Here is a 144,179-nt window from a genome sequence, read left to right on the forward strand (position 1 = left end):
ATTTGGGTTCGCTAGTGATTGCGAGAGGTGCCAGGAGTGGTACAGGTTACCCATTGCATGTGGATCACGCGAGAGACGGTGTTGTCTCTGTGATCACGCAGCCAGGTAGACAGCGAGAGAGCAGGCGAGTCTCTTTTGCTTGTGGGTTGCAGGATGCTTTGCATGGAGTGCAGAGTAGTGAGCTCGTTGTGCACACAGTTGGGGCACGACTTGAGCAGTCACCCAGAGAGGTGACAAAATCAGACATGCATGCTTTGCTAGTGACTGAGCAAAGCAGAGAGTCAGTTGTGCGAGATACTTCTATGCAGGATAGATAGGTAGAGCGGTCTTGCTCTAGTGAGTCACGACAGGAGGACGTTGTGCAAGAGTCTATGCATACGGAGTTAGAGCATGAGAGCTCTAGTGAGTCACAGCAGATTGAGTGGTCATGTTTGCAGTGGATGATTGCAGAGGAGGCTGAGATGTCAGCGATTATGCAGTCATTCCTTTCTATGCTCGACAGTGAGCATGGGGATATAGTTGTGCAAGATATGTCTTCCAGCAGACACCTAGAGCAGCTGGTTTGCTCTGAGGTTGCACGACAGGTTGATGCGTCTTTTGCGGACAGTCAGGAGATGCATGTGGCTGACACGCCTTGTCAGTCAGAGATGCCTATTGCCAGGGACATATATGTTGATGCATGCTCCGTAGAGCTAGCAGGGCCCGCTAGCATTGCATCGGCATTCGGTGGTCTCATGTATGAGATGCTGATCTTGAGACCGGATATCGCAGCTACAGTGGGAGCATATGTAGTTGGGGTTGTCAGTCGTTTGTTGACTGATGATGGCATAGTGCACGAGGGAGATATGCAGGTATTGTGTACATACTTGCAGTACGTGTGCGGTACGTCTGGTGGTGTATGGACTTACACGGGAGCGGGACAGCCGGATGCACACGATCACAGCCAGCCAGTGGGCATCGGTTGAGAGCGGTTTTCTCTCACCTTTTTTAGTCTTTATACTAGGTTCCCTTGCTTAAAGGCACAGTCGCCTTTAAGTGGGAGGTTGTTGGGGTATAGGCAACTGTGCCTTGCCCGGCCGCTCTGAGTCTGGGCGCCCACTGACTTGTATACCTTATACATAGCATAAGTGTATAGGGGGCTGCTCACTCTTTGGAGTCTCCCCACCCACATCGTGTCTGTCTCCTTCTCTCTCTCTCTCACTCTCCGTCTGTGGTGCTCCCTGATCCCCTTCAATTGGTATCAGAGCTTTGGCCTAGAAATATCACCTAGTTGGCCAACACCACCTATAAATAACCAGATTCATAAAACATATTAAGTAAAATATCCGCACACTTACTGAGATTATTCATCACATATTGAAACCAAAAGTATTTAAACATTATTAAGCAAAAAATTGCCTAGAGTGGTTGCCTAGAATACTCCAATTACAATCCCTAGTATAAGCTAAAGTATCAAGCCATCCCCATTGTTTAAGTTTAGAGTGAGTAACACCAGGTATTTAGGTGAAAATTTGAGATGTAGCCCACTCATGGCCCAAACATTTACCAAATCTGAGCTTTCCAAATTGTTTCAACCATGTTGATATCAGATACACACCGGACTTCTAGAGATAATCATCAAAACCATATTGCAACAGTCAGTAAGTAAAGCTCCTCAAGGGCTTATGACTACATAGTTAAAGATTACCATGCTAATTCCTACAAATTATCTCAGATATTCAAGATAAGGTAAAACACTTTCAATGTACCCAACAATATTTGGACAAAAATCAGCCCAAAGTAAGCTTTAAAAAATTGACACCGCCACTAGCATAACGGTATTAACTAGTCGAGGCAAGAAGCTCCAAATGGAAAGGATTTACATTTTTTCTACCCAAAAAGAGAAAACAGTTTCGGTTTTAAGCTACCATCAACCAATCAAGGCAAACATGGCTTACAAATATATATATTTTTTATTCAAAAGAAAGGTAAAACAGCTCACTGTCGACCAGCATGTATAGTTACATTTCAACAAAAGTTAGGTGATTTGGGGAAGAGCACCAACTCTGAGTTGCAACATTTTAAAGATTACCATTGAAAATGAAAATCGTCACCAACCTGAGAGGTTTCAACATTCTCAATGATTTCCACAATGCAAATAGTTAGCCAGTAAGCAAACGATGATCCTAACTTCACATCATGCAAGACCAAACAAGATTCGAGGCTAAATGAGGGATAAGAGGATCCCTCACCTTTATATAGAATTTCCATCGGTTGAATATGGCTGGATCCAAGAATCTACACATAACCAGGATGATCACGTGGTGCACCATCATCATCACCACACCAGCCTGTATCTATGGTCAAGGTGCAAGGGGGAGAGAGAGAAAGACTAGGTGGTGTTATAGAGCACTATACAGGGATGAGAAATTTCAGAGCCCCAATCGCTTCATACTTGGGAGGAGAATTGAGGTCCTTCAAGATGCAACATCTGAGTAGAGGCGTAAAAACTACATAGGGTCAGCTCTGCAAAGTGGTGAGAGAAAGCCATTATGGCATGGCCTATCATGCTCGGGACGGGGGTCTCCTTAAAGGGTCTGTACAATTTTATGCTAAGGTAATTATACCAATTGAGAGTAAGTTCTTTAGGGGAGTATTCACACCAACACTAGAGTAGCAACCCAATACAAGCGTGCTTAAGGGTATATTCCACTTGATGTATACAAACCAAAGAGCTATAAGCTGAAAAAGAGTCCGCGGCCATAGGAGAGCCACAAGTTTTAAGCTTTATGTGTAAGATCCACTAGTGGACGGGGCCAAGTTATGATTACCACTGTAAATTAGGAGTTTGATCAAAGGGTTACCAGGTAAAGGTTAGGTTACAATTAAGCCATACTATCCTACCCAAGGATAATGAGATTAGTAAGGTGTTTTGCCAAAAGATATGTGTATATGTATAATCCAAACACTGTGACATTCAATCCCTAATAGGCGTATTTATCTAAGCCATCCAATTATGCCAAGGGGTAAGAACCAAGGGAGGTGGAACCGTATATTCATCAGCAACATTATGCTTCCACCAAATTCCTCCAGGATATAGGCATAAGATAGCCCCTCATAAGACGAAATGATCACTATCTGAGTAGCTATCTTAGTAGCTCAAGTTTAAGTGTGTAGTTGGGTGAAACATTCATAGCAGATGGAGTGACCGAGTGTGTGTGTGTGTGTGTGTGTGTGTCTATGTGTGCATGTGCGTGTGCGTGTGTCTATGTGTGCATGTGCGTGTGCGTGTGAGTGTGTGTGTGTGTGTGTGTGTGTGTGAGAGAGAGAGAGAGAGAGAGAGTTTGCAGAGTGTGTTTTTGGTGGAAGAGCCTATCTTTCTAAGGCTTTTATTATCCTCTCTCCACTTAGCTTACCATGGGCAAATTTTAATCTCTTTAGGAGAGATTTTTCATTTAGTTTTTCGTTTTCCAATTTTCCCATGTGGCTACCTGTACTCATTACTCAGTTCTCATAGTTGCTTTAGTGCCCTTAGAATTGTCACAATTTGGGCATTCTTAGATTTGTTCTCAAGTAATACAAATTGACCTCCTTTTGTTGAGAGAGAGAGTGAGGGAGGGAGAGAGGCAATTAAAAATTCATTTTATTGCCTAGATTACTAGAATGGTGATTCAAATTCCCTTCTAACAAAAAAGTCGAGAGTCTGAGATTTATTGGAGATAGAACTTGTCTTCTTCTTCTCTCTCCCCCTTTATATATCTATTTATGTGTGTGTATAGTCGATCGTTGTTTCATCACAAGGAAAACCCCATTTATCATCTTTTACCAAAAATCGAGGATACTTCAAAATGAGCAATTGTTGAAAATTAGTCTCTCTTTGATCTCTCTCTCTCTCTCTCTCTCTCTCTCTCTCTCTCCACCCATCTTCTTTTCCTTGATCAATGCCTCTGATCTCTCTCTCTTATACGCACACACATACAAAACACCTCTCTCTACTCTCCTTCTCATTGATCGGTGTCCCTCTAATCTCTCTCTCTCTCTCTCTCTCTCTCTCTCACACACACACACACACACACACACATGTGTTGGTAGTGGCCTATCCTTGAAGGCAATTCACACACACATACACGCACACATATATGTTTTTTGGCCTGTAGAAGACCATAGGGTTCATTGTGCAAGGTTCATTGTGCAAGGCCATTGGATTCTTTGGCTGGATGAGTGTCACATGGAAAGGATCTTTGTAAAATAACTTTGTTGTCCTTTTTGTTTCCTTAGATCACCTTCTTTGAGAGAAAAGTGTCCCTTTGAGAGACAAGTGTCCCTAAGGGATACAAAAGTCTTCTAAATAGAAAGCTAAAATTTTAGAATAGAAAGATATTCTCCAAGGCAGCATTTACTTTCTCTGCATGCTTGAAAATGACTTTAGAGATCAAAACATTGAGCAAAATATTCATAGGAGTTTGATCTTATGATGTAGTCTTCGAGAAAGTCCCTTTTGTCTAAGCGGCAAGTTTCCTCCTTATACAAATACAAAATGGAAATACTAGTAGAAATTTTTAAATTTGCAAAATATTCGAACTATTTTCTAGTATATTTTATTGAGTTTTTTCTCCTTTGCCATCCTTTGCAACCGGCTAATCTCGATTTCCAATCGGCTTAAGCTTAAGCTCAAACACATCTTTCTAAAACACTGAGGTATTGATAAACGATTCTCTCATTTGAGGATTTTTTTTTTAAATCACTTCACTAAATTGTTTAATTATTTTTTATGCTTATTTGAAAGCATTAAAATATTCTTTTGTTTTGATTTTTAATGTGTCTTTTTATTTTATTTTCTTTTTGTTTTATTTTGTTTCAAAATACTAATGTGCAATGTGCACCATTTACCTTATTATTGGAGCCCTTTCATAATATATAAGCCATTTGCGAGTAGCGAGTTTTGATTAGAAGAACATTAAAAAATGGCATGATTGAGACTTATCTTAAATGTTCTCACATAGCTTTATGTAGACCATAATGAACTTTCACATTAATTTTTTGAAACTCCAAAAGGCCAATGTAAAAGGGTTACATTTTGGGTGCAATTGTGGACCATTGGTTAAAAAGCTTGTTGATTAGTGATACATGGCAACAAACTATCTTTTTTGGCTTTCTTAAAAAGAGAAGAAAAACTGGTGCAATGATGTCAAAACTTAGCTCAAAATCCTACAAATTTCAAAAAAATTACTAGTATATTTGGTTTGCTTCTTTGTGAGGAGGACACTCGATCGCTTAATAAAAGACACATTCTTGAATAGTGCTTCACCTTTTATAATTCTAGTAAAATCAACCTAAAGATTTTATTACTTTCTTATTGTTTAAGAAAGCCATCGTGATCCTTTCACTTGTTCATTTTAGATTAGAAGTTTTGTAAGGTCTTCTTTAAAATCAATCAATGTGTGACACATGGATGTCCTTTTCTTCTTTGAAATTTTTAAGCTCCATTAAATAATAGATATGAATTCACCTTTAAATTTTACATTTGAAGGTGAAAAAATCTACAAATTTTAGAGAAATTTAATGTAAAAATCTTAAAATATAGTCAATTTACCTCTAAAATATTTCATACAGGGCATGTTTTTCAAGCTTTTAAGAAAAAATTTATTTCACGCACCGACTTTAATTGTATCAACTAGCTCTGTTCATGTTGCCATCAAACCTAACATTGCTAACTCAATTGTGATGCGTGTTTAGATTCACGTGGAAATAAAGGAACTTGCTAGACCAATCAAGCATTCTATAAGTGGCATCTTTGTACTGAGAGTTTTGTTTTGCTCACTTTCTTATACGTCACATAGATTTCACTAAGACAAGGTGTTACAATTATTGAATAAGAGCCCAACGGAATGCCATAGGACCATGAAAACCTCAAAAGAATTTATGCTTGGAAGTTTCATGCATTGCTTACCTCAACCTTGACTGGACATCTCAAAGAAAGGTGCTTTCAAAAGAGGATTGATTATTGTGAGTTCTCAAAAGGTGTGCTTTTTTCAATGCGCACGTGCGTGTACACACACACAGAGCACCAAAAACCATAGGTTAATGTATATTTAATCAGCTAAATTTGTAAATCATGACTGAATTTTGAGCTTTCCTTGAAGAAAACCTGCAAAGTTTTACGAGTTTGTGTAAACACAAGCAAAGGCTTCAAATTTGACTTGAAAAATGCAAAAGTGCCCTTATTTTTTGGTTTGTTAAATTGTCTTGAGCAAGCGGGGAGAGAGAGAGAGAGAGAGAGAGAGAGAGAGAGAGAGAGAGAGTATGTGTGTGTGTGTGTGTGTGTGTGTGTGTGTGTGTGAGAGAGCGAGAGAGAGAGAGAGAGAGAGAGAGAGAGAGACAGAGATGAATTACTGTAGAAGAATAATGTACACCACCATGCATAAGATCAACATAATACGGGAGCTCTCTATAATTGAGCTCCAATGGCAATCTTAAAATTAATTTACATGCTTCCCTAATCCTTTATAGCAATCATTCGACACCTTTACATTAATTTACATGCTTCCCTAATCCTTTATAGCAATCATTCTACAAATGCTGATTAGGATTTTCTAATCTACTTCTTCAACATCTTGTGGGATTGAGGTAGAAAGTTGCTCTTGTTTTGTACACTTTGTTAAGACTCCCCGCTTTTCTTAACTTTAATTTTTTTGTCATGTAGCGGGTTAGGGCGCCCTGTAAAAGCCCTGAACTATATGAGTGTTTTCTGTTGATCTTTGTAGCAGGTTGTGGCTCCCTATAAAAGCCCTAAACTATATGGTATGTCTAATCCCATGGATGGCACAATATGTGCATGGACTGTTGTAAATTTTTTGCTTTGTTTTAACATATTTTTCACTCACCTACGGTGAGTTTTGCCCAAAAAAAAGATTCTAATGCATACACGCACTCCCAATTGTGTGTTTGGCAAAAGGGGAAAAAAAAGGATGGTCCCATTGTTCGGGAAAAATCATTTTTCCAAACATACAAACTTCCTTTCCTTGAATTTGCCAAGAGGAAATTTTAGAGAATTAGGCTACTTTTCCAAGTTTTTACACTATTTTCTCTATTATGGGATAGAATTTCTCCTTTTCCCCTTGCCGTGAATCAGCATTTTGGAAATTGAAAACGGCACAATATTAAGTTGAGACACATTTTTGCCGAACAATGGATCATGATCCTAAGGCCCTCAGCTTCAAATGATCAAGCTTGGGACAAGTTGGGATCTCTCAAGACTTTTAAACACTTCTGAATTTAATTTTGTAGCTTTTTGTCATGTGAAAACATTCCTTGAAGAACAAATTTTTGGCATGTGAAAAAGCATACATATTTTTGAATTTATATATGTGTCCTTTATTGAATAGCCTCATGACTTCCTTTTTAACTTTTTGTTATAAGAAGATTTATTTTAATTTGTAAATGGTACCTTCATTGAATACCCTCACGACTTTCTTTTTACTTTTTGTTTTAAAAAGTTTTAATTATGTAAACAGTCACTTCATTCAAGCATTTAGACCAAGGATTTCTTCTTCAACTTTTTGTTTTAAAATGCCAATAATGAGTCTTCAAGTTGTTGCTTTAAAATGCCAATGTGAGACTTCACCTTGTTACACACACAGACACACACACCCCAGACACATATTTTTGGGAGCTACCTTTGAGACAAGCCCAAGAAAGGACCATAAAGACAAGCACAGAGAGAGAGAGAGAGAGAGAGAGATACATGCACACACACTCAGTTTTATAATGAGAATGTTAAAATAAGTATAGTAAGGTCTTATTACAAATAAAGCTATTTCTCATATATGTGTGTGTGTGTGTGTGTTAGAGAGAGAGAGAGAGAATAGCATTTGACATTACACACCAGCAATTCAAATAAATATTCTTCATAGTTTATTAAGCAAGCCATGATGTGAACCAATGTTAGTCCCGCGCCTCGCCTGCCGCAGCACCTCCTTCGCCCCCCCAACCCCAAAATCCCCGAGGCCTCCCCTTACGAAGGCCAGTGCTGCTTCGAAAGGGCAAGGCCCCATTGCAAAGGCATGTTGGTTCACTTTTGACACAAATTTAGGGCCTCATCAATTTTGGTCTGATTCAAGAATTCACTCACCTCCTTTTCTATTTTTGGTGATTTCTAAGTAAATACCACCATATGTTTTGAATCTTGGGTAACTTTGGCCAGTGGCGTTATCTACTCGGGAAGAAATTTGGGGACACTTGAAAATTTACAGTGGACTCTCAAACTATGTGAGCATAAACATCCTTGAAGACAGCCATTTGTACTAACAAGCCGTCATCGCACATCTCATAATGTCATACCATAGCCCCATCCTGCTCGGTGGAGCAAATCAAGTCCCAAACTACCATGCCAGCCTCCCTTTATACAATTCTCCAATTATCCCTCTCCTCTATATCTCTACATCATCCCTTTCTGGAGAGTGGGTCTTGGAACCCTTGATGCAGTGACACCATATTCGCCCACTCCCTACATTTCCTTCGTCTCCCTTGTTGACTCCTTTTGTCCTACGGCGTGATCTTCAAGAGTGGCTATGGTTGGGCTTCCGGTTCGTGGCTCTAGGTGATGGATTCAAGGTATATGATGTTGGTTTTGTCTATTGGTTTCGAACGTATCTGGTGCTTTTGCTCGTGGTGAGGCACAGCTTTCGGATGCCTGTGTGGATGGTCTTTGTTGTGGATGTCCTTTCAACTGCTTGAGTACTTCTCTTGGATTGTTTGGATACTAGCTTTCTCTTGCCGTGTTGATTGAGGATGCATTGGCATTGGGCATCCTCTGTGGCGATGGCAGAGCCTTGCTGGATGGTGGTAACCAAGGTGGTTTTCTTTTTGTGGCTCGGGTTTGGAGGCTCCATGTAAAAGCCTCTAAGATGTTTGTTTTCGATTGTATGGGGTTGTGCCTCCCTGTAAAATGCACAGATAGTTTGGATCTTGTTTGGATATTGGAGCATGATGCAGTTCTAGTTTTTCTTTTAATATGTAATATATCTCTCAACTAATGTGAGATTGACAAAAAAAAACGGGGTCCAATGTATTTTAACTGGATTAAATGATAAAATCATGGTTAGATTTTGAGCTTGCCTTTTTACAAAATCGGAAATTGTCACAAGTTTTAGTGTAATTACCGGCAAAAGTTTCAATTTTTTAAACTAAAAACCGGGAGAATTTCGAGTTTGTCCTTATTTTCACTGGTTAGAGAAAATGCATTTTTCTAGCCCTCATGTGAACAATCAACTTTTAGTATTGTCTGGTGTGAATTGCTTTGGAATTTGAAATGTCAAGAAGAAAACTTAATGTGATTGTGACCATTGGATGGTTAGAGGTGCAAAGAGGTATTGCATGTTTTCTCTACCACTCCTTGTGGTCTTCTTTGCCAACAAGTGGAAGAGAGAGAAAATGGAATCATATAACAATGCTTCTAGAAATACTTCGTGAATGAATAATGAGTACAATGTAAGTATACAATGGAAGTAGAGCTCATATAGCTCTAGGTAAGATGTTAAAGAATATGATGTTAAAGAATATGTCCATTGTGCTATGGGCGATCGGACACTGACTATACTATGTTGTAAATGTACTTTGGAAAATAGTTAAAAAGAGAAGAAGAGGTGAGAGCAACACGTTGAATGGCTGCTACAGGGTAACGATTGTGTGTGTGTGTGTCTCGATGTGTGTTGGTGTGTGTGGGTAGTCTTCTTTCCTACCTTCTCCATCACCTGCGCACTCTACAAAGTGGTATCAAAGCGCATTTTAAGGAGCTACAGTCAATACACAGATTTTCGCAGCTCTGGAAAATAGCCAAAAAGAGAGGGCTTTTGGTCATAACTCCCTCACCCGAACTCGGAATACAGTGATCCAGGAGTCTATCTTTATGTTTTTGGGCATTTCGGACGCATTGGCATACTCAGATTTGCCAAAATCTGTAATTTTCTGCAGCAAACAGTCAGCTCACACAAGCATATGAGATTTTCAGTTTTGCACTCGGCAGTAGATTTACAGGTTACAGGTTAAGAATTTAGCATTTACACAGGTTTTGGAGAGCGACATAAAGCTTTTGCATCATGATATTGTGTTATGGAAGATTATGTTTGGTTGTTGTGGGTCCGTTATGGACAGCCCGCCTATGTTAGAAAGGTTGTGGTAAGAAGTTGAGGCGGTTATATTGTCAGATTGAGTACTTTGTGGTTATGTATGGATATGAGGTCAATGTATTTTGGAAAACTGTAGCCTTTGTGAGGGTCGACTGAGGTTTTTTGAAGCCTTTCCTTGGGAGCTTTGGTACCTTGGCAAAGTGGATTAGATACTGGAGCGAACCCCCGACTGGCCCCACGAAAGACCTCATATGTCGTTTACGACTATGGGAAGAAGGTGGATGTATGGATGTGTGGTACAGGACAACGTATGGATTGCATTTGCATACAGGTCCATGTGGACATTGTTTTAGAGTATTTATGTATAGTATTGAGTCAGTTTGTGGCAAAGTGAGTCAGTGGATTTTTCCTTGGCAGTGAGAGATTTTCTGTCAGTGTTTATGAGCACTTTGGTTGAGATTGTCGCTTGAGATATTGTCCAAATACAAACGAAACTCTACCAAAATTTTGTCAAAATCCTTTGGATGAAATTGAGAGAGTGAAGATGGCAGAAAGTTCAACTCAAGTCATACAGATTGTTGGAGAGAAGCTGACCAGAGAGAACTATAGCATATGGTCTTACAGGATGGAGAACTTTATCATAGGAAAAGGTTTATGGGATTACATTATAGGTGAACAAGAGTGTCCCGAGGTTGGTTTGGAACCAAATAGAGAGAATGTTGAAGCACATAAAACATGGCAAGCAGGAGTAGAAGCTTACAAGAAGTGGATTGAGAATTCGAGGAAAGTGATGCATTTGATTACACTATGCATTAGTGACTTCTTTATACCACATGTGAAGAAGGCTTAATCTCCAAAGGAAGCATGGGAGATACTAGCAAGAATGAACAGCTCCAATACAGAACCACGAAAAGTTCACTTGAAGCAAAGGTTACATTGTGTATGGCGAGGAAATAGATCCATATCAGATTATGTGACAGAGATAAAGCAAATACAGGAAGATCTTGTGAGCATTAATATTGAAGTTCCAGATGATGACTTAGTTTCAGTGACATTGAATGGTTTGGGACCGGAATACAAGTCATTGGATACATCTATATCTGTTCAAGGACACATGCCTGATTTTGAAGAGTTAGAAAACCTTTGTTTGCAAGAAGAGGTGAAGTTAGGCAAGTCAGGTCCTTCTACATCAAATAACAATTCCAGAGATCAGGTTTTTTACTCTAGAGGTCATGGAAACAATAGAGGTGGAAGAGGAAACTATGGTCGTGGAAACAATGCTGGAAGAGGTCAATGGCAAAACCAACAAAGTCAAAGTTACAATGATTACAGCCAAAGAGTCAGGGGGAGAGCCCGACCTCGTGGACGAGGAGGTGAACGATTCGTACATTCTCAAAGAGATGGATATTGTAACAGATGTGGCATTTATGGTCACTTTGAAAGAGAATGTTATACAAGGCTAAATCAAAATCGTGATCGTGGCGAAAGAGGCCGAGGTTATGGCAGACATGGAGGAAACTTTGCTGAATACAATCCTCATGATCAAAATATATATGACAATGATCAAGTGGACATTTATTTCCTATGGAGAATGTTGTTGGAAGCATGGTGGAGTCACATCATACAGATGATTGGTATTTAGATAGTGGTGCCACAAATCATATGACATATCATGGTGAATGGTTTGACAAAAAAGAGAAATTAGAAGAGGATGAGTTTGTCGCTACAGGTGATGATACTATGCATCGGATTACACATGTTGGTTCAGTTCCATTGCTAGAAAAAGACGGGACATACAACACATTGGGAGATGTTCTATATGTGCCTTCAATCACAAAGAATTTAGCATCAGTTGGACAGATGACATATCAAGGGTTGCAAGTCCGTTTTAATCGTTTTGGCTGCTTCATAGAGGAGTTTCACAAAGGCAGACCAGACAAGATATTGGCACGTGGAAGAAAGAAAGGTCGCTTGTTCTCATTCGAAGCTGGAGATCCATGTTTACACAGTGGTATGTATGCAAGCAAATCAGCCACTCAAGATAATTGGGTAGAGTTATGGCATAAGAGGATTGGTCATGTCAATTTTAGAAGATTAAAGCATATGCAATCAAATCAAATTGTACGCGGATTACCAAAGTTTGGCAGATTGAATTTTGATCATGTTTGTGAAGCTTGTCAATTTGGAAAGCAATCTCGTTTACCATTTCCAAAGAGGGGGAGAATTAGCCAAAGTCCTTTGAAAATTTTTCATTGAGATATATGGGTACCTTGTGATCATGCTACGCCGAATGGTTGTCGATATTTTATCACATTCACAGATAATTACAGCAAAATGACATGGGTTTACTTTCTAAAGGCAAAGTCAGAGGCATTTGAGGTATTCTTGGAGTTCAAAGTTATGGTTGAGAAAGAGAATGGTTGTCAAATTAAATGCCTACGTACAGATGGAGGGGGAGAGTACATGTCACACAGTTTTGATGATTACTTACGTGAACAAGGCATAAGAAGATAGATTACTTGCAGATACACACCATAACAAAATGGAGTTGCTGAGAAAAAGAATAGAGTCATAGCAGAGATTGCATGAGCCATGATGAATGAGATGAATATGCCATTAACATATTGGGCTGAAGCAGTTCATACAGCAGTACACACTATGAATCGAACACCAACAGCTGCCATTCATGAAATTTCACCTCATGAGAGACTTTATGGGATCAAGCGAACAGTTTCCTACATGAAAGTTTTTGGATGTGTTTACTATGTTCATGTGCCAAATGAAGCAAGAAAGAAGATGGAGCCAAAGGCAGTGAAGTGTATATTCTTGGGCTACCCAGTTGAAAAGAAAGGTTACAAGTGCTATGATCCTACGACAAGACAAGTTTATGTCAGTATAGAGATGTCAAATTTTGTGAGCATGAACCATGGTATAAACCAAAGCCGGTGATGATAGAAGATGAGTATGAAGAGCAAGAGAATGTGCATCATGTTGTTGATAAGCCAAGACCATCAACAAGAACTGTTTCAGGACCACATATGGCAGAGGAGAGTACAGGAAGTGTCAACCCATGGAGTGGTCGTTTGCGAGATAAGAAGCAAGACGAGAAAGGCAAGAAGAAAGTGGTTGAAGAGAGTTCTGGAGATGAAAGCTTCGATGAAGAGCATGGTTTACCACATTTGAGGACACCTGGCAGTAAGCATATTGAGAAATATGTACCCCCATATGCAAGAGTTGAAGAGAAGAGTGCACCACAGTTGAGAAGATCAGAGAGGGTGCGTTATCCAGTTGATAGATTGACATACAATGGTTACATGCGTACACATTATGCATACATGGTTTCACGTGTGCAACATAAAGAGCCTACATGTTTTCAAGAGGCAATTGGAAAGTCAGAATGGGAGTCAGCTATGGATGATGAGATGGATGCTCTTGTGAAGAATGACACTTGGGATTTGGTTCGCTTGCCAAGTGGAAAGAAAGCAATTGGTTCAAGATGGGTATACAAAGTCAAGTGCAAGTCAGATGGTAGTGTGGAAAGATAGAAAGTGAGGCTTGTTGCTAAAGGTTATGCACAAACAAAAGGTCTTGATTATGATGAGACATTTAGTCCAATTGCAAAGATGACAACAGTCAGATTGGTGATAGCAATGGCAAGTATGTTCGGTTGGAAGTTATGGCAAATGGATGTCGATAATGCATTCTTGAATGGTGACTTGGAAGAAGAAGTTTATATGATACAGCCATAGGGTTATCAATATCCAGAGTTTCCATATTATGTGTGTAAGTTGAAGAAAGCATTATATGGTTTGAAGCAGGCATCTAGAGCTTGGTGTGAAAAGATAACCAGATTCTTGAAGAAGATTGGATTTAAACGGTCTACTGCTGATCACTCATTGTTTTTGAAGCATGTTGATGGAGAGATCGTCGTTATTGTTATCTATGTTGGTGACTTGATTCTCACTGGAAGTCATGATGAGCAAATTTTGCATGTCAAGAAGAGTTTGTTGAGAGAATTCAACATGAAGGACCTTGGTGAGTTGAGATATTTTTTGGGAATTGAAATTGTCGACATTTTATTAGGAATTGAAATTGTCGACATTTTATTAGGAATTTGGATGATATAAAGACAATACGCGTTGGATATGCTTGAGAAGTATGGAATGACAGCGTGCAAACCGGTTGATACACCTCTTGATCAAAATGTGAAGTTGTTTAATGATGGACATTACATTGAGGATGTCACTATGTACCGCAAGATGGTTGGAAGCCTTATTTACTTGACAATAACAAGGCCAGATTTGAGTTATGCAGTGGGTGTTGTGAGTCAATTCATGTAAAAGTCATCTTGATCCAGTGAGACGGATTATGAGATATGTGAAAGCCACTGTCAGTTATGGAATGTTTTATGAAAAGAATGGGAAGCTTTGTCTTTATGGTTACACAGATGCAGATTGGGCAGGAGATTTTATGGATAGAAGATCTACAAGTGGTTATGCATTTTTCATTGGCAATGGTATGATTAGTTGGAGTAGCAAGAAACAGTTAACTGTAGCATTATCAAGTACAGAAGCTGAATATCGCGGAGTAGCTTTGGAAGCATGTGAAGAGTCATGGATGAGAGAACTTATGGTAGACTTTGGTTTTGACTATCTTGACAGTGTCATTATATATTGTGACAATATTAGCAGCATCATGTTGGCAAAGAATCCAGTTTACCATGCTCGCACTAAACACATTGAGGTACATTATCACTTCATTAGAGAAAAAGTATTGGCAGGTGAAATTGATTTGGTGTATGTGAAGACAAATGATCAAGTTGCGGATATATTCACAAAAGCTCTTGGAAAGGAGAAGTTTTGCTACTTTCGTGAAGCATTGGGAATCCATCATATGCAAGCTCACTCTGAGTTTGAGGGGGAGTGTTAAAGAATATGATGTTAAAGAATATGTCCATTGTGCTATGGGTGGCCGGACACTGACTATACTATGTTGTAAATATACTTTGGAAAATAGTTAAAAAGAGAATAAGAGGTGAGAGCAACACGTTGAATGGTTGTTGCAGGATAACGATTGTGTGTGTGTGTGTCTCGATGTGTGTTGGTGTGTGTGCGTAGTCTTTTTTTCCTACCTTCTACATCACTTGCGCACTCTACATAAGATAGATATGACCTCTAATGTAAGTGAAAGGAGTGCTAGTCTAGAGTGGATTTTCTCCTACGGATGAAGGCTATGCTAACACATATGAGTAACCCATATGGATTGGTTTTCCGAGAGAGTGATTTTTTTCATGTTTCAATTGAAAGGCCACCTTAAAATTGCCATTCTACAAAAAATAGGAATAAAATAGGTTACATACCAAAAGAAGGAAAGTACATTAAGATGTCCATCTAATCTAGACAACACGGACTACACCATAGAAAAGGGAAAGTATTATGTTAAATACGAGTCTCTTCTAGTTTTGAATGTACTAGTATGTGACTCGCGTGTTGCTACGGCCAAAAAAAGCATGGTTATTGGATCTCTCTCTCTCTCTCTCTCTCTCTCTCTCTCTCTCTCACACACACACACACACACACACACACGCGCGCGCACAAAGTCATATATAGGTAGGTGTGTGTGTATCTGCATGCCCACATGTGAGGAGAATGAAACTATCGTCCTTGGAATCAGTCTAAGAAGATAACAATCTCTCTCTCTCTCTCTCTCTCTCTCTCTCTCTCACACACACACACACACACACACACACACACTCACCCACACATGCCTTGGGATAGATGTAAAAAATCTACAGCTTCTCCAAATATGTGAAGCTAAAGTCCACGGCGACAATGGCTCCTAGAAGCGAAAACAACATTGCTAGCCATAGAAGAAGCTCAAATGCATCCAATGCTAAGATGCTTTGCATCCTTGCATCCCCAATTAAGGTATTTTTTTATTCACCATTGCAAGAAAAGAACCCATTTTAACTTTTTGCTTCAATCACTACATCACCATCATAACTTGCAGATAAAAATCTCTCAATACGTCAGCCCCCACAGTGCTCTAATATAAAGGGAAGTGCCATCGCTGTTGATGGGGGGGTGAGAGAGAGCATGGAGAATAATGCATCCCCTAAGTTTGGACAATGGAATGGGCTCCTACATCTCTCTCTCTCTCTCTCTCTCTCTCTCTCTCTCTCTCTCTCTCTCTCACACACACACACACGCACACACACACACACACACACACAATCTATCCGAGTTGTGGCTACAATTGCTCCCACCTAAGCCATTACCTCTTTACTCTCTTGCTATTAGACCAGACTCTTAATGGCTCAAGCAAACCCATGTGCACCTATTTTCTTGAGCACCCGTTTTCTACTACCAAGCACTCCCCACCAATGGGCAATGCTTGTCCCATGTTCGCTTCTACATGATCATTAGTAGCTATCCTAATCAAGGTCTTGGTCTTGGTCTCGATGACCCACCTCGCTCTTTCTCTTTCTCTGTCTACTTGCTAGTGGCAGAGTGCTCTCTCTCTCTCTCTCTCTCTCTCTCTCTCTCTCTCTCTCTCTCTCTCTCTCACACACACACACACACACACACACACAGGTTGACAATAGGTTGTCAAGTGTACAATTTTAACTATTGCAAGTCATTGAAAAAGATGTGATTGCATAGAGTCTAAACTACTTCACTCAATTTTTAAAGGCTCTTTAATGTGTCCATGGTAAGGAGGACGACCCAACAGGGACTCAACAACTCAATTTCGAGGTTGGTCCAATAGGCCATGCAAATCAACCAAAAAACAATGTGTGGGGGTTCTCTCCTTCCTCTAAATTTTCAAAATTCATTATAAAGAGTATAGATAATGGACTATTGAATAATAGAAACAATCTATTGTGTACCCCAGTGCTCAAGAAAAACCTAGGTTTAGTATAATCCCACCTACAGATTTTCTCAACTATATCTAATGCACCTTGGAGACCCTTGCCACGTGACATATGGCTTTAAAGGGCTTGGAAGGGGGGGCTGGAGGAGACCAAGGCAAAGAAATAAAGAGAGTGGATTGGGTGCCAAGAAGAGGGTCTCTCTCTCTCTCTCTCTCTCTCTCTCTCTCTCTCTCCATCCATCCATAGGAAGGGCTACACACTCCTAAGATTTAATTTGAATGTTGAAAAAACTTAGGTTTAGTATAATCCGAACTAAATTTTTTGAGATTTATCTCTAATTGTGATTGGATTTTATCAAGCATGAGGAAGCGGCTTACCGAGAAGAAGAAGATAGGTCCTTGATAGAAATATAGTGTACTTGCAAAAATATTTGGGTATGTTTTGGGTCATAGTGTGAATATATTGTATTGGTTGGAGACCCATGTGCAAAGGATATGCCAAGGTCTACATGTATTCTTTTTTAGTTAATTCAAACCAAGCTCTTAAGAGCATTTTTTAATTAAAAAAACTACAAAGGCTAGAGAACATAAATTAATGTTTAGAGAATTTATAAAGTGCACAAAAGTTTAGTGCAAAAACCTTCAAATATAGTAAATTTGCCTCTAAAATGTTTGAAAAAAGGTATAGTACAGCCAAATGCTTGAAAAATCCTCAATTTATTGTAATCTCACCTGCAGATTTTGAAATTTATCTCTAAATTATAAATTTGAAAGTGAGGAAACCTACAAAGTATTTTCAAATCAAGCTCTTAAGAGCATTTTTTTAAAAAAAACTCCAAAGGTTAAAGAACATAAATTAATGTTTAGAGAATCTATAAAGTGCACAAAAGTTTAGTGCAAAAACCTTCAAATATAGTAAATTTGCCTCTAAAATGTTTGAAAAAAAGGTATAGTATATCCAAATGCTTGAAAAATCCTCAAGTTAGTGTAATCCCACCTACAGATTTTGAAATTTATCTCTAATTTATGAATTTGAAGGTGAGGAAACCTACAAAGTATAGAGAAATTGAGTGTAAAAGCCTTCAAATACGATCAAGTTGCCCCTAAAATTTCTCATATGCAAGTTTTCTAAGTTTTTAGGAGAAAACACTATGCCTTAGCTCGATTTACTGTAACCCCCCTTACAAGATTTTGAGATTTGCGTCAAAAGTTCTAATTTTCCTTTAAACGCTCGAGAAAATCTAGATTTAGTGCAATACCATCCTAGTACTTACCCTTCACTTTTGCATTTTCAATTAAATGTTTTTGAGAAATGACAAAATGTGACACATGGAAGGTCTCTCCTTCCTTTAAGCTACTTCATATGTAGTATAGATGTGCAAACTCTAGTGAAGAATTTTGTGACCTGCACAAAGGGTCCTAAATATAAATCCCACCAAGTAGGTCTGTTCATAATTTTTTGACCTTATTATCCCCTAAATGTGTTGTACTTCTTATGTGTGTTTTTTTGCCATACAATTGTGACTGGAGATGCAAAGAATGTATAATGAGCCCCAAGCACTTGATTGTTCCTTGAGGGGACAACTTTTCCAAACAAGGCTATGCAATTCAAAATTGAGGGACCCATTTTCTTCCTTATCCAACAAATCCAATTGGAGATCAGTGGTTTGTTTTTCCCTTAGAGGAGCCAATGCAACTTAGTGCATAATTCCATTCCTTGGTTTGCACAGTTGACCCTACTCTTGACCCTATACCATATACAATTTGAGAGCTTTCATGCATGATGTCTTGGAATTGAGCTGCCACACAATTTCCTTCAAAGGACCAAAAATTTTGAGATTTCCAAACCTACTTTAAAGTTTAGATAGTAGAATCTGGCTATTTGTATGCATACTAGAATCATTTGTTTGTAAATTTGTGTCCCTTCTAAAACACCTTAGAGTAATTGCTCCCTCTTGCATGGGATTGGCATACAAAGTGCTCTCAGTTGGACTATTCTGAAAACCATGTATGATTGAATAAGCATGTAAACTTTTTATACCAAGCACATGGACCTTTATTCAAACCACACATAGCATTTTTAAGCTCGCATATCTTGTTTTCCTAGCCTTTTTAAATAATACCACAAGGCTATCCTATATACTGCCAATGTATAAATACTGCAAACAGCTATCAGGCGACAAACGTAAGCAAACTTCTCATCAAAATCAATGTCCTTGAGCTACAAGTTTACCCTTATGATGATCAACACTATAGCTAATGTTTCACCTTGAAAACTCAAATAGTACTAATGGAATCTTTTTAGGAGGAAAATCACACAACAACCATGTACAATGCATTATTCACAATAGCACTTTACATAGATTTCATTGCAATCAACCAAATTTTTTAATTATGTGATTCATCAGATGACAAAGGTTCTTTCTCATCACACATCCTTATCATAACCCCTGAATGAGTATGACTAGATAGCCTTGCACCCAACTTATTATCGTGTAAAGTCTGCATCAACCATTTTGGCACGATTAATAGTCTCAAGCTCAAATGCATGTGGCAAAGCTTGACATTCTCTACTCTTAGTGACACATTTTTTTCATTGGCTATATGGCATTGTACATTTATGTTTTATCCCACGAGCCAACAAAAATGCATCGAACTCTTTAGACATAAGAATGAAGGGTGCCCACAGTACAACCAGAGACATTATTAGACACAAGTAAAAATTTCTTAAAGCACCAAAACTCTTTGGACTTTTCTTTTAAGCAGATATTGTCATAAAATCTAATATCTAGCTTACCCAAATGATTTTCTCATATTAAACTGATCATTTAATGTGGGAGAATAAACGGGAACAAGAGTTAGAATTGAGACATGTGCTTCTAGACCTATCTCAACAGGGGACCAAAAGGAGAGATGGTTGCATCTCAATACGGGTCCAAAAGGAGATGGTCTACCAAAGAGCAATGTGCAATAAGTTCTTCTAGACTTATCTCAGAAGGGACCAAGAGGAGAGATGGTTACATCTCAATACGGGTCCAAAAGGAAATAGTATATCAAAGAGCAACGTGTAACTAATGGAGCTTAAAAGACCTTAGGTTTAGCTTCATTAAAGACCTCCAATGGTTAGTGTTAAAAGTCCTTTGACCTTAGGCAAGCTAGGGCTGAGCTTGAGGTGGGAACCCGACCCATGCTTGAGGTGTTTGTCGTGCTTGATGACTAAGGTGCTTGAGGTGCTTGTTATGCTTGATGACTAAGGTACTTGAGGTGCTTGTCATACTTAATGAGGAAGGTGCTTGAGAAGCTTCCCATGCGTGGGGGGTAAAGTGCTTGAGTCAAAAAGAGATCCTACAAAGAAGGGGGAAAGTCCCAAAATTAGGGGAATCTTTGACTTAACCTCCCACTCACTTAAAGGGCACCCCTTTTCTCAAGGAGCGCATAGAACACATGTCAGACTCTCCCTATGCTTAGCCACATGGTGTACTCGAATGCTATTGTTTGGGCTAAAGAGGGGTCCAATGAGTTTGAAGCATGTGGAAAGGCTAGAACTGGCCCAAAGCAAGCAAAGGGGGTGTTGGGGGGGTATACACCACACACACACGCTCATTTTGTGGATCATTTTCACTTGGTGAAAGTTGAGGAACTCCACCTCCTTCTCCAAGCTTGTGAGAAGTGAGAGCCCACACCAACACTCTTGGCTATGGAATGCAAATCCAACCAAGAGCCATGCTTCAATGCTTAAGCTTGCCATCTTCTCCATCTTCATTACTATGCTATTATGTATGCTAGCAGGAGGAGTGATGATAAGTGAAGAACTACTTCTTTCTCCTATGGAATGTTTCTTCTTCCTCTTCCCTATCCTCATTCCCCGCTAGCTCTGTCCACCTTTGAAGGTGTTTGAGACCTTGGGACTGAGGCTTGGGATAGTTAATGCTTTCTACAAAGTTTATGTTATGCTTGTGATGCATGAAGATTTCAAAGGAAAGAGCAAAGCTTTGGGAATAGCTGAAAGGCATCCATGTTAAAGGGGAATGGCTCCTGGTGGGAGACTTTAATATGGTGGAGAAGAGAAGGGACAAAATTGGTGCATTAAACATGTTAATTGGATCTGAAAGATCCAAATGGCTAAGCCTATGTGAGAAATGGACATTGGTGAATGTGTGGGAGGTAGACCCTTTGAGCAGCATGCCTTGGTTCACGTACACTAGCGTGCAATATGCCGGTATGGCTTCTTGGCTGGACCGTTGCTACTCCTCCCATCAAGCTGATTGGCTATCCTCACGGCTCGCACTGAGGGTGATAACTTCACAGTGTCTATTGGATCACCTACCATTAAGCATAAAATTTTAAAACATCAAAGGAAAAGATCATTGCCCCCAAGGGTGTGGGATCATCCATCTTCGCGGGGTGGCTCCCTTGTTAGTCGATGTATCTATGATCCTTTGAAGATGCCATGGCTCATCACAACATGGCAAGAATTTGTAATTTTTTGGTTATGCTAATATGATCTACTCACCATTGTGAGTTGTGCAAAAAATAAATAAATAGGGACATCTTTGTGTATTGTAGTGCTAAACCCCCAAGCTTTGAGGTCCTCCCTCTTCTTTGCCATCTATTTACCATCTTTGATGGTAATGCTAGCCCTATTGTCTCTCCAAGTTAGTTTATTTTGGCATGCAACGATGAAGACATGCATGTACTTTTACAAGCAACATGCACATCCATGTTGTCACACTTATGAGCAATATACATGAGAAGTGTTGAGGCTACACAAGGTCCGAACAAGAATGAGGTCCTCACACTAAAGCAGTTTTTGAATAGACCTCTCTCTAATGCTCTTGCCTTGCAAACAAAATTACACTTGTGTAGGTCTATGAAGTGGGGATTGGCAGTGGTGAGGGTGTATGGGGAGATGGGGTGCCACACAAGAGACAATTTTAATTGCAAATGCAGCTTTTATTTTCTACCAAACGAGATTGCAAACAATGGTTTCCAAGTAAAGAGAGATTATCCAAAAGATTAGTAGAACAATTTAACATTGCAGGAGCAAGCCCAAAAGAGTAAATTTGTCTATGTAATGGGTATTGCACACGAGAGAGAGAGAGAGAGAGAGAGAAGGGGCGGCGGCCCCGGGGGGGGGGAGTCAATATTTTTTTTGTGAAAAAGTTCAAGCTAAGTCGGTCTTTAGGTCCTACAAGGCCTCACTGCCATGCGATTCTATCCACAAAGCCACAAAAGTAGGGGTTGCTATCACGAGTATGATCCTGATGTACATCGACAAAGATCTTCATAAAAATTTCATGAGCTTGACAATCTCTGTTAAGAAGAAGATGCAAGAAGGAATGCTAGAAATAATCCCCAATTTTGTGGGATTAAAACCAAGGATTATTTCAATCGAACGATGTTTTACACTTGTAATTAATTGTTTTTTAGGATGCTTTCCGTGACTACAAACATGTTTGTTTTGCAAGATCAGCATTAAGTTCGGATGCAAACAAACCTCACAAGACTGGTTTAGAACAATGCATAACATCTTGTAATAAGTAAAGCCGAGGAGTAGAAGTGGTTTCTCTGCCAAGCAGATAACTTGTAATCCTTTGACCCTCAAGGCTCGGTCTGAGCTCGAGGATTGGTGTATATTTCTGTTCTTAACACTATCCACTCACAATTGTGAGTTTTGTAAAAAAAAAAAAAGTTCTTGCAAAGACTCGTTTTGCTTGAGATAGACATGTCTTTATTAAGTTCATGTTTGTTTTGCTTGCACAAAAGAGGTTTATTTGAGACGTGCTTAACGAAACGTGCATGAAACTTGATCCACACTCAAAAAACTTGACATCTAAGATTTTTCAAAGCACAAGGAAGTGCACATGGGGAAGTCAAAATTCTTCCAAAATACATAAAATTGTTCACGTGTAAGTAGAGTGTATGTCCAAGTTAGTGCATATTAAACGTAACTTAATGATCTAATTGAGCTTGCTTGGAACTTAATCAACAATACTTTACGTGCATATAAGTACTACTTTTTTTCTTGTAACGTTCAATGTTCCCAAAGAAACACCGATCTTTAGTGTATTCTTTGCCGGCCAAAAGTGCAACATAGATTTGGAGCTTGCATTTGATGGTAAAACCAACAAATCGTTCGAATTTTGACCTCGAAACCAACAGAGATTAAAGTGTGTCTATTCTCTCTACGATTCGAACAAGAGCCTTTCGGTGAGCCCTGCATACTGCAAACGTTTACTTTTGTTTCATAAATTTTTGTATTTAAATGACCCTAATAGCAAAAATCTTAGCTCCAACTCCACATTTCTAAATTATGGTTAGAGCTAGGGTTTTGTTCATGAAAAGGCAGTTAGGGTTAAAAAATTTTGTTGCTTTCGTGATTGCCTATGTCCAAAGGCGTCACTCCTTCAAAAATAAAGTTAAAAGAACTCCTTTACATCTTTAATTAGCTTGAGCCATAATTTCCTCTAATATCTTTTGCCTCTACAAATTATGTTAATGACGACAATATGAAGTGTATCCATAGGAGGCAATAGGCAAAGGGAGCCTCAAGGGTCTTACTCCCTTCCAATTGTTAACACTTGTCAGGATATGCATATTGCAAGTTGCCCAAAACCTTGGCATCCATTTAGATTTAGGTAATCATGGGCCTCAAATTGCTAGCTCTAGGGATCAACTCTCCCATGAAAAATGCTACTAAGAAGTCCACAACAATGTTTCTTTTTTGCTAGATGGGGTGTCACCATTTTTAAGTAATTTTACAAATCTATTTGGAATTTTTGCCAAATGTTTGTTGCAAGCCCCTCATGAAGGTCATCCAAGCCCCTCATGAAGGTCATCCGAATTGCTTTCGATTTTCTTAGCTCGTTTGAAACCAAGCCGTAGTCTATCTTCTCTTTGTTATAAGAAGAATAGTTTAAAATTACGCTATTTTTCATCTGCTCAAATGTAGCCTATGTGAAAGCTATCTATCTCATGCAGAGTCTATATTTAGTATACCATATTCTATTTTTATCAAAATTAGAATGTATCTCTCTTGAGCACTTAAGTTATTTCTGATATAAATACATGCATGAGGGAGATGCTCATTCATGCATGGTGGGTGCAATGGACCCGATCTCTACCTTCTTTGTGCACATTTTCTTTATGTTTGCTCATAGTTTATGGAGTCTATCATTCCCCTACCTTGTGTACATCAACAAATATGTGGGCCAATCAACATATAAAGGAAACAAGGTAACTACATGGCCATATTCATCATCCCCCTCTCAAAAGGTAGATGGAGAGTTGTTGTCTGCATCTCTTGGCCTGAGAGAGAGAGAGAGAGAGAGAGAGAGAGAGAGGACCATAGCAAGCAAAGCAAAGATATATGCTTTTTTGCATATCATCGTTTATTGTTGGCCTAGGCTTCCTAGTGAAGTACTTCATTTGTCAAAAACGCAAGAAGCTCACTGATTATTTTGTCATGTACTTACTTCTATATGAGTTTTGTAACCCACAATTTGGTCATTGAAAGACATTATTGTTATGACAAAACTTGTTCAACTGATACCCTTTTCACAAAGTTATGCTTGCTTTGAGCAAAACAGTGAGCAAGAAGGAAAGACAACACATAGAACTTTACACATAAACATAGGGTTCAGGGTATAGGGAGGATCTTCTTGCCAAAGCTCTGTTAAGTTTGAGTAGAATATTGAGCTCTCATAATTTAGGTGTACAAAGGAAGACACTTCAGACATCTTATTGCATGCACAAACAAAAAATAAATCTATGGTAATTATAAAGTGAGCTTCAATAATCGAGTTTAGCAACAGAAACAAAGCATAATAGGATATCATCAGATGAATGAGTTAGTTCTCGATAGTGTACCTATCATATTGGGATTCTTGCCAAGATCATATTCACACTCAACTTTTTTGTCAATCAATGTCTTGAGTAATGAGGATTGCGGTAGATATTATGTAGCTACAAATGATAGATCTTACTACAATTTCGTCCAAGAGAGAGGATCAACAAAATTTGGATGAATATATTATCTCGTGGGTTAAATTTATTCTTGCTGCTCTACATATTGATGCTAATTTTTATTGAGCACCCTTGCCCATCATAAATACAAGCAACTTTTGGATGATTCAAAGTAAGGTAGCTCACATTTTAACCCATTAGAACTAGAAAAATATAAAAAAATGCCCTTCAAAAGCAACCTTGGCACAACATCATACAGCTTTCCAAAAGGGCCTTTTTAGTTAGATAGTACAAATATAAATGGACAAGTGGAGTCCCTAAAGAGACATCATAAGTTTTTATTTCCATTACTTGGAAGTCCCTTTCTCAATAAATCTCTCTCTCTCTCTCTCTCTCTCTCTCTCTCTCTCACACACACACACACACACACACACAGCTCTCCTACAATGTTGCACATGTCTCTATCTAGTGCAAAAAAAAGGTTTATTTTCGCTCCATGCTCCCTTTTTGCTATGTCTCAAAAAGGCCTATTTTCATGTTGGCATATACTGGCTCTTTTGTGATTCAATTAATTAATTAAGGGAGAAGATTCCTTCTTGCTGCTCTCCACCAAAAGAAAAGATTTACGCTCGATGGTTCCCACGCCGTGCTCGATTTGTGCCTTGTTCTTGGTGGTCATCGCAGCAATGGACCTCCTTCCCTTGCCATGCGCAATCGCCATGTCTGCACAGACCAGACAACAGAGACCTCCTGTGCAAGCAAATCGAACTGAGTTGATCGCATGCTCTCCATGCCGACCTGCTGATGCCCACCCGCTGTGATGAATTTCTGCGTAGCCTATTCCATCGCATTTAAGTCGTTCAACTGCATCTCGCTTCCCTTGCTTCAGTGCAGCACAGAGAAGTTTGTGCACCTGCGAACATCGCATGCATAACCTTTGGTTCCAAGACCCTCTTGAGAGAATGGAGCCCTACTCTGCAACTCCTCCAAAAGCACACGCCACAAAGAGAGAGAGAGAGAGAGAGAGAGAGAGAGAGAGAGAGAGAGAGAGAGAGAGAGAGAGAGAGAGAGACTTCCATCTATGCCCCTGCCTCTCCCCATAGCCGATGTATATGCTTAGCATTTCTTGCACTCAATGCGTTGCCTCCAATTTGCTTATTCATCGACTGCAGACTCGTGGGACCTGTCAAGCATTTCCACTGTTAGTGCCCGCAAAAAATCATTTTTCCAAAAATACAAAATTCTTCATGATAACACATGTAAGCTATCTTTTTCTCTCTCTGCCCCTCCACGTGCCACCTTCTCCCTCAAAGAGGCTCAAACCTATAAGAGCATCTCTTAAGATTCCTACGAAAAGAAATCAAAAAAAGATTGGGGCAGAGAGAGCTATGTCTCAAAAAGGCCTATTTTCATGTTGGCATATACTTGATACCTTTTGCACAATCTACAAAACTAGAGAGGTGCACCTTGCCCATGTTTGACCCTTTGAAATCTTCAAATCAAATCAAGTCATTCGCACAAGACAACTAACAGATTTAGCCAAGAACAACAAAACTCTCCGCTCTCTTTGCTTTAGAGGGACCCTCTACTATGCTCACAAGCGGTACCTCGTTTGTGAATACTATGTGTATAGTAAGAACTATGGCAACACATGGTTTGCATTTCTTCTGCATTTGGGAGAGACATTGTGCCAACTCTCCACCATATTTCTATATGGCACTCATTTAAGCCGTGCACTATCTACTATTGATATATATATAAAATTATATCACAAAAAGTTCAAATGTTGCTTTGCTTTTGTGCATAGCTCCTCCAAGGCAAGATCTTATGAATTAAGAGCATCCAAACATATCTCTTTCTTGACTTGTTAGTGCTCTCTCATCTAGTATAAGTTACGTTACTAGTTTATGAGAACAACTAAGTATTTGATTAACTATACATCTTTGTACTTTACTTTTGCTACGTTGTCTTGTTGTCTTGGACGGTTTTGAAGCCTTTTAATGGAAAGTGACTACATTGGACTTCTTGTGGTATCTAAATGCCTATGGGGCTTGATGTACAAAGGCCTTGATGAACTCTTGCATTCTTCCTTTTCTAGATGATATTAAGGAGCTTACATCTGACTGCATACAATAATTTGTAGGTTACAATTTGTTGGGCCTCTTCTTTCAACCCTCGCAGTAGCAGATGTCCTCAACGAACATTATTCTCCCTCGTCGCTGACATTAGAGCCAATTTTAAGATTTAGCTCATCCTTTTTTTTTGGGCTAAACTCACAATAGGAAACAATGATCATACATAAATAGATGAGCTAAATCATGCTATAAAGAAAAGAAAAGAAAGATTTAGCTTATGTATTCATGTATGATCATTGTTTTCTTAAGCCCATCTCCTAGAGCTATTCTACAAGAAACCGAGCACACTACTGGGTCTACGTTGCATCAATTAATTAATTTCCTTCGAATATCCCTTTGGCTCCTTAACTTTTGAAAGCAAGCAATGACTTGGAGGCGATACACACGCCAATACCTCATCCTCCCATGGCCCTATGTGCCACACGATTGCGCCATTTCTCCCTCCCATCTCCATCATCAAGCGATGATGTCCCCTGCCGGCCCTCAACCAGACCTTCATAAACCATTTACTCTGTTCGTCTGCCGCTTGCCCAATGCATACTCTGCGTCGCACTCAGCTCCAAGGCTGCTGACTCTGCACCGTGCTCTCTCTCTCTCTCTCTCTCTCTCTCTCTCTCTCTCTCTCACTCAGCTCCAAGGCTGCTGACTCTGCACCTTGCGATCACCTATGCTCGCGTCCAACGCACAGAGAGAGAGAGAGAGAGAGAGAGAGAGAGAGAGAGAGAGTGCTCTCTTTGCGTTCTGCACTCAGCTCCAAGGCTGCCGGCTCAGCAGCTTGCGATCACCTATGCTCGCATCCAACCAGAGAGAGAGAGAGAGAGAGAGAGAGAGAGAGAGAGAGAGAGAGAGAGAGAGAGAGAGAGAGAGAGAGTGCTCTCTCTGCGTTCCACGCCCTTCCTGCGGCCCTGACTCCTCATCTCCCTGCACCGCCCAAAAAATCAACCTCGGCTTGCATGCCACCTCCTGCGACGCGTTCGAATTGCACTGCGTGCTGCTGCACCAGGCTCGATTTCGCAGACAAGATCGACGCAAGCCTTCTCTCTTTGTCTCTCTCTCTCTCTCTCTCTCTCCCTCCCCGAAAAGATCTTTAAGGTCTCTTGGGATAGTTTCCTATCACGGTTAAAATTCTCTTCTTCTTCTTCTTCTTCTCTCTCTCTCCACCACGTGCCCCCCCACCCCTCTTTTCCCTCAAAGCTTCAACAACATCTACTCATATTCCCCTTAATCAACCAAGAAAAACTCTTTTTGGCCACCTACTCTACAAGACTCACTTAGTGATAGATTTTGACATATTTATAAGATCCTTCCAAGTATGTGCTACCCATTCTAGAAAGAAACTACGGATGGAATCTTGCGTGGATGCCTCGAGCAACCAGACGTCGATGCACACACGTGAGGGGAGCAACCAAAGGCAGCGTCGTCGACGCATGTGGCATAGGCGTAGCAACAAGGCTACAGTGTCACCCTCAGCAAGAGGTGGCATTGTAGATGGAGGAGGGCTTGGGAGGGGGTTGAATGTTAAAATAAAATAAAATTACAGATGTCGATTGGGAGGCACCGAACGTACCTTGCTCAGGTAGTTAACGCAGCAAACGCATGCCTAATCTGTCCAAGTTCGAATCTTCAGGAGGGTCGTGAGTTTTGCTACTCCATGCGCGTTAGAGAAAGCCAGGGAAGGAATCCAGAAAGATTCATGTGCAATATAATATCGAAGCTGTTAGTATGTATGCTTTGTACGAGTGATGATAGATTTTGGGTAGCAAAGAGCCCTTTCACTATATGGTATGGTCGGCATCGACTTCCTCCTTTCTGAGTTGTGCAAAGACAAACTTTACAAAAACAAACCCTTAATGTGTATTACAGTGCATAGTCTAAATTCCTAATGACATTTCAAGCTTGTCTCTTAAGGAAATGCCAATTTTTAGCATATTTTAATACTTCTAAGTGTTGTCCTTTGCCAATTGGTCACATGGACTTCTTTTTGTGCAACACAAGTGTATTGTGGCAATTGGGTTGCTCATACCCACTTTCCATCCCTTCAAAAGTGTATTGTGGTAATTAGGTTGCTCATACCCATCCCTTTCAAAGACTAGATCCTTTTCAAAGACAAGAACACATACAAACTCGCTTGGATCAAGCCATACACTCTCTCTCGTGCATGCATGGTTAGATTTTGTAGTTAAAATTAACATTTTTGACTTTGCTAGACCACCTTGTTAACATTTTGCTCCTCTTTTCGCCACGTTGCTTGCTAATAACTTTTATTTGCACACACATATTTTGAATTGTTGCACAAGCCACATGTCAAGTGTTAAATTCTCAACCCATCGCATGCCTACCTGCAGTTGCTTGTACATGTGGCCCTAGCAACAGTTGAAGAGGTTCAAACTCTTTTGGCAATTGTCGACAACGTTCGAATGTCCCCTCCCCAGCGTGAAACACTCCCACTATAAAGTGGATGGCAAAACAACTTGTGCCATTTCTACCCACCTCTCTAAACATGGTCGAGCATGCCCATTATTTTATAGCGAAGACAAGCGTGATAATTTTGCAATTGTGCTTAATTTGAAGTAACCTTTTCACTGTCTCAGCGAAGAGGAGAGAGAGAGAGAGAGGACAGAAGAGAGAGCTGTTTGGAAGAGAGACCACCGAAGGACAGAGCCAACAAAGATGCGGCACTGCTTCTTCAGCCCAACTTTTTCTTTCACAACCAAGATCCAACAATAAAGGTGCTCTCTCTCTTTCTCACTCTCTCTCTCTCTCTCTCTCTCTCTCTCTCTCACACACACACACACACACACACACACACACACACACGCCGCAAGTGGAGACCCATGATTGATGTCAATCTTGCTATGTCTCTCGCTTGGCTTTTCTGCAGACCCAAGTGTTTCTTGTTGGGCTCCGGAAAAGCTCTTCCTGTTCCGGCCTCTCCGGGGGCTCTATTTGTGCGTGCTCTTCTTAGATTCCCTAAAAGAAAGAGATGGTCTGCTTTGCTCTTTCGAAGAGAACGCAATCATCTAGTCTCAACTCTGTACGGCACCAAGGGTATGCGTTTTTGTGCATTTAGCTAGCTGCTTGTAGGTTCTTTTCCTGTTTAGTACTATTTTCTGAAAAAAAATCCTCCTCGCACTCACATGCATCAGTCTTACACAATGAACTGGGTTCACATTACACCCACATGCATCATTCTCACACAATGAAGAGGGTTTACATGACACCCCCTTATGCATGTGCACCAGATTGTGCATTTGCTTCATTTTGCGTATCATACTCTTTAGAAAAGCTCACCTTTATGCATCCATATTCGTAGCCTCTGCTCATGCACCTATGATGACCTCTCAATCAGTGTTTTGGTTGGATGTCATGATCTGCTGCTTATGTTACATAGGTTTTCAAGCTTGCAATATTCTGTCAAATTTTCAGGATAAATATTAAAAAGTTTCTGCAAGAGGCTCAAGCCTCTACTGGTGTAAGCCATGAAACTTTGCACAGAGGGGTGGTGTGATAGTGGGCTGATCTGCTGGCTTTGGCATAAGGACTCTAGATGCTTTTGCGAAGACTAGCAAAGTCTTATTAACCAAATAAACAATACCATTTTTTTGGCGAACTGCCCGGGCACCATTCAAAAGCCCAGGTACCATGCAAACACTTGACCACTCATTAGATCGAGGAGCACATCATGCTAACTTTTCGTGGTTTTTGCAGTAATTAAGCATGGCTTCTTCTTCCTCAGTCCATGCACCAGAGAGATCAAAAGTAGAACAAATAGTGGTGGAATTCTTTGCAAAAAGTTTGCACATTATTTTAGAGTCAAGGATACCTGCTCTTGGAGGTGAGAGTGATTATTTAGGGTCTTCAGCATCGTCCTCGACATCTGGACCAAAGACTAGGGATCGATGGTTCAATCTGGCTTTGGGTGATTGCACAACTGCATTGGAAAATTTTGAGCCATGGCGCAGGAGCTTTTCGGATCCTATGATTGTTGATATCCTACTCGACCACTCAAAGTTTACCGAGAGGAAATCAGCCATGCCGAAGGTTTCAACATCAGAGCCCTCACATTGGGCGAAGGGAAGCCCACAACCAGAGGGCCTTTCAACTGTAACCATCTTAGAGAGATGGACTGTGCAATTTGAGCAGGGCAGAAGAAATAGCACACTCAGTTGTAATCCAACTTTGAAGGTAGCATCAGGTTCAAAGGCAGCGCCAGGAAGAGATGCAAGCAGGGTAGGGCCAGCTGAAACACAAGAAGCACAGATTGATACGAAGGAGGAGTGGTTGAGGTCTCTAAAGACCAGAATTGATGAAAGTGCATCTAGGGGAGCAGCTCCTCTTCCTGCACATGTAACCGAAGTGTCTGCAGTTTACAAGCGGACTGTGGTAATGCTTCGGTCATTGTACAGCACGTGTAGGTTTCTGCCTGCATATCGAATGTTCAGGATGTCAAGCTCTCCAACAAATTGTTGCGATTTCTCTCTCAGCTATAGGGTGTTATCATCTGCTGCCCCTTTGACCGAACGGGAGAGTCGAGACATGTCAAAGCATAACTTTACTTCAGTGGAGACTGCATTTGGCAGGATGAGCTTGTCGGTACAATATCGACTCACAACAGCAGTGATTGCTTTGGAAGTTGTTCCTTCTATTCTACCCTGCATTATACCTGATTATGTAGGTAGTCCTTCTACTGATCCTTTAAAGAGGTTTACAGGAGAGCCTCATTCGTTACCTGCAAGAGGGATGAGCATGGGCCAGGGTATGCACATGATCTCGGTACCTTCATCGTTGCAAAATTCACCTCCATGCTCAGCGTTTGGGAGGCGCCATAGTTGGAGTGGAAGGATACATCAAATGCAGCCAGCACTTCAACCACCGTCTTCCCCATCCTATCGCATAAGTAGGTCACCTTCCCCATCTTATCCATTTCATCCCTCTCCCTCTCCCTCCTACACTCCCTCACCCTATTCTCCATTTTCTCAGAAGCAACCATCCTCGGATTTATCTTTGTCACCGCTCGGTTCCCCACATTCCTTGGCAGATCGGCACCCAGGAATTAGCACTCGAAGATCACAGCCAATCAGCATTGATAGTCGTTGCTCTCCCCCTTTTTCACCTTCTCCTTCGCCTTCGCCTCCAACCTTGTATCGAGGAAGCCAACCAGTAAGCATACCCAAGCCATCACAGTCAAGGGGCTCAAAATTGTCTATGGGAGATCCCCATAATCGCAGCAAAAACTTACTTCCACCTCTTTCACCAAGTGCCAAGAAAGCTGGTTTGCTACTAAGAAGTTCTTCAGAAAGTCCTAGGTACTCGGGACAGATAGCACTACATGCGCAGCAATCCAGATCATTTGAATCACCTTTGGAATTGCACACACTGCATAGTGATCGTGGTCAACAGGTATCAATTTAAGGATTTCAGAAACTCGTGATTCTTTTAAAGTCAGGAATTTAGAAGTAAGGGAGGTTCTTTCACCAAACTGCACAAGTTCGACGAGTTTTAATCTATTTTGAATGCTGTTGTTTGTGCTTAGCCTCATCATTATTGTGCACACATGATTACTTCATTAGATGTGCATGCGGAGAGAGAGAGAGAGAGAGAGAGAGAGAGAGAGAGAGAGAGAGAGAGAGAGAGAGAGAGAGAGAGAGAGAGAGAGAGAGAGAGAGAGAGAGAGAGAGAGAGAGAGAGAGAGAGAGAGAGAGAGAGTTCTTGTTGTAACTCAAGCAAATACGCAACGCTCTCGCCCATTTCCCCCTTTCCCCCCGTTGCTCTGCTGCTGATTGTTGCGCATACCATGGCGGTTGTTAGCTGTTGTTGTTGTTGCTCCTTCCGCCACCTCCACCCTATCCTTGCCGCCTGTTGCTGGCTGCCACTGCAACTTGCTGGCTGCCCATCGTTCTTGCTATCGCTACTACCTTCCACCTTGCTATCGCTACTACCTTCCACCATATAACCACTCTGCACATCCACCGCCCCGCTTACCACATAGACCGGCCTTGCGAACACACACACACACACACACACACACACACACACACACACACATATGGACTCACACCATGCACACATTCACTCTCTTTTTTTGTGAGCAAAAAGTGGGGCTTGTGACTTGTAAAAATTAACCAAAGGTCCATATACAAGAAATATGGGAAAGACCGTGAAAGATATACAATGAGATCATTGGGAAATACCATACCAACCAGAGGATTTATCAAGGGATGAGACACTCTAATTAGAGAGTGGTAGTGAAGCTCTTTGGCCGTAAGTAACCCACACAAATTTGCAGAAAGTTCCGTCTGCCTCGGGCGGTGTAGCGAAACCACAATGTCTAGTGCTAGCTACCTGACTTATATAGAGGATCCGCTGTTAGAAACATCCTATAGGAGCGCGTAGAAGTGAAGGGAATGTAAACTGCCTCCAACATAACATGTCTCGATGTTTTACCCCAAAAAAGGATGCAGATCTATAGCACAACCATATTGTAAGAGAGGAAGAAGGGACTCATTTGTCGTCCACCCCAAAGGCCAAGGGAAGGTACCAAGATGCACATCTCTGTGACCAAACCAACTTCCTTAAGGCGTCATTAAATTGTCTCTCAAGTAAATCTGCAAACTGTCTGATATCCATGTGATAGGGGATTTCGATCCTCTTCTCCTCCTCTATTTGATCATAGACAAGGTCCCTCGTTGGAAAGATATCCTTATGTAACCCGCACTTTGAATTTGATCACGGAGGTTTTCTCTGGAACAAGAAAGATCTGACATCCTCCTGATAATTGCAGGAAAAACATTCGACCCGGAGGGCCCACTCCTTAAAAGAAACATCTAGAAATCTCCATGGACCACACGAAATGAATGGGAGGCAAGATCTTGGATATTTGGACATCTGGTAGTGATGCAAACCTGCTGAATAATAAAACTCCTCATCAAACTGAGGAGAGTGAGGAGACTCACTCTCTGGCTCACCCCTAATAGTGCCTGTTGTAAGGGGCATTTGCGATTGGATCTCCAAGAAATCCAAAGGTTGTTGAACTGGCCTATCTTTGGGCACCTCAGTCGGATCTAGAGCTACCTCTGAGTGATGGTCCTCTTGCTCTATTTGTTTGTCCAATTGCTTTGGAACATCCTCAATCCTGATCTCGTAACCTCTTCTCAGGATATCTGTCCGGGAACTCCTTTGCCTTATCCATCCTCTGTCTCACAACCCGTTTGTAAACAAGGATAGGCTGTGCCTGCCCTTGTCTACCTACATTGACCCCTTTCATCTGTATCATGCTGGCGTGCAAGTCTGTTAGATTGGTTGTGGCTGTGGCTGTGGATGAGGCAAGGTAGAACCAAACGTAGTGCACCATATGGATACGTCCGTATGGTATGTCTTATTGAACGCTTTGAGGTTAAAGTACGTAGAGATACGTACCATTGTCAAAAAACCATACCGGACATTTTCAAGACATGCAGAGATTTATGAGATATCTACCAACCTTATTCAGACAACATATCTTCTCTCATTATCACTTGTAGACTTAGAAACTTGCATACCAGGAGAACCGCTACACAAAAACGATCACATAATACATTCACAAAATGCAATGTACATAAAAAGCAGAGTTACACAAAAGAAGGGGCTACAAAACGTTTCTGGAACGGGGGGTCCTCGTGGCGGGGGAATGGGAACGGGGTCGGATTGGTAAACCTAAAATATGCTTAAATTAAGCTGGATTCAACCTATATGTTAACTGAGAGCCTATAACTGGCTTGTACTCCGTAGAGGGCGTTACTAATTCAATTACTTAACTTCACATAGAGCCAATAATATTTCTTAGCTACAATGTACAACTAACACTCGTCCAAACAGGTTAGTACCCTTTCGACATCCCTTTCATGTTGTTCCCACGATGCAGAAAAAATGAGAATATAATTCAAAAAGATGAGCACACATACATTGTGACCATATCGCCGAAACAATCTACCATGAGACGATTAAATGTACCCACGGCACCTGTCAATCCAAAAGACATAACAGTATACTCCCATTGCCCTTGCTCGGTGCGAAAGGCGGTTTTGAAGATGTCGCCTTTGAATACCAGTACATGATGGTATCCACTCTTGAGATCGACCTTGCTAAAAACCTTTGCCCCATTGAGCCTATCAAGGATATACTCAATGCGAGGCATCGGAAACTTGTTCTTGACGGTCATCTTGTTTAATGCCTTGTAATCAACACACAAACGAGACGAACCACACACAAACGAGACGAACCATCCTTCTTGCGAACAAACAAAATAGGAGCAGCAAAAGGACTTTCACTAGGACGTATGAATCCTCTAGCCACCAACTCCGTGAGTTGTCGCTCTAACTCTTCCTCCTGTGTCTTGTTTAATCGATAGGGAGCCTTATTGACAGGCTGTGCCCCCTCCATAAGCTCGATGCGATGGTCCTCCGGCCGCTCGGATGGGAGATGAGGTGGAAGATCATCCTGCAAAAAGAGATGTTTAAACTTGGTAAACAAATCTGAATACTTAGCTGGAGGCTGAATGCTCTGGGAAACTGGAGCAGTATAGATGAATGCCACTTGCGCTCCTTGTCGTAATTCACGCTTTACCTGTACATGAGAGATGAGAGGCAAAGAATGCAAGCCCTCCTCAGCACGAATGATGAGGGGGGAGTCAATTTTGGCATTTAATGTGAGAGTGTTAGCCTCCCAATCAATGAGAGGGTTATGCTCACGAAACCATCTTATGCCCAAAAGCATATCACATCCTGAAAGAGGAGACACAAGAAATTTCCGATGGAAAGCAGCTTGTTGAACTGTAAACATCACATCAAGGCACTCTTTCGTGTGATGAGAGAGTCCATATTAGGAGCGAAGCCAGAAACCTTGAGAGGAGATTTCTGACTAACCTCTAGGCGGGCTCTCTCAACAAGAGGCACTAATCACATCATGCATACTGCCTGGATCAAACAATATGATAAAACGTTGACCCTTTACATGACCATAACACTTCATGAGAGACTCATCAATATGTGTGTCAGAGACATGAGAACATTCAGCTTGGTTCAATAAAGTGCTTGTGGTTGAAACCGGCTTGTTTAATCCAAAAAGGGCGGTAGACCTTAGACTTAAACCTTATTTGCTTTCACCCATTTAATTTGCCGCCCACTTTACCTGTACTTTCAAGACACAACAAAGGGGAAAGGGATATAGGTTACTAGATTGCACATGTATGAGAAGACCGACACCAGATTGGCCCCTAAACAGGCGCCCCTTTCGATATTTCTTTATTCTTTAAAAGAGGGAATAAAAGCTGTGGTTCCCTACAAGCTGTCCCGCACAATCTTGGCTGAATTTCAACTGTTCTGGCCCGATTTCGGTAGCATAACTGTACTAGGACCCTTCACAGTCAGTATCCCCACACATTGGATGACTTTCTCAACGCATACAGACACTTTGCAAAACCTGGCGAGAATCTGCAGCACGCTGAATTCTCTGTTTTCTGCCCCGAAAATGCGTCAGATCACCTGTACAGCGGTCCCCTCGCGTCCCCGAACCTCCTGGGGGTATTAGGGTCCGTTTAGGGCCAAAACCCTAAACCTGCAAAAATACACAGCAGGCTGTAATTCACTGTTTCGGGCTCCGTTTCGCGTGCCGGTCGCATCCGTAGCAAGTCCTCAAGCTCCCGCACCTGTAGGGCTACTTGCCCTTTGAATCGGACGAGATTTCGCACGTGAAACCTCTCCGAATCACCTGTATTTGCGGGGGATTAGCCACTAGCTAATCAAGTACTTGTGCAAGAGGCTCTTGCCTCGGCAATCGCGCATGAACCCACACAACTGTACATTGATCAATTGAATTGAAAAGCCCACTAGAGGGGCATAACATACGTCCATAGGGGAGAGAGAGAGCAGTGCGTAGCGTGCAAGGCATCACTCCTGGCACCGCACTGTACATAAGAGGGAAAGGAAGCATTCCATAGCTCTCAACTTGTGACAAATTGAAAATGAGCCCTCTCTTCTCTAAAATTAGTGCCACTTCTTCATGCATGAGGAAAGTGCACAGAAATGTGCCACTTGGCACATTTACAGGCCATTTCCCGTTTCGGGGTTGCCGCCTAAAAATCTCCCGACCGGTTGCTTAGTTGACTTCACGGTAGAGTAATAGAATGTTCCCCTTGTCATTCCGGAGGTAATGACGCGAACCCATTTTCAGGTCCAAAATAACAGTTCCCTAAATTTTAGGAGATACTGCCATTGTATCTTTCTAGGTCATCTGACCCTCTTTGTACACTACAGCCACACCAAGAACTGAAATGTAGCCTCTGTAGCAAAGGATTCCACTTTGGCTAGTCAATGACCCCACTTTGGCTAACCATAGTCCTTGTCCAATCTTAGTGCTCTCTTGCCCTAAGGCTTGGACTCCCTCTGAACAGTTCCACACTAGCTATGCAATGCAGGGCAGTTAGATTTCCAGAGGGGTGTTTCTAAAAAATGAAAATGAATAAATAATAACAAAGAAATCAACAAAAAGGATAGATAGTAGTCACATGCTGGTGACATACCCCCCTCTTAAAATCTCAAACGTCCTCGTTTGCATCTATGTCGTACATGCTCACAATCAACACCCGGGTGTGCACACCTGTCGACACATGTACGACACATACATGCTCATTGTGAACCCTGGTGTATTCAACACCTCGTTGATACATGTATTGCCTATGTGTGAACCCTGTCCCAATGACATAGTGGTAGCTTCGCACTCTGCCATTGCTTTGAGTCAATAACTTTCCAATGACAAAATGGTAGCTACGCATTTTGCCACTGTCTTTTAGTCCACGTTGGATCCAGTAACACTTTCGAGCATACCCAAACCGACAGTTTAAGAATGCAGTTACACATGTACTCTTTAATAGAAGCAATTACTGTATCCTTGACAAACTGACAAGAAATACTCACTTCTATAGCACTAACCAAACTTTTGGACATTCCATAAGAGCAATTGCCAAACTGACAATCTGTACAGCTCTAAGATTCATGTAACATGTACTTCATTTGAGCTCACTTTAAATAACGTGTACATAATTTCTTTCAGAAGCCATTGTCACACTGACAATCCATGTAGCTTTGAAACTCAAGGGGTCAAGGTAGGTTGCAAATCAAAGGCTTCAAGGTAAAGTGATAACACAGTTGGTGACTCTACAAGTTCACCTTCTTCCATCCACGTAGCATCCATTGGTGGATAGTTTCTGAACTTCACCAAGTAACGCCTAGCAACCTTGCCTTTCACTTTTCTTTCTTTATGTGCCAAAATCTGTTCCGGGATCAAGATCTCGTCAAGTTCCTCGACTTCCACTGATCTTCAGCTGGCATATCTTCTGGCACATCACCCACATAGGGTCTGAGAAGACTCACATGAAACGCATTGTGAATCTTCCAACTCTCAGGCAATTTCAGCCTATATGCAACATCACTAATTATGTCGCATACTTAAAAAGGCCCATAGTAAGGCATGCTGAGCTTTGGAAACAGTCTTTCCTTGCCCTTCATCTTCTTTAACTGTCACAAGGCGGGCACCACGTGCCAATAGAAAAGAACAAACTGAGCAGACTTTTAGCACTTCAATAACAAGAGAACTCTGAGAGAGAGAGACGACACGCGACACGGAGTGGCGGAATTCCACCCCAGAGAGTATTGGCCCAAACCTTGGCGCCCCTTTCGGTATTTCTTTATATTGCATCATCAAAGTACAAGCCGGTACTCCATACTCTGCACCTTCTCTAGGAAGCATGCCAGAGAATGAGCCCTAGCCTCGTATTTAAAGGCCCTTGGCCTGAAAAGCAGTTTATATGAAAAGCTTTCAAACTCAGAAGCTTCTGGTCCAAAAAGCATAAAAAGTTTTCAGAAGCTTTTGGTCCAAAAAGCAATGCTAAAAGCTGCCAGCGCAATTTACGAAAATCTGTACAGCCTGCCACGTCATCAGCCAGCGCAAAACGCGGAAATTCGTACAGCTTGCCTCGTCATCATGTCAGTGCAATTTTCGGAATTTGTTTGTTGCCTTAGGGTTAGGGTTTTTGGCAGAAATTAGGGTTTGCAGGTTTTAGGGTTTTCAAAATTAGGGTTTTTGACAGAAATTAGGGTTAGGGTTTTCAGAATTAGGGTTTTTGGCAGAAATTAGGGTTAGGGTTTTCTGCACTCGGGCAACCACGTCCTCACTCTGTGACACTTCTTTTGTTGCTTGTTCTTCTTAGGGTTTAGGCCCCTCGGTCGGCATCTGTAAGTTGGCTCCATTCTTTAGGCTTCGACACGTCAGCAATTTGTTATATTAACCTTGCCTTTTCAAAGCGTAGAAGCACCCAATCACCAAGTGAAAATACCACTTCACAACGGTGACGATCAGCTGCTTTCTTTTGCTTTGCCTGAGTCTTTTCCAAGGCCACTTTGACCTTCTTGTACATTTCATCCATGTCCTGAACATACTTATCTGCTTCAAATATCTTGTCCTTTGTATGCAGTATGGGAGTAACTTTCTTGCCACCTTTAACTATCTCAGAAGGTGCCTTGTCAGTTGATGAATGCACTGTATTATTGTATGCATACTCCACCAATGGCAAATACTGCTCCCACTTTCCTTTATGCTCTGACACATAACACTTCAGCAGATCTAGGACAGTAGAATTTACCTCTTCTGACTGTCCATCTGTTTGAGGATGAAATGATGAAGAGAATTTGAGCGTTGTGCCCATATTCTCAAACAAGCCTCTCCAGAACAAACTTGTCATGCGTGGATCACGATCGCTAACAATCGACTGTGACATGCCATGATACTTGAAAATATTGCTCATAAACAAGCGTGCCATCTGATCTGGCTTTATCTTCTTCCTGATAGGAATAAAATGAGCCTTCTTGCTGAATTTGCAAATGATGGTCCAAATACCATCGTTTCCTGTCTGCGTTCTCGGAAGATCAAAGATAAAATCCATAGCAATACTTTCCCATGGTTTATCTGGAATAGGTAGTGGTTGCAATAACCCTGGTGCCTTTTGCCTGTCAAACTTGACCTTCTGGCATATTAGGCATTCTCGCACAAAGGCATCCACATCTCTTCTCAATGTAGGCCAGTAGAAGAATGTCTCAACCGCTTTAACTGTAGCATCGATACCACGATGCCCTGCATACGGTGTGACATGACTCTCTTCCATAACTTTGCGTCGCAATGGGTTTGTGATACACAATCTGCCATGCATCATCATGAAGCAATCTTTGAGGAGATAGTGTTCATGACGTTGTCCATCCATTAGTTGCTCGAAGACCCTTGCAAAATCTTCATCATTTGCATACTGTTCCCTCATAAACTGTACCTAGTAGGTAATGTTTCCAACTTAAGAGCGCATGAATCATGGCCTGCAGTTCTTTTTCATAGACTTGCATGGTCTTTTCTGGCCCTTGCAAGATTCTACTCTCATAGGCTACTACCCTGCCATCTTGCATTAGCACTGCACCAATGCTACTACCGCAGGCGTCACACTGGACCACAACTGACTTCCTAAGATCTGGCAAGACAATGACTGGATCTGAAGTCATCTTTTCCTTTAAGAGATTAAAAGCTGAAATCTCTTTTTGTGTCCATCTGAAGGTGACTGAAGCAATCTCAACGAAATTTCGGATAAACCTTTTGTAACAGGAGCATAGTCCCAAGAAGCTTCGGACATGGTGCACCGCCTTCAAATCTGGCCATGACTTGATCGCTTCAACTTTAGCAGGATCCATTCTGACACCATCCTTTGAGACAATGTGTCCCAGAAAGTGAATCTCCTCCAGAAAAAATTCACTTTTCTTTGCATTGATGAGCAACCGATGGCTGCGTAGCTCTTTGAACACAATGGCCAAGTGATGCCTATGCTCCTCTTCATTCTTTGAGTAGACTATCATGTCGTCAAAGAATGTACCAACAAACTGTTGGTGTGGACGGAAAATTCTGTCCATCATCCTATTGAACGTAGCAGGAGCATTTGTGAGACCAAAGGGCATCACTAAAAATTCGTAAAGGCCAAACGTCGTTCTAAAAGCAGTCTTGTGCACATCCTTTGATCTAATGCGGATCTGATGGGTACCCACTCTTTAGATCTATCCTGCTAAACATAGTTGCTGCTCCTAATTTGTCTAGAATATCATCAATTCTAGGTATAGGGAACCTATTCTTGATGGTATTCTTGTTCAGTGCATGGTAGTCGATGCACATACGCCATGAGCACCAACAGCACTAGAGAACAGAATGGAGATGAATTGGGCTGAATCAGCCCCTTTTCTAACAGCTCCTGTACTTGGCTCATTATCTCTTTCTGCTGAGCCGCACTAACCCTGTACGAAGGCCTATTTGGTGGACTACTGCCTGGCACCAAATCTATCGCATGGTCCTCTGGTCTCTCTGGCGGTAATTGAGACAGTAATGAATCGGAAAAACAGTCACTTTACTGTTGTAAAAACATTGACCTTTCTTTATCTAACACAGATAAATTTGATTCATCACAATGTGACACTTCACGTGCAAAAATCAAGTACGCAGAAAGATGCTTTTTCATTACAGAAGTAATAGCAGAAGCTGATACAGTGGGAATAGACTCCCCTTTAAGCTTTACATCCAGAATGTGAGTCTTTCCCCTGCTCTGTACAGTGATCTTTTTGTTGTAGGCATCCATGATTCCCTGTACACGATACAACCAAGGAATGCCTAGCAACACATCACATCCATCTAGTGGCATGATGTAAAATTCTTCAGCATCCACATAGGACTGGATATGTAGGCGCAACTTTCCAATGATGGGTGTCACAGCCTCTGTATGGCCAGGACATGCCAAACCTGCCTCTGCTGTATACCCCATCTCTTCAGGTCTGATTCCCAACTTTGAAGCATATTCTACGGAAATGAAGTTGGCTTTGGCACCTGGATCAAAGAAGATGAGCACTGTTTGATCCCTGACCTTTCCCCATGCTCTGCAAAGCTCACTTGCATATGAATTTGGCTTGTCGCTCACCATATCTGGCACTAGATATAACCGGCCCGTACAACGTAGAGGGCGGTACTATTTCAATTACCTGTCAACTTTACACAGAGCACTGAGAAGGGAAGAGAACACAGTTGCGTCCAGCGACTAGAATGTCACTGCGCACACGAGACCGACACCCTGTAGGCCCCAGAGACTGGTGCCCCTTTCGGTATTTCTTTATTCAAATTAAGGTAGACGATCCGACCACTTAGCACAAGCTTTCACAAAGCTGTCCAAACCTGGCGAGGGCTGAAAACGCAGGTTTTCGACCGGATTTCGACAGCATAACGGCGCAAAAACCCCTGTAGGTCAAAAACACCTGTCTAGGACGGATTCCCTCGATATCTGGAAGCTTTCTGGTGAGCTGTCACAGAAATTCAGCGGGCTGTAATTCTCTGTTTTTCACTGCTGGGAGCCCAAAAGCCTGTACACGCATCCCAAGGCTCTCACGAGGCTCCCCCAATGTTCCCTTGCAATCTAGGTGCGAAACCCTAAACCTGCAGGCTGTAATTCCTTGTTTCGGATCGTTTTTAGTGGAGCGAACACGCCTACACGTGTCCCAAGGGCTCCCGCACGCAATGGGACAGTTCCCCTGTGAATTGGACGAGTTTTCACGTGAGAAAACTCTCCAAACTCGCAATCTTTCGTGATGGAACTGTGCGTACCTGTGGGGGATTAGCAATTAGCTAATCCGGTTCCTGTTTAGAAGGCTCTTGCCTTGGCAAACGCGCATAAACCCCCAGAACTGTACATAGGTCAAATGAGAAGCCCACTAGTGGGGCATAACGTACTGTACGTAGGGGAGAAAGAGAGCAGTATGTAGCGTGCGGGGCATCACTCCCGTCACCATACTGTGCATAGAGGGCAAGGTAAGCATTCCATAACTTCTGTACTTGCTACAATCCACCTGAGGCTGAAAATGGCGCCCCCTTTGTTGATATGCAGCTCGTTTTTGCCTCCCAGAGTGGCAGAATCGCTCACAGGCTGACACGTTGCCCAGTTTCCGAGTTTGGGCTTTCCCTGCTAAAAATATCTCAACTGGTGCGTTAGTTGACTTGGCAGCAGAGCAATAAAATGTTCCCCTTGTCATTCCAGAGCTAATGACGCGAACACATTTTCCGGTCAAAAATAGGAGTTCCCTAAATTTTAGGAGATGCTTCCATGGCGTCCCTATCGGTCTCCTGACCATCATTGAAGACTACCATTTGACCAACATCTACAATGTGGGTTAATTTATTGGCCCCTTTCAACTTATAAAGTTGCAGTGACTTGACGAGTGGCCCAAATTCCAGTTTGGCACATGAGCTTCCATACTCATCAGAATTCAGTGCTAACTGGCCCGGGCAGTCCCTGTCTGACCGACCTAGATTCCAGATGTGAGAAACCCATTTGGTTGCAGCCGTTTCACACTGGCCATGCAATGTCCACTTGTACCTTTCAAGGGTTTTGGGACAAACAAGTAAAAATAAAATAAATATATCTAATACTTATTTACGGAAGGCAACAGAAAAAATACACCTCCTGGTGACACACCCCACCCTTGAAATACTGCAAGCGACCTCTCTTACATGCCAGTAATACATGCAGATATCTCCTAATATCACATATATTCTATGATGGGAATCCAAGATATACATGCTTCCGGAAATGTAGCGTTGGACGATTAAACAATCCCACCAACCTGGCTACGACACATATATCAAGCATAGAAGTCTTCTAGTGTACTCTTGAGCACAAACTTCTCTAGCTAAATTCTGTATGGAAAGAGTAGATACAATTGCTTAACTACTCTCTTGAGCATCATGAACCATGCTCTTGCCTTGCTCCAAAAAGGCTGCATCAAGTCACTGTGGGTTCCATCTGAAAGGCCTCAAGATACAATTGCAATAGCTGAGGTGAATCAACCAATTTAGACTCTTCCATGCATTTGGCATCTAACGATGGATAGTTCTTGAACTTCACCAAATAGCGTCTTGCAACTTTTCCTCTAACCTTTCTTTCTTTATGTGCCAATATCTGTTCAGGAACAAGGATTTCATCCAATTCTTCCACTTCGGGTTGTTCCTCATTAAGCATATTCTCTAGCACATCACCAACAAAGGGCCTTAGAAGGCTGACATGAAAAGCATTATGTATTTTCCAGCCTTCTGGTAGCTTTGTAGGGCCTTAGAAGGCTGACATGAAAAGCATTATGTATTTTCCAGCCTTCTGGTAGCTTTAACCTGTAAGCTACATCGCTGATCTTTTCTGAAATCTGAAAAGGACCATAATATCGCATACTGAGCTTAGGAAACAAGCGTTCCATGCCTTTCCTTTTCCTTAACCTGACCTTTTCAAAGCGCAAAAGTACCCAATCACCAAGTGAAAATACAAGTTCACGACGGTGACGATCAGCAACTTTCTTTTGCTTAGCCCGAGTCTTCTCAAGAGCAATCTTTATCTTCCTGTATGTTTCATCCATATCTTGCACATACTTGTCTGCCTCAAATATCTTGTCTTTAGTCTGCAAAATGGGCGGGACTTTCTTTCCTCCTTTCACTATCTCAAATGGTGCCTTACCTGTTGACGTATGCACAGTGTTATTGTAAGCATATTCAACCAATGGGAGATGGTGTTCCCAAGTTGCCTTGTGCTCTGAGACATAACATTTGAGTAGGTCCAAGACAATAGAATTTGCCTCTTCTGACTGTCCATCAGTTTGCGGATGAAACGAAGAAGAGAACTTGAGCGTAGTGCCCGTGTTCTCAAACAATGCCTTCCAGAAAAGACTCGTCATACGTGGATCCCTGTCACTGACAATTGACTGAGGCATCCCATGATATTTAAAGATATTGCTCATGAATATCTTGACCATGTGTTCTGGCTTTATCTTCTTCCTAACAGGAATGAAATGGGCCTGCTTACTGAACCTACAAATGATAGTCCAAATCCCATCATTTCTTGTTTGCGTCCTTGGAAGATCAAAGATAAAGTCCATTGCTATACTTTCCCATGGCCTATCAGGGATCGGCAATGGCTGCAACAATCCCGGTTGCTCTTGTCTGTCAAATTTGACTTTTTGGCATACTAAGCATGATCTTAAAAATGTGTCAACATCTTGACGCAAAGCTGGCCAATAGAAGAATGCCTCAACCCCTTTCACTGTCGCATCAATTCCACGATGCCCAGCATAAGGTGGAGCATGACTTTCCATCAAAATCTTTGGCCGTAACTGTTTAGTAACGCATAACTTTCCATGCATCATGAGAAAGTCATTCTTAAGCATATAGTGCTCATGATGTTGCCCATCAACAAGCTGGTCATAGATCCTTGCAAAATCTGAATCTTCAGCATATTGTGTCTTCATTTCGTCTAGTTCACAATGATACGGAATTGACACTGCTGAAATTTGGGGCTTTCGTGACAACGCATCAGCCACCACGTTCTTTTTCCCTTGCACATGCACAATCTGAAAATGGAACATTGACAAGGTGTTTGCCCATCGCATGTGCTTCTCAGACAACTTTGTCTGTGTAAGAAAATATCGCTAGGTTTGATGATCCGTTTGGACAACAAAATCAGCCCCTAGCAAATAGTGTTTCCAACTAGTGAGGGCATGAATTACTGCCAGCAATTCTTTCTTATAGACTTGCAAGTTCCTTTCAGTCTTCAACAGAATTCTGCTCTCATATGCGACCACTCGGCCATTCTGCATTAAAACTGCACCAAGACTATGGCCACACGCATCACATTGAACCACAAAAGGTTTAGAAAGATCTGGCAAAATAATTACCGGATCTGAAGTCAGCTTCTCTTTCATGTGTTTGAACGCTAAAATTTCCTTGGCTGTCCACTTGAAAGTAACTCCTTTTCCTTGCAGTGCATGGAGTGGAGAAGCAATCTCAGCAAAATTTCGGATGAACCTCCTGTAATAGGAACATAAGCCTAGAAAGCTTCGAATGTCATGTACGGACTTCAAGTCTGGCCATGACCTAATTGCTTCCACTTTAGCGGGATCCATGCGTACCCCATCCTTTGAAACAATGTGCCCAAGGAAGTGAATCTCTTGCAAAAAGAATTCACTCTTCTTCGCATTAATGAGTAGCCTGTTCTTACGTAACTCATTGAAAACTGCAGTCAAGTGATCCCTATGCTCCTCTTCAGACTTTGAGTAGACAATCATGTCATCAAAGAAGGTACCCACGAAGTTTCTATGTGGTCTAAAAATTCTGTCCATCATTCTATTAAATGTGGCAGGAGCATTTGTGAGACCAAATGGCATGACAAGAAACTCAATAGAGACCAAATGTTGTCCTGAACGCAGTCTTATGGACATCTTCTGGTCTAATGCGTATCTGATGATACCCGCTCTTTAGGTCTATTCTTGTAAACAATGACGCTCCCTCAAGCCGATCAAGAATGTCATCTATCCTCGGTATGGGGAACCTGTTCTTGATGGTATTCTTATTCAAGGCGCGATAGTCAATGCACATGTGCCATGAACCATCCTTCTTCTGCACTAAGAGTACATGCGAACAAAAAGGGGATGAACTGGGCTGAATCAGCCCCTTCTCTAAAAGCTCGTTGACCTGACCCATAATCTCTTTCTGTTGGGCTGCACTAACCCTGTATGGTGGTCTATTCGGTGGACTAGAACCTGGCACAAGATCTATAGTATGATCCTTAGGTCTCTCAGGAGGTAACTCCCCTGGCAAAGAGTCCGAAAAACAATCACTGAAACCACTCAAAAAAGTTGACTTGTCTTTATCTAAGGTAGACAAATTAGATACAACTTGAGGTACTTCTTTTGCAAAGATCAAGTACGCAGAAAGATGATTCTTTATTACAGATGAAATAGCAGAAGCAGAAACAACTGGAACAGACTTGCCTTTAAGCTTTACATCAAGGACATGAGTCTTTCCTCTATGTACAAGGGTAATCTTTTTGTTGTAAGTATCCACCATAGCATGCAACCTGTAACACCATGGGATACCCAATAACACATCACAGCCCTCAAGCGGCATATTATGAAATTCTTCCGCATCCACATAGCTCTGAATGTGCAGACGAAGCTTTCCCAGAATGGGAGTAACAGGCTCTGAATGTCCTGGGCATGCCAAACCTGCTTCGCCTGTCATACCCATCTCCTCTGCACGAATGCCCAACTTTGATGCCAATTCTGGTGATATGAAATTTGCACGGGCTCCTGGATCAAAGAAAACCAGCACTGTCTGGTCTCTAACTTTGCCCCAAGCTCTGCACAGCTCCGTGGCATCTGTGTTTGGCTGATCTCCAACCAAATCTGGAACAAGTCCTGCACTCGGCTTTGGCTTCTTCCCTTTATGGTCTGACTTGTCATCCTTATCCTGTGACTTCTTCTGTGGGCACTCATTTGCAAAGTGTCCTTCTTGTTCACAAATGTAGCATTTCTTGGCCTCCCTAAGAGCTTTCCTTTCTTGAAAAGTTTTGCCAGAAAAATGCCTTTTTTGTCCTTGTCCTCGTTCCGAAGAAGATTTAGACTGCTTCTTGGACGTATCAGCTTCTTCAGTGGAGGGCTTCGTTGCAGGAGACTCAGAAGGCTTTGCTGCAACATTGCCCTTGGCTGAAAACTGTTTGCCTTGGGACCCTTTCTTGTGGCTATTAAATCCATCGGAATCTCCTTTCGACAGATTGCTGGCCACTCTTGCATTCTCTATCAATTGAAACATATTCATGACAGTAGTCTTTGTGCAGTAGTCCCTGATTTTCTTGGGCAATCCGCAACAGTACTTCTCAATTTGTTCTGACAAAGGCACAAACCTGTAAGAGGTGACTGGCAACAGTGCGGCCCAAAACCGTTTATTGTACTCTTCCAGATCCGCACACTGTTTAGCATTCAACTCGTGCCATTCCGTCATTACATCCACTTCAAAAGTGTTTGTCAACCATGCAGGCGCAAAAAGTTGTTTGAATTGGACCCATGTTGTTGGGGCTTGACCCTGGTTCAACAATGCGGTCCACCATTGAAGTGCATTCCCTTTCAAGAAAGTGGCAGCCTTGCGTATCTTTGAAGATTCCGTGAAGTTGCCTCCAGCATAAGTTGCATCGAACCGCTGTATGAAGGTCAAAGCCTTTAATTGGTCCTCAGTTCCTCTGAAAGTTTCAAACTTCACTCTCTGCCCACCTTCCTTGTAATCCTTAGGCTGACTCAAAGGAGCCACATTATCATAAACAGGTGCCTGTAACAGTGGTGCTCCATGAGTGTTCATTCCAGCACTCGCATCAACTGTTTTCCCTATCATATCTGCATTTTGTACGTATGGCTGCGAAAAACCAGCCATACCAAATTGTGTTCCAGGCACTCGAAACTGGCCGTAGGCACCCTGAAAACCTGGTTGGACACCCATGTTCGCGTACATAGGGTTACCCATGCCTGTTTGCATTGTCCCGAACACATTCCCTGGCATATAAACTGTGGAAGGTCCAGCCATAGCTTGAAACACTGAACCACCTCCAAAATAACCAGGATAAGTATTAGGTAATGGAAGGGTCTGACGCATAGCCTGTTCATTGCTCCCTTGACCATTCACAAACGGTTCCTGTCCAGCTAAAGCAAGTTGCTTTGGATCATTGGACACCGCTAGTTGCTCAACCACATGGGCTTTCCCTCGAGCATCATGAGTCCTCTGCGCATTGGAAATCTCCTTTTCTTGCAACGGCTCAGTCATGCCCTGTGTAGGAGGCTGAAAACCCTGTGTCGGAGCCTGTAAGAATTCCTGCATCCTTGGGTTGTTAGCCAACTGCTGAAACATGTCCATGCAACAACGCAGTTGAGTTCTAAACAACCTGTCCTCTTCTTGAAGAGTTGAAGGAATTTTCTTTGTGCCATGTGAGGAAGATCCCTCTTCAGGTACTTGGTCTCTCTTCTCTGCCATATCGACAAGCTCTGTGTTGCTTTCACCCACAACAATCCACGCTGCCCTTTTTGAAGAAAAAGTGACTATCCCGTCGATGGAACCATATAACCGGCCTGTACAACGTAGAGGGCTGTACCATTTCAATTACCTGTTAACTTTACACAGAGCACTGAGAAGGGAAGAGAACACAGTTGCGTCCAGCGACTAGAATGTCACTGCGTACACGAGACCGACACCCTGTAGGCCCCAAAGACTGGCGCCCCTTTCGGTATTTCTTTATTCAAATTAAGGTAGACTATCCGACCACTTAGCACAAGCTTTCACAAAGCTGTCCAAACCTGGTGAGGGCTGAAAACGCAGGTTTTCGACCGGATTTCGACAGCATAACGGCGCAAAAACCCCTGTAGGTCAAAAACACCTGTCTAGGACGGATTCCCTCGATATCTAGAAGCTTTCTGGCAAGCTGTCACAGAAATTCAGCGGGCTGTAATTCTCTGTTTTTCACTGCTGGGAGCCCAAAAGCCTGTACACGCATCCCAAGGCTCTCACGAGGCTCCCCCGATGTTCCCTTGCAGTTTAGGTGCGAAACCCTAAACCTTCAGGCTGTAATTCCCTGTTTCGGATCGTTTTTAGCGGAGCGAACACGCCTACACGTGTCCCAAGGGCTCCCGCACGCAATGGGACAGTTCCCCTGTGAATTGGACGAGTTTTCACGCGAGAAAACTCTCCAAACTCGCAATCTTTCGTGATGGAAGTTTGCGTACCTGTGGGAGATTAGCAATTAGCTAATCCGGTTCCTGTTCAGAAGGCTCTTGCCTTGGCAAACGCGCATAAACCCCCAGAACTGTACATAGGTCAAATGAGAAGCCCACTAGTGGGGCATAACGTATTGTACGTAGGGGAGAAAGAGAGCAGTATGTAGCGTGCGGGGCATCACTCCCGTCACCATACTGTGCATAGAGGGCAAGGTAAGCATTCATAGCTTCTGTACCTGCTACAATCCACCTGAGGCTGAAAATGGCGCCCCCTTTGTTGATATGCAGCTCGTTTTTGCCTCCCAGAGTGGCAGAATCGCTCACAGGCTGACACGTTGCCCAGTTTCTGAGTTTGGGCTTTCCCTGCTAAAAATATCTCAACTGGTGCGTCAGTTGACTTGGTAGCAGAGCAATAAAATGTTCCCCTTGTCATTCCAGAGCTAATGATGCGAACACATTTTTCGGTCAAAAATAGCAGTTCCCTAAATTTTAGGAGATGCTTCCATGGCGTCCCTATCGTTCTCCTGACCATCATTGAAGACTACCATTTGACCAACATCTACAATGTGGGTTAATTTATTGGCCCCTTTCAACTTATAAAGTTGCAGTGACTTGACGAGTGGCCCAAATTCCAGTTTGGCGCACACGAGCTTCCATACTCATCAGAATTCAGTGCTAGCTGGCCCGTGCAGTCCCTGTCTGACCGACCTAGATCCCGGATGTGAGAAGCCCATTTGGCTGCAGCCGTTTCACATTGGCCATGCAATGTCCACTTGCACCTTTTCAAGGGTTTTGGGACAAACAAGTAAAAATAAAATAAATATATCTAATACTTATTTACGGAAGGCAACAAGAAAAATACACCTCCTGGTGACACTAGACCAGCCATGGGTCTCTTTCCTTTCCTGTCCTCCTTGTCTTCAGAATCAGTTGGCCTTTTCTTTTGAGGACAATTTTGAGCAATGTGGCCAGGCTGCTCACAGATAAAGCATTTGTTCTCTGACCTCAGGACTTTCTTTTGCTCTTCCGACTTGCGAGGAAAAGGTCTTTTCCATTTCTTTGCTGGTCCCTTTTCTGATTCACCCGTAGCTGTCACCAGCCAGTGGCAATTCCATTTTTGTTTATTTTCTCTTTCTTAGGTGAATTTCATTTGTTTTACCTTTTGGAAACACCCCTCTGGAAATCTAACTGCCGTGCATTGCATAGCCAATGTGGAACTATTCAGAGAGAGTCCATGCCTGAGGGCAAAAGAGCACTAAGGTTGGACAAGGACTATGGTGATTGGGATCATTGGCCAGTCAAAGCGGAATCCTTTGTTAGATAGGCTACATTTCAGTACATTGTGACACTTAAAAGGAACATTGCTTGGCATTTCCTCTCCTTCTGCATGTTGTTTTGTAGGGTTGGTTGGTTTCACCATAGAATTATCATGATTGGTATTTAACTATGGTTGCTCTTGACATGCATCCATAACAGATTCCTCTACCAACCGTTTCTTGCCACCCTTTTTTAGAAGCTCTGCAGTGTACAAAGAGGGTCAGATGACCTAGAAGAATGTAATGGCAGAAACTCCTAAATTTTAGGGACTGCTATTTTTGGACGGAAAAATGTCTTCGCGTCATTACGTGCAGTTTGACATGGGGATCATTTTGTTACTCTGGTGGCCAAGTCAACAGAGGCTGCAGGTGAGATATTTTTAGACCCGAGTGGGAAAATGCACAAATGAGTGACACTTGGCACTCTGAGGCCAGTTTACTACTAAAAGAGAAGGTAAAAACGTGATTTTCAGCTGTGAGCTCGTTTTTGAGTGCTGTCACAGGTGGGAGAGCTTCAATGGAGTGCTGGCTTACCCTTTTATGTACAGTGAGGTGCAGGATGTCATGACCTGCACACCTCTCACTGCTCTCTCTCTCTCCCCTATTCTTTATGGTTATGCCCCTCTAGTGGGCTCATCACATTGACCATGTACAATTATGTGGGTTCATGCGCGATTGCCGAGGCAAGAGCCTCTTGCAGAGGTACTGGATTAGCTAGCGGCTAATCCCCCGCAGGTACAGGTAAATTCGGAGAGGTTGCACGTGCGAAATCCCGTCCGATTCAAAGGGCAAGTAGCCCTATAGGTGTGGGAGCTCGAGGACTTGCTACGGATGCGACCGGCATGTGAAACGGAGCCCGAAACAATGAATCACAGCCTGCTGTGTATTTTTGCAGGTTTAGGGTTTTGGCCCTAAACGGACCCTAATACCCCCGGGAGGTTCGGGGACGCGAGGGGACCGTTGTATAGGTGATCTGGCGCATTTTTGGGGCAGAAAACAGAGAATTCAGCGTGCTGCAGATTCTCGCCAGGTTTTGCAAAGTGTCCGTATGCGTCGGGAAAGTCATGTAATGCGTGGGGATATTGACTGTGAAGGATCCTAGTACAGTTATGCTGTCGAAATTGGGCCAGAACAGATGAAATTCAGCCCAGATTGTGCGGGGTAGCTTGTAGGGAACCACAACTTTTATTCCCTCTTTTAAAGAATAAAAATACCGAAAGGGGCGCCTATTTAGGGGCCAATCTGATGTCGGTCGTCTCATACAGGTGCAATCTAGCAACCTGTATCCCATTCTCCTCTCTTGTGTCATGATAGCACAGGTAGAATAAACGACTAATAATGGGTGAAAGCTAAATCAAGGTTTGAAGTGAAGTCTACCGTCCTTTTTGAAGCGAACAGGCCGGTTACATGGTTCCATCAACGGGATTAAATCACTTTTTCCTCAAAAAGTGAGCCTTGGTCAGTTTGGGTTAAAGACAGAGAGAGTTTGGGATGACCTTGAAAACACAGAGAGTTTAAAAGTAGATCAAGTGGATTTACAGGTGAGAAAGGCTACGAGAGTCTTTCTTTGGATACAGGTGAGAAAGGCTACGAGTCTTTCTTTGGATTTATAGGTGAGAAAGGCTACGAGAGTCTTTCTTTGGATACAGGTGAGAAAGGTTACGAGTCTTTCTTTGGATACAGGATGAATGGCAACAAGGAAGAGGGTTCCTCTTCAGAGGATAGACAGCCTATTCCAACTGCACATGAAATTGGCGAGAGTTTAGGCCAAGCAGAGAAAGCTTTGCAGGTCGTTACTGCTGTGACCATGTTCAAGCAATCGATGGAGAATCCAAGATTTATGGAGTTTATACAATCTTCATCAATAGCACATCAAGTTCAAGGCAGTTTTGGCATGCCAAGAACAGTGTTTAGGGGTATGCAAGGCATGGTGCCCAACCCCATGTATGCAAACATTGGTTTGCATCCAAGATTTCAGGGCACACAAGGTCAGTTTGGGGTGTCACAAGGCAACTTGGGTATGGCTGGTTTTTCAATCCCATCAGTGAATATGACACCTGGACATCAACATGTTACTGGCCAGGGAGTACAGATGGCTCCCACAGGTGTACCCATTATGCAAACTGTCTCTTTTGACAATTTGGAGTCAATGGATAAGCTAAAGCCATACAAAGAAGATGATCAGTGAGTCCATTGACACATTCAATGGCTTTGATGAGAGGACAAAGGTTTTCTCTTTCCTCGAACAGTTTGACAAAGCATTTGTTGGAAGGAGCATTTAAAGTCAAGAAAGCTGCCACTTTTCTGAAAAAAAAAATGCAAGTTAGTGGTGGAATACACTGTTGTTACAAGGACAGACTCCTTTCACTTGGAATGATTTCATACAGGTACCGAATTAGCTAAAGGCTAATTCATAACAGGTATAGTATGATTTAACAAGATTTCTTGTGAGAAATCTCGTGTAAATCAAAGGGCAAGTAGTCCTACTGATGCAGAAGATCAAAGGCGACGAATTGGTGCGATTGGCACGCAAAACAGAGCCCGAAAGAAGAAAATACAGCTTGCTGTATTTTTCTGCAGATTTAGGGTTTTGACCCTATTTGATGCCTTTTTGTCCCAAGAGCTTCGGGGAAGCTAGAGGACAGTAATACAAGTGATCTGGAGCATTTTAGGAGCTAAAAACAGAGAATTCAGCGTGCTGAATTTCCAGGATAGGTTTGCAAAAGTGCTCTATTATGCGTGGATAATCACTTGGATATGTGGATTTTTGATTGTGAAGGTTTCTACTACAGTTATGCTGCCAAAATTGGGTCAAAAAGAGAATTCTCAGCTCAATAAAAGTGACAGCATAAGGGTAGATCACAGGTTAATCTCCAAAGATCAAGATGAAGAGCAGAGAAAGATTGTTCTCGATGCTCAGTATGCAAATCAGTGATATTGCATAAAGGCTGAAATTGCTTGAGAGTTGGAAGATTCACAATGCGTTTCACGTGAGTCTTCTCAGACCCTATGTGGGTGATGTGCCAAAAGATATGCCAGCTGAAGATCAGTCGGAAGTCGAGGAACCTGACGAGATCTTGGTCCCGGAACAGATTTTGGCACATAAAGAAAGAAAAGAAAAGGCAAGGTTGCAAGGTTTTTTTTGATAAAGTTCAAAAGCTATTCACCTCTGGATGTCAAGTGGATGGAAAAAAGTGAACTTGCAGAGTCACTAAAAGTATGGGAACTTAAAACCTTGGTTTGCAATCTACCTTGAACCCTTGAGATTCAGAGCTACATGGATTGTCAGTGTGACAATGGCTTCTGAAAGAAATGATGTACATGTTACTTACAGTGAGCTCAAATGAAGTGCATGTTACATGCTGTACAGATTGTCAGTTTGGCAATTGCTCTTATGGAATGTCCAAAAGTTTGTTTAGTGCTATAGAAGTGAGTATTTCTTGTCAGTTTGTCAAGGGTACAACAATTATTTCTATTGAAGAGTATATGTGTAACTGCATTCTTAAACTGTCGGTTTGGGTATGCTCAAAAGGTTACTGGATCCAATGTGTACTAAAAGACAGTGGGAAAATGTGAGGCTTCCATTTTGTCATTGCAAAGTTATGGACTCAAAGCAATGGCAGAGTGTGACGCTTCCACTATGTCATTGGGACAGGGTTCACACGCAGGCAATACATGTGTCAACGAGGTGTTGACTGTGAGCATGTATGTGTCGTACATGTGTCGACACGGTGTCTGGACACCCGAGTGCTGACTGTAAGCATGTACGACATAGGTGCAAACGAGGACGTTTAAGATTTCAAGAGGGGGGTATGTCACCAGCCAGTGGCAATTCCATTTTTGTTTATTTTCTCTTTCTTTGGGGAATTTCGTTTGTTTAACCTTTTGGAAACACCCGTCTGGAAATCTAACTGCCCTGCATTGCATAGCCAGTGTGGAACTGTTCAGAGAGAGTCCAGGCCTGAGGGCTAAAGAGCACTAAGGTTGGACAAGGACTATGGTTAGCCAAAGTGGGGTCATTGGCCAGCCAAAGCGAAATCCTTTGCTACATAGGCTACATTTCAGTTCTGGGTGTGGCTGTAGTGTACAAAGAGGTTCAGATGACCTAGAAGAATGTAATGGCAGAAACTCCTAAATTTTAGGGACTGCTATTTTTGGACGGCAAAATGTCTTCGGGTCATTACGTGCAGTTTGACATGGGGATCATTTTTTTACTCTGTGGCCAAGTCAACAGAGGCTACAGGTGAGATATTTTTAGACCCGAGGGTATAAAGCGGGAAAATGCACAAATGAGTGACACTTGGCACTCTGAGGCCAGTTTACTACTAAAAGAGAAGGTAAAAACGTGATTTTCAGCTGTGAGCTCGTTTTTGAGTGCTCTGACAGGTGGGAGAGCTTCAATGGAGTGCTGGCTTACCCTCTATGTACAGTGAGGTGCAGGATGTCATGACCTGCACACCTCTCACTGCTCTCTCTCTCTCTCCCCTATTCTTTATGGTTATGCCCCTCTAGTGGGCTCATCAGATTGACCATGTACAATTATGTGGGTTCATGCGCGATTGCCGAGGCAAGAGCCTCTTGCAGAGGTACTGGATTAGCTAGCGGCTAATCCCCCGTAGGTACAGGTAAATTCGGAGAGGTTTCACGTGCGAAATCCCGTCCGATTCAAAGGGCAAGTAGCCCTATAGGTGTGGGAGCTCGAGGACTTGCTACGGATGCGACCGACATGCGAAACGGAGCCCGAAACAGTGAATTACAGCCTGCTGTGTATTTTTGCAGGTTTAGGGTTTTGGCCCTAAACGGACCCTAATACCCCCAGGAGGTTCGGGGACGCGAGGGGACCGCTGTATAGGTGATCTGGCGCATTTTTGGGGCAGAAAACAGAGAATTCAGCGTGCTGCAGATTCTCACCAGGTTTTGCAAAGTGTCCGTATGCGTCGGGAAAGTCATGTAATGCGTGGGGATACTGACTGTGAAGGATCCTAGTACAGTTATGCTGCCGAAATTGGGCCAGAACAGATGACATTCAGCCCAGATTGTGCGGGGCAGCTTGTAGCCTTGTAGGGAACCACAGCTTTTATTCCCTCTTTTAAAGAATAAAGAAATACCAAAAGGGGCGCCTATTTAGGGGCCAATCTGGTGTCGGTCTTCTCATACAGGTGCAATCTAGCAACCTGTATCCCATACCCCTCTCTTGTGTCATTATAGCACAGGTAGAATAGACGACTAATAATGGGTGAAAGCTAAATCAAGGTTTGAAGTAAGTCTACCGCCCTTTTTGAAGTTAACACGCCGGTTACAGTAGCTTTGCCTTTCCCTGCTTTGGTTGGCTCATGAGTCGCTCTAGGAACCTCATTGAGAACGTACTTTTTTGCAGAATTTTTCTTGGCCGATCTTTCCTTGACGCCAGTATTAAATTCACAATCTTCGCCCTTGAGCAAACCATTGCCAGTGTTTGCTACCTCGATGAGTTGCGTCAAAGTAGTGACTTTGGTCTTTGTGCAGTACTTTCTCAATCCTTTGGGTAGGCCACAACAGTATTTTTCAATCTGTTCAGTCAATGGCACAAACCTATAGGAAGTTATTGAAAGTAGAGCTTTCCAAATCTTCCGGTTGTAGTCATCCAGATTCTTGCAAGTAGCAGCATTAAGCTTGCAAGTAGCAGCATTAAGCTGGTGCCATTTTGTCATGACATCTGCTTCAAAGTCATCAGATAACCATGCTGCTGCAAAAATCTGCTTGAAGTAAATCCATGTGGACGGAGCTTGTCCTTGAAGCAATAAAGTTGTCCACCATTGTCCCGCATTCTGTGTCAAGAAAGTGGCTACCTTGCGGACCTTTGAAGCCTCTGTAAAGTTTCCTCCTGCATAGGCCTTGTCAAACTGCCGGAGGAATGAGAGAGCCTTCTTCCTGTCATCAAACCCTGTAAAGGTCGTGAATGCACACCTTTGCCACCTTCTTTGTACGGAGTTGGCCTCTCCAGCGACGTTAAGTTGTCATATGGAAGTGACTGAAACATGGGAACATTGTTAGGGTTCATCTGTGTTCCTTGACCGCTGTTAAGTTGACCTGGAAATGCCATATTTGGCTGTTGATTTGCAGCCATACCAAAATTTGCCTGTGGCATCCCAAATTGGCCTTGAGTGCTTTGAAACCCTGGTTGCATGCCCATGACACCATTCATGGGGTTAGGCATCATCGTTTGAGCACCCCCGGACACTGTTCCTGACATGTAAAACTGATTTCCAGGTGCATGACCAGCCATGCTCTGGAATACCGATCCACCTCCAAAATAGCCAGGGTGTACTGAAGGTGGCGGGAAGACTTGTTGCATAGCCTGTAGGTTGCTTCCCTGCCCATTAGAACCAACTATAGACTGCTGAAAGGTGGCTGGCTGAACTGGTACAGCTTGAAAGATTGGCATTTCAGCCACCTGTTCTTGCACCGTAGGCACAGGTTATGGAGATTGCATGGTCTTTGTCAAGTGTACAGGTGTTTCCATTGATTCTGCGGTATGAATCACCTGTGCTTGAGCCTTAACAGGCTTCTGAATACGATCCAGTGACCCAACTTGTTGAGACGGAAGAGGGGGTTGCACAAAGGCTAAAAACCTCGGGTTCTGCATTACTTGTGTGAACATAGCCACAAAAGTAGCCAACTGGGTTCTGAATATAGCATCATTTGTCTGTGGTGGTCTTGAGGACTCACCCACTTCATGTGTCTGTTGACTCTGTGAAGACGAAACCTCTTCAGTCACATCATCTGGTCTGTCAGCCATAATTGCAATTCCCTGTGTCTGATCTATGATGCCTTGTGTCTTCAAGCCCAAACTGACCAAGGCTCACTTCTATTGGAAAAAGTGATTTAATCCCGGCGATGGAACCATGAAACCGGCCTGTTTAATCCAAAAAGGGCGGTAGACCTTAGACTTAAACCTTATTTGCTTTCACCCATTTAATTTGCTGCCCACTTTACCTGTACTTTCAAGACACAACAAAGGGGAAAGGGATACAGGTTACTAGATTGCACCTGTATGAGAAGACCGACACCAGATTGGCCCCTAAACAGGCGCCCCTTTCGATATTTCTTTATTCTTTAAAAGAGGGAATAAAAGCTGTGGTTCCCTACAAGCTGTCCCGCACAATCTTGGCTGAATTTCAACTGTTCTGGCCCGATTTCGGTAGCATAACTGTACTAGGACCCTTCACAGTCAGTATCCCCACACATTGGATGACTTTCTCAACGCATACAGACACTTTGCAAAACCTGGCGAGAATCTGCAGCACGCTGAATTCTCTGTTTTCTGCCCCGAAAATGCGTCAGATCACCTGTACAGCGGTCCCCTCGCGTCCCCGAACCTCCTGGGGGTATTAGGGTCCGTTTAGGGCCAAAACCCTAAACCTGCAAAAATACACAGCAGGCTGTAATTCACTGTTTCGGGCTCCGTTTCGCGTGCCGGTCGCATCCGTAGCAAGTCCTCGAGCTCTCACACCTGTAGGGCTACTTGTCCTTTGAATCGGACGAGATTTCGCACATGAAACCTCTCCGAATCACCTGTACCTGCGGGGATTAGCCGCTAGCTAATCCAGTACCTCTGCAAGAGGCTCTTGCCTCGGCAATCGCGCATGAACCCACACAACTGTACATTGGTCAATTGAAAAGCCCACTAGAGGGGTATAACATACTGCCATAGAGAGCAGTGCGTAGCGTGCAGGGCATCACTCCTGGCACCGCACTGTACATAAGAGGGAAAGGAAGCATTCCATAGCTCTCAACTTGTGATAGATTGAAAATGAGCCCTCTCTTCTCTAAAATCAGCGCCACTTCTTCATGCATGAGGAAAGTGCACAGAAATGTGCCACTTGGCACATTTACAGGCCATTTCCCGTTTCGGGGGTTGGCGCCTAAAAATCTCCCGACCGGTTGCCTAGTTGACTTCACGACAGAGTAATAAAGTGTTCCTCTTGTCATTCCGGAGGTAATGTCGCGAACACATTTTCAGGTCCAAAATAGCAGTTCTTTAAATTTTAGGAGATACTGCCATTGTATCTTTCTAGGTCATCTGACCCTCTTTGTACACTGCAGCCACACCAAGAATTGAAATGTAGCCTCTGTAGCAAAGGATTCCACTTTGGCTAGTCAATGACCTCACTTTGGCTAACCATAGTCCTTGTCCAACCTTAGTGCTCTCTTGCCCTCAGGCCTAGACTCCCTCTGAACAGTTCCACACTAGCTATGCAATGCAAGGCAGTTAGATTTCCAGAGGGGTGTTTCTAAAAAATGAAAATGAATAAATAATAAGAAAGAAATCAATAAAAAGGATAGATAGTAGTCACATGCTGGTGATAGTGGTTGCTGTGGGTGCCTTTTGTTCTTTAGGTGGGGCTGTCTTAGGACAAGCCTTCTTAATGTGACCCTTGACGTGACATTGAAAACATCTACCTTCCTTAGCATAAATCACTTGTTCTTCAGCCGTGATGTATCCTCCTATAATTCCTTGTGCAGCTTTTTTATCCGGGGTTAGCTTAGGTTTTGCAGGTGCTTTAGCTTTACCCTTAGATTCATTTTGAGAGTTCTTGTCCGAAGCATTAGAGCAAGATGGGCTAGAAGAGTTTCCATTCTTACCATTCTTACCGTTCTTACCATTCTGTGTGTTCTGAGAATTCTGAGAGGTTCCTTGAGAAGTCTTGTTCTCCTTAGGCTTCCCCTTGTTGTGCTTCATCTCTTGGGAGAGAGCAATTGCTACTGCCTTGTTGAGATCCGCGGGGTCAAAGACTTCTACATCAAACTTGATGTTTTCGTCTAACCCAAAAAGGAAAGCCTCTTTGCGCTCATCATCCGATTTCCGTAATTGAGTGCTGAGCTGCAAAACACGGTTAGAAAAAAACATGACTGGCATACCATGTTGCTTGAGATTGCGCCAATCTTCTTTCAATCGTGCTAGGTACTGAGGAGGCATAAACCGCGCCTTGAGCTTGTCTTGGAAGTCGGCCCAATTGTAGGAAAGGGGCACGTCTCCGTCGGCTTCCTCTAGGTGCGCGGCTAGCTGTGCCTCTTGCCATGGGTGGTACCAATTTATGGCATCACTGGCAAGGTACATAGCTGCCGTCAAAACCTTGCTATTTCCTGTCTTCTTAGTTGTCGCAAAATAAGCATTAAATTGGTGCAACCGAGAATGAGTAACACTAGTATCCATCCTACCATCATACTTACTGAACGTCAACTTCCTGGTGACGGGGTTGTTGGAGTCCGAATCTCGGCTTGCGCCACTTGATGAACCACCAACTTGTTTGGCGATTTGGGTTTCGAGGTGAGGACATGTAGTACCAAGTCGTTCATGCGTTGTTCTCTCTGGGCCTCACGCTCTAACTCCAAAGTAGCCTTTCTTTCTTCGGATGCTTCCCTTCTTGCGTCGACCGCCAAGCGCGCTTGCACAAGCTCACGCTCCATAGTAGCCTTTCTTGCGTCGGCCTCTTCCCTTCTTGCGTTGGCCGCCAAGCGAGCTTGCTCCAAGTCGGCCTTTCTTGCTGCTTTTTCTTTCCGTTCCTCGGCGGCAATGCGAGTCGCCTCTTGCTTTGCCATCATGTCCATCATTGTCTTAACCAAAGCTTCCATGGGGTTTGGTGCAATTCCTGGCGTAGATGGCGAAGCGAGAGGGTCAAGAAAACCTCCCCCTCCCTGTTGCTGAAATTCTTCTTCACTACTCTCATGCCCGGTATCCATTCCGCTTCGGGTGATGATGTCACGTGACACATCCAACCCTATGTGTCCGTGGACAAGCTACAATACTACAAGGGTTAAGTCAGTCCAGTTAATCTAGATTTAGAAGTGATTTGGCACTTTTGTGAGTCTATTTGCAGATCGTGCATGCCCAGTTACTTAGTGTAGATGCATATCCTCTGGTTGCACACAACATGATCATAAGAATTCCCATCAGAATCCATCAGAATCAGTTAGGGGAATTTTCCAGTGCATTTAGCCTATTTTACCTATTTTTGACATTTTTCACTTATTATTTTTTAGTGACTTTTGTTGGAAAGTAGGTAGGGCAAATTGAGTAAGTTTGTATATAAGCAAACCTAGACTAGCACTAAATGGCAGAAGAGGCAACAGGAGCCAAGCTCAGCAGGCAACTTCTCCAACAAGACCCCTTGGTGGATTCCCTCCAAGCAAGAAGAATCAGCCCTAGCGTTTTCTCATCAGCAAATCACCGCGACGGAAGACTTCAGTGCATAGCGTTTTTGCATCAGCATCCTCGCCAACGAAGCAGCACCCTCGAGCGTTTTTGGAAAACATCATCCAGCGTTTTTTTCGGATCCCATACCTAGCGTTTTTGACATTCCTAGCGCTTGCAGATTCCAGCCTTTGCAAGTTCAGCCCTCGCCTTTGCAAGTTCAGCCCTGGCGATTTGCAGCAGTAGAAGACATTCAAGTTCAGCCATAAGAAGTAGCAGATTCAGCCCGGTAAGAACATCAGTTTTCAGCCCTTAAGAACCTCTGTTTTCAGCCCTCAACCTGCAGAATTTCAGCGACAAAGACCCATAGAAACAGCCCCAAAAATCAGCGTTTTTGGACCCGCAACAGATTTCAGCCCATAGCGTTTTTGGACAGCAGTAGAAAGATTGCAGATTTCAGCCCTTACGTCGACCTCGTCATCACCGTCGTCATCGTCAACATAGCTTAGACTTGCATCAGTCTCATGCATCACCATTGTACCAGTTTGTGCAATCATAAGTAGACCACTCTCGCCGACGAGAGTGGGGCCTTCGAAGGAGGGTTTTACAACTTCTCCGGTGTCGTATCTCTCTTCTCTCTTTATCTCTCAGTTTCATACACTTGCACGCATAGTGTCCATTCACTTTGTTTGTGATCATAGCTGTCACAAAGTGATGACGTGGCGGACAAAAGAAACCCTAATTTTTGCCCAAAACCCTAAAATTCCTGCAAACCCTAATTTTTGCTAGAAACCCTAATTTCCGGAAATCGCGGAGGCTGAAAAAATAAATAAAGAATTTTTTTTTAAATGAGGAGCGACGCGAATCTTGCTTTTTCTCCACGCCATGAGAAAGAGAGAGAACTTGCTTTAAAAAAAAAAAAGAGACTCTCTAAGAGAGAGAGAGAGAACTGATGCTTTTTATTTTTAAAAGCTTTTGGGGCTCTACTTTTGGGCATCCCTTGTAACTTTTAAATTAGTGGTGAGAGCCTCACTTCTCAGAGCATCTGGACGCAGAGTCTGAGAGTGAAACCCTAGCCACTCTCTTGTACTTTGAACTGATTAATACAAAAAGAAATACCGAAAGGGGCGCCAGTCTTTGGGGCCAATATCTCTAGGCACGAAACTCCGCCGGGCCAGTGTACATCTATTGTGATCTGTGACTTGTTTGGAAGTGGTTATTTGGTGCCGTCGCGGTTGATTTTTGATTTTTGACTTGGAGTGTCCAAGTCTGTTACAGTGGTATCAGAGCTCTTTTCTACCTGCCTCTTCATTCAAGAAGATCTCGTTCAGAGAACAGATTGAGCGGTTTACCTTGGGTCTACCTACAGAGATCCAAGATTTCTGCTTGGAACAGAAGTCAGCTTCTATTCAGGAGTTGATGAGTCATGCGAAGCGGGGCTTTGCCTTTCACTCTGGCAGTCTGACCTACCCCATAGATGAGGCCATGACACAACGAGCCGAACAGACTTCTGGGAATGAAAGTAGAAAGAAAAAGAGCAACCCAGAGAAAAATGATGCACGACCCAAGCTTACTCCTAAGGAAAGAGCTCGCTTCATCAGAGAGGGGAAGTGCTTTGGATGCGGGGAACAGGGAATTATCTCCGCGAAGTGCCCTATAAGGCACAGAAAGAACATAATGATAAAGATGACGACAGGTCTGAGAGTTCCAAGATAGAAAAGCAGAACTGGTATCACATGGCGTGGGACTTGCATCGAATCTAATGAATGAAAGTACAAACTTTGCCGCTTTTGGGGCAAAGTGAAGGATCAGGAAGCTCTTTTGAAGGAGCCAAGGCCAACTTCTTTTCACTTGGAATTGGCGGCTCGATTTGGAATTACGCCCGACAGACTGATGCCACAGGCAGAGGTAGTTCGACTGGCACCTGGATGGGATGTTGCCATTACACCGAGCATTGGCAAACTTTGTTTGCAATGACAGGGGTGTTCAGGGCATGCGAGTGACGTTCTACTCAGGATCCCTTGGTACCACAAGAACTACGCCGTGGTTGACTACCGGGCCGAGAAAGCGACTTTTATAAATGAAGGGCTTCGAGATTGTACTTGATGAACTTCAGTTTCTTACTCATTCTTTTGGGAGAGAATTGAACGATGAATTAAGGTTGAATATGTTTTGACCTGATCAAAAGAACTTTCTCCACACTCATGCCGATTGCTTTTCAGAGGGCCTGAAGATCAAACCATTGAACGCTATGGGCTGAAATCTGCCAATCTTCTATTCGCTGAATTCTGACTCTATGTCGGTGACGATGTCGATGACGACGATGCGACGACGACGTGTTGAAAACGCAGATGCTGAAATCTGCGTTTTCCGGGCTGACTGTAAACCTTGCAAAAACTGACCGTGCGGCGAGGAATTGCTGCGAGAAGGTGAGATCTGCGAGGTTCGGAACTTGAACTGCGGGTACTAACTGCTGAAAACTGAAAACGCTGATGTTCCTTGACTTTCCGTCGCAGTGAATTTGCAAAACGCTAGGGTGTGTAGCAGATGCAAAAATGCCAGGGCTGAAAATCTGTGCTTCTGTCGTCGTGGCTCTGCAAATGCAAAAACGCTAGGCTAATCTTAGGTGTTGTTGTTGCCGGGATCTGCAAAGGCAAAATGCTGGCTGATCTTGTGATGAAACGCTAGGTGATGCTAGATTTGCAAAACGCTAGGTCTCTTGGGGGGGTGTCTGCTGAGAAGTTGCCTGTTGAGCGTGGAGCTCCTGCCAAATAGTGCTAGCTCTAGTTTGCTTATATACAAACTTAGTAAAATTGTCCCACGTACTTTTGTTGGAAAGTCACTTAAATTAATAAGTGAAAAATGTCAAAAATAGAAAGATAGGCTAAAATCACTGGAAAATTCCCTGATTGATTTTGATGGATTCTGATGGGAATGCTTATGATCATGCTGTGTGCAACCAGAGGATATGCATCTACACTAAGTGACTGGGCATGCACTGTCTACGAATAGACTCACAAAAGTGCCATATCACTTCTAAATCTAGACTGACTAGACTGACTGAACCCTTGTCGTGCTGTAGCTTGTCCACGGACACATAGGGTTGGATGTGTCACGTGGCATCCCCTCCTTTTCAAAGTGAGGTACTGGTACCGAACTGTATGGCGTCGAGGGAGATCGCCAATAGCATTCGGAATCCTGGAAGGGACTCTTCGTCGGCCCACTCTGATATGTGGGTCGTGCGGTACTTGAACTTCATAAAGGTCTGCAACGCTTGCTTCTTTGGGCCGCGCCGAAAGTGACACAAAGTCCTCTGTGGCTCCTTCGATGCTTCAACTTCGTCTAGAGTCATGCTTCTTTCTTCTTCAAGAATCTCCACGGCTGAAAATTCCTGAAACCACTTTCAACACAAAAACATGAACATACCTATTCCATGTAAAGTGATTGGAAAAAATCTTGTCTTCTTAACCGACTGCACATGCAATGTAGATGAACAAATAGACGGAGTGCCAAACCGTTCACTGCACACACGCACACAATGAGATCGAATCTTCTCTTTTGATCTAAAGCAATTAACTGTGGCAATTCACAACGGAAATGTCCATGCTTGGTGCTCATACTTTCATGTGCTCGTTCTACGAATGTGTCATGCCAAGGAAGAGACAGGGAATGTGACTTCCTTGAATGCATACTTTTCAACTTTTCATGAAAAATCCGCATACATTCGTGCTCATCCATGAGAGAAACGTGCTCAACATACAATATGTCATGCCTAGGAAAAGGGATCACATAACGATGCTGACTAAAACACAGGAAACGATCACGAATGAAACATTCGAACAATGCGTGCGTATCAATCATGCGAACACATAATACTTCCTGTGAGGGTTCTTTGGACCTAGGCTCGAGAGCCAAGATCGCTTCTTCTTGATTGATCGAATCGTCCTGTGGGTGTTCTTTGGACCTCGACTCGAAAGCCAAGATGGGTTCTTCGTGATTGATCGAATCTGCAACGAGATTAGCTTCGCTAGAAAAAGCATCAACTAATTCATCATCCTTGTGAACAATCACATCATCTTCATGCAACTCATCATGCTTGTGAGAAATCACATCTTGATCATCATGCTTGTCATGGTCATCCAAATCATCATGCTCATCATTATCATTCAAATCAATGTCATTCAAATCATCATGTGTATCATCATGCAATTCTTGTGTGTCATGCTTGGGAGAAGAAGAGACTGAGAGAGTCTCCTTTTCCTGATCTTGTTGCATCTGTGCCTGCATTTGAGAAAAGAGTCGCAACATCTCTTGCATTCTTGCTTTGATCTTGCGATCAAATCTTGCTTGACTTTCTTTTTCTTCCAAGCGTACTGACGCTCTATGGCTGCTATTTCTTAGTAGGCCTTTCTGTCTGCTTCTCTTGCTTGGTCCAACTCCTCCATAGGAGTTAGTGCAATCTTTGTCGTAGATGAAGAAGGGTCAGAAAAACCTCCCGGTGGGGAAAATTCTTCTTCGTCTCTCTCATGCTCAACACCTCCAAGCGAAGTATCCATTCCGCTTCGAGTGATGACCATTCTGAAGTCGTGGGTTCTTGTGATCTTGGGTTCTTGGGTTCTTGAGGGTCTTGGGTTCTTGAGTTCTTGAGTTCTTGAGGATCTTGAGGTTCTTGAGGTTTTCTTTCGCTTGCAAACCGTGTTTGAGAAGGATCTTCTCTTCACCCGAGTTCTACTCCTTTCTGTGGGCGTACCCCTTGGCGGCCTTGCGCTCACACCAAGGTTGCTTTTTTCCACCTCACGTCGATTGGCTGGCCGCTAAGTGCACGGTCCACTCTCAATGAGTGAAAAGAGACACAAGGGGAGGTTGGACAAGCCCTTCTTTCTTGGGATTCCTGTCGCTCTTCAAAAAACACGATTAGGAATCGACACGCCCAAGCGAACTTGGGTTCGCGCGTGTAACAGACTTGGACACTCCAAGTCAAGAATCAATCACGACAGCACCAAATAACCACTTCAAAACAATTCACAGATCACAATAGATTTGCACTGGCTCGGCGGAGTTCCGTGCCTAGAGATATTGGCCCCAAAGACTGGCGCCCCTTTCGGTATTTCTTTTTGTATTAATCAATCATCAAAGTACAAGAGAGCGGTTAGGGTTTCACTCTCAGACTCTACGTCCAGATGCTCTGAGAAGTGATGCCCTCACCACTAATTTAAAGATTACAAGGGATGCCCAAAAGCAGAGCCCCAAAAGCAGATTCTCTCTCTCTCTCTCTCTCTCTCTCTCTCTCTCTCTCAATGAGAGTTAGTAAAAAGCAAGTTCTCTTTTTCTCTCTCTTTCTCCCAAATCATAGCAAAACGCTGAGATTTGCGTCGCTCAAAATTTCCCAAAAAAGAAAAAAAAAGGCCTTTGCGATTTCCGGAAATTAGGGTTTGTGGCAGAAATTCGGGTTTGCAGGTTTTTTAGGGTTTGTGGCAGAAATTCGGGTTTGCAAGTTTTTTAGGGTTTTTGGCAGAAATTAGGGTTTTTGTTGTCCGCCACGTCATCACTTTGTTACATACCCCCCTCTTGAAAGCATTGTAATCGACCGCGATTACGCCTGCAAAACCGACAAAAGCCATAAACCGTCTTAGCAGACACTGACTGTTAGTACCTACGTACTAGGGACAAACATCTAGCACATGTACCAAATCGATAGTCACATCACACGCCATCACAGGGCATCACCAGACATCACAGTACATCACATGACATTCAACATTCATTCGGATCTTAGACCATGATTTATCGGCAATGTAGCTAGCAATCACATCTAGGTCCAATCGGGATCTCATCGATGTCCGATTGACTAACCCCTATTGCAACCATGTCTATTCGAGATTAATCAAACCAAAATGCTGCAGTCATTTCGGCTATCAGTTCCTGCACTCACAAGAAGTCAAGAACGAATCAGTATCATTATCAGGAATTCCATTTCATAAAGTCATCCAACAGAATACTGTCAGCTCTGAGTATCCCTGAAGCTCAAAGAGACATTAGTGACTTTAGTATCAAAATCGAGGCATCTGTTGACAAAGGAGTGGAGTGACTCCCCTCTTGTGCAATCCACTGCACCAGATCTCCGGCCAAGCTGAATTTTGGGTTCCGTTTGGAGTAGACTATGGTAAACCAAAACATCCAGGTAAAGTTTCACAATCCGAGGAGTATCTGCTAGGTCCTCCTCCTCCATCCACTTCGCATCAAATGCAGGAAAGTTCTTGAACTTAACCAAGAACCGCCTTCGGACTTTACCTTTCTTCGTATCGTTATGTGCGAAAATCTGTTCAGGAACAAGGATCTCCTCCTTTTCTTCCACTTCAGGTTGCTCATCTGGCTCCCCATCATCATGCACATCACCCTTAACAGGTTTCAAGAGACTCACATGCAATGCATTGTGAATCCTCCATTTATCTTGTCAGTGATCTGGAAAGGTCCGTAGTATCGCATACTAAGCTTTGGAAAAAGCCTGTCCTTTTCCTTTTTCTTTCGTAGGCGTGCCTTCTCAAAACGTAAGAGTACCCAATCATCCTCCTTCAATTTCAAGTCGCGACGACGGCAATCCGCTTCCTTTTTCTGTCGTTCTTGAGACTCCTACAAAGTCTCGCGAACCTTGGCAATAGCCGTATCTCTCGCGAATATTCATCCGCTTCAAATATCTAATCTTTCGTGCTCAGGAAGGATGGAACCTTCGCAACACTTTCAACAATCTCACATGGCGTCTTCCCCGTCGAAGAGTGTATCGTGTTATTGTAGGCAAATTCCACCAAAGGTAAGTTCTTTTCCCATTGAGTCTACTGATCTAAGATACAAGACTTCAATAAATCTAAAACCATTGAATTGGCAATCTCAGATTGCCCATCAGTCTGCAAGTGGAACGATAACGAGAACTCCAACCGTGTGCCAATGTTCTCCCAAATTGCCTTCCAAAACAATCTCATAAATATGGGGTTTCTGTCTGAGACAATCGTCTCAGACGTGCCATGTAATCGGAAAATCATCGTGATCATTCAGTATAATTGGGAGATCAAAAATGAAATCCATTTCAATACTTTCCCAGGGGCGGGTGGGTATGGGTAAAAGGGTGTAACAATCCCTGTGTCTTATGCCTGTCAAACTTGACCTTCTGGCATACTGCGCACAACTCTTCCACGTCCTTTTTGAGTCACGGCCAATAGAAGTATCTCTCTACCCCTTTCATGGTGGTAGCAATGCCGCGGTGACCCGTAAAAGGTGGACAGTGGCATTCAGTCATAACCTTTTCCCTAAACGGTTGTGTAACGCACAACATAGTCTTTTTCATCAAGTAGTCTTCCCGAAGGGAGTATCCAGCTACTGTCTCCCCATCCCGTATCCGTGTGAAAATATTTGCAAAATCTGTATCTGTGGCATACTGATGGACCATATCCTCGAAGCTCCTATGATGTATCGCGGAAATAGCCAGAACCAACGGTTTCCGAGACAAAGCATCTGCCACCACATTCTTCTATCCCTGCACATGGACAATCTGGAAGTGGAACTGTGACAAGATGTTCGCCCACCGCATCTGCTTTTCCGAAAGCTGCTTCTGTGACAAGAAGTAGCACAAACTTTGATGGTCTGTAAAGACAGTAAAATCCGCTCCGAGTAGGTAATGCCGCCACTGAGTAAGAGCATGGATAACCGCCAAAAGCTCTTTCTCATAAAACTGTGCTTTCATCTCCGGCCTAGAGAAGAAACGGCTCTCGTAAGCTATGACATGGCCTTCTTGCATCGAGACCGTACTCAGACTACGACCACAAGCATCACAATATACTTCAAATGACTTGTGGAAGTCTGGCAAAGTCAAAATAGGTCCCGTAGTCAATTTCTCTTTCAATGTCCGAAAGGCAGTCACCTCTGTGGGTCCCGACGAAAAAGATACTCCTTTCTGTGTCAAGGTATGCAAAGGGGAAGCAACCTCTGCAAACTTTCGTATGAACCGCCTGCAGTTCGAACACAGTCCCAAGAAGCTTCTAACTTCATGGACATTCCTCAAATCGGGCCAATCACGGATAGTCTCTATCTTGGCCGGGTCCATTTGCACTCCTGCCTGCTGACACAATGTGTTTTAAAAAGTGTATCTCTGGTAGGAAAAATTCACTTTTCTTTGCATTAATCACTAACGTGTGATCTCGTAATGCCTGAAAGACTTGAAGCAGATGATCTCTGTGTTCTGCCTCATTCTTGGAGAAAACAATGATGTCGTCAAAGAAAGTGCCAACAAATAGCCTGTACTCTCGAAAAATCCTGTCCATCATCTGGTTAAATGTCGCAGGAGCATTGGTTAAGCGAAAAGGCATCACCAAAAACTCAAATAATCCAAAAGTCATCCGAAAAGCTGTCTTGTAGACATCTCCTGGTGCTATTCTGATCTGATGATATCCACTCTCTAAGTCAATCCTGCTAAAGCATGAGGATCGCTGTAACCTGTCGAGTATATCATCGATCCTAGGAATCGGAAATTTGTTCTTGATGGTGATTTCGTTGAGAGTGCTATAATCGATGCACATTCTCCAAGATCCGTCTTTCTTCAAAACCAACAACACTGGAGAGCAATACGATGAAGTACTAGGCTGGACAAGAGGTCTTTCAGTGGGTTCATAATCTTTTCATTCTGTACTCGGCTCACACGGTAAGGTGGCTGGTTCGGTGGCGTGCTTCCAGGTATCAGATCAATGGTTTGATCTTTAGGCCCTCTGAAAAGTAATTGGCATGAGTGGGGAGAAAAATCTTGGCGTTCTTTTGATCAGGTCAAAACATATTCAACCTTTATCCATCGTTCAATTCTCTCCCAAAAGAATTAGTAAAGAAAACTGAAGTTCATCAAGTACAATCTTTGAGCCCTTCATTTGTCAAAGTCTCTTTCTCGGCCCGGTAGTCAACCACGGCGTAGTTCTTGTGGTACCAAGGGATCCTGAGTAGAACGTCACTCGCGTGCCCTGAACACCCCTGTCATTGCAAACGAAGTTTGTCAATGCTCGGTGTAATGGCAACATTCCATCCGGGTGCCAGTCGAACTACCTCCACCTGTGGCGTAAGTCTGTCGGGCGTAATTTCCAAATCGAGTCGCCAATTCCAAGTGAAAAGAAGTTGGCCTTGGCTCCTTCAAAAGAGCTTCCTGATCCTTCACTTTGCCCCAAAAGCGGCAAAGTTTGTACTTTCATTCATTAGATTCGGTGCAGTTCCACGCCATGTGGTATCAGTTCTGTTTTTCTATCTGCCTTTTCTGCCACATTCCTCAGCTGCTCTCGAACTCTCAGGCCTGTCGTCGTCTTTATCATCCTGTTCTTTCTGTTCCTTTTTAGGGCACTTCGCGGAGATATGTCCATGCTCCCCACATCCAAAGCACTTCCCCTCTCTGATGAAGCGAGCTCTCTCCTTAGGAGTAAGCTTGGGTCGTGCATCTTTTTCTCTGGGTTGCTCTTTTTCTTTCTACTTTCATTCCCAGAAGTCTGTTCGGCTCGTGTGTCATGGCCTCATCTGTTGGGTAGGTCAGATTGCCAGAGTGAATGGCAAAGCCCCGCTTCGCATGACTCATCAACTCTTGAATAGAAGCTGACTTCTGTTCCAAGCAGTGATCTCAAATCTTTGTAGGTAGACCCATGGTAAACTGCTCAATCTGTTCTATGAATGAGATCTTCTTGAATGAAGAGGCAGGTAGAAAAGAGCTCCAGAATCTTTCACAATAAGCATTCATTGTATCTTTCTTGGTCATCCGAAGATGGTTCCAAGCAGCTCGTATATCTCGTTCATATTCTTGCGTCAAGCAAGTAGATAAAAAGCTTCTTAAATTTCAGCCATTTAACTGACACAGTCTTGTTTAAAAGAAGCGTGGACCACCAAGTACGAGCATTCCTCTTAAAGTAAGAAGCAGCTCTTCGAACATTGGAGTGCTTTGAATAGCGTCCTCCCGCGAAAGCGATGTCAAACTGTTGTATAAAAGACAAAGCCTTCGAAGCATCTGAGTATCCTGAAAAAGTATCAAACTTGATCGAGTGGCCACCTTCCTTAAACTCTCGGACTTTCTTGCTTTTATCTTCGAGAAAGTCATACTGGTTGGCTTTGTAAAAATTCTTCTTGTTCGCATAAAAGTTTCCGTTGTCAGAGTCTGAACTGTCCGTAGACGAGACCTCTGTAGAAGTGTCACTCATTGGGCGAGACTTAGACTTCCTTGCTTTTTTCTTACCCTTTCCGTAGCGTTGTTTCTTGCTTCGCTTTTTGCTTTTCCTGTCTTCTTCGCTCGAGTCTGAAGAGCTAGAAGAACTGTCAGAAGAAGAAGAAGAAGAACTGCGTAGGTCTTCAAACTTGACGCGCTTCTTCAATTTCTTTGCCTTGTCAAATGTCGACTGACAACCCAAATATCCCGGGAAGTCAGTGCATTTCTTCTGCTTTTTGCCGTGCTTTTTGGCTTTCTTTTGCACGTCGAAAAGCTGAGCAACCCGTGCATCAACCACGTTCTCCAGTTCCTTCTCCGTATATTTCTTGGAGGCAGAAGGTTTCTTGAGAGCGGGTTTCGGGAGTGGTGTTGTGGTTCTTTGCCACTCCATCTGTACCTCTTCCAAAGAGGTCTGGTTCATATATTTTGCCATCTTCGGGTCCTTGGGCAAAATTGAGCATCATCTTTGTTGCATCGCCAATCAATTGACGACGCTCCATCTCTTGTTGCTTCGCCTGAGTAGGCCTAGGCGGGCCATACTCCGTGCCGGAATCTTCGTTGTGATCCCTGTCCGCATCTCTAGATGCAGAGGGAGTCGACTGATCATTGCCTGAAGCCATAGGTGCCGTGGAAAAAAATTGGGGATCGGATTTTCCGTAGAAGAGAAATCGGCCGTGCTCTGATACCACTGTAACAGACTTGGACACTCCAATCAAGAATCAATCACGACAGCACCAAATAATCACTTCAAAACAATTCACAGATCACAATGATTTGCACTGGCCCGCGGAGTTCCGTGCCTAGAGATATTGGCCCCAAAGACTGGCGCCCCTTTCGGTATTTCTTTTTGTATTAGTCAATCATCAAAGTACAAGAGAGCGGTTAGGGTTTCACTCTCAGACTCTACGTCCAGATGCTCTGAGAAGTGAGGCCCTCACCACTAATTTAAAGATTACAACGGATGCCCAAAAGCAGAGCCCCAAAAGCTTGAAAGCAAAAGCAGATTCTCTCTCTCTCTCTCTCTCTCTCTCTCTCTCTCTCTCTCTCTCTCTCTCTCTCTCTCTCAATGAGAGTCAGTAAAAAGCAAGTTCTCTTTTTTTCTCTCTTTCTCCCAAATCATAGCAAAAAGCTGAGATTTGCGTTGCTCAAAATTTTCCCAAAAAAAAAAAAAAAAAAAGAAGCCTCTGCGATTTCCAGAAATTAGGGTTTGTGGCAGAAATTAGGGTTTGCAGGTTTTTTAGGGTTTTTGGCAGAAATTAGGGTTTTTGTTGTCCGCCACGTCATTTGATACATAACACTGCCAAATCTCTGATACCAATGTTAGGTGCAGCGGAATGAATGTTTGCGGTTTCCAAATTATCATCCAATGCCAAACTTCAAGTTTGTGCTGATATAGTCAAGCTCACCCTCATATAATCATAAGAATTAGAAAACCAAATAGTAGGAATGCTATGATCACAAACAAAGTGAATGGACACTGTGCGTGCAAGTGTATGAGACTGAGAGAGAGGGAAGAGAGGTACGACACCAGAGACGTTGTAAAACCCTCCTCCGAAGGCCCCACTCTCGTCGGCGAGAGTGGTCTACTATTGATTGCACAATCTGGTACAAATGGTATGCATGAGACTGATGCAAGTCGACGATGACGACGGTGATGACGAAGTCGACCTAAGGGTTGAAATATGCAATCTTTCTACTGCTGTCCAAAAACGCTATGGGCTGAAATCTGCTAATCTTCTGTTCGCTGAATTCTGACCCGGTGACGATGTCGACGACGACGATGTGATGACGAAGCGCTGAAAATGAAGATGCTGAAATCTGCGTTTTCCGGGCTGATATTTTAAACCTTGCGGAAAGTGACCGTGCGGTGAGGAACTGCTGCGGGAAGGTGAGATCTGCGAGATTTGGGACTTGATCTGCGGGTACTAACTGCTGAAAACTGAAAACGCTGATGTTCCTTGACTTTCCGTCGCGGTGAATCTGCAAAACGCTAGGGTGTGTGGCAGATGCAAAAACGTTGGGGCTGAAAATCTGTGCTTCTGTTGCCGTGGCTCTGCAAATGCAAAACGCCAAGCTGATCTGAGGTGCTTCTGTTGCCGAGATCTGCAAAGGCAAAACACTGGCTGATCTTGTGATGAAACGCTAGGTGATGCTGGATCTGCAAAACGCTAGGTCTCTTGGGGGGGGTGTCTGCTGAGAAGTTGCCTGTTGAGCGTGGAGCTCTTGTTGCCTCTTCTGCCAAATAGTGCTAGCTCTAGTTTGCTTATTTACAAACTTAGCAAAATTGCCCTACCTACTTTTGTTGGAAAGTCACTTAAATTAATAAGTGAAAAATGTCAAAAATAGAAAAAATATGCTAAAATCACTGGAAAATTCCCCTGACTGATTTTGATGGGAATGCTTATGATCATGCTGTGTGCAACCAGAGGATATGCATCTACACTAAGTGACTGGGCATGCACGGTCTACGAATAGACTCACAAAAGTGCCAAATCACTTCTAAATCTAGACTGACTGGACTGACTGAACCCTTGTCGTGCTATAGCTTGTCCATGGACAGAGAGGGTTGGATGTGTCACGTGACACTGAGAGCGGAGATTCCTGACGGGAGTTGTACTTTGCTCAAAAGACAAATATAAAAGAAATATTGAAAGGGGCGCTAGTCTTTGGGGTCAATCTCTCTTGTCACGGAACTACGCCGGGCCGTGTCGACTCTTGAATTGTGAATTGTTTTGAAGTGAATCTCTGTTGTGTCGCCACAGAATCTTGATTTGGGGTGTCCAAGTTTGTTACAGTGGTATTAGAGCATCAAGCATGTGCTTTTCTCAAAGCATACCGATCCTATCAAAGAGCAGACATGGCACTTCGCACTTTTTGGAATTTGATATTGATATTAAAGAATCTTCGTGTCCAGACCCCGGACTTATTAGCCACTCCCACCCTTTGTACATCGCGCATCGGGCGGGCTCCCGTCATCATCGCTTTGTCTTACAGGACATAAAACCATAAAGAAACCCAGATTACAGATGGGTTCTCGTGGAGAATTCGACAGAGATAACACCTCCTAGTTGAAATCAGGCGTGGGAACTGAAGAAAAGAATGAAGATTTAGGCAAGTTTTTCGGCGGAGAAGTTTGCCAAAGCGAAGTCCAAGCGTCAATTGCAGGTTGACAAGGGTGTGAAAAGGTTGATGAAGTACTCCAGAGATCCGAGATTTGCGAAACACTTGAAGGTTCACCCGATTGATGAGATTTACTGGAGATGGCGTGAGGCCATTGATTCTCCTCTCAGGACGTGAGGAAAGTTGAAAGGACAGATGAGTGTAGAAAAGCGAAAGCTTACTCTCAAAACGAGTTGGACAGAGCTGTTTACCAAAAGATGAACCAGATACTGAAAAGGACACTGAAAGGGATACTGATGAACTTACAATCTGGTTGTTTGTGATATATAAGCGGAAATAGGAGCGAGGAACTCATATTTGTATGGATTGGGAAGCATGGAGCTGGACATCCAATCTTTTGCAATGAGATGAGCCATCTCCTTGCCTGTTTTGCAGGTGAAATTGAGGATGAGATGCCACAAGACGGGTAGGTCTTTCAGTGTTAGGTGCAGCGGAATGAATGTTGTATTTTCTCAAGATTAGTGATCTTTATTGCTCAAGGTTCCTTTTAGTTCTTAGGGAAGGAGAGAGCCTTCCGTCTTATGGAGAGTGCTATGATCACGAACAAAGTGAGTGGATATTGTGCGTGCAAGTGAATGAGACTGAGAGAAGGAGAGAGAAGAGATACGACACCGAGAGGTTTGTAAAACCCTCCTCCGAAGGCCCCACTCTCGTCGGCGAGAGTGGTCTACTTTGATTGCACAAAGATGTACAATGCGAATGCAATGGATTGATGCAATGGGACTATGCCGATGACGACAACGGTGATGACGACGGCCACATGGGCTGAAATCTGAGATCTTCTAGATGCTGAATTTCTTGGACTGTTTCAAGGCTGAAAATGGACTGTTTTGGCTGCGTTTCCTTGGGCTAAACTTGGGGGATCATTTGCAACTGAATGGGGGAATCTGCTACTGTTCTAACTGCTGAATTCTGAGTTTTTCTCCCTGCTGAAACTGCAGCTTTCCTAGCGTTAGTGCTGGGGCTGAAAACGCTGAGAAAGGCTGAGGATTTGCTGGCGTTTTTGGATGAAAAACGCTGGCTGAAGTATGGCTTTTCTGCAAATGAAAAACGCTGATGCTGATGGTCTTGTTGGCTCCAAAACGCTGGCACTTAAGGCTGAAATCGCTGAGGTCTTACTGCTCCCTAGCGTTAGTGATTTGATGCAAAAACGCTGAGCATGCAGGGATAAAATCGCGAGGGCTGAAGTGAGTTGGTCGCGGGAAAACGCCAAGGACGGGGCTGTCTTGTTGGGGAACTAACGCCAGAAGGGGGGGAACTCCAATGGCGGCTGATGTTGTGAAAAACACTGAAGAAGGGGGAGGTATGGCAATGGGGGTCATGAGGGGGGATACTGCTGAGAAGTTGCCTGTTGAGCGGGAAGCTCCTGCTGCCTCTTCTGCAAGAATGTGTGAACTTTGGTTTGCTTATATATTAACTTAGCAAAATTGCCCTACCTACTTTTGTTGGAAAGTCACTTAAAAATAATAAGTGAAAAAACCAATAAATAGGAAAATAGGCTAAATGCACTAGAAAATTCCCCTAAATGATGCTAATGGATTCTGATGGGAATTCCGATGATCATGCTGTGTGCAACCGGAGGATATGCATCTATGCTAAGTGACTGGGCATGCACGGTCTACGAATAGACTCACAAAAGTGCCAGATCACTGCTAATCTAACTTGATCGGACTGACTGAACCCTGTTGTGGTGTAGCTTGTCCACGGACACATAGGGTTGGGATGTGTCACGTGACATTCAGGCATTACGAGATCACAAGCTAGTGGTTAATGCGAAGAAAAGTGAATTTTTCCTACCAGAGATACACTTTTTGAGACACATTGTGTTAACAGCAGGAGTCCAAATGGATCCAGCCAAGATAGAGACTATCTGTGATTAGCTCAATTTGAAGAATGTCCATGAAGTTAGAAGCTTCTTGGGACTGCAATCGTACTACAGGCGGTTCATTAGAAAGTTTGCAGAAGTTGCTTCCCCTTTACATATCTTGACACAGAAAGGAGTCCCTTTCTCGTGGGACCCACAGAGGTGATTGCCTTTCTTACTTTGAATGCCTTTCAGACTTTGAAAGAGAATTGACTACGGGACCAGTTTTGACTTTGCCGGACTTGCAGAAGTCATTTGAAGTATATTGTGATGCTTGTGGTCGTAGTTTGGGTGCGGTCTTAATGCAAGAAGGCCATGTCATTGCTTACGAGAGCCGATTGTTCTCAAGGCCGAAATTGACAACACAGATTTATGAGAAAGAGCTTTTGGCAGTTTTCCATGCTCTTACTCAGTGTCGGTACTACCTACTCGGAGCGGATTTTACTGTCTTTACAGACCATCAGAGTTTGCGCTGCTTCTTGTCACAGAAGCAACTATCGGAAACGCAAATGCGGTGGGCAAACATCTTGTCACAGTTTCACTTCCAGATTGTCCATGTTCAGGGACAGAAGAATTTGGTGGCAGATGCTTTGTCTCGGAAGCCGTTGGTTTTGGCTATTTCCGCGATACATCCTAGGAGCTTCGAGGATATGGTCGACTAGTATGCCACAGATCCAGATTTTGCAAACGTTTTCACAAGGATACGGGATGGGGAGACAATAGCGGGATATTCCATTCGGGATGGCTACTTGATGAGGAAAAACCATGTTGTGCGCTACACAGCCGTTGAGGGAAAAGGCTATGACCGAATGCCACTGTCCGCCTTTTACGGGTCACCGCGGCATTGCTACCGCCATGAAGGGGATAGAGAGATACTTCTTTTGGCCGAGACTCAAGAAGGATGTGGATGAGTTTGTGCGCAGTTGCTTAGTATGCGAGAAGGTTAAGTTTGACAAGCATAAAGCATAGGGATTGTTATAGCCTTTGCCCATACCCACCCGCCCTTGGGAAAGTGTTGCAATGGATTTCATTTTTGATCTCCCGAGAACACAGAGTGGTCACGATGGTATCTGGACTGTTATTGACAGATTTAGAAGGCAGGCTCATTTCATTCCAGTGAAGAAAATAGTCAAGCCGGATTACTTAGCGAGACTGTTTGTGGCCCAGATTTTCAGACTGCATGGCATGCGTGAGACGATTGTCTCCGACAGGGACCCCAGATTTACGAGTTTGTTTTGGAAAGCAATTTGGGAGAACATTGGCACGCGGTTACAGTTCTTGTCATCTTTCCATCTGCAGACTGACGGGCAATCTGAGATTGCCAATTCAGTGGTTTTAGATTTATTGAAGTCTTATATCTCGGATCAGAAGACTCACTGGGAAAAGTATCTACCTTTGGTGGAATTTGCCTACAACAACACGATACACTTTTCGACGGGGAAGGCGCCATTTGAGATTATTGAAGGTGGTGCGAAGGTTCCACCCTTCCTAAGCACGAAAGATAAGAGTTTTGAAGCTGACGAGTACGCGCGCGACTTAGACACGACTTTTGCCAAAGTGCGCGAGGCTTTGCAGAAATCTCAGGAAAGACAGAAAAAGGCAGCGGATCGCCATTGTCGCGATTTGAAATTGAAGGAAAATGATTGGGTGCTCTTACATTCCGAGAAGGCACGCCTGAGAAAGAAGAAGGGAGAGGAGAGGCTTTTTCCAAAGCTTAGTATGAGATACTACGAACCTTTCTAGATCTCCGAAAAGATCAATGATGTCTCCTTCCGACTGAAACTGCCTGACACTTGGAGGATTCACAATGCATTCCATGTGAGTCTCTTGAAACCTTTCAAAGGTGATGTGCCTGAAGATGGGGAGCCTGATGAGCAATCCGAAGTGGAAGAAAACAAGGAGATCCTTGTTCCTGAACAGATTTTGGCGCATAAGGACACAAAGAATAAGGGAAAAGTAAGAAGGGGGTTCTTGGTTAAATTCAAGAACTATCATGCATTGGATGCGAAGTGGATAGAGGAGGAGGACCTAGCAGATATTCCTCAGATTGTGAAACTTTACCTTGAAGCTTTTTGTCACGTGACACATCTAACCTAATGTGTCCGTGGACAAGCTACAACATGATCAGGGTTCAGTTAGTCCAGTCAATCTAGATTTAGAAGTGATCTGGCACTTTTGTGAGTCTATTCGTAGACCGTGCATGACCAGTCACTTAGATTAGATGCATATCCTCTGGTTGCACAGAGCATGATCATAAGCATTCCCATCAGAATCCTTCATGGGAATTGTCCAGTGCATTTAGCCTATTTTACCTATTTTTGACATTTTTCACTTATTATTTTTAAGTGAGTTTTGTTGGAAAGTAGGTAGGGCAAATTGAGTAAGTTTGTATATAAGCAAACCTAGGCTAGCACTAATTGGCAGAAGAGGCAGCAGGCACCTGACATCCAACATTGCACCTTCTCAGCAAGACTCCCCCCGGCAGGAGTGGAACAGACTTGGACTCTCTTAGTCAAGTATCAACCGTGACAGCACCAAATAACCACTTCAAAACAATTCACAGATCACTATAGATTTGCACTGGCCCGACGGAGTTCCGTGCCTAGAGATATTGGCCCCAAAGAGTGGCGTCCCTTTCGGTAATTCTTTTTATATTAATCAGTTCAAAGTACAAGAGAGTGGGTCGGGATTCACTCTCAGACTCTGCGTCCAGATGCTCTGAGAAGTGAGGCCCTCACCACTAATTTAAAGGTTACAAGGGATGCCCAAGAGCAGAGCCCCAAAAGCTTCAAATCAAAAGCAATTGCTCTCTCTCCCTCATAGAGAATCAAAACTTGCAAGCAAAAGCATTCTCTCTCTCTTTCTCATTGCCTAGAGAAAAAGAAAAATTTGCGTCGCTCATCATTTTCTAATTTTTTTTCCAGCCTCCGCGATTTTCGAAAATTAGGGTTTTTGGTAGAAATTAGGGTTTGTAGGAATTTTAGGGTTTCTGGCAGAAATTAGGGTTTCTGCTATCTGCCATGTCATCACTTTGTGACATACCCCCCTCTTGAAAGCATTGTAATCGACGGTGATTACGCCTGCAAAACCGACAAAAGCCATAAACCATCTTAGCAGACACTGATTGTTAGTACCTACGTACTAGGAACACACATCTAGCACATGTACAAAATCGACAATCACATCACACGACATCACAGGACATCGCATGACATTCAACATTCATTCGGATCTTAGACCATGATTTATCGGCAATGTAGCTAGCAATCACATCTAGGTCCAATCGGGACCTCATCGATGTCCGATTGACTAACCCCTATTGCAACCATGTCTATTCGAGATCAATCAGACCAAAATGCTGCAGTCATTTCGGCTATCAGTTCCTGCACTCAAAAGAAGTCAAGAACAAATCAGTATCATATCAGGAATTCCATTTCATAAAGTCATCCAACAGAATACTGTCATCTCTCAGTATCCCTGAAGCTCAAAGAGACATCAATGACTTTAGTATCAAAATCAAGGCATCTGTTGACAAAGGAGCAGAGTAACTCCCCTCTTGTACATCCTACTGCACCAGATCTTCGGCCAAGCTGAATTTTTGGGTTCCGTTTGGAGTAGACTATGCTAAACCAAAACATCGAGGTAAAGTTTCACAATCCGAGGAGTATTTGCTAGGTCCTCCTCCTCCATCCACTTCGCATCAAATGCAGGAAAGTTCTTGAACTTAACCAAGAACCGCCTTTGGACTTTACCTTTCTTCGTATCCGTTTGTGCGAAAATCTGTTCAGGAACAAGGGTCTCCTCGTTTTCTTCCACTGCGGGTTGCTCATCAGGCTCTCCATCATCAGGCACATCACCCTTAACAGGTTTCAAGAGACTCACATGCAATGCATTGTGAATCCTCCAAGTATCTGGCAGTTTCAATCGGAAGGAGACATCATTTATCTTTTCAGTAATTTGGAAAGGTCCGTAGTATCGCATACTAAGCTTTGGAAAAAGCCTCTCCTTTCCCTTTTTCTTTCTTAGGCGTGCCTTCTCAAAACGTAAGAGCACCCAATCATCCTCCTTCAGTTTCAAGTCGCGACGATGGCGATCCGCTGCCTTTTTCTGTCGTTCTTGAGACTTCTGCAAAGTCTTCCGAACCTTGGCAAAAGCCGTATCCAAATCTCGCGAATATTCATCCGCTTCAAATATCTAATCTTTCGTGCTCAGGAAGGATGGAACATTCGCAGCACTTTCAACAATCTCAAATGGCGTCTTCCCCGTCGAAGAGTGTATCTTGTTATTGTAGGCAAATTCCACCAAAAGTAAGTTCTTTTCCCATTGAGTCTTCTGATCCGAGATACAAGACTTCAATAAATCTAAAACCACTGAATTGGCAATCTCAGATTGCTCGTCAGTCTGCAAGTGGAACGATGACGAGAACTGCAACCGTGTGCCAATGTTCTCCCAAATTGCCTTCCAAAACAAACTCATAAATTTGGGGTCTCTGTCGGAGACAATCGTCTTAGACGTGCCATGTAATCGGAAAATCATCGTGATCATTCTGTGTTCTCGGGAGATCAAAAATGAAATCCATTTCAAAATTTTCCCAGGGGCGGGTGGGTATGGGTAAAGGATGTAACAATTCCTGTGCCTTATGCCTGTCAAACTTGACCTTCTGGCATACTGCGCACAAACTCTTCCACATCCTTCTTCAGTCTCCGCCAAAAGAAATCTCTCTCTACCCCTTTCATGGTGGTAGCAATGCCGCGGTGACCCGTAAAAGGTGGACAGTGGCAATCAGTCATAACCTTTTTCCTCAACGCACAACATAGTCTTTTTCATCAAGTAGCCTTCCCGAAGGGAGTACCCAGCTACTGTCTCCCCATCCCGTATCCGTGTGAAAATATCTGCAAAATCTGTATCTGTGGCACACTGATCGACCATATCCTCGAAGCTCCTATGATGTATCGCGGAAATAGCCAGAACCAACGGTGTTCGAGACAAAGCATCTGCCACCACATTCTTCTGTCCCTGCACATGGACAATCTGGAAGTGGAACTGTGACAAGATGTTCACCCACTGCATCTGCTTTTCCGAAAGCTGCTTCTGTGACAAGAAGTAGCGCAAACTCTGATGGTCTGTAAAGACAGTAAAATCCGCTCCGAGTAGGTAATGCCGCCACTGAGTAAGAGCATGGATAACCACCAAAAGCTCTTTCTCATATATCTGTGCTGTCATCTCCGGCCTAGAGAACAATCGGCTCTCATAAGCAAGGACATGGCCTTCTTGCATCAAGACCGCACCCAGACTATGACCATAAGCATCACAAAATACTTCAAATGACTTCTGCAAGTCCGGCAAAGTCAAATCTGGTCCTGTAGTCAATTTCTCTTTCAATGTCTAAAAGGCAGTCACCTCTGTGGATCCCAACGAGAAAGGGACTCCTTTCTGTATCAAGATATGCAAAGGGGAAGCAACCTCTGCAAACTTTCGAATGAACCGTCTGTAGTACGAACACAGTCCCAAGAAGCTTTCAACTTCATGGACATTCTTCAAATCGGGCCAATCACAGATAGTGTCTATCTTGGCCGGATCCATTTGCACTCCTGTTGCTTAGACAAAGTGTCCCCAAAAAAATGTGTCTCTGAAGCACATGATCTTTGTGGTCTGCTTCATTCTTGGAGAAAACAATGATATCATCAAAGAAAGTGCCAACAAATAGCCTGTACTCTTAAAAAATCCTGTCCATCATCCGATTAAATGTCACAGGAGCATTGGTTAAGGCATCACCAAAAACTCAAATAACCCAAAAGTCGTCCGAAAGGCTGTCTTGTAGACGTCTCCCGGCGCGATTCGGATCTGATGATATCCACTCTTCAAGTCAATCTTGCTAAAGCACGAGGATCCCTGTAACTTGTCGAGTATATCATCGATCCTAGGAATCGAAAATCTGTTCTTGATGGTGATTTCGTTGAGAGCGCTATAATCGATACACATTCTCCAAGATCCGTCTTTCTTCAAATCCAACAACAGTGGAGAGCAATACGGTGAAGTACTATGCTGGACAAGAACCTTTTCCAAGAGGTCTTTCACTGGGTTCATAATCTTTTCATTCTATACTCAGCTCACACGGTAAGGTGGCCGGTTCGGTGGTGTGCTTCCAGGTATCAGATCAATGGTTTGATTTTCACGCCCTCTGAAAAGCAATCGGCATGAGTGTGGAGAAAAATCTTGGCGTTCTTTTGATCAGGTCAAAACATATTCAACCTTTATCTATCGTTCAGTTCTCTCCCAAAAGAATGAGTAAGAAATTGAAGTTTATCAAGTACAATCTCTAAGCCCTTCATTTATCAAAGTCGCTTTCTCGGCCTGGTAGTCAACCACGGCGTAGGTCTTGTGGTACCAAGGGATCCTGAGTAGAACGTTAGTCGAGTGCCCTGAACACCCCTGTCATTGCAAACGAAGTTTGCCAATGCTCGGTGTAATGGCAACATCCCATCCGGGTGCCAGTCGAACTACCTCAGCCTGTGGCATTAGTGTGCTGGGCGTAATTCAAAACGAGCAACCAATTCCAAGTGAAAAGAAGTTGGCCTTGGCTCCTTCAAAAGAGCTTGCTGAGCCTTCACTTCGCCCCAAAAGCGGCAAAGTTTGTACTTTCTTTCATTAGATTCGTTGCAGGTCCGACGGCTTGTGGTACCAATTCTGCTTTTCTATGTGTCTTTTCTACCACGTTCCTTAGCTGCTCTCGAACTCTCAAGCCTGTCGTCGTCTTTATCATTCTATTCTTTCTGTGCCATTTTAGGGCACTTCGCGGAGATATGTCCATGTTCCCCGCATCCAAAGCACTTCCCCTCTTTGATGCAGCGAGCTCTCTCCTCAGGAGTAAGCTTGGGTCGTGCATCCTTTCTCTGGGTTGCTCTTTTTCTTTCTACTTTCATTCCCAGAAGTCTGTTCGGCTCGTTGTGTCATGGCCTCATCTGTGGGGTAGGTCAGACTGCCAGAGTGAATGGCAAAGCCCTGCTTCGCATGACTCATTAACTCTTGAATAGAAGCTGACTTCCGGTCCAAGCAGTGATCTCGGATCTCTGTAGGTAGACCCAATTAAATCGCTCAATCTGTTCTCTGAACAAGATCTTCTTGAATGAAGAGGCGGGTAGAAAAGAGCTCCAGAATCTTTCACAATAAGCATTGATTGTATCTTTCTTGGTCATCCGAAGATGGTTCCAAGCAGCTCGTATATCTCGTTCATATTCTTGCGTCAAGCAAGTAGATAAAAAACTTCTTAAATTTCAGCCATTTAACTGACACAGTCTTGTTTAAAAGAAGCGTGGACCACCAAGTACGAGCATTCCTCTTAAAGTAAGAGGCAGCTCTCCGAATCTTGTAGTGCTCTGAATAGCGCGCGAAAGCGATGTCAAACTGCTGTATAAAAGACAAAGCCTTCGAAGCATCTGAGTATCCTGAAAAAGTATCAAACTTGATCGAGTGGCCACCTTCCTTAAACTCTCGGACTTTCTTGCTTTTATCTTCGAGAAAGTCATACTGGTTAGCTTTGTAAAAATTCTTCTTGTTCGCATAAAAGTTTCCGTCATCGGAATCTGAGCTGTCTGTAGACGAGTCCTCAGTAGAACTGTCAGTCTCTGGGCGAGATGTAGCCTTCTTTCCCTTTTTCTTGCCCTTTGCAAAGCTTTGTTTCTTGCTTCGCTTTTTACCTTTTCTGTCTTCTTCGCTCGAATCTGAAGAGCTAGAAGAACTGTTAGATGAAGAAGAAGAAGAACTGGATACTCCTTCAAATCGAACACGCTTCTTCCGTTTCTTTGCCTTGTCAAAAGTCAACTGACGACCCAAATATCCCGGGAAGTCGGTGCTTTTCTTCTTCTTTTTGCCGTGCTTTTTGGCTTTCTTTTGCGCGTCAAAAAGCTGAGCAATCCATGCATCAACCACCTCTTCTAATTCCTTCTCTGAATATTTCTTGTGAGCAGAAGGTTTCTTGAGAGTGGGTGTAGTGGTTTTCTGCCACTGCTCATGTACTTCTTGAAAAGAAGTCTCACTCTTATATTTTGCAAATTTTGGGTCCTTCGCAAAATTGAGCATCATCTTCGTTGTATCGCCAATCAATTGGCGACGCTTCATCTCTTGCCGCTCCGCCTGAGTAGGCCTAGGCGGGCCATACTCTCTGCCGGAATTTTTGTTGTGATCCCTGCCCGCATCTCCAGATGCAGAGGGAGTCGACTGATCCTTGCGTGAAGCCATAGGTGCCACGGAAAACAAATTGGGGATCAGATTTCTCGTAGAAGAGAAATCGGCCGTGCTCTGATACCACTGTAACAGACTTGGACACTCCAAGTCAAGAATCAACCGCGACAGCACCAAATAACCACTTCAAAACAATTCACAGATCACAATAGATTTGCACTGGCCCAGCGGAGTTCTATGCCTAGAGATATTGGCCCCAAAGACTGGCGCCCCTTTCGGTATTTCTTTTTATATTAATCAGTTCAAAGTACAAGAGAGTGGGTCGGGATTCACTCTCAGACTCTGCGTCCAGATGCTCTGAGAAGTGAGGCCCTCACCACTAATTGCTCTCTCTCTCTCTCTCTCTCTCTCTCTCTCTCTCTCTCTCTCTCACAGAGAGTCAAAACTTGAAAGCAAAAGCATTCTCTCTCTCTTTCTCACTGCCTAGAGAAAAACCAAAATTTGCGTCGCTCATCATTTTAATTTTTTTTTTCCAGCCTCCGTGATTTCCGGAAATTAGGGTTTGTGGCAGAAATTAGGGTTTGCAGGAATTTTAGGGTTTCTGGCAGAAATTAGGGTTCTGCTGTCCGCCACGTCATCACTTTGTGACAAGGAGACTTAGCATTTTCAGCCAAGAACAGCCAGTGTTTTTCAGCCAAGAAGCAGATCAGCCTAGCGTTTTGCATTTGCAGAACATCCGGCGACATCAAGACACATCAGAAGCCTAGCGTTTTTGCAGAAGCACAGAATTGAGCCCTAGCGTTTGTGATTTGCAGACCAACCTCAGCGTTTTGCAGATTACCGCGACGGAATCTCAAGCAATATCAACGTTTTCAGTTTTCAGCCTTTAGACATCGCAGCAGAACCCCCGAACCTCGTAGATCTCACCTTCCCGCAGCAATTCCTCGCCGCAGGTCAGTTTCCGCAAGGCTTACAGTTTCAGCCCGGAAAACACAGATTTCAGCATCTGCGTTTCAGTGCGTTGCCGTCTTACCGCCTTCATCGACATCGTCATCGACATAGAGTTAGAATTCAGCAGATACAAGATTTGCAAATTTCAGCCCTTAGCAGTTTCAGATTTCAGCCGTCTCATCGTCGTCGACATCGTCGGCAAGTCCAAGCATTGTAGAGATTTGTGCAATCATAAGTAGACCGCTCTCGCCATAGAGAGTGGGGCCTTCGGAGGAGGGTTTTATGTCGTCTATGGTGTTGTATTTCTCTTCTCTCTCTATCTCTCAGTCTCATACACTTTCACGCACAGTGTCCATTCACTTGTTTGTGATCATTGCACTCTCTGATTAAGAACGGAAGGCTCTCCCTTCCATAAGAACAAAAGGAACCTTGAGCACAGTTCGGAGCACTCATCTTGAGCAAAGTTCAAACATTCATTCCGCTGCACCTAACACTTTTGGTTTAGCACAGTCTATTCCAAATGGAACCTAGAATTCAGCTTGGCTGCAAATCTGGTGCAGTGGGATGTACAAGAGGGGAGTTACTCCGCTCCTTTGTCAACAGATGCCTCGATTTTAGAATACTAGAGTCATTGATGTCTCTTTGTGTCACCAGCGTGTGACTACTATCTATCCTTTTTGTTGATTTCTTTCTTATTATCTATTTACTTTCACTTTTTGGAAACACCCCTCGGGAAATCTAACTGCCCTGCATTGCATAGCTAGTGTGGAACTGTCCAGAGGGAGTCCAGGCCTGAGGGCAAGAGAGCACTAAGGTTGGACAAGGACTATGGTTAGCCAAGTGGGGTCATTGACTAGCCAAAGTGGAATCCTTTGCTACAGAGGCTACATTTCAGTTCTGGATGTGGCCGCAGTGTACAAAGAGGGTCGGATGACCTAGAAAGATACAATGGCAGCATCTCCTAAAATTTAGGGAACTGCTATTTTGGGACCTGAAAATGTGTTGGCGTCATTACCTCCGGAATGACAAAGGGAACATTTTCTTACTCTGCCGTGAAGTCAACTGGGCAACCGGTTGGGATATTTTTAGGCGGCAACCCCGAAACGGGAAAATGCTTGTAAAAGTGCCAAGTGGCACCTTCTGGTGCACTTGCCTTATGCAACAAGAAGTGGCGCTGAATTTGAAGAGGAGAGAGCCTCATTTTCAGATTTTGTCACAGGTTAAGAGCTATGGAGTGCTTGCTTTCCCTCTTATGCACAGTGCGGTGCCAGGAGTGATGCCCTGCACGCTACGCACTGCCCTCTCTCTCCCCTTTGGCAGTATGTTATGCCCCTCTAGTGGGCTCTTCATTTGACCAATGTACAGTTGTGTGGGTTCATGCGCGATTGCCGAGGCAAGAGCCTCTTGCACAGGTACTGGATTAGCTAGCGGCTAATCCCCCCGCAGGTACAGGTGAATTCGGAGAGGTTTCACGCCAGAAATCTCGTCCGATTCAAAGGGCAAGTAGCCCTACAGGTGCGGGAGCTCGAGGACTTGCTAGGGATGCGACCGGCACGCGAAACGGAGCCCGAAACAGTGAATTACAGCCTGCTGTGTATTTTTGCAGGTTTAGGGTTTTGGCCCTAAACGGACCCTAATACCCCCAGGAGGTTCGGGGACGCAAGGGGACCGCTGTACAGGCGATCTGGAGCATTTTCAGGGCTGAAAACAGAGAATTCAGCGTGCTGCAGATTCTCGCCAGGTTTTGCAAAGTGCCCGTATGCGTCGGGAAAGTTAGTCAATGCGTGGGAATACTGACCGTGAAGGGTTCTAGTACAGTTATGCTGCCGAAATCGGGCTGGATCAGTGGAAATTCAGCCGAGTTTGTGCGGGGCAGCTTGTAGGAACCACAACGTTTATTCCCTCTTTTGAATAATAAAGAAATACCGAAAGGGGCGCCTAAGTTAGGGGCCAATCTGGTGTCCGTCTACTCATACAGGTGCAATCTAGCAGCCTGTATCCCTCTCCCCTTTGCAGTGTCTTGAAAGTACAGGTAAAATAGACGACTAATAATGGGTGAAAGCTAAATCAAGGTTTAAAGTAAAGTCTACCGCCCTTTTTGGATCAAACAGGCCGGTTACATGGTTCCATTGCCGGGATTAAATCACTTTTTTCCATAGAAGTGAGCCTTGGTCAGTTTTGGGCTTGAAGACACAGGGGATCATAGACCAGACACAGGGAATTGCAATTATGGCTGATAGACCAGATGATGTGACTGAAGAGGTTTCCTCTTCACAGGGTCAACAGACACATGAAGTGGGTGAGTCCTCAAGACCACCACAGACAGATGACGATATATTCAGGACCCAGTTGGCTACTGCTGTGGCTATGTTCACACAAGTAATGCAGAATCCGAGGTTTTTAGCCTTTCTGCAACCTCCTGTTCCGTCTCAGCAAGTTGGGTCACTGGATCATATTCAAAAGCCTGTTAAGGCTCGAGCACAGGTGATTCATACCGCACAGTCAATGGAAACACCTGTACACTTGACGGAGAACATGCAGTCTCCACAACGTATGCCTAAGGTGCAAGAACAGGTGGTTGAGATGCCAGTCTTTCAAGCTGTACCAGTTCAGCCCGCCACCTTTCAGCAGCCTATAGTTGGTTCTAATGGGCAGGGAAGCAACTTACAGGCTATGCAACAGGTCTTCCCACCACCTTCAGTACACCCTGGCTATTTTGGAGGTGGATCCGTATTCCAAAGCATGGCTGGTCATGCACCTGGAAACCAGTTTTATACGCCAGGAACAGTGTTTGCGGGTGCTCAAACGATGATGCCTAACCCCATGTACAGTGTCATGGGTATGCAACCAGGGTTTCAAAGCACTCAGGGACAATTTGGGATGCCACAAGCAAATTTTGGTATGGCTGGAATTACAAATCAGCAGCCAAATATGGCATTTCCAGGTCAAGTTAATAGCGGCCAAGGAACACAGATGAACCCTAATAGTGTTCCCATGTTTCAGTCACTTCCATATGACAATCTAACGCCGCTGGAGAGGCCAACTCCGTACAAAGAAGGTGGCAAAGGTGTGACATTCACGACCTTTACAGGGTTTGATGACAGGAAGAAGGCTCTTTCATTCCTCCAGCAATTTGACAAGGCCTATGCAGGGGGAAACTTTACAGAGGCTTCAAAGGTCCGCAAGGCAGCCACTTTCTTGACAGGGAATGCGGGACAATGGTGGACAACTTTATTGCTTCAAGGGCAAGCTCCGTCCACATGGATTTACTTCAAGCAGATTTTTGCAGCAGCATGGTTATCTGATGATTTCGAAGCAGATGTCATGACAGAATGGCACCAGCTTAATGCTGCCACTTGCAGAAATCTGGATGATTACAATCGGAAGTTTTGGAAAGCTCTACTTCCAGTAACTTCCTATAGGTTTGTGCCATTGACAGAACAGATTGAAAAATACTGTTGTGGCCTACCCAAAGGATTGAGAAAATACTGCACGAAGACAAAAGTCACTACTTTGACGCAGCTCATCGAGGTAGCAAACACTGGCAATGGTTTGCTCAAGGGAGAAGATTGTGAATTTAACACTGGCGTCAAGGCAGGATCAGGCAAGAAAAATTCAGCCAAGAAGCACGTTCCCAATGAGGCTCCTAAAGGGACTCAGGAGTCAGCCAACGCAGGGAAAGACAAAGCTACGGCTGAATCAGAAAAAGGACCAGCAAAGAAATGGAAAAGACGTTTTCCTCGCAAGTCAGAAGAGCAAAAGAAGGTCCTGAGGACAGAGAACAAATGCTTTATATGTGAGCAGCTTGGCCACATCGCTTACAACTGTCCTACAAAGAAAAGGCCAGCTGATTCTGAAGACAAGGAAGACAAGAAAGGAAAGAAGCCCATGGCTGGTCTAGTGCCAGATATGGTGGGCGACAAGCCAAATTCAGATGCAAGTGAGCTTTGCAGAGCATGGGGAAAGGTTAGGGATCAAACAGTGCTTATCTTCTTTGATCCAGGTGCCAAAGCCAACTTCATTTCCCCAGAATTGGCTTCAAAGTTGGGAATCAGACCTGAAGAGATGGGGTATACAGCAGAGGCAGGTTTGGCATGTCCTGGCCATACAGAGGCTGTGACACCCATCATTGGAAAGTTGCGTCTACATATCCAGTCCTATGTAGATGCTGAAGAATTTTACATCATGCCACTGGACGGATGTGATGTGTTGTTAGGTATTCCTTGGTTATTTCGTGTACAGGGAATCATGGATGCCTACAACAAAAAGATCACTGTACAGAGCAGGGGAAAGACTCACATTCTGGATGTAAAGCTTAAAGGGGAGTCTATTCCTACTGTATCAGCTTCTGCTATTACTTCTGTAATGAAAAAGCATCTTTCTGCGTACTTGGTTTTTGCACGTGAAGTGTCAGATTTTGATGAATCAAATTTATCTGTGCTAGATAAAGAAAGGTCAATGTTTTTACAACAGTATAGTGACTGTTTTTCCGATTCATTACCGTCTCAATTACCGCCAGAGAGACCCGAGGACCATGCGATAGATTTGGTGCCAGGCTGTAGCCCACCAAATAAGCCTCCGTACAGGGTTAGTGCAGCTCAGCAGAAAGAGATAATGGGCCAAGTACAGGAGTTGTTAGAAAAGGGGCTGATTCAGCCCAGTTCATCTCCATTCTGTTCTCCAGTGTTGTTGGTGCAGAAAAAGGATGGCTCATAGCGTATGTGCATTGACTACCGTGCACTGAACAAGAATACCATCAAGAATAGGTTCCCTATACCTAGAATTGATGATATTATGGACAAATTAGAAGGAGCAGCTATGTTTAGCAGGATAGATCTAAAGAGTGGGTACCATCAGATCCGCATTAGGTCAGAGGATGTGCACAAGACTGCTTTTAGAACAACGTTTGGTCTTTACGAATTTTTAGTGATGCCCTTTGGTCTCACAAATGCTCCTGCTACGTTTAATAGGATGATGGACAGAATTTTCCGTCCACACCAGCAGTTTGTTGGTACATTCTTTGATGACATGATAGTCTACTCAAAGAATGAAGAGGAGCATAGGCATCACTTGGCCATTGTGTTCAAAGAGCTACGCAGTCATAGGTTGCTCATCAATGCAAAGAAAAGTGAGTTTTTTCTGGAAGAGATTCACTTTCTGGGACACATTGTCTCAAAGGACGGTGTCAGAATGGATCCTGCAAAAGTCGAAGCGATCAAGTCATGGCCAAATTTGAAGACGGTGCATGATGTCCGAAGCTTTTTGGGACTATGCTCCTATTACAGAAGGTTTATCCGAAATTTCGCTGAGATTGCTTCACCTTTACATGCTCTTCAAAAGAAGGCAGTCACCTTTACATGGACACAAAAAGAGATTTCAGCTTTTAATCTCTTAAAGGAAAAGATGACTTCGGATCCAGTCATTGTGTTGCCAGATCTTAGGAAGTCATTTGTGGTCCAATGTGATGCCTGCGGTAGTAGCATTGGTGCTGTGCTAATGCAAGATGGCAGGGTAGTAGCCTATGAGAGCAGAATTTTGCAAGGGCCAGAGATGACCATGCAGGTCTATGAGAAAGAGTTACTGGCTGTGATTCATGCGCTCTTAAGTTGGAAACACTACCTGCTAGGTGCAGATTTCGTTGTCCAAACGGATCATCAGACCTTGCGATACTTCTTGACACAGACAAAGTTATCTGAAAAGCATATGCGATGGGCAAATATCTTGTCCATGTTCCATTTTCAGATTGTGCATGTGGAAGGCAAGAAGAACGTTGTGGCTGATGCCTTGTCAAGAAAGCCACAAATTTCAGCTGTGTCGATTCCTTATCATCATGAACTTGATGATATGAGAGAACAGTATGCAAATGATGAAGATTTTGCAAGGGTCTTCGAGCAACTAATGGATGGACAACGTCATGAACACTATCTTCTTAAAGACGGGTTCATGATGATGCATGGCAGATTGTGTGTCACAAAGCCATTGCGACGCAAAGTTATGGAAGAGAGTCATGTCCCACCGTATGCAGGGCATCGTGGTATCGATGCTACAGTTAAAGCGGTTGAGACATTCTTCTATTGGCCTACATTGAGAAGGGATGTGGATGCCTTTGTGCGAGAATGCCTAATATGCCAAAAAGTCAAGTTTGACAGGCAAAAGGCACCAGGGTTATTGCAACCACTACCTATTCCAGATAAACCATGGGAAAGTATTGCTATGGATTTTATCTTTGATCTTCCAAGAACGCAGACAGGAAATGATGGTATTTGGACCATTATTTGCAGATTCAGCAAACAGGCTCATTTTATTCCTGTCAGGAAGAAGATAAAGCCAGATCAGATGGCACGCTTGTTTATGAGCAATATTTTCAAGTATCATGGCATGCCACAGTCGATTATTAGCGACCGTGATCCACGCATGACTAGTTTGTTCTGGAGAGGCTTGTTTGAGAATATGGGTACCACGCTCAAATTCTCTTCGTCATTTCATCCTCAAACAGATGGGCAGTCAGAAGAGGCAAATTCTACTGTCCTAGATCTGCTGAAGTGCTATGTGTCAGAGCATAAAGGAAAGTGGGAGCAGTATTTGCCATTGGTGGAGTATGCATACAATAATACAGTGCATTCATCAACTGGCAAGGCACCTTTTGAGATAGTTGAAGGTGGCAAGAAAGTTCCTCCCATACTGCATACAAAGGACAAGATATTTGAAGCAGATAAGTATGTTCAAGACATGGATGAAATGTACAAGAAGGTCAAAGTGGCCTTAGAAAGGACTCAGGCAAAGCAAAAGAAAGCAGCTGATCGTCACCGTCGTGAAGTGGTATATTCACTTGGTGATTGGGTGCTTCTACGGTTTGAAAAGGCAAGGTTAAAGAAGATGAAGGGCAAGGAAAGACTCTTTCCAAAGCTCAGCATGCGTTACTATGGGCCTTTTCAAGTATGCGACATAATCAGTGATGTTGCATATAGGCTGAAATTGCCTGACAGTTGGAAGATTCACAATGCGTTTCATGTGAGTCTTCTCAGACCCTATGTGGGTGATGTGCCAGAAGATATACCAGCTGAAGATCAGCCGGAAGTCGAGGAACTTGACGAGATCTTGGTCCCTGAACAGATTTTGGCACACAAAGAAAGGAAAGTGAAAGGCAAGGTTGCCAGGCGTTACTTGGTAAAGTTCAGAAACTATCCACCAATGGATGCTAAGTGGATGGAAGAAGGTGAACTTGCAGAGTCACCAACTGTGTTATCACTTTACCTGGAAGCCTTCGATTTGCAACCTACCTTGACCCCTTGAGTTTCAAAGCTACATGGATTGTCAGTGTGACAATGGCTTCTGAAACAAATGATGTACATGGTATTTAAAGTGAGCTCAAATCAAATACCTGTTACATGAATGTTAGAGCTGTACAGATTGTCAGTTTGGCAATTGCTCTTATGGAATGTCCAAAAGTTTGATTAGTGCTATAGAAGTGAGTATTTCTTGTCAGTTTGTCAAGGATACAGTGATTGCTTCTATTGAAGAGTACATGTGTAACTGCATTCTTAAACTGTCGGTTTGGATATGCTCGAAAGTGTTACGGGATCCAACGTGTACTATAAGACAGTGGCAAAATGTGCAGCTACCATTTTGTCATTGGAAAGTTAGTGACTCAAAGCAATGGCAGAGTGCGAAGCTACCACTATGTCATTGGGACAGGGTTCACACGCAGGCAATACATGAGTCGACGAGGTGTTGAATACACCAGGGTTGACAATGAGCATGTATGTGTCGTATATGTGTCGACAGGTATTGAATACATCAGTGTTGACAGTAAGCATGTACGACATAGATGCAAACGAGGACGTTTGAGATTTCAAGAGGGGGGTATGTCACCAGCGTGTGACTACTATCTATCCTTTTTGTTGATTTCTTTCTTATTATCTATTTACTTTCACTTTTTGGAAACACCCCTCGGGAAATCTAACTGCCCTGCATTGCATAGCTAGTGTGGAACTGTCCAGAGGGAGTCCAGGCCTGAGGGCAAGAGAGCACTAAGGTTGGACAAGGACTATGGTTAGCCAAGTGGGGTCATTGACTAGCCAAAGTGGAATCCTTTGCTACAGAGGCTACATTTCAGTTCTGGATGTGGCCGCAGTGTACAAAGAGGGTCGGATGACCTAGAAAGATACAATGGCAGCATCTCCTAAAATTTAGGGAACTGCTATTTTGGGACCTGAAAATGTGTTGGCGTCATTACCTCCGGAATGACAAAGGGAACATTTTCTTACTCTGCCGTGAAGTCAACTGGGCAACCGGTTGGGATATTTTTAGGCGGCAACCCCGAAACGGGAAAATGCTTGTAAAAGTGCCAAGTGGCACCTTCTGGTGCACTTGCCTTATGCAACAAGAAGTGGCGCTGAATTTGAAGAGGAGAGAGCCTCATTTTCAGATTTTGTCACAGGTTAAGAGCTATGGAGTGCTTGCTTTCCCTCTTATGCACAGTGCGGTGCCAGGAGTGATGCCCTGCACGCTACGCACTGCCCTCTCTCTCCCCTTTGGCAGTATGTTATGCCCCTCTAGTGGGCTCTTCATTTGACCAATGTACAGTTGTGTGGGTTCATGCGCGATTGCCGAGGCAAGAGCCTCTTGCACAGGTACTGGATTAGCTAGCGGCTAATCCCCCCGCAGGTACAGGTGAATTCGGAGAGGTTTCACGCCAGAAATCTCGTCCGATTCAAAGGGCAAGTAGCCCTACAGGTGCGGGAGCTCGAGGACTTGCTAGGGATGCGACCGGCACGCGAAACGGAGCCCGAAACAGTGAATTACAGCCTGCTGTGTATTTTTGCAGGTTTAGGGTTTTGGCCCTAAACGGACCCTAATACCCCCAGGAGGTTCGGGGACGCAAGGGGACCGCTGTACAGGCGATCTGGAGCATTTTCAGGGCTGAAAACAGAGAATTCAGCGTGCTGCAGATTCTCGCCAGGTTTTGCAAAGTGCCCGTATGCGTCGGGAAAGTTAGTCAATGCGTGGGAATACTGACCGTGAAGGGTTCTAGTACAGTTATGCTGCCGAAATCGGGCTGGAACAGTGGAAATTCAGCCGAGTTTGTGCGGGGCAGCTTGTAGGAACCACAACGTTTATTCCCTCTTTTGAATAATAAAGAAATACCGAAAGGGGCGCCTAAGTTAGGGGCCAATCTGGTGTCCGTCTACTCATACAGGTGCAATCTAGCAGCCTGTATCCCTCTCCCCTTTGCAGTGTCTTGAAAGTACAGGTAAAATAGACGACTAATAATGGGTGAAAGCTAAATCAAGGTTTAAAGTAAAGTCTACAGCCCTTTTTGGATCAAACAGGCCGGTTACACTTTGAGCTTCAGGGATACTGAGAGCTGACAGTATTTTGCTGTATGACTTTATGAAATGGAATTCTTGAATATGAAACTGATTCGTTCTTGACTTGTTTTTAAGTGCAGGAACCGATAGACGAAATGATTGCAGCATTTCGGTCTAAATGATCTTGAATAGACATGGTTGCAATAGGGGTTAGTCAATCGAGCATCTATGAGGTCCTAGGTGGATCTAGATGCGATTGCTAACTGCATTGCTAATAAATCATGGTCAAAGATCCGAATGAATGTTGAATGTAATTGATGTCCTGTGATGTCTAGTGATGTCCTGTGATGTCATGTGATGTGATTGTCGATTGGTACATGTGCTAGATGTGTGTTCCTAGTGCGTAGGTACTAACAATCAGTGTCTGCTAAGACAATTTATGGCTTCTGTCTGTTTGGAGGCGTAATCGAGGGCGATTACAATGCTTTCAAGAGGGGGGTATGTTACAAATGATGACGTGGCTGCCCATAGCACACACACACACCTCTGTGGCGGGCTGAGATGGTGACTGTACTGTTGAAAACAGTCCCGCGTGCAGAGAAAATGCTACGTGGCAGCCTCCGCAATTTGCGGCGCCATTCATGGAAATCCGTATAACCCTGCTGACGTGGCAAAAAAAGCGTACGGAATTGGCTGCTTTTCTAGCTGCGACGCTGGACTTGCTTTTTCTACGCAAGTAGAGAAAGAGAGAGAATTCCTTTGCTTTATTTCTATGCAAGAGAGAGAAAGAGAGCTTTGATGCTTTATTTTTAGAAGGCTTTTGATTTTCAGCTTTTAGGGTTCTGCTTTTGGCATCCCTTGTACTTTTGAATTTGTGAGGAGGCCTCAATAACTTAGAGCATCTGGACGTAGAGTCTGAGTGTGAGTGCCTGCCCGCACTCTTGTACTTTGAACACAGATTAATTAATAAAGAAATACCGAAAGGGGGGGGGCGCCAGTCTTTGGGGCCAATATCTCTAGGCACGGAACTCCGCCGGGGCGAGTGTCGAATCAATTGTGAAATGTGAATTGTTTTGAAGTGGTTATTTGTGTTGTCGCGGTATATTCTCAACTTGGAGTGTCCGAGTCTGTAACATCCTCGCCACACGGTCAGATCCAGCGTAGTTTGCAGATTCAGTGCAGAAAACACAGATTTCAGCATTTGCGTTTTCAGCGCGTTGTCGTAGCATCGTCGTCGTCATCGACATAGAGTCAGAATTCAGCAGATAAAGATTTGTCGATTTCAGCCATTAGCGTTTTCAGATTTCAGCCCGTCTCATCGTCGTCCTCGTCGTCGGCAAGTCCAAGTATTGTAGAGATTTGTCCAATCAATAGTAGACCGCTCTCGCCATAGAGAGTGGGGCCTTCGGAGGAGGGTTTGATAACATTCTGGTGTCGTATTCTTCTCTCTCTATCTCTCAGTCTCAGCACCTTCATTCACAGTGTTCACCACTTTGTTTGTGTCCATTGCACTCTCTCACTAAAGGACCGGAAGGCTCTCCCTTCTGTAAGTAAAGGAACCCTTGAGCACAGTTCGGAGCACTCATCTTGAGCAAAGTTCAACTTCACTTCTGCTGCACCGTACAGAGCATCCCCAGAGGTCTTTTGTACATACTATATAGTCCTTCTCTTCACCCATACACGCGTGTGCACATACAGACACATGCACGAGACAAGAAGTTGGCAAGAAGAAAAAATGAAAATAGTAAGGAAAAGAAACACACTGAGAATTGCAAATGCAAGAAACCGACCTCAACCAAAAACAACGTAGGAAAGGGACCAAAACGACCTATGAGACCAAAGAGTTACATCATGGTGAATCTGGGAAACGTAGGAAAAAGGAAAGTGCAGAAACAGAGCATGAAAAACAGAGGGGAAGGAAAGGGGACGGGGGACGTCAATTTGGGGGGGGGGGTTGCGGGGCAACGGCAAATTGAGCAATGTGGCAGGGGACATAGCCTTGTGGAAGGCGACCTTCATAGCAGACCAGAGCAAAGCACCAAGGTCAGTGGGGCTCATTCAGCAAGCATTATATATTTCAATGGATCTTGATTAACTCAGACTTTTTCAAATTTTGGTGGTTGAGTCATGTACTGCAACTTACAGATGTTTCATGGTTGGTTAAAGCACTTTATCTGGATTCTGTTTTGATGGGTTTTTTTGGAGTTTTCTGGTACAGCCAATTTTTTTGGAGAATGCATGTTGTGTTGAAAAACTGACTATGTGATCCAGGCCTGGATGAATGAGGGGACTGGACCATACACGACTGACAATCTTCTCTTTGGGCAAACAACATTGTCAAGATCATCGAGTAAGACTGCCCTTGGCGATGATGGTGAAGATGACGACTTTTCTTGTCCATTTGCGGTAGATGATGTTGATGCAGAGGAAAAGAGAAGCAGGTATGAGCCTACATATTTGATTGTCTTTGTAAACAAGCACGATTTGCTTGTTGGGGTTACTTTTCATAGTGCGCATGCACACGCCCATTATTGGGCGCTGATATAATGGGTCTATAAACACGCGTTTGAAGCTCAGGGTCTTGAACTGAGCACCGACTGTTCTCATCGTAGAAGCATGAAAGCCTACATTTGGTGTTCTTTTTGTTTTGGTTTCAGGAATGAAGTGCCGGAATCTTCTGCAAGTTCAGGTAGTCTGCAGCAGAGGTCGCCTGATGCTGCAGTGGGTGCCCTAATTCGAGTTCTTAAGTCTGCTCCTCCTCTACAAAACTCTAGTTACACAAGTGCGGAAACAGCGGAGTCCTCCCTTATGTTTGGAGGCGATGAAAGGGAGTCACTGGAGAGAACTCTAGGGTCTGTCTCTCCTGAAAGCAGAGTGGCATCGTTGGAGGCCCCTGGAACACATAAGAGGGCAACAGAGGCGCTAGAGGAGCTGCAGCTTTACAAGAACTTGAGGGATCTCATGTTAATACGTGAAGAGGACATTAAGCGCACCGCAAGTGGAAGTAGTGCCTCACCTGGATGATTGGACAGGAGATTGAAAAACAGGGTTCAAAGGCTTCAATCCTTGGAACTCCAATCTATTCTACATTTGTACAGAAAATCCTCCCGCCTATGGAACAGGGTTGGTGTGGTAATATTTTTCCTTGGTGGTGACTAAAGCAAAAGCTTGATGGATGGTTGTTAACCATTGCTTGCCATGTGTTAAACTTGAGAGCGAATGGGCCCTCTTTACTATCAGAGTGCTTTTATCTGAAAGCAAGGCCTCTCCCAATTATGTGTGCTGCAGGTACTTGATGCTCTACTCAGCAAAACCCAGTGTACGGGGTAATGAGATGTAGAGAGGGTGCAACTTGTTTAGTGTGCGATCTTACGGACCAGAAATGCTTAGCTTAAGGCCTACCTTGGTCGCCTCCTACCATCTCAAGTTCCAACTCCATGCTTCTATACAGTTACCTTCAACCCTCAAAAATGACTGAAGGTGTAATGTATCAGACTCATTCCTTGCAATTAAGTGGTGTTTATATGTATCATATTGCGCTTTTGTGACCAATCTTTTTGTCGGATCGAAGTGCTCATCTAAATGTTTTTGTAGGCATCGAAGTGCTCATGTAAATGGTCTGTGTACTTTTTGCAACTGCATTAGTTTACAAGATTAGAGAGCTTGCCCACTTGGTCACTTTGCAAGTTGCCTGAATTTTTCCTTGTATTGTGCCTGTGTGCTTTTCTATGGATGGAAGCACTCCAGTGGAGGGTGCTTGTTGAGATAGTTTTGGCAACATATCAATATTGTGAAAATGTCCTCAAAAGGAGCTTTATAACAACTAATGCCCGATCATTTGGTTTAATTATTTGTTGCTCATTCCCGCTATAGTCCCCGACCTCAACCAATCAAGGTGCAAAGTGCCTTGTGACCTTCAAATTTTCTAGAGCTTACTGTTTGCTTTAGTTTGTATACTTTTTGAGCAATTTTGTCAGTTTTGACATCATCAAACTCGAACGAGGGTGACAATTCTTTGGGGCTCACACAGAGGCCTAGGAGCTTGAGGTCTACCCCTAGTTTCTCTGCCTTTGTGCTTGAAAAGTGTGCATCTTCACGGTATTTATGTTGACTGAATAATGATTTTATGCATGTGCTCTCTACAATTTGTTATGTTTTGGAGGCCTGCATATGCTGTGCCTGCTTTGTGTAGGTACTGCACAAATATACAAAATAGAAATGTTGGTTAATAGAAATGATATCGTCATCATAAATATACAAAATAAGTCTGATACTTTTCCTCTTGGTGGAGCCCTCGGTGGTGGAAGGCTGTGAACATCGGTAGCAGAGAGGAACTGTGAATATGTAACTGAGTGAGCACGGTCAGGGATGCCAGAGTTAAGAGGGCTTTTTGAACATTAATTTTGCATTAGTTGAGAACCCTACCAAGTTCTTCTCCATAGAAAGTAGAACCAAAAGGTTCTCACCTTGCACAAGTTTGGAAGGGTCCGATAGGGCTCCACATAACCTATTCTCGTGTTAGCTATGAACCATCTGGTACTTGAACATGTTGAGCTGATTTTTGAGATTTTCATTGCATTGCCCATATTTTTTTTTCAAAAAATTTTAATGTTTGGTTTAATCTTAAGATCTAGAAAATAGACTAAAAGTACAAGATATACACAACCAAAAGTAGGAGGGCCTCCCAAAATCATGAGTGTTCTTTCAATTTTGAAATTGGACTAGCCCTATGAAATGGTGTATCACTAAACTTGGAGTTTCAATTCTCAAGAGAATGCCCACAGTGGCGTGTATGGGTTTGCATTGGAGGGCCTCCAAACCCCATTCTTTTAGTAGTGGTGCTTTTGAGGGGTTCAAAGGGTGTTTTGTAATTGTAGGGCGTGGTTGAAGCAAACCCCGTAGAAGGAACCGGTTGTAGTAGGTTGCAAGAGGTATGTCGCCTAGTAATGGGGTGTTGTGGAGGAATTTGGAGGCCCCCCCAAAGGCGTCTTGCTATGGCCTATTGGGGAGCGCTCTTATTGATACCCATAACCTTCATTGACTATCTATTCACATAATTTTAATGTTAGGCACTGTCATCATCCCCTCACATCCCTATGCAACATATAAAAAGGAGGTGCAATTAGGTCTCCCCAATCTCAGAAAAATAAAAAGCCTTTCAGAACATTTTAAGTGCATAAGTGAATGGTGAGTTTAGCAAATGAAGAAAGACGCATGAAAATAGAAAGTCAAAAGACTGTTTGTGTCCATATAAAGAAGAGACTAGTATTGTCGACGGCCTTCGGCCGTCTCTCTCTCTTTTTGCGTGCAATCCTTTTCTCTCTCGTTGAGCGCGTTGGGTTGCAGGGCACACCACCGGAAGCTAGCCGGATCAAGGAGCTCGAGACATGTGTCACGGGGGGGGGGGGGGGGGGGGGGGGGTTGGGGGAATCCGTCCCCCTTTTATAATAGTATAGATTCGTGAATTGTCGTATTGAAAATAAAAAAAAAGATAATTTTACTGAAACATTGTCACATCCAATGTTTGTTAAAAACCAAATTCATGAAAACACGGCTATCACTGAAGCCAACGCGGGGAGAGAGAGAGAGAGAGAGAGAGAGAGAGAGAGAGAGAGAGAGAGAGAGAGAGAGAGAGAGAGAGAGAGAATCATGCCAAGAAAGTACAATAAATGGAGAATGCTAAAGATAGAGTGCTCAAATCATAGTTGACCACAACGTTAGCACTAATTGAATGTGAGCAATGCCAACAAGGAGTGCTTTCTAACTTAGTCTTGTATGGAGCCAATTACATTAGTAGCACCAAAAGGTGTTCTAGTTTTTGACGATGTTAGCATTGCATGAAAGCAAGCAGTGCCAACAAGGAGTGCTTAATATATAAGGTAGTCTTGTATAGAGCCAATTGCATTAGTAGCACTAGAAGGTGTTCTAGTTGGCCACCCTAGAGTTTACAATCTCTCCCCTCTAAGTCCACTTACTCCTTTGTGATAGGTTCAAGTAGCTGACTATATTGCCATACCAACATCATCAATCTTCCTCTCGATGTTAGCTCCGGGTCAAAATGTTTCTAAGTTAATGATGGGAACCCTAGAGTTTACAATCTCTCCCCTCTGAGTCCACTTAAGCCTTTGTCATAGGCTCAAGAAGCTGACTATATTGCCATACCAACATCGTCAATCGTCCTCTTGATTTTAGCTGAGGTCAAAATGTTTCCAAGTTAAGGATGTTCCTAAGAAACAATAGGAATGTATCGACATATTCACTATGCATTCAAAATTTAATAGATGTTTGAGAGAGTTAGCTTGTCTTAAAAAAAATTGAAAGTAAAGCTTGTACTGCTAACCAAGACCCTAACCTCACCCAACCCCTAAATCCCAAATCAGACTAAATCCTAGATCCTAACCCCTTACCTTAGACCCTAAAACCTATATCTTAACCCCTAAACCTAACCATTAACCCCAAACCTTGAACCCTAAATCCAAAACCCTCATCAATCACTCTAACTGAAAACTCCAATCCTAAATCTAGAACCCAAAGCCTAACACCATTACCTTAAATCCCAACCCTGAAACGCCATCCAAACCCTGTACCTAAACTTGATACCCTAAACCCTAAATCTAAACCCTTCCTAAATCCAAATGCTAAGCCCTACACTCGCAACTTTGCTAGGTTTCACTTGGAAACTGGTGGGAAAGACAACCACCTCACCATGGCCCTGTCCCTTTCCCTAGTGAATTATTGCCGCCTCCATCGTGATGAGGCCCCGCCACCCCCCCCCCCCTTCACTCTAGCAAGCACAAACAAAGCAATAGAAAATATAGAAAAGAGGACAAACACCTTGCAACCCTTGCAAAAGCTCCCAATTATTGGCATGGAGCAACCTCAACAAAAGGTCGTCTACAATAGGGGACGTTGTTGTCTGTTTGTAGAGCCATTGAACCACCTATACTTAGGCATGTGCATGTACACATGGTGACTGCTTCGATGGGTGAGGGTACTCAGTGGTTTTGCACATGTGCGCTCTCTCTCTCTCTCTCTCTCTCTCTCTCTCTCTCTCTCTCTCTCTCTCTCTCTCTCTCTCTCTCTCTCTCTCTCTCTCTCTCTCGTTCAACTCTCCTTGTCGGATAGATCTTTAAGGTCTCTCGGGATGGTTTCCTACGACGTTAAAAAATTCTTCTTCTTCTTCTTCTTCTCTCTCATCCCTCAAGGCTCAATGTGTGCCAATGCTCAGGAAAGTCTTTTTATTGGACCGGCTTCAAAGTATTTTCACGCACAAATGAGCTAGTTTTTAGTAATTTTGAAAAGGTAAAATATACATAAAAGAAAAAAATAACACTAAATTTAGTGTAATTTGAGGCAGTTTTTATTCCTTTTCACCCGAATGTGAACGGGTTGGTTTTCAATTTGAGCAAGTTTTGGATAAAATGAACCTATCTTTTCTCGAGCCCTGACTATGTGTATTTAATTTATAGTGTACAAATTGGTCACATTTTTGGCGTCTTCCATGAACGTTCTTGGCCACAATCATAGGAGCTTGCACAACCAATGCATCATGTACATCTCTCTATGTTATTCATACAAATAACATCTCTCTCAAAATCCAAAAAGCCATTGACATGGCTTTTTGGAATTTGAGCCTTACAATAAGGACCTAGCTTCAAAGGTCCCCTTCCCTGCTCTCACCTTGCCTCCCAGTGTTCGGGAAAAATCGATTTTCACAAACATACAAAATTCCCTTTAGGGTAGATCCAAAGAGGAAATTTTGTAAAATAACCGGTAATTTTTGCAATTTAACTCTATTTTCTTAAATTTCTAAGCAGATTTTCTCCTTCTCTCTCTCTCTCTCTCTCCCTTCAATCAACTGATTTGGTTTTTCAACCCGGTTCAAGGCTAAGCCGAGGCACACTTTTCCCGAACACTACCTCCCACTCATACGCCCGCATTGAGGGCTTGCCCTCCTCCTCCTCAACTCTGCCATCCTGGCCTTCTGGTGCACACAAGAGGCCCACAACAACATCGTCCATAGGTACTGCTTCATAGTACTACGGACAATTGCTCCAACTCCATTTCGTGCTTCTGTTGCTACTTTACCTCTTGTGCAGAGAGAGAGAGAGAGAGAGAGAGAGAGAGAGAGAGAGAGAGAGAGAGAGAGAGAGATCTTTACAAGCTGGTCACAACTCTCCTAGAGAGAGGGGATCCTAGACTCTAGGGAGATATGGCACCCTCGCCATAGTAAGTGCCCTTATTAACGGAAATCTTCAATAGATTCTCAAGATTATTTTTCTTAAAAATAAAAAGGGATCCTATTATTATTGTGCTTGCCGTTGCGATGCTTTTTGACTCTCTTTATAATCTCTCATGCAATCTGTCTCTCATGTTTCCCATCACACATGGATACATCTGCCATGTAGCTTGTTAGTGGTGTAAACACACACACACTCTCTCTCTCTCTCTCTCTCTCTCTCTCTCTCTCTCTCTCTCTCTCTCAACTAGCCACAAGGTCGATAACCTAGCTACCATTGAGCACCATCGCCTTTTCTCTTTGTCTCTTTGTGGGCTGCTACTCACCTTGCTTCAACTCTCTCTCTGTGTGCTTGCTTTGGCTGCTCATGTGAGCACAACAACCATATGGGTGGTACTTGCAAGCGAATAGCAAGAGGCGATCAATAGAAGCTTGGGAGGGCGGTTGTATATTCACATGAGTAGGGTTACCCGTAGGTAAAAACATTAACTATTTAATGCATGTCAGTCGCTTTAATATAATTAATGTTTACCCCCTCATCACGTGGATAAACAATTTTGTAATGTGTTCTAGTATGTCCCACAAACATTTAAAAGAAGGGTGAAGAATCACTGTGGCTTGCTAAGGAAATGTAATGCAAAAGTAGATGAGAGTTGTGTTTGTAGGATTTATTTTTTCAATAAAATATTTTGAAAGATTGTAGAGAGAGCATATTACAAAGGGAGTAATAGATATATGGCAAAAGGTGACTAGTGGGTGTAGGTAAAGTTGTTTCTGTTGTAAACATGGAGAAGTTACTTGTTGACCAAATTTGACAAAAGTTTAGTTTCTTGTTTTTTGAGATAAATGTTGTAGTGAACTATGTAAAGAAACCAATGTGATTATTTCAATACAGGTTGAGATTTTAGAGTTGATATCGACATTTAAATGACATCAAAGTATGATCAAATGACATTGATCATTGCATTATAGAAACATTTTTAAAGGAATCACGGATCTACGTAATTTTATGTGAAAATTTTAAGTTAATGTCAATAATATTTCATGAAGATGGCACTAATTATTGACACTTTTTTCTTGCAAAATTCTCTTAATCAAATGTTACATGTGACATGTATATATGAGTTTCTCATTTGAAACATTTGCCTATTAAAACAAAATGTGAAAAAAATCTCAATTGTGAAGAAATTCTTTCATTTAAAGAGAATTTATAATTTTTTGTGAAGAAATTTATAATTTCTTTACAGTTAACAATTCTTAATTTCTTAGTTGTGAAGAAATTCTTTCATCTAAAGACAATTTATAATTTTTTACTTGTAAAATATCTTCAAATGAAAGAAAAATATACAACAAGTTTTTTCTAAAAAAATAAAAGTTGCAAAGAAGTCATTAGTTTAATAAATGAAGGGACCCATTAAAACTAACAAGGTGAAGGGTCACATTGGTATACGAAAACAATTTAATAAAATGGACACATGTGAAGCTCTTAAATTAAGGATTTTCATCAAATTAAAATATAGAAAATAATTCAATCGATTGGCATTTAATTTTTTATATGAAAAGGAGTCTAATGAAAGGATTTTTCTACAAACTAAAATAACAAAAAAAGGTGGAAGAGAATGAAAAAAAATGTGTGTGACCCAGTTTTGAATGGTCCTCTTTAAAGAAAGAGATACACAAATGTCAACACTTTTCACAAAAACCTAGAAAAAATCTTAAAACACAAGCAGAGTGTACATGTGTCCTCCATCCGATCGACTTGCATCTACGGTCCACAATTTGCACCAAAAATCCACCCATCGCACTATGGCCTTCCGCATGTGAAAAATGACTAGGATGTATGTAGAAAAATACCCTTAAAACAAAGTGAAGTCTCACACTGACTTGCATGCACGAGAGAGAGAGAGAGAGAGAGAGAGAGAGAGAGAGAGAGAGAGAGAGAGAGCATTGAAGTTTAATGACAGAGGAAAGGACCCTCACTCCCCAAAGGGAGGCTAAAGTTAATACTTTCCAAATAAAAGGAAGCCAAAATAAGAGGGTAGGTCATGTGGGAGCTTGGAGGAGCGTGCGCCTCAACCAAACTAACACTAACCAGTGAGTGTCTTGCACGTTGCTGCGGCCCTAATTCTTCTTTAACACAAGCACATGCGAAATTGAATTAGAAAGCCAAAAATTTACAAAGGGACGCAACCATAACATATGATCTTGTGCGGCCTCATAAGTTGAAGTAAGAGTTTAAACCCTTTAGTATATGATCTACTGCAACCATTGGCCCTAACACTCATTAAGATCATCTCACCTTGTGAGAAAAATGTCGTAGTCCTTATTTGTGATTTGTTGGGAAGAACCCATGGTTGTAGAGGCTTTGTTGAGTTTGCTCAAACCATACTCACAAATCTTGTGTAAGGAGAGAGTTTCGGAGATGTTCATGAATGGTTGCATATTTGTGGAAACTTAGTGGTGAGAATGGTTTTGTGGTATAGGTTGCACAAAGTAGACTTACATCCTCTCTCTCTCTCTCTCTCTCTCTCTCTCTCTCTCTCACTCACATTCTACTGGGTCCTACTGGGTCTAAAGTTTGTTCATTAATTAAATAGTTGTATAGATTCCTTGCTACTTTAATTTTAATAACAAGTCCCAAGGTCGTGAAGGTCGACGAGCAGCACATGAGATGTAGAGTGAGAGGGGCAGACACTGTGCGCAGAAGCCGAGCAGGGGCAACACCATAGCACCAGCAAGCTCATCCCGCTTGTCATTTTGTCAATCACAGACCTTGCTTGTCACGAGACCATCACCAGCAAGCTCATCCCGCTTGTCATTTTGTCAATCACAGACCTTGCTATGATCTAGTTGCTTCTGCAACTATTGCGCCGATGCTGTAAATGCCCTTCCTCGCGAGTCGCCACCCTAGATCTTTAGCCCCACAGGTCGTATGTATCCTCCCAGAGCTAAGCACACTCACAAAGCGATCCTGAGTTTGCGACGAACGGAATAGAAGAGAATGAGAGAGAGCCTCTGGTTTTCGTCAGCTCGTTGCCTGCAGATGACTAGGAGAGAGGCCCTTGCCTTCAAAACGCATACATGCACGCAATCAGAGGGAAGCCCTTGCTCTCGGATTCGCGGACTGATCTCCTGACTTGCTTGCAAGCGGACACACACACACACACACAGAGAGAGAGAGAGAGAGAGAGAGAGAGAGAGAGAGAGAGAGAGGCCCCTGTGTTGGTGCTTCTTTCGCACATTCGTCACTCTCTCTTTACCCGTACTCCTCGCCATCCATTGCAGAGCCAAAAGATCTCTATCTGCGTCCTCGTAGCAGCTGGCACGTCTCTCTCTCTCTCTCTCTCTCTCTCTCTCTCTCTCTCTCTCTCTCTCTCTCTCTCTTCCACGCGCCCTTGCTGCGTGAGCCCCCCATGCAGCGTTCAAACATACAAAATTCCTTTCCTTGAATTGGCCAAGAGGAAATTGTAGGAAATCAAGTTATTTTTTTGGGTGTTCACATTTTTTTTTGTCTATTTTGTCACGTAATTTCTCCTTCTCCCCTTGCCCTGCACAATATTAAGCTTAGACACATTTTCCTCGAACACTGGCCCATGGTCTCTCTCTCTCTCGCACAAAAAGAAAATCCGCCACTGCTAAAGCAATGTCATCGCTTGTCTCCATCTACCGTCGGGCCAAAAATCACGCATCCATTCTCAAAGTCATTAATTAACTTGCATGATTCGATTCCAAACTTTGGAATCTTTGAACTTGAAGCAAAATGGGTTGCAGCGCATTCTTGTGCGGTGGATTTTCCACGTTTGCATTGTGCTCTTTGAACATTACGTCGTCTCTCTCACTCGCCCGCCAAGGAGCGAGAGATGCAAGCGCGAGAACTCATCCTCCCTCTCCACCCCCCTTTTCTACTAAAAGTTGGAGAGGATCTTCTAAGATTCTTATTAATAATCCCACATTCAAAATTGGCAGGGCCTACTAGCGTCGAAGGTGCTTTTATCCTAATCTTAGGTTCAAGACTCATATAAGAGACCTTTGGGGTACGAGAAATATACTAGATAAAAGACTATTGGATTACACCATTTTCACAAATGTATGGTCGTGAAAGCCAAATTGGATACCAAAGGCTTTGGGGTATGATATTTGATCAATTTCCAAGCACGTAAGTGTGGAAACATTTTGATCAAAGGGGAACACTCAATACCATTTTTAATCTGTTGACACATTATTATTTTTTATTACTAAAGCTACCCATCAAGACTCGTCGTCCTTAGAGCAACTACATGAATGTCACTTTCAGGACATTGCTAATCACAAAATGACTACCAAACTAAAAATATCAAAGATGCAATTGGGATACATCACAAACAAAAACCTTGTGAATGGATAAGAGGAAAGAGAAAAAATTGTATACCATCCTAAAATGCTAGCAGCTTACATGCTCAAAATATGTAGATGTTTTTGTCACGGAATAGCACATTCGACATTTGCATGATAAAAAACATCAATAAAGCTATCTGAAGGATGATATTTTTCATATAATTTTAGACCAAAAAACCTAGCCACCATCTCATAGAAACCTGGAACTTGAAGCTTTAGAAAAACCCACAACCAACATGAGTCTTTACCTTCATATGCTACACTTGTTCATGATAATGTAAATTGGTCGAATGTACCTGCATCACTAACTTGTAGATTAGCTTGTCCAATGTGAAAAGAACATATGATTGCATTCCAATGATGGCCCTGCATTCATCTTCAAACTTGGCATTATCTACCGAGTGCCGACCCATCCAAGAGACTTTGCAAAATTTGCATGAATCTGGAGATTCTAAAAAACATGAGATTCTTGCCTCATATACGAATTACTTAAAACAGGAAATCTAGAGATCATACTTTAAAAAAAAATATGAAGATGCCCCACCTTCATCACAATTGGAGTGGATGATGATAAGGAATCAAGGAGCGCGAGCGCAAGCGAGCAAGTTGATCGCAGAGCACATGAACTATGGCATTGATTATGCTGGTCGGTGCACCAGCTTGGCATGCCACCACACTCAACATAGTTTCTTGGTAAGTTGCCCACAACTTACTTGAAGTAGCTGGAGTAGTTGAGCTAAGGGTTAGATTGCAACACCTTAAATGTGATAGTGCATGTTTTCTCTTGAAGCCTTCAAATTCAAGGCTCCATCCCTCATTCATTGCATGAATAAAGACACAAAATTCAACACACTTGGCACTTGGCTTAGATTCTCTATGCCACTTCTCATAAGACCAGTGAGACACCTAAAAGGGGAAAAGATATTTAAAAGAAATTGGATGCTTTATAAATTAAAATGTATCTAATAATAATTAAATAATTCCTACAACATGCTCTGATACCACTTGTAAGGCTTATTAATCATGGCGGATAAATATTGCTTGCATTCATAATAATAATATCTCTTGAGATAGTGATTTTGTACAATGGAACTCCATTTATAGATGGAGTGATACATGCGAGTAGTGGAGGTTGCAGATGCTAGTGCATCCACAGATGTGGCTAGGTGTTGTGTGCAAGAGGAGATTTAGGACAAGTGTATGCTCCATGTGGCATGTAAATGAAGTGATAGGTGTAGGCATGTTTCCCACAATGATGTGAGCAGGAGAGAGAAGCTAGTAAATAGAATGTAGATAGGGTTTAACCTAACAACTAGTTACACATGAAAGTCATTTTCTTACGAGCAAGAGAGTAGTTCACTTAAAAAAGTACAAAAGTACAACAAGGTCTTCTTTGATTTAGAGAACCTTGAAGTAGCATAAGATTTTTTTACTTTTATTTTGCAAATCTCACATTATCTGAGAGAACATATTGTAGAAAGGGTTTAAAAAGAAAGGTTTGAGGTCGCACGGCATGATAGTGGGAAGCTGCAACCTTAGGTGGGCGACCTATGTTGATGGCAAGATCTATGAGCGATGAGTGATTTCACCCGAGGGTATGTCATGGCTCTACATCGCAGCATTTGGGAGAAGTGCTGGGATGTTATCAAGCTTGGTGATCTTTGCATTGCACAAGTGAGAGACTATCTATGTGAGCTGGGTTCTAGCTAGCCTCTAAGAGTGCTTAAGGGTTGGTAGAGATTATGGGCTTCACCTTTGATCGTAATCCATCAAAAGTTGCCTTGGATTGTGACCCATGTGCGATGCTAGTTTGGAGTGAGTAGCCCACCACTATTTGGTGAAGGGACTTTATGAAGAGATAGGGGTCTAGGAGGGCCTCTTTATTTGGGAGTTTAAGGGAGTCAAACCTTTCCTATTAAGAAAGCAATCAAATGACAACTTATGAATTCAAATAGACAAAACGGCTAGTTTATTTGAATTGAAAATTTTCCCCAAAATGAAATTTAAAATCTATCTAGCAAAACCATATCATGTAGCATATCTATGGAAAGCGTTCGGCGTGTAGATTATAGATCTATTTGCTCCGCTAAAATTGGAGATTATATGTAGGAGTTGTGGAAGGCCAAAAATCATAAAGTTGTCCACTCCCTTTTTGGGGGAAAAAGTGCATCCTTTGACCACTCTTACACCTTTCTTACACACCCATCATTCTTGCACACATGGCATGTATCTATTTGTCAAAATGTTAATCGCCTCCATAATCTCATGGTGAATGAAGACGCCTTGCTAGACCCCATCCTCTTCCTAATGCGTATGTCGCACGTGTCAATGCAAGGAACTTGCCGATACACCGTGTGCGAGCCACAAATGGCTCCAAGCACACAACAAGCCTAAACTAGTAAGCTCAAAGAAGGCGATGGTGTGTCACTCACCGCTCTACGCTTGCTTCGTGGAGGATTCCTCGCCACGAAGAAGAAGGAGCCGCCCCTTCGCCGTGCTCAACCGCTTCGCCGCCGCCGTGCCGTCGTCGCAATGCTCAATCGCACACACACACTCTCTCTCTCTCTCTCACGCACGCGTACACACACACACACACACACACACACACACACACACACAAGGAGATGAAGAAGAAGAAGATGGAGATGGAGCAAGAGCACTCTTCTATTGCAAAAATGAGAGAATGAGTGAATTTTAGGTTTAGTTGACGTTTATATAAGCTCACCCCATTCACACTTGGTCACCCATGCTTAGCCAACTAATCCCTTGAATGTTCTAGTTAGAGTGCGCCTCTCATCGGCGATCACTCTTACCCTTTTCCTATTGGACCGACAAGCCCGGTACCTGACTCTACCAAGTAAATAATACAATCATCCGTCGTAGGTGATAGGGTGTCCATGAGCCGTGAGGGTTAACATGCCCCCCTTCCTGATGTAGATTTCGTCCTCAGAAGCTATTGAGTTGAAGCTCGTTTGTCGAGGTGGAAGAGCATTTGAGATGAATGTCCTTAGCCTTCTTCAGTCACTGCAAAATCAAACAACATTGGCACAGTAATTGCATTCTCATAAGCAATTAAAAAGCATATGCAGTTGTAGGCAAACAATGTGATTGGTAACATAATTTTAAACCATTTGTCAGCAATACAGATTAAATTGCAATATAATCAAATGCATAAACAGATGTAAAGGTAAAAAATTAAACAAGTCTGGGGTCGCTAATTCAACGGTCGAAAGGCACTAGAGATCGACTATTAATACCATGGGTAAGCTTCTTAATTTTCTCCGGTCAATTAAGTTGTTTAATCGCGAGAGCCAAGTATTTCATGTTGGAGGGCTGACTAGAGGCTATACCTAGAAGACCTTGTAGTTAAGCTACGATAAAAGGAATTTCTCATGAAATCATCGCCTGACTGATTACCTTTTCTTTGACCCCCCAATGTCTTTTCACAATGATTCAATTTTGATGTGTGTGCTTATTTTGTATGCCTTGGGTTTTTTGCTTTTTAAGGAAAAGCGCCCACACTGGGAACCTCTAGGGCTCTAGTACCATAGGCTATACATGTGAGTGAAGTACCAAATCAAGCTGAGGTTTCTCTTCCAGCTTAAGATTTTACATTGTGGCACTTTGATTTGTTTTTGTTTGTTCGTTTTTAGCATTTTAATTTTGTAACTTTTGGGGGGTCATATGACACTGTTACACCTCCCCAGGCTCATCACACTAGTAAAATCCCTTTATAATACTTAAGCTAAAGGTGAATAGGGTCAAGCCTACTAGAAATCCCTAGTACATTTCACACAATGCTGCCTAAATCGGATTAAGAACCTAAGTAACCATTGATTATTAGGAAGGCATTCCCCATGGTATGAAGAGAAGATCTCTAACAGCTAACTTGGTCAAACTAACTTAGTCAGACTTGCTGGATGTTTAAACCTAGACAAGTGATTATGACAAAAATTACATTGAATTTCATGTTTGGTACTAAGCAAATGCGTTGAATATTATGCTACCAATCACAATTAAAGTAGACAAACATGGATGCAAAAAGATAAGGGGCAATGTTGATGGCAAGAAACACCTGTTTGTGTTGATGGTTGCGCTTGATTTGAAGTGTGAACGAGAGAAAGATCCCATGAAGGTCCAAATCCTAACAACAGCAACACGTTTCTGTACACACTAAGAAACACAAAGAATACCTCTAGGAGGCACATCAGTGGGAAGAAAGAACTTTGCTAATCACTCGACTCTAAAACAGAGACACTCCTATCGTACTAATCCTACCTACCCTCGATCACTCGAGTGATGAGGATCAAAGGTGTTTTATGGCATAGGTTTCTGTTTCAGTGTATCGGATGCGAATGTGTAGGTCTGAGTCAATGTTTTGACTTTTATTGTCCATACTCGTTTGCTAATTGCTCTTGCTCTTTATTATTTTTGTTTTTTGTGAGTATAAGGCTTTGTATATACATTCCCTAAGATTGGGAGATTGAGAGGTCATGGAGGAAGGTTGAGAGGGAAGCAAGTGAATGATGATTGTCAGCAAATACTCCCCCCTTCCTTGGGTAGATCATACCGTTTGAAATGAGCTTGTCACCCATTGAAACCAATTATTCCAGTTGGTAATAGGTGGGGATTTTTGCCAGTAGTTTTCTATTACCTTAGGTGCCTCATCGAGTTGCAAGGGTGGTAAGGTACTCTCCCAGGATCGAACTTGAAATGGTTCATCAGGTGATTCTTGAATACTGCTAGGTGTGGATTCCTTTGTAGCTTCATGTAGGTCCACTATTGTAGGTGGAGACTGTGGAGAAGCTTTTACCTCTATGGATGTATTACATGAGGAGCTAGAAGCTTCATGGGACTCCCCCCTTCCTGAGCTAGGTGGAACAAATTGCTCTTTCTTCGGTACCCAAACTAGCTCTGGAGCGGGTGCGTAGCATTCTGTGATTTTTTTCTTTCCGCGATCGTTGATTTGTTTTGGAGCTACGGGATTGGACTCACATGGTTCACGTGACAGTTAAGAACACAATTTACGTTTTGGCATCCAGATTTGATCATTTCCTTTATAGTAGCCTTGGGCTTCCAATAGTTTTTTAGGAATCCAGCGCAACGTTGCTTTACATTTCTTGGGGCAAATGGGACTTTTCTTACAAGGTGTCTCTCTTTTAGCACTAGCTATGGTCGCTAAAGAAGCTTTATGGACCCACTTGTATGTTTTCTTTGTTATATGAGGATGAGTCTTGTCAGAAGCTTAAAAGCATTGCTTGTAGCATATTTAAGGGTACGGGCATTTCATCCCCCTCAGGTGTTACCCAGGTTGTCCCCCTGTTTCCCCAAGTGTCTATGGTTGCTGCTAGGTGGACCCAATCCACATTGTCCGACTCAGTCATCCCAGGTAGTACATCCATATAAGGAGAATCTTTCCCAACACTAGTGTCCGCTTTACACGTATAACAATACTGCAATGGAGCCGAGTGAACTGTGGTGTCAGATCTATGATCAATTATAAACCTGTTTCCTAGAGGATGTGCTCGACCTGTAACAAGATCCACTCGAATGATAGAATCTTGGAACTGCAAGTAGACATGGTTTTTAGACCAGTCATGCACCATTTTTTCTTCCCACATGAAAGGACGTCCTAAGATCATCTCCGATGCCATAGTGTGTTTGGAGAAATCCATAACAATGAAGGTAATCCTTATTTTATGTCCAAAGACCTTGATCTTGAGATCTTCTAGCATCCCAATAGGTTTAACAATAGACCCATTGGCCATCTTCACTACTATGGTCGTGGTCGCAAGGTGAGGTCTTCCCATAGTTTCCCAACAATTTTTAGTCACAATGCTAACCCCAGCGCCACCATCAAGGATTCCCTTCACAATTAATCCCCTAGTAGTGATTGGTATGGTCGCATTGGATTCATTACCCTCAAAGTATTGTCCCAACTTGTTGACATGTATTTCTATAACAAGGTTCTCATCTAGGTTGGGTTGTGGATCTAAGTGTTCCTCCTCTATTGGCATCTCCCCAGCTCCATCCATCTGTGCAAATTGTGGTAGCCCAAACTTCAGTTCTCCATTGAGGAAGGCTCGAAGAGCTGAGACTAGCTCAAGGTCTTTATATAGTTTGGACATGATGGTGGTTCTAACTTCTGAAGACATGAAATCCATCAATTTGGCAATCTTTAACGACACCTTTTGGCCTTGAGTCCCTTGACGTGGGGAAGATGGGATCTCCATTTCTTCGATAGGATCAAGTAGTCCCTCTGTAAACATTCTTTCCATCAAGAAGTGAGTACGCCCACTTTCCCATGACTTTAAGTCACTTTCTTCTTGGATGACACTAGGTATGGCTAAGGGTCTATGGTCTTGGTGAGGTTGTTGCTGCATAGGAAACACGGCGTCTGTAATCTGGATCTTCCTAGGTGCTGGTTCTAGATCCCTTTGGGTATCTTCTACCAAACACCTTAATTGCTTGACTCGCTCGATCTCCTCTGTAGGGTTTAGATAAGTTCCTATCTTCTTTTTGGATCCTGGCCATTGTGGCTCATGAAGATCTTCCTTGTTGGTTTCTATGTTAGTGGTCGTTTTGGTCTCCATGGTTTCACCTAAATCAGAATCTTCTTCAGTGTCGTTCATATATACGGGGTCGTCACCAGTCCCTATGCTGGTCTTTGAACTGGGGTTTGACTTCACTGCTTTTTGCGATCTCTTTCTTCATGTTTTCTTCTTTTTCTGAGATTGGGCAATTGATGTCGTGTCTCTTTCCTCAAGAATATAGTTTTGTTTTTGGAGCATCGATCGTGTGAGTACGTTTACTGGTACCACGGGTGTACTTGGTGATGGCTCCTCGGTAACCTCAATCAAGTTTAATGGCGTGATCTTCGGTGCATTTGGATTATTTGGACATTGGGCAATCAAATGATCTATGCCACATCGATTACACATGAGTATCGGCATTGTAGACGTGCTCGCTTGATTGGTTTGCATTAGTGTGGCATTCTTTTGTAGCCTAATAGGACACTTGGCTACACGATGTGGACCTCCACACTCATAGCATTGAAGAGGTGGTCTCTTAGCAGTGTAATTGATATTTTGGCCTCTTGCCGCAAGAGCAGCTACTTGATATACATGTTTGACTTGTCCCCAATAGTCCTCCATGTAGTATTGTGGACTTTCTTCAAGCACATCCATCCCATAGGCGATATTAGGATCTATATCTTCCTCACAGCCTTCCAAACAAGCAATAGACGACTCACAATCCACTTGATTCACTGAAGTGATTCTCGGATGTGGTGGTTGCGGTCCTAGCACTGGAGGTGGTAAAGGTGTTGTTTGAACAACATTTTGGGCCCTAGGGACCATGTGTTGTGATGTTTGTTTAAGAGGTGGGGCCGACATCAATGTAGGCACTCGAGGTGTGTCTGTCCATGCTAAGGTTGGTCTATTGGCCATCGCGCACTTAAATACTATGCAATCCTTAACTTGATGACCATACGTTCCACATGCATTGCAGTTCCCATTGAGTTTTACTCTAAAAGTAAGGCATTCACTGGTACTATACGGTCCATAGCATACTGAGCACCATTGTTGCTCCCTTCTTGGATACATATGATTGTTTTGTGGAGCACGATTGTCTCTAAGACTCTCTTGAATAGCCTTGGTAAGATCTGCTAAAGTCATCTCAGATATCTTTGGCTCCTTAGAAATAGGCTTTAGGGTCATTGGCTGATGCCCTGATGCTTGCGAGCTAATAGATGAAGGGGATCGGGGAGCACCACAGACGGAGAGTGAGAGAGAGAGAAGGAGACAGACACGATGTGGGTGGGGAGACTCAAAGAGTGAGCAGCCCCCTATACACTTATGCTATGTATAAGGTATACAAGTCAGTGGGCGCCCAGACTGTGGGCGGCCGGGCAAGGCACAGACGCCTATACCCCAACAACCTCCCACTTAAAGGCGACTGTGCCTTTAAGCAAGAGAACCTAGTCTAAAGACTACAAAAGGTGAGAGAAAACCGCTCTCAATCGATGCCCACTGGCTGGCTGTGATCGTGTGCATCCGGCTGTCCCGCTCCCGTGTAAGTCCATACACCACCAGACGTACCGCACACGTACTGCAAGTATGTATGCAATACCTGCATATCTCCCTCGTGCACTATGCCATCATCAGTCAACAGACGACTGACAACCCCAAATGCAAATGCTCCCACTGCAGCTGCGATATCTGGTCTCAAGATCAGCATCTCATACATGAGACCACCGAATGCCGATGCAATGCTAGCGGGCCCTGCTAGCTCTACGAAGCATGCATCAACATATATATCCCTGGCAATAGGCATCTCTGACTGACAAGGCGTGTCAGCCACATGCATCTCCTGACTGTCCACAAAAGACGCATCAACCTGTCGTGCAACCTCAGAGCAAACTAGCTGCTCTAGGTGTCTGCTGGAAGACATATCCTGCACAACTATATCCCCATGCTCACTTTCGAGCATAGAAAGGAATGATTGCATAATCGCTGACGTCTCAGCCTCCTCTGCAATCATCCACTGCAAACATGACCACTCAATCTGCTGTGACTCACTAGAGCTCTCATGCTCTAACTCCATATGCATAGACTCTTGCACAACGTCCTCCTGTCGTGACTCACTAGAGCAAGACCGCTCTACCTGTCTATCCTGCATAGAAGTATCTCACACAACTGACTCTCTGCTTTGCTCAATCACTAACAAAGCATGCATGTCTGACTTTGTCACCTCTCTGTGTGACTGCTCAAGTCGTGCCCCAACTGTGTGCACAACGAGCTCACTACACTGCACTCCATGCAAAGTACCCTGCAACCCATGAGCAAAAGAGACTCGCCTGCTCTCTCGCTCTCTACCTGGCTGCGTGATCACAGAGACAACACCGTCTCTCCCGTGATCCACATGCAATGGGTAACCTGTACCACTCCTGGCACCTCTCGCAATCACTAGCGAACCCAAAAGCATCACAAAAGATCACTCAAGCAGCGATACCCGAGATCCACTATCCCGTAACTGTCTGACTGAGATCAAATCCCGTCTCAGATCTGACACATAAGGCACATGACGCAGGGTAAATCTCATACCACTGGGCAAGGACAAACATACGTCTCCTGCACCCTCAATGTCATACACAACACCATCAGCCATGTGCACACAACCAAGTCTCCCACTAGAAAACGTGCTAAACCACTCACGATGCGACGTGACATGGAAAGTAGCATCTGAATCTAGTAACCAATGTGAAGACAATGTGCAATCCGATATGCAATCCGTAGACATAAGATCGTCTGAAGACAAGCTAGATGTAAATGTGACATTGCCGTCACAAGCATACTCAGTAACCACCGTACTGATCTCACTAGCATCTGTCGTGCCCAAATCTGCATCACACATCTGTCGCCTCCGTTGTCTCAAACGCCTGAAACATTGACGCCTAATGTGCCCTCTATGTCCACAATGCCAACATGTCAAGTCTCTATGCCGTCGAGACTTGCGTGTGGGATCAATCTCTCCCATGGACATAGAAGTGGGACTAGACTTCCCTGTAGACATGGATGTCGCGTACATAGCATGTAAACTCTGCCATAAAGCATGAGTTGTAGTCTCCCTTGAGACCTTCCAGTAAACAGACTCAACCAGATGTAAACAAATCGTAGACATGGCTAACTCATCAAGATCCTGCCAATCATCATCACGCATAGACTTGGGCTTCGCCGATAAACCACGCAAGGGTTTATCCTGCCCCAAATCTGCCAATGCAACAAGCATATGCTCCTTCCAAGCAACAAAATATGCACCATCAAACTGTGTCAGACCATAACGCTGGAAGTAAAATGAAAAATCAGCCATAATGCTCGCAAAAGAGCAACCAACAATGAGTAGCAAATTTCAACCAAATCAGCCCTAAACTGGCTCGAATCGCATCAACAAAAGTCTACAAATATGGCTCAAAACCTGATGCAAAGTTGCACCAATAACCGTGCAAAACCTTGCACAAAATCACAAGTCAATATGACTCAATCGCGCATAAATATCTGACAAAATTTTGGCAGAGTCTCCTTTGTAACTGGAGCAAAATCTCAACAGTAAACCTCAAAGAGACAATAATATATGCCACAATGGCCAATCCGGGAATAAACTCGATCGGAATCACCTCACACAGTCATACATATGAGCATACCCGCTCTTGCCGGAGTACCACTCAACGGCACCTCAAATGACATACATGTGAGTGATGATTGCTGCCAAAATACCTTTCAATCGATGAGCAAATGTCTGCCAGATAACTATAGCAACATTTCGCAAAACCTTGCAAGATCTGTCGCTATGCGCAATACGAAATACGGCACACAAGGGCATACACAAGTGACTCCAAACTCCAACCAAATGATGACTGAAAATCACCTGTCAAAGTGAGAGTAAACTCAACCACTAAACTGTCAAAGAGCAACCTACGGATACGTAGAAGCTATGGCGAGAACCTGGATAAAATCCAACAGAGTTTCTTCTATAAATTGAGCCAAATCTCAAATAATCTCAGCCATAAACAAATACACAAATCCATATATGGCATACATAAACCGCCAAGACCATGGCAACATAGCTCACTCTCGCATGAGTGGCTCTCTCGACAAATGCATATCCAAAAACCTGTGTACACCTATGAATTTGCTGGTTGCTGCAGAAAATACTCCGTGTGTGTGAGATATACCAAAAACAGTGTTTTTGGGACCCGAAAGTGCACAAATAAACCTGCTGCTGTACCTGCTGTAATTGAAAGTATAATTTCAGCAAATAGACATCACCATTGCGTCCGGAGCGTGCCAAAACCCTGACCTAGACTCCTGGATCATGTGGATCTAACTCTGCATGACGGAGCTACGCAAAAAACTGCGTTTTAGAGCCCGAAAATGGCAAAAACGAGCTGCACACAGTCTTGAACTTGCTCGTGCTCCACTTTGCATGATGCAATGTCCTCTCAATGCAAGCTCCAACGCAAGAGCTCTGCCACAACAGCATCCAAGCACTCGAATGTCAAGCTCTCCTCCGCCGAGCACTTCTCTAACGTGCTCCACTGAGCTCAAAAGCTCCTCTCACCAAGGAAGCCGCAACCGCCTCCTCGACCAAGCTTGACCACACCAAGCTCCTAAGCTCCAAAGACAATGCTCCTCAAGCTAAAATCGCTCTCCGTGAAACTCCACGATCGAACTCCACCGTCGAGAGCGAGCGAGCTATCGCCTCGAAGCTCTCAAAGCCGTCGTGCTCTCCGCGGTCACCATAGCTCTGATACCAATTGAAGGGGATCGGGGAGCACCACAGACAAAGAGTGAGAGAGAGAGAAGGAGACAGACACGATGTGGGTGGGGAGACTCAAAGAGTGAGAAGCCCCCTATACACTTATGCTATGTATAAGGTATACAAGTCAGTGGGAGCCCAGACTCTGGGCGGCCGGGCAAGGCACAGACACCTATACCCCAATAATAGATTTAGGCTCAATAGACACTCTTTCTCCTTGAATCATTAAATTATCCTCCAATTGGATCACATTGGTGGTGACCGCTTCCCAAGTGGTGATACCTCTAATGACTAGGCCATTGTAGATATCCTCATGTCGTAATCCCCTAATGAATCTATCAAGCAATTGGTTATTGTTGAAGCGCTCATTTGGATTACAACAAGAATTCAAATGCTTCAAGAGACTTATAAAGTCTCTCACCGACTCTCCTTCCTCTCGTTGGGCTTTCTGGAGCTGAGAGGCTACACCCCAAAGTACTCCCTCTCGTATGTATTCTTTCAAGAACAGTCTCCTAAGAGTAGGGTAAATCGTTTTTTCTTCCACCCTTAGGGTTCTATACCAATCCCCAGCCTTTCCACTTAAGGTTAGGCTTAAAGCATTACTCTTATGTAGGTCATTTTGTTCTCCTAGAGAATCGCATATTTGTTCAAACACTTCGATATGCTTTCTCACATCCCCGTCTCCACTAAATTTTTGTGTGAGCTTGGCTATTTGTATTGCCTTACTTCTAGGCTCTCTATCAGGCGTGTTACACATATTCTCAGCAATAGATCGACCAATAGCTTGAGCAAATGTTGCCAAGTCACCTAAGTGAGCAGGCACCGTGGGTGAAGGCGCTCCAGAGACTACATGTGGAGTAGGTATTGGCATCGGGCTTGACGCATAGGAAGCCCTTGGGTTCCACGTTGGGTACGATGTTGTTCCATGTGGTGGTCCATAGTTCATATGGGTGGCCCTAGGTATAGTAGACGTCGGATGTGACATGCTAATGCTAGCCGGTATACTCCCATGGAAATAAGAACTTGTGTATTGTGGTTGTGGAGCATAGGTAGCTGAAAAAATGGGAGGGGTAGGGACTACATGAGTGTGATGACTCATAGGTACATACAATTGGTACACACTTGTAGGTACTGTTACAGGCATTGAGCTACCATGTAGTGGTGCTTTACTAACAAATGAGGTCCATGGCGTGTTTCTTGGCATGCCCATCATTGGGGTAGGCATGGTAGCCGTGGTGTCATCAAGGGAAAGATGAGCTAGACTTGGAAAGGTAAAGCTATCACTTGTGGGCTCAGATTGCACCGAGACCCCTGGCGAAACAACATATGGGGGATCCATCGGACTTACCGAGGGAGTCTCCATTTGCGATAAGGTCGGTTGTTTAGCCTTTCGTGTATCCAAGAATCTCATGAGACCCGTTGAAGGCATGTTGATCCCCTTGTTTTGTCTCTCCTCGATAACCCTATGGATGACCTCACAAACTCTTTGTTGTTGATCCTCCACACTAGTAGCACCCATTGTGGATTGTAGGACATCTAACCAACCCACATGATAGGTGTGACCTGTGTATAGGTCGGTCAAAGTCTCTGTTTGTAATTCGTACTCCCTGTTCTCATTTAAGAACACTCCATCTAGGATTGAGGTGCTAGGGGTGTCCTTTGAGCTAGATGCAATGTTGCTTTCTAGGGGTTGGCCCTTAGCAGTTGCTAAATCAGGAGCACTTGATTGCTCTCTTAGCAAGGATATTGACATAGGAGCTTTCGCTTTTAACTCTCTTCGTTGCTCCGCCTTGCGTAAGCTCTCGACTTCCTTTTGCCTCGTTGCAAGGATATATCGCTCAACCTCTTGCACTTCGGCAAGGCTTCTACCATTGGGTAATATGACCTCGGAGGGAAATAACTCTGAAGAGTCAGGAGGTGCAATGAATGAAGTATTCACGTGCACATTCTCTAACGGTATAGGGTCTACGTTTGTCACGAATGGAGAATTTACTTCCCCACCCCCCTCATTTACATCATTAGCTCCATGTTCGGAGCGAGTGGCTCTACTAAAGGTTTCCTTCAGGCGGCTAAGCACGCTCGGCCCAGACCGCGGGCCCATGGCATGCATGTCTTGGCTTGAGCTATCGAGATTAAGCATTGGAAAACCCTTCATGACATCGTAGTCAGAGGAAGAGTCACTAGCCGCTATGTTCGGGTCTTGGTTTGTACTACCTTGGGTCCTCGCCGGGGGCCCGGAACCTAAAGTAGGTGGATATTGAGAACTCGCGTAAGTCAAAATTCTCTCTAGTTTCTCCGTCTCTAGCACACGACCCGAGCGTAGATGCATGTGCCTTTGGCACCCTACAAGCGTTGGCGAATAACCTCGAAGGTTAACCACTTATCTTTTTTAAGCGTCCATTTTCACTCGTTTTTTTTACGTTTTTAATTTTGTTTTAATGTTTTTTAATGTTTGTTTGTTTTTTTTATTAAAGTGTGTGATAGCTCGAAATGAGTGTATCACTTAGAGGGTCGCTGTGTGCTTTACAACACAATTTTCAGGTATCTAACGTTCCGTTGGTCCTCAAAAAATCGATTTTTAGCTATGTGTGAAGCTAAAATTGGTTTTTTCAAAAGGCGACTGAGGCTTAGGTGTGAGTGTGAGCTTGGGCTTGGGTCTGGGCTTGGGTATGGGAGATATTCCCGATCCCGGTTCTACCTTTAATTTTTTTTAAAAATTGTATAAGGATAAGGTCGCCGCGGCCTGCGTGAGAGCACACACACACACGCACACTCTATCTACCTACTTCTAACTAATACACCTACTGTTACACACTAACACACTCTATTAACTCTCACAGATCTACTTCCTACTTACTGTACACAGAAAACTAACAACCTTAGTACATAGAGAATAAACACAGTACCTTTGAAAACTCCATTAACAAAGAAAACTAACAACCTTAATACACAGAGAATAAACACAGCACACAATATAACACAAAATCCCTCTTCTCAACACACATACCCTCCTTCCTTACCTTTTCTACAATAGAAATTACACCACGGAGAAGCACAGAGTGCTACTCGAGCTTAGTGTATGGCAATCCCCGGCAACGGCGCCAAAAATGTATGCGTATGTCGCACGTGTCAATGCAATGCAAGGAACTTGCCGATACACCGTGTGCGAGCCACATATGGCTCCAAGCACACAACAAGCCTAAACTAGTAAGCTCAAAGAAGGAGACGGCGTGTCACTCACCGCTCTACGCTTGCTTCGTGGAGGATTCCTCGTCGCGAAGAAGAAGGAGCCACCGCTTCGTTGCGCTCAACCGCAGCTTCGCCGCTGTCGTGCCGTCATCGCAATGCTCGATCGCACACACACTCTCTCTCTCTCTCACGCCTACACACACACATACACACAAGGAGATGAAGAAGAAGAAGATGGAGATGGATCAAGAGCATTCTTCTATTGTACAAATGAGAGAATGAGTGAATTTTAGGTTTAGTTGACTTTTATATGAGCTCACCCCATTCACACTTGGGCATCCATGCTTAGCCAACTAAGCCCTTGAATTTTAGGTTTAGTTGACTTTTATATGAGCTCACCCCATTCACACTTGGGCATCCATTCAAGGGATTAGCCAACTAATCCCTTGAATGTTCCAGTTAGAGTGCATCTCTCATCGGCGATCACTCTTACCCTTTTCCTATTGGACTGACAAGCTCAGTACCTGACTCTAACAAGTAAATAATACAATCATCTGTCGTAGGTGATAGGGTGTCGGTGAGCCGTGAGGGTTAACATGCTTGGTCTCTACAGGCATTTTTGCATTGCTTCCATTCAATTGCACTCCTCTATTGCACATGCAGATGAAGCATTGTCACTATATCGACCATGATACTTACTCTGTTTCACGGATTGCAATCCATTAAAAAGAAGAGAGAGAGAGAGAGAGAGAGAGAGAGAGAGAGAGAGAGAGAGAGAGAGAGAGAGAGAGAGAGAGAGAAATAGCATTACACTTCAAGATTTTTGAACTCTACAAAAAAATCCTGGTTAGGGGGTGTGCACACAGCGTTCTATTGTCATGGATGGGGTTGAATCCTACCTGACAGATAGTGGAAGCAAGCCTATTGGCATGGACCTTGTATTTGCAACCGAGGGTAAGGAAAAAACTTATGATTTTGTTGCTAATGCCTCTTGAGGAAGGAGAAGATTTTGAAGCCCTCTTCGTTTGGAGAGCGCACTCTCTTCGCAAAAATGCTTCTCGGGGTACTTTTTCTCAGCCAAAATAAAGAATAGGAAGTCTTTGTTATAAGAGGAGTGGTCTAGGAGGCATCCTACTTTGTGTATATCATGTCGTGGACGCCAAAATTTTGCCTCCATGAGGAGATGATGACTTTTTTTTGCCTATGTGTGTCACACTGAAGAACCTACCTATATGGCTTCATGACCATATTCTCACCATTGCTTCCTCATTGGGCCTAGCGCTGTTTATCCCAAGGCTGCATAAGATTAGATTGGATTGGATGTCAAGGTATGTGTGTTGTGCAACATGAGCCAACCTGTCCCCAAATATGTATACCTCAATATGAGAGAGTTTGGCGCCTTTTGTCAAGAGCTAGCATTTGCCTCCTTCTCCAATGCTTGCTACAAATGTCATAGAATTGTTCATTTTGCATGGAACTATCCCGGTCAATAGACTAATAGCCGACCCCATTCCATGGTATAGGACACCTCAAGCCGGGTTTTAAGAGAGGATAAACTGTCAATGAAGGTCCCAAGGATGGAGGTAAAGTTTAGTGCATAGGATGGGACATGCAAGAAGGTGGTTGAAGAGATGGGTTGCCTTTCAGTGGAGGTACAAGAGGAACCAACATCATCAATCAGTACCTTAGGTAAGGCAAGCAAAGAGATTACGAGCCCAACAAAGGAGATGCAAGATAGACCAGAGCCATTTGATAACCAAGACATTGAGAATCAATTGTCAAACAAATCTTGAAAGCCTAAGCTTTTTGCAAGTGATTCTCAAGATGTAAAAATAGACATGATCAGCCAAATTGTTAAGGTTAAGGGTAAGAAGACCTGCACTAGGAAGGTTAGCTTGCTTACGCAAAAGAAGAAGAAAATATGACCCATGTATTTTCTATCAGTGCCCTGACTTAGTGGTTAAGGCGTGTGCTGTGATAGTTTTGGTTGTATGGCCAGAATGTTGCTAGGAGATGCTATGGCTTGATTGGAGAAAACACCAAGTTCATTGCCCTTTACACGAAGGCATATTTGAAACATAACAACAACAAACCTGACCATAATGCCAAAGACTAACAAAACATAAAGGGAATTGCCACCACACAGAGTGGACTGCCACCTTGTCCCTACATGCCCATCAACCCGATGGAAAATAACCTCAAGAACAAACTAGAACAGCCCCCCAAGGATTAGCAGCAACAGAACCAACATAATTGCATGGGGATTCACCATGGAGCAAGCAAGCCCACCATGCAACACCACCACTTGTATAAGCCGAACCAAAGACCACCAGCTCGAGCACACCCACAAAGATCTAAGCATAGTGAACCCCAACGAGAACACTCCACATCCTAAACTTCTCAAAACCACCAAATGACTAGGGTGCCCAACAACAGTACCAAACCAAAGCAAGAAGCTTCACATACCATAAATCACAAGTACCTATGATGCTAGCCCAGATAGGGACGAAAGCTCTTTGAGAAGATTTAGTAGACCTTGCATCCCATCCAGCTGGTTGCAATGGAACCGAACATGAACGTCAAGAGTGGAAGCCCCTGGACTCCATAATATTTTCTTGCTCTCCACAACTCGCATCCCCCTCTGTGGTGAGCACTGTTGAGCACTCTCAAGATCCCCCCAAGCCAAAGAAGAGAAGAAGTTCCTTGCACAAGGTAGGAGACCCCAAGGTGCCTTGCATGAAAAAATTTAGTATGCAAGCCGGTGGCACAAGGGAAAAGAAGCTGCCCACCCTGGGCTCCCCCTCCTGGGAGCACCTTTGTTGTAGATGCCTCTTCCCTCTTCACTCCCATCCCTTGCACAATAGAGCCACCCAAACCCTAGCCCAATAGAAACACTTCTTAACATAAGATTATTTTTTATAAAATAAGTTCGATAGTGTCAAGCTAAAAAATTTGAAGACTGGTCTTCGCTTAGTTTGGCCTTCCCTAGCCGGGTCAAAGTGATCAACTCCTTCATGATCCTTTACATTGCCTTTACTAGCTCGCTCCTCAAAATAGCCAAATGAAACTGGAAAGATTTCTTGAAACCAATCAAAAGGGTTTTATGGAAAAATAATAGCAAAGCCTCAATGCCTTGACAATGAGAAAAATGGGATGGAGTCGCTAGACCAGTGGAACAAGGTAGTGTAGGGATCCTCAACCCTGTCGTTCATGTGGATGCTCTTTGTGCCAAGTTTGTGGTCTCAATTGCGCAAAAAGACCATGCACGGGCTAATATGACCTACGATATGATGGATGAGCCAAAGCTCTTCTTAGAAGGGGGTATATGGAAAGGGGTTGAGATTCATGACAAACTGCTAGGCCCTTAATGGACCAGCCTAAGATTGGGCGTCACAATAGGTGAGCTGGTGTGCAAGTGCAACATAGTGACAGAGTTTTTGGATTGGGGGAGTTAACTTAGATACTTCTAGAGCTCCATAGCATTCTAGTACACTTGGCTCTCTAAAGCTATTGGAATACTTCCAAACCCTTACTGGAGAGTGATTGCTAGAAAGATGAATAACAAAGGCCTCCATCGTTCGACCCACCTGTGAACATCATCAGCGTGAACTGGAAAGAGGTAGACCTTGTGGAAACCCAGATGCACCTGGATGGCATGGAGGTATTCTTGATTAGTAGAGCTTTGAAAAGGCTAGAGAATCTCTTAATGCCCCTAAGCATACCTAACTTTGAGTGGAAAGCCTGGTGATGGCCTTAGTGTATGTTGGAGGACCGCCATGATCGGAGGGAGTAGCCTAGCAAGAACTCAAACCAACATAAATATGTCAATCCAAGGATGTAGCCAACCTAACCAGTTCATGGAAATGTTGAATGAAATGCCCCAATGACAATGCACTGAGGAGAAAGGTCAAGAAGCAAATAAAGGGGAAAATGCCTAAGTTTCTTGTGCGGTCTAACTAGCACTCAAATGGTTGTAGAGATTTCAAATGAACTCCAAATGAAATAAAACTTGAGATTAGGCGTCTCTAGGCTATAGGAAATAGGTTTCCAACAAGAAAACGTGCAAAAGTCATCGTCGGATAGGTGTACAACCGCAATTGTTGCCACCTACCTTCATCAAAAATGACAAATGAGGGGTCGTTTGGCTCCTCCTAAGATAGGCCTAATTACCTCTATCCATGCTTAGTTTCACTTAAAACACCATTAACAACTCACATTCAAGTTGAAGATAAGTCATTTAAAGCCCTCCAAGAATGAAGTCCACTTTAATTTGGTGGCCTCTGTATTTAGAAAATTTTTAGCATCATTTTGCATGCAATATCTGGCTTTTCTTGAACTAGGCTGAGCATCTGCTTGATGGCCTTCCTCATGTAAGCGAGTGAAGGTGCCTCTCTAGGTTCGAGGAAGACCAGGTAGTTTAGCCATGTGGGGTGAGAAACAAGCAATTGCTCAAAGTCAACCCACCTTCTCCTCTTGATGATCGGGAATTATGTTGGCTCAATTTGAAGGTGGGTTGGAGTGAAAGAGTTTATTGTTATTGTCTGCTTGTTTTTCCCCATGAATTGAACCTTCCATGCTGGCATGATGGCTTGTCCTCTTTGATTTTCTCCATGGTCCAATCCAAAAGGTCATCATCTTTGTAATGCCCCTCAACATCTAGTTGAAGTGCCGGTAGTAGCTCTCTCTTCTTTTCTATTGTTCGCCATTTAAGTAGTGGATAGGGAAGTTCTGGCCTTGGAACCTCCTCTCATGGCTACTCTATATTAATGTATTTCAGTAAATCTAATTTCAATAAATGATGCTTGTAGTGGAGGTTCTTGGCCACAACTTCCCTAGTCATTTCCTAGTGTTCCTTTAGTAGATGTGAGTACTCCTGAGGTAATTTATGGGATTCAGTTGAAGTACCCACATCTACTGGGCCTTCAAATTGCTTGTACTCCTACACTATCTCTTCTTCTATGTTCTCAAAATACGGCCCTGTTTTCAAGGGTCCTTTCTCTCTAGGATGGAGGTTCTAGAATTGTTCTATTATTGATAGCTGCTTTCTTAGGTCTTCCACTTCCTTCATAAGCATCTCAATGATTTAATCCTTTACTTTTCCTTCTTTTGTCATGGCCTTGCTCTTAGTGTGTAGAGCCTCTTCCAATGTAACCCTTGCCATTTGAGAAACTTCTAGTGCCTATTGAAATTCTGAGGTCTTCTTCTTATAGATGTGAGTCTGCTCAGAGCTACTTGTCAAGATGAGCAAAGGATCTTCTATAAATTCCTCTAGCTATCTATTTTGATCAGCTATCCGACCTTTAAGCACATTTATTGATATCCTTTGATATTGAGCTAGTGCTGCTGACTCTTTGGCACTTTGATGGGCTTGTTGTTATGCTTTGATTTTTGGTCCAGGGTAAGCTTACTACACCGAGCTATACCTTCTTGTACTTTCCTAGCCATCACTTCCTTTCCATAAAGTTCTTTGTACTTTGCCAGCTCTCCAGTGACATATTGTATTTGTGCATCTGTCCTTTGCCGATCTTCTACCAAAATTGTGTTGATCTTCACCAACTCTTTACTTGTTTTGTCCATCTCTTGCTGTATGGTGACCACCACTAAGCCAAGACTGTCATTGTTCTCTTCTTCTCTCTCATATTTGAGAGTTATCTGCATGATTTGATTGTTAAGATCCTCAACTAGCTTAGGGATCATTGGTGCCTTGGCCGTACTAAACATTGATTCTTGAATGAGTGGCCCTTGAGCATCATCTTGTGTTGTTTTTGTGGCGGTTTTTGGGATGGACTCCTTGCTCTCACCTTTTTTGATAAGGGTGATTGCCGATTGAATGGTCCTTGAGAAGCATCTTGTGTTGTTTTTGTGGCGGTTTTTGGGATGGACTCCTTGCTCTCATATTTATTGATAAGGGTGATTGCCGGTTGAGTGTTTATCTCTATTCCATGCTCCAATTCATGTGGAGCTTCCTTAAGAGAGTGTTTGGGCAAGGATTTTAGCCCTACCCTCTGGTGCTTTCTCCACATTTCGTGTATCTTTGTAGATACATGGAGAATTTGTCATAGTTGAGATTTTGATAAGATAGGTAAACCAACCATCTTGAGGTTTTCTTGCATTTTTAACAAGCCTTCAGGATGATTTACTCCTTTGTGTACTTGTTCATTCTTGGTTCCCTATTCTTGATCAATCTTTGTCATAAAATATAATATCTAGCTTTACCAAGTGATTTTCTCATATTAAACTCATAATTCAATATGGGAAGATAAAAGGGGAGTAAGAGTTAGGATATAGATATGTGCTTCTAAACCTATCTCAACAGGGGACCAAAAGAAGAAATGGTTGCATCTCAATAGGGGTCCAAAAGGCGGCCTACCAAAGAGCAATGTGCAATAAGTGCTTCTAGATTTACCTCAGCAAGGGACCAAGAGGAGAGATGGTTACATCTCAATAGGGATCCAAAAGGAGGTAGTCTATCAAAGAGCAACGTACATCTAATGGAGCTTAATAGACCCCCGTGGAGGTCACCTAATAAAAATGTAACCTATCACGTGAGTTCAATAGAAGGGTATTTAAAGTTCTTGAAAGTTACAGAAATATATATATATAGAAGGCCATTATTTTTTCAAATTTGAAAAAAAAATACAGATTTTAAAGAAAAGGGTACATTATACTCTTAACAAAATTCACAGATAAGGGGTTTTACAAACATGACTTGAACGCACGTGATATGGTAGTTTTACACATAGTGAACCCCCCGAGAAGAGACCTTAGGGTTAGCTTCATAAACGATCTCCAAAAGTTAGTGTTTAAAAATCCTTTAATTTTAGGCAAACTAGGGCTGACCTTGAGGTGGGAATCCTACCGAAGCATGAGGTGCTTGTCGGATTTATAACTAAAGTGCTTAAAGTGTTTGTGGGAATCCTGCCCAATCTTGAGGTGATTTTCATGCTTAAATGACTAAGGTTCTTGAAGTATTCAATTCGAAGATAAACTCTCAAGAGGCATAAGCATTTTTCATGCTTAATTGACTAAGTGCTTGAAGTGGTCAATACAAGCCAAATGAATTAAGAAGCATAAAAGACATATGTCAAAATATTTTTTTGCATAAAAATAAATATTTAAGTTCTTTCTCTCAAAGAGGAAAAAGAGGACACATGTCCAAATGATATGATTAAATAATAAGAGAGAGAGAGAGAGAGAGAGAGAGGGAGGGAGGGAGGGAGGGAGGGAGGGGTGAACCAAGCATGAGAGGGGGTATACTCTCCCACAATCACACACACACACACACACTCTCATTGTGTGGAGTGCAAAGTGCAAGAGCTCCATCTCCTTCTCCGAGCTTGTTGAGAAGTGGAGAGCCTACACCAATACTCTTGACTATGGAATGTAAATCAAACCAAGAGTCATGCTTCAATGCTTAAGCTTGCCATCTTCTTCATCTTCATTACTATGCTATTATGCTATGCTAAGCAAGAAGAGTGATGATAAGTGAGAAACTATTTCTTTCTCCTATGGATGATTCTTCTTCCTCTTCCCTACCCTCATTCCCCGCTATCTCTCTCCACCTTCGAAGGTGTTTGAGGCGTTGGGACTTCGGATTGAAATAGTTAATGCTTTTTGCAAAGTTTATGTTATGCTCATGATGCGTGAAGCATACCATCTTCATAGCATCACCAAGGTCACAATGAGCACAAAGATTGTATTGTACCAAGTGTTAGCAATGGCTAACACAGGCTACACCAAATATACATCAAGCGGGAGATATGCTATGGATGTCACAATATTTTCCACTCACTTTGTATAAGTCTTGGGCTCACTTGGAGTTCCAAAGTTGTATATGGTAGTTGAGGGCTCAAGCTTAAACCCATAGTAGAAGGGATTGTGGTGAAAGCCCTTCAAAGGAAGCCTTTAGGCAAGAAGGCTTCATTCTTGAGTATCCACTCTTGAGGATCCACTTTTGAGAGCTCCCTCTCTCTTGAGTGTTCACTCTATGGCCTAGCCTTGAGCTTAATGTCTATGCTTGAGAGACTAGTTCTTACCATTGTAATTAGTGTAAGCTCTTCTTGATTAATCTAATTCTTATTTTCTCATTAGTCTACTTCTTCTCTACATTTCATCTTGTCATGAAGTAGTATTACACTTTCATTATTCTAGATTTGAGAGATGTATGTACTTCTTGCTATTAACCACTCCTAGTCTTCCATAAGCATTCGATTTAGCATCACTAAGTTGGATCTTAATCTTGTAATTAGTGTGTGTGCCCTATTGTCTGCTTGTGTGTAGATAGGTTTTATGAAGTTCTAGCACCATTTACCTCATGTGCGTAGCTATTAATGAAGTGCCGTGATTGACATGTGGTAATTAGTGTGTGCTTATCATTAGTGTGCTTGGGGTTTCTAGTCTATGGTAAGTCGGACTTCGGTGGACTTGATGTGTGTGCATTGGAGAGGCGATCTCTTGAATCCTCTATTGCATTCATTCGATGCTCGTGCTTGCATACCCTAGCCAGGTTGCCGATCCATGGATTTGATAATTTTGTGTGGGTTGCAATTAGGTCATGCTACAACGCCTCCCTACATTTGGCGCCGTTGCCGGGGATCGATAGCCTAAGCTAGTGAGTTGAGGATGTGTAGAATAGAGTACTTTCATTACTAATTTCTCGGTTTTTTATTATGTGTAAATCGATTTTGGTGTGATTTGATGATGATTTTGCAAGAAAATGATGCTAATGTTGAGTTATGAATACCCCAAACCCCCATTACCACCCCCAATTTCATCAATTTCATGCTAACCCTTGCTAATTTGCTTCATTTCCATGCTAATTGTACTAGTTTTATGCTAATTTTTACTAATTTTGACTAACCTTGCTAACCTAACCGCTAACAATTGAAGTGTAAAGTATGTTAAATCCCCTTGTAAGAGGTGGAATTATCACTTTAATCAAGTTAATGTGCTAATTTATGCCTAATTTGATGATTTGAGTGTTTGATTTTGATCTACAAATGGTCAATTTTGGAGCCGATTTGATGGTGCACACACTTGTGTGTGCAATGATGCGTCTTCGCGTGGAGCAAAGGAATAGCTTGGAGTGTAATTACGATGTAAGTGCACTCACTTGTTATGTCAATTCTTGATTGATTAATGAGGTTCAATGTTGCTAATTATTTGTTAAAATTAGGTGTGTAACACAAATTGACCTACACTTTGCACCTAATTTGATACACTTTGAATGAAATTGATGGTCAAGTTTTGACTAATGAACCTTGTGTGTATCAAAATAATGATTAATTCTCATCAAGAATTCATGTGTGTGCATAAAAATCATTGTGTGTGTGCATGCACCAAAGAGGAAAAGAACTGTCAAGAATTTCAAGTGTGTGTGCACCTAATCTTGAGTGTGTGCATGCATATAAAGTGATGGAATTGATGGTATATGAGTATACAATCATGTAATTGATGTGTATGCTACGCTAATTCCATCATTGGATAAGCCTAAATGCCAAAAAATTGGGCAAAAATTGAGTGTGTGTGCCCATCCAAGGCCACTTGACTTTCAATGATTGATGGTCAATTAGGGCACCTAAATGATTTTTGATTGTGAAATATTCATAAAAACTGTGTGCAATCATTAGGTGTAAGCCTAAATGCATTGCCAATTGAGACAAAATTTAATTATTTGTGCTTAATTTTTTAGTGTGTGCATTGCTTGATTGGGTGAAAATAGTGCTAATTTTTTAAAAATTCAACATGCATGTATTCACTTATGCTTGATTCAGTTTGTAATTTGAGCATTGCAATGTGGAATTGATGTAATTTTTGCATAAAATTTTGGCCTAAATTTGGGTGTGTGTGCCTACTCAATGGCGTGTGCAATCCGGTGCTTGAATGAATAATTGGTTTTTTTTTAACCAATTATGATGATTAATTTGGCCGAATAATTGATGTGTGTGTCACAACTGGCTTGAAGATTGAGATAAAAATCACTCAAATTGTGTAGATCTTTAGTGTATTTCCATGCTAATGATGAATCAATTTGATGAACATGGAAAAAATGCACTAATGTGTGTGCCTACTCAATAGCATTTGAGATCCAAATTAAGGATGAATGATTGGTCTCTGTTTTCAATAAGATGATTGAAAGGCCTAAAAGATTGGTGTGTATAATCAAATGACTTGGTATGACTCAATTGTATACAATTGATGATGATTTTATTACCATTGATATGTATGTCAATTGGATATGGTAAAAATTTTGAATGATTTCTGCAATTTCTGATGTCATAATCAAAAGTGAGTAGCCATGCAAAACAAAAGTGACAAACCTAAATTGGATTTGAATGATTTGGAAGTTGGATATGAGCAATTCAAAATTGCAATGATTAAAAAAGGATACAAATTGGCATTTGAGAATTAATACACTACATTCATGTGTGTATGTGTTGACCGCTGGGTCAACAACACAACATAACTCAAGTTTCGTACCAAAGTCTTATCTTTTGCGAGTTATGAAATGCTGCAGATTATGGCTAAAAACGTCATTTGTAATGAGTAGTTATTCTAGTTTTAGAAGCCGGGGTGCAATGGCACTTCCAGATTGTAAATACAAAGCCATTTGACCCTTTCAACCCCATTTTTGGTTAAACCTAAGGTAACCTTAGTATATAAGGTACCTAGGTCATTTTGTAAAGGAGACTTTTATCATAATCAAAACTTAGCGCTGTCGTCTACTGTGTGTGAGAGAGAAAGAGAGTGAGCGTGAGCTTCATCCTCTCGCTACGCCTGGATCGCTCAACACATTGGAGATTTGAATGCACCATTGCTGTAGGCTTGAGGAGAGCTACACGACAACGCCAAGCATTCCACGCGAGACGAAGCGCACACGTCGACGCATCTACGAGCTATTTGTGGCCGTAAGTGTATCAAACGATGTTTGTTTTCTGCATGCTAGTAGTCTATAGAATCGTGGTGACATAAGCTACGCATAGGTACTCATAAATTTCAGTTTCGGGCACTTTCAAAATTCTGCTCTGTCATCCTACGCGTTTTCCACAGACGGGTTTAGAGTGAGGGTTTTGAGTGTAGAAGCGTAGGGACATGTGTATCCTAGTGAGGGGATGGTGTTCCTTAAGTTTCGTGCGAATCTGGCATGATTAGGTGAGTTACCTTCCGTATGTGTGTATGTGGCTAGGTGGTGTAGTTGAGAGCAGTGAGGTTCTTGATTGTGGTTTAGTTGGCCTTCCAGAGTGTTGTATGTGTAGGATGGTCTCAGCCTGACAAGCTAAAGAGATTTCCTCCGTGTGCCTATCGTGTCATCTGTGTCCTCGATTGACATTATGTTGATCTAGGTAGTGTTTGCATGCACTTCATGGGTGTGTGAGTCGCTCCCCGTCCAACATTGGCGCCGCTGCCGGGGACACAAGGACCTAAGTAGGTTTCCTACTAACACTTGTGTGATGGTTGCTTGATTTAGTTTTGGCTAAAGAAAGCGTTTTTCTTAAGTGGATTCGGAAGAGGATATTCCGCGATCAAGTGGATAGCCAGGAAGCGTGTGTCTTGCCGAGGGTCTGCGACTAGATAGGTTTAGTTAGGATCTGTGGATTAGAGTAGTTGTTGGTGGTGAGTGATTTGTGAGGTGATAAAAGCGTTTACTAGTCTGTGTGTGGCAGTGAAGCGTTTTTCTACTCATAGATGCGAAACCCCATATGATTTGTAGGAGTAGCTTTAGGTAAGTGATCCGATTCTGATCTAGAGCTATTCAGCATTGAATTATTTTTGAAAGTGCTTGATTGCATTTGAAATCACGGAAAAGTGTGCTTCTGAGGGTAAAAATGCATTAAACAAGCTTTTGTGGATATTTTTGTATGACTGACTGATGTTGTGCATATAAAAGAGCATTTGCAAGGCTTCCGTGAAGAAAACCTGCAATTCTGTAAACATAGACATCCTACGTGTAGGATGTCTCAAGGGGGTTCTGGAGACCAAATTTGAAAATTCTGACTGCACCAGTGGGTTCAGAGGGTAGGTTTTACCCTAGCAACATATTGACTTGGGTGTTTTTCCCTATTTTTGTTGACCAAAAGACAAAAGGAGAAGTCAGAAAACGTAAAATTTCAGAAAAGGCTTAAATTGAGTGATTTTTGCATGTTTTTGCAATTGTGAAGCATACTTGCACTTGCTGAGAGCATAAGGAAGCATCAGGGACACTTCACTCTGAAAAAATCAGCAGTAGACATCCTACGCGTAGGATGTCTACAGGGTGATCTGGGCACTTTTTTGAAAATCTGAGGTTACCAGTGTGTTCAGAAGGTAGGTTTTACTCTATTTTCACCTGGAAAGTGGAAATTTGACCAAATTTTGACAGATTAAAGCCAAAAGACGAGAACTGCCAGACATCCTACCCAAATTGTGTCCAAGGCCTAATTTTGAGACCAAACCATAGGATGACTCCAAAGGCATGTTCTAAATGTTGTATTGAGTGCATGTGATAAATATCATCTCATTTGGGTCAGTGAAAGGAAGATTGAACAGACTTTAGCATTTTTGACTGAAAAAGGCAAGGATAGCTAGTTTTGGGGTCTTTTGACATCCAAATTAAAATCTAAGCATACCACTGGGTTACTAACATCAAGGGGAAGCTGTGGGACAAGTCTGGGTTCAAACAGGCCTAAAAGCGACAATTTGTGAGAATTGTGACGAAACGGTTGCGGTTTTGGACATAGTTTCGACTTTTCCCTAACCAAAGCACTTGAACACAGTGGACTAAGTCTACTTGAACCAAGAAAAAGCTCTTAAGCCCACCAATCATGTCTACCCTAGATTCAAACACAGCTTACACAAGCTTGGAGATCCCGACTATAGTGGAATATCCTCCCACAATGGATCTTCCAAACTTGCAATTGAGAAAGATCCATCTTGTTGAGAGAGTTTGGATGATTGGTCATGAGAGTGAAGGACTATATAGATACATTGACGACAATGAGGTCAATCTTTATAGGTGCTCAGATCCATACCTAGAAGAGATAACGGATTACAAGCTCTTATATGTCTACACATACGGAGTCGACTGTCAATGGAGATCTATAGTTATCGACAAGTATGAACGAGAATACAGTAGAAAGCACAAATCCACAGACTGTACTAGAAAGAGGTGGATATTTGGTGAATGAAGGACCACAAATGCCTTCACCAAACACGAGAATTCCTATAGGAATTCCAAGAAGAGAGCCACCAGGATTCCCTTCAACAGAGATAACGAGAGAAGGATTGGGAGAGTCTCTGGGTAGACTTGTAGACAATCGACGAGTTAGACCATCCCAAGTCCAGAAATGGGTAAACAGAAAATAAATCGGAGATAACGATCCAAGAGATCACGTAACGGCTTTTAGAAGAGTGATTAGAGCAGAGGAAGTTTCAGATTTTGCGACACAGTTTGCGGGATTTGGATTGACTCTAGAAGATGATGCAGCTACATGGTTCGACTCGATGAAAAAATGGGATTTTGAGACCCTAGATGAGCTGTTTGAGGAGTTTATTGAAGAATTCTCACCAAAAGGCATTGCTCACAACACGGTCTCGCAAATCCATAGATTCAAACAGAAAGAGGATGAATCAGAACGCAAAGCATCATTACGGCTCAAGAGATATGTTAAGCTCTGTCCGAGAGCGGAATTACCTACGCAAGCACGACTGATGCTGATCTTTATCTAGGGAATGAGACATGCGGGACTTCAGAAGGATCTGCATATGATAAGGAGGATGACGCTAAACGAGTTGATCAAAGAAGCTCTTTATCTAGTGGATAACTGTGAGGCATACAAAGAAAAGGACTTAAAGAGTCAAGGAGATGACACATCCTCTCAGCACAATGTTTCATAGATAAGTGAGTCCATTGCCAAGCCAACGGCACCTATTGATCAAGAAAAGCTTATCGACGACTTGGTCAAGGGGTTGATTTCTCTTGTAAGGTCTGATTCGGGAGAGCCGAAGTGGTGTGAAATTGAGAGAAAATGGACGAACCATACGGGGGAAGAGTGCTATTATAGCATGGAAAATGCTAGGGAGAGGTATGTACAACTTGTTCCAGAAGCACCTACTCCACCTAGATACATTACGGGGAATGCGCCAAGACCAGTAGGATTTTTAAGGCCACAGCTTGTCTTAGGACAACAACCTCCGCTGCCAAGTGCTAAAATGCAGGTAGACATGAGATACATGCCAATGATGGAAGCATCAAATAAACCAACGCCAGTACCAGCTACAATGTGGTATAGCAACCAAAGTGAGTACTACCCTTCGGAGCAACAAAATGTGAGAGAAACACATGGAGTGGTGAGGCCGGTACAACCTCCACCTCCTGGGTTTCAGTCGAAAGAAAGAAGGTATGAAATGGACGAAAGGACATTGCGATTCATTGCAAATAACGGCTTATCTAGGTCAAAGCTTCCTTATAGCCAAGAGGAAATGCTAAAAGAATCTCCTCAACCAGAGACAGATTGTCACAAAAGTCATGACAACCACTTGGTCAAACAATTTCCTCATACGGAGATCACTGAAGTAAATGCTTATTGTCTTGAGTGTGGCATCACTCACTTGATCCCCGATTGCCCGAAAAAACCAAACCAAGTCAGGAAAATCAGGACAAATGTATCAGGGATTGTTCAGCTACCTAGTAGCTCAGAAAATGAAAATGTCATACCAGTTCAAGTGGTTATGAGAGCACAAGCTCAAAAGAAAGCTGATGAGAATCCAGAGACAAAGAACACGGAAAGTGACATGAGTCCAAAGACAGATGATGGACCAAAGACAGACGCACCCAGTGAGAAAACCAAGAGCAAACGAAATAGTTGGAAAGCTAGAAAGACTAGGATGAAAGCACGCAGGGAACGAGAGCAAAAATACCTAGCTGAGAAGCTTACCGAAGCTGAGGAGAAGATAAAACAACATGAGGAAAAGGAGGCACCTTCTCTTACACAGATGGTTAAACCTCTAGAAGAACCATCCACGGATGAGAAACCGAGAAGTGCTAGTTCAGGGGGATCTGTGTTGGCAGAGAAGGTTAATGAGACATTAGATACCCTCTTGAAAGCCTATGATGTGAGGCTCAAAAACAACCAAACCCAAGAACACAGGTGGATGACATATCCTGATGCGGAACTAGAAAAGCAAAGGTTTGAAATGCGCCAGAAAATGATTCAAACAGCCCAAGCTTTACTAGAACCACCAGTTGCAAAACCTGAGGATGTGATCCGTGTCATGTCTACACAAGTAATCCCACCAAATCAGGAACTAAAAGAGCCAGATTCTAGTCATGAGCACAGACCAAACCTCAAAGACCCAGCATTAGAACCAAGGATAGTACTGAATACCACGGATAACTCTTCCGAGGGATTTCACCAAGCTATACCTGAGGATTGTAAAGAGGTAGATGGTCTTGACGAATTGTGGAAACAAGTCAGAGAGGCCAATGAAGCCGATGACCTAAGAAGACGAGTAGACAAGATTGGTGATGAACGAGGGGTGTTTCTACCACCAATAGAAGAATTTGAGACTGGATCTCAAATGAATCTAGACGTGCGATCGTATTGGGGCGACAAAGGATCTGTACAATCTATGGATAGTCAACCCCATTCGCTAAGAACACTACCGTACTACATGGGAGAGTACGAGACCAAGTCAGATGTGGTTGCAGTCCCATCACAGAGACTGTCTCCTAACAAAACCATCGATTCAAAGGGGCTAGTAGATATTCTATCTACCCAAGTCACCTGTACAATAATGTTAGCCGAGTTGCTCAGAATAAGACCAAACATGTGGGCTAATGTGGGTAAGTGTCTAGAGAAATTTGGTGTAAAAACCCCAATGACTCTAATCGAGGAAGGCATCAAAGAGCTTGAAATGCCTCAACTAAATACTAGGCCAGTGCCATTAAACAAGGTAGGCGAGTATTACGAGGGAGAAGATGGAAACACCACCCTTCCTGTGGAATTCAATGGTGTAAAAACCATGGCAATCCTTGACAGTGGAGTTGGTGTGGCCATTGGAACCAAAAAGGTTTGGAAAAAATGGGGAAAACCTGCCTTGATATCCACACGAATGACCCTGTAGCTTGCAGACGGACACAAGGAAAATCCCCTAGGACTGCTAGAAAAAGTACTTGTTACTTCTTGTGGCATTGAATATGAACACACTTTTGCTGTTGTTGACTTTGGCAAGAAGAACAACTATGACATCATTCTGGGAAGACCATTCATGTGACAATTGAAAATGGTCCAAGATTGGGGTTATGACCATATATACCTGAGACATATGGAAACCATAACAAAGATCAACTTGAGGGACCATAGCTATAGGGATGTGACGAGAACACCGGTTGAGGAGTTTGATTCCGCCACAGTAGCAGGATCAGAACCTCCAGCTTGGTTAGGTAAGCCTAAAGAACTGTGGATGTGTGGAGATTCACAATGTGGTAGCTTGAAGCGTGAGGAATGTATCGTAGAGAGGGTTATGGAGGATAAGGACTATATCCCATAACCATTTCCTGAAGAAGAGTTAGAGCCTTTTGGATGGGAACACATCTTGGCTACTCTGGACATGTGCGCCGTGGAGGATGCTCCCACAACAAAGTTTTGTGATGAAAATGGGTATGATGTCGTTCCTTATTTTGCAGTGAGTGTAATCCAGGAAAACGAAGAGAACCAGACATTAACAAGCTCTCGAAATAAGGAGCAAACAAAGAAATATCGAGAATCAAAAGATGAAGAAGACGAAGAGTTCTATGACTCTGTAGTACACTTCGAGCTTCAAGAAGATCAACGACCCGGGAATCAATGTCATCGCTACACGAATAAAGTGCATCAAAAGTGGATTCCAAAGTCCTTGGTGAAGACACAGCCACCACAAGCATCCTCATACATGGCTCCTAATAAGGATGCAAAGACTCAGCTAGGAGGAATACGACCAGAGCAACGAGCTAACAATGCTCTAATCAATGGGCTAGAAAAGTCCTCCAAGAAACTACCACCCACGAACAAACAGACAGTAACTTTCCAGTACCAACCAAAAAATCAAGGGAAAGTACAAGAAGTCAACCTTGCTGAGGATAGTAGCGATAGTGATGAATCTTATGACATCCCCTATCATCAACTCAGGCCATCACTATCACCAACCCCTTCAAAATCAACCATCACAGGTCAAAAGAATAGGACAACAAGTCAAAGCCAAAAAGCTCGACAAATCTGGATACCAAAAAGCCAGATCGGCCAAAAACAGATATGGATCAAGAAGACAAAGATCTCTAATGATAAATCACAAGATCCAACACCAAAACAAAAACAAGGAAAGCGTGCACGAACGGGTAAGAATATCACAAAGTCGCAAGCTTTCACAACTCAGGTTTGGGCTCCAAAGAAGTTGATTCAAGCACAAAAAAGTCAGGAATTCATTTGGATTCCAAAACAACCACAGTATCAACTTTCAAAGCCTAAATCCCGTCCCCAACCAAGCATACAAGGGCTCAAGCAAAGACCACTGTTGACTCACACAACAAAAAGGTGGATCCCAAAGAAGTCTCTTCAAACACAAACGAAGCACGGGCAAGTATGGGTTCCCAAACGAGCGTGAGCAACAAAACAATCAATAATCGCAAAGAAATGGGTCCCAAAGAAGAACAACAAAACTGCTTTCAGTGCATCGCCGCTTGAATTCTTACAATTCTTCCTATGATTATAGTACAATTAGAAAGAGCAAGTCGCTTAAATCAAGAAACGATACAGGAGCTTCAAAGACCATTACATTGCTTAGAATAGGAAGCCTCGCCAACAAATGCCAATAAGAAAATTGCTTATACCCACATCTTGCACAACATAAATCTTTTCCATGCATTGACTGTGTATGCATAATAGGGCTACATTACAAGGCTTGCATAGGCACAACGTTTAATTGCCCAAGCACAACACATACCCTTTGCGATACCCTGTCGTAAAGGATGACTCCAAATAGGAAGGGGGGAGGAATTCTGAATGCGGACCTAACATTATGACTATTAGAGGGAAATGTTTTGTGAGATGCATTGAATTTTTGCATTTTATTGTGATAATTTTTTGACGAAATTTAGAGTATATGCCCTCATAGTAGTGTTACAGAGGAGTATGGGGACAAAATCCATATATGAGCCCCTAGGGACATGTGTATAGTGTACATAGCATTTAGATTTCTATTTGAATGGTTTTTCTTTTGTTGAGTTGTTTTAAGATTTTCTTTGTTTATTATTAAGAAAAAATAAAAAAAATCCATAATCCACATGAAGAAAAGACCCACGAGAGGCCTGAGCACTACAAAGAGAAGAAGGTACGGGGAAGCGATGAAACTTCATGAAGTATGTCTCAGTAGCCACTACAACAGCCGAAGAACTTGTCACAAAGCAGTGTCAACATGCAACCGACAAGTCATACAAGTCAGAGTCGAGTACCTAAGCCACAAAATGAGTGAGGTGTTAGTCCCACAACTTCAAGTAATATTATCTGTGGTCTAAGCGTCTTAGCTATTCTAGGTACTGCTCAAGCTGGAAGAGTTGAGCATATTTACGTTGTGTCGCTCATGCTGGTATAGGTGAGCAAAAGAGTCAAAGTCTAAGTACTTAAGTGTGGTGAAGTGGAGGAGAAGGTCCAAAAGACACTCACGTACTGAGCACAGTGAGATACGAGTGGAGAAACTTCTAAATCGATAACCCTTCTTGGAAAGGTGGAAGCTATTGAGACATCTTTTGATGTCACATGTGCTACATTTATTCCTCGAAACACCCATCATCTCATTCTTTCACATTGCATGCTTTTGTTGACAAATTTCTCATATGCATATAGAGTGTCCCATAATTGGCACTTGCATCAGGCACTCTTTCCGTGTTTCACCCAAGCACTCACCTTTCATGAACATGTACTTCACGTCAATTGCTCAACTCCAATAAGCGCGTATACCAAAGGCATTTTTTTCCCACCGGGTTTTTTCCCTTTGGTCATCCAGGTTTCAGACGCTAATCTAAAGACACCTATCACCACCCTCTTGTACATATTCCTTCTACATCAACAATAAGGAAATGCTACTCAAATCAATTGACAAATGAATTGGAGCACCAATTTCAGATCATAGCATACTTCTCCTCAATGGGTCGAAGAATGACCTACAATGACAAAGCTGCAGACAACACTAACAACATGATTGCACAGGAACAAAGAAGTCCCCAATGAAGAAGAGCAGACATAAAAGTAATCAGAGGATCTCAAAAGATGAATGGTTACAATGATAGACGTCCGCTCTAATGGATCATAGTTCTTGTTGTGGTTCGACAAAGATACAAGCAGTGCAATCGATGAAGCCAAAACAACAGCAAAGTGTTGACCGCTGGGTCAACAACACAAAATAACTCAAGAACAAAGAAGCCCTCAATGACAAAGAGCAGACATAAGGGTAATCAGAGGATCTCAAAAGCTTGTCCTTGATAATGCGCATCGAATGCTTGGTAGGGTTTTGAACCTCAAATTAGAATAATTAAGTCCTGGATTCGGCCTGACAGACAGACTTTGCATTGGAGTGCAACTTGGCCTAAAGAAGTTAAGGGTTTAGCCATAAATTTCTACAAAAACCTTACAAAGTTGTCATTGGCTCACAAGATCAGAAAGCCAATCACTTAATTCTACAGATTGTAGAAGTTGTTTCTGAGAATCACAAATACTCCGAATTCACAGATTTGCTGGAGCAAATGATGGATGGAGCTTTCTCTATCCATGATGATAAGAGTCAAGTTAAACGACATTGGGTTCTTTTTGAATTTAGATCTGGCAGTAGACCTATAATGACAGAAATAGATGCTGCAGCTCGTAGCGTGGATGTGAAAGACATAAAGTTCGTCATCAATTATGATTTTCTTGAATCATGTGAAGACTATGTACATCGGATTGGACGAACAAGATAAGCTACTGCAAAGGCTATAGTCTATACTTTCCTTCCAACAACAAAACGATAGCAAAGACCACATCGCATCGACAATCAGGTCATGTCGGGGATGATATGAACGTGGAAGGGGGGAATGTTGACCGCTGGGTCAACAACACAACATAACTCAAGTTTCGTACCAAAGTCTTATCTTTTGCGAGTTATGAAATGCTGCGGATTATGGCTAAAAACGTCATTTGTAATGAGTAGTTATTCTAGTTTTAGAAGCCGGGGTGCAATGGCATTTCCAGGTTGTAAATACAAAGCCATTTGACCCTTTCAACCCCATTTTTGGTTAAACCTAAGGTAACCTTAGTATATAAGGTACCTAGGTCATTTTGTAAAGGAGACTTTTATCATAATCAAAACTTAGCGCTGCCGTCTACTGTGTGTGAGAGAGAAAGAGAGTGAGCGTGAGCTTCATCCTCTCGCTACGCCCAGCTCGCTCAACACATTGGAGATCCGACTGCACCATTGCTGTAGGCTTGAGGAGAGCTACGTGACAACGCCAAGCATTCCACGCCAGACGAAGCGCACACGTCGACACATCTACGAGCTATTTGTGGCCGTAAGTGTATCAAACGATGTCTGTTTTCTGCATGCTAGTAGTCTATAGAATCGTGGCGACATAAGCTACGCATAGGTACTCATAAATTTCCGTTTCGAGCACTTTCAAAATTCTGCTCTGTTATCCTACGCGTTTTCCGCAGACGGGTTTAGAGTGAGGGTTTTGAGTGTAGAAGCGTAGGGACAGGTGTATCCTAGTGAGGGGATGGTGTTCCTTAAGTTTCGTGCGAATCTGGCATGATTAGGTGAGTTACCTTCCGTATGTGTGTATGTGGCTAGGTGGTGTAGTTGAGAGCAATAAGGTTCTTGATTGTGGTTTAGTTGGCCTTCCAGAGTGTTGCATGTGTAGGATGGTCTCAGCCTGACAAGCTAAAGAGATTTCCTCCGTGTGCCTATCGTGTCATCTATGTCCTCGATTGACATTATGTTGATCTAGGTAGTGTTTGCATGCACTTCATGGGTGTGTGAGTCGCTCCCCGTCCAACAGTATGCAATGCTTGATGTAAACCGCCTTTAATATCAATTTTTTGAGCTCAACATTACTATATAATTTGGTAATCTATGACCCATCGATTCACTCAAACACTATGCATCGATTTTAAACTAAGTTATAAATGCTTGATTGATGTATGGATGAAGGAGTTATTATATGATTCATATTAATGTCAATTGAAAACAAAAATATATATGAGATGCGTGACATTGATTGTATTTCCCATTGTGTGTGTCAGTCTTTAATCCACTCTGGCTTGAGTGGCTGCCCACACATCATATACATTCATGCTCACATAGCCTCGATGGCCATGGGAAGCTCCCCTTATAATTCTTTTTTTTGAGTTTTCCTCTAGCTACAACCACCCATGATCAACCCATCATCCACGCGCTTTTTTACCCACCAACCCCTTTGGATGCTTCATACCTTGTGGCCGATCGCAAGAAATACGCACACCTCTTGACCGGATCTTGCTCTCGCCTGAAACTTCCGCTCTGGTCACTTGCCCGTTTGGTCCCTCACACATTTATTATAGGCTATGATACCTGCTTGAGTCCACACTGCCAGTGAAAATGACAAAAACCCTGCTCTAGCTGCCTGTTATTCGGATTCCGTGTTGAGTCCTGACTACGTCACTACTCGCAGTATGCACTCACCTACACCCACTTGCTTCGCCCATGAGACATCACAACAGAACCTGCACGCTCTTGCTGGGCTTTGCCTTGCCATATAAGCAACGCCTACACCCACTTGCTTGGCCCATGAGACAGCACAACAGAACCTGAAGCTGTGAGCGGGATAGAAACACACACAACGCCTCTATAACGACCCGACACACACTCTTGGGATGATACACACACACACACACACACACACTATGGGGCACCACTCGGCTTATACAACCCACCTGGCCGAGATAGGGAACACACCGATGAAGTGAGACTATCCACTTGCCCACTCCACACAGAGACACACACACACACACACACACACACACACACACACACGCACACACGCACACACGCACACACACACACACACACACACACACACACACACACACACACACACACACACACACA

General features: G+C 43.0%; 1 protein-coding gene across 3 annotated transcripts; it reads left to right on the top strand.

Annotated features, from left to right (window-relative positions):
* The first annotated feature begins 29,652 nt into the window (after positions 1-29,652).
* Positions 29,653-98,463, top strand: LOC147418996 (Autophagy-related protein 13). 3 transcript variants are annotated; one of them, XM_086506161.1, is made up of 6 exons: positions 29,653-29,808; positions 29,961-30,127; positions 30,506-30,716; positions 30,788-32,479; positions 97,208-97,377; positions 97,594-98,463. In XM_086506161.1, exons 4-6 carry the CDS (start codon positions 30,797-30,799, stop codon positions 97,958-97,960), a joined length of 2,220 nt encoding a protein of 739 aa, XP_086362287.1. In that variant the 5' UTR covers positions 29,653-29,808; positions 29,961-30,127; positions 30,506-30,716; positions 30,788-30,796; the 3' UTR covers positions 97,961-98,463. The 3 variants fall into 3 exon arrangements, with proteins under 3 accessions (XP_086362287.1, XP_086362288.1, XP_086362286.1); XM_086506162.1 differs by lacking the exon at positions 29,961-30,127 and having other exon boundaries at positions 29,654-29,808; XM_086506160.1 differs by lacking the exon at positions 29,653-29,808 and having other exon boundaries at positions 29,852-30,127.
* Positions 98,464-144,179: the final 45,716 nt, after the last annotated feature.

This window comes from Adiantum capillus-veneris, chromosome 29, assembly GCF_014529385.1.
Source record: "Adiantum capillus-veneris isolate H3 chromosome 29, ASM1452938v2, whole genome shotgun sequence".
Classification (NCBI taxonomy): Eukaryota; Viridiplantae; Streptophyta; class Polypodiopsida; order Polypodiales; family Pteridaceae; genus Adiantum; species Adiantum capillus-veneris.

Bases quoted from the DNA above. Each gene is read 5' to 3' on its own strand.
- LOC147418996 (XM_086506161.1), top strand. From the start codon at position 30,797: ATGGCTTCTTCTTCCTCAGTCCATGCACCAGAGAGATCAAAAGTAGAA. The intron at 32,480-97,207 runs GTATCAATTTAA...TATGTGATCCAG, and splicing joins ATAGTGATCGTGGTCAACAG to GCCTGGATGAATGAGGGGAC. The intron at 97,378-97,593 runs GTATGAGCCTAC...TTTTGGTTTCAG, and splicing joins GCAGAGGAAAAGAGAAGCAG to GAATGAAGTGCCGGAATCTT.